Here is a 144,179-nt window from a genome sequence, read left to right as displayed (position 1 = left end):
TTCACATAATTCTGAGAAATGCCTTGAAAAAATATAGACTCTAAAAAAATTCTATATATAGACTCTTTGGTCTTCCACATTGGAAAATTTCTTAACATTTTCAACTGTGGCTCTAATATGGTTCTCTTAAAAAAACAAACTGCTTTGAGGTATAAATGACTTTCTATCTTATTTTCTCCCTCAATTCTGTCAAGTTTTGATTTACAGACTTAGTTTTTTATTAGTTAATTTAGAATTGCTATGTCTTCTAATAAAGTGTCCCTTTTATCATTATGAATTGGCACACTGTACCACATTTTTATTTGAATTCATTAACATATAGTGTATTAGTTTCAGAAGTAGAGGTCAGTGACTCATCAGTCTTATATAATATCCAGTGCTCTTGGCATCGTGTGCCTTCCTATGCCCATCACACAGTTACCCCACCTTCCCCTCCAGCAATCCTCAGTTTGTTTCTGATGATTAAGAATCTCTTATGGTTTGTTTCCCTCTCTGGCTTTGTCTTACTTTTCCCTCCCTTCCTTTATGCTCCAATGTTTCATTTCTTAAATTCCACATATGAGTGAAATCAAATAATTGTCTTTATCTGATTAACTTATTTTGCTTAATATAATACCCCTAGTTCCATCCAAGTCTTTACAAATGGTAAGATTTCATTTTTTTGATGGCTGACTAATACTCAGTTATATACATATATACTACATCTTCTTTATCCATTCATCTGTTGATGGGCATCTGGGCTCTTTCCATAGTTGGGCTATTGTGGACACTGCTTCTCCAGACTTCAAGCTCTATTACAAAGCTGTAATCATCAAAACAGTATGGCACAAACATAGACACATAGATTGGGGGAGAGACTAGAGAACCCAGAAATAGACCCTCAACTCTATGATCAAGTAATCACTGACATTTGGAAGAGAACTTAATATAGCACATATTGAAAAAATCATTAGAAAAGAACCAAATTGAACTATATATGCTGCTTTTAGAAAGTTATCATTGCCCCGAGTATTTTGAGAAGTTGACAGAAATGTCTGGATTCTATTATTGTCAATTTTAATTTCTACTTCTCTTTACAAAAAAAGGCAGTATATCTATCCTCTGGTCACCTACAGAACCTTCTTCTCCCTTTTACAACTGATTTTTCAATACCTTATGCCCATGTCATGTCATTTCTGTACCTTTGACACTAAACATAGTGTTTTGGTTACAAGTTTATGATAAATTATTGAACATAAATGCATATTTTCCTTATCTTTCCTAAAGTCTTGAAAAAATACTATTGCTTTAAATGATGTGCTTTGAATCCTAGACCTTGAATAAAGTAGGAAGTTTTTTACTGATTATATCTTATTTAATTTTAAATTTTTTTAGAAACAAAGTGGTCTGGAATATTATCATTTAGGTAATGGATCTTCTTGTAGGAGTCTATGTGGAGAAAATGTATTACAGTCAACAGAAAAAATCCCACACTACTTAAAGTAATAAATCTTGGTAAGCTACCTCACAACAAACCAAATTCAGCATTTGCCTACTGGTAATTACCATTACAGATTGAAGAAATATTTATCTCATACAAAAGACTTAATGGAATCTCAGCAGGGAAATGTTTTGCTTATAGTAATGCTCCACAAAGGTTTTCTAGCTATAAACTTTCTTCACATCATATTTACTTTAAAAACCATCATACAAAAACATATAAATAATTTGTGCATATATTACTTAATGAGTATTAAGTTTCGTTTATGTGAGGTAAGTTCCAGGGAACAGTTTGCAAATGTCTGAACTCATCAAATTGTACAAATCAAGTATGTGTAATCTTTGTATATCAATTTCAAAAGAGATGTTACAATGATCTGCATAACACCTCAAAATGTAAATACTTTAAAAAGATATTTCAAAAACTATTTAATAACATTTTGAACTATAAATAATGGCACATTCCACTCAACAAAACTCTAAAATAAGCTAAATAGTTTTAGAAAGGTATTTGACAGTAATATGATTTTTTCTCTAACATTTTTCACATTTGTGATGGGTTTGAAAGCATGTGTACATATACACATATTGACCTTAAACACTTTTTTTTTTTACCATGATAAATTCCCTTAATACCTCCACTCATGAAATTATCAGAGTGTTGTATAATGAATAAAGTCCCTGGAACAACGAACAAAGATCTGAAATGATTAGGCTCATTAACAGGGACCAGTGTTCTCTTGATTTTCTTCCCAGACAGTTGTAGTTGTATTTCTACACTCTGCGTCATACTTCCTCTAGAAGGTAGGAAAGAATAAGAGAACTATTTTTGACAGATTCCTAAGAAAACAGAAGGTAGAAAAATGAGCCTGACATTAAAAAGAAAGAGTCAAGGGGCACCTGAATGGCTCAGTGGGTTAAGCCCTCTCTGCCTTTGGCTCAGGTCATGATCTCAGGGTCCTGGGATCGAGTACCACACAGGAAGGGGGGGGGGGTGTCTCGGCTCAGCAGGGGGCCTGCTTCCCTCTCTCTCTCTGCCTGCCTCTCTGCCTACTCTCTCTCTCTCTCTGTCGAATAAATAAATAAATAAATCTTTTTTTTAAAAAAAAGGAAGAGTCAAAATAATGAACAACTTACAATGTAAAAATACAGGATCTGGCAATATTGTATCTACGCTTGCCTAGGATTTAAAAGCTCAGAGAAGCTGTAGGTATTTACAGGGGACAGGGACTGTAATTTGGAATTTGGGCGTTTTCAGCCAAACATGCTGAATCAAATATCTGGTGACATGAAGTCATGAAGAGGGATAAGGCCCAGAGAATAAAAGCAGGAGGTCCCTGTGAAGGAAGTTTTGGGGCAAAGAGGTCAGAATTTTTACTGCAGTTTGGGTCCTACAGAGTAAATACTCAACATATAGTTGCTGAGTGAACAAGGCAAGGAATGTATCGGTTTCAATCATTTATTGAATCATAGCCAAACTTTACAGATGCAAACAATGGTAATGTATTTATGACTCTGTGGGTTGACTAATTCTGCTCCTTATCCATTTTCTGGGGTCACTAATATGACTGTGTTGAGAGTGTGACTGACGCCAACCCAGTTCTATGCATATTTTCCCTGTGTTTCTCCCTCTTACATGGATTTTCTCTCCCCTGCCCCAGGCCCCTTTATTATGGCTTCTGTCTCCAGCACTGTAGCTTGGACTTCCTTAGAGTATGGCAGCTGCATCATCTCACTGCAGTACAGCACAAATTAGGTGAAAATTCAGGGATGTTCTCAAATGGATGTTCAAATAAAAGTTGGTTTGTATGAGAATTAACAAACTAGTATCAAAAAATGCACTGCATTTTTTAAAGATGGGCACAATGCGAGAGGGTGTCATTATGATGGGGTAAGACATATTAACTTACCTTATTTATTCTGATACATTAAAAATTTATTGGAGTATTTATAGTTTTTAAATATTTTTATTGTGGCAAAATATATATAACATAAAATTTGCCATTTTAACTATTTTTCATCTTATAATTCAATGGCAGTCATTATAGTCACAATTCTGTGTAGTCATCACCACACTCTATTTCTGAAACTTTTCATCATCACAAAGAGACATTCTGTATCCAATCAAGAAACAACCCGACATTGCTTCCTTCTACTTTGGTACTTTGGTTGCTTCCAATCTACTTGCTCCATAATTTTGCCTATTCATATAAGTGGAATTGTACAATAAGTGTCCTTTCATGTCCGGTTTCTGTTAGTATTATATTTTCAGGTTGATCGATGTTATGGTATTTATCAGCACTTAATTCCTTCCTGGGGATGAATAAAATTTGACTATGTCTACCACATTATATTTAGCCGTACCTTTTAGCTATGCGAATAAGGTTATAATGAGCACTGACATACATGTAATGTTCAAATCCCTCTTTTTCAGTTCTTTTGGGTAGACACCTAGGAGTAGATTTTCTGGGTCATACAGTAATTCTGTGTTTAATTTTTTTGTGGCAGAGTACCTATTTTATATCAAGTACATCCAACAGTCTTTCCACTAAAACACATTCATACAGGTTTCACGTGTTTTGTTTTTTTCATTTGGTTTTCAGCTGACTGGGTGGCTCAGTGGGTTAAGCATCTGCCTTCAGCCCAGGTCATGATCCCAGGGTCTTGGGATCAAGTCCCCCCCACAACCCCGCTGCCCCGCCCCTTGTCTGGCTCTCTGCTCAGCTGGGAGTCTGCCTCTGCCTCCCCCTCTCCTTCCCCACCCCCCCCCGCTCATGCTTTCTCAAAATAAATAAAATCTTTAAAAAGAATAAATAAAATTTGTGGTTTTCATCCCTACATATATACTCTGTCATATATGTTTTCCACTGTGCTTTGTTCTTTTACCTAGAATTTATTTAGTATGTATTTTATCACCCAGCTGAGAACACAGAAGTATACATTTCCTTTCATTTGACTGTCTTCACCCATTCCCCATACTGGCTGGCGTGCTTAAGATCTCTTTTGTCTTTACCTCATCCCTCAACCTAAGCTGCCCATTACTGCCGGCAACTTGTTGCATCTTGTCATATAGGCTCTTCTCATAGAGTTTTGAGACTCAAATTATGGCACCTGAACTGAGGTCTCTTATGAATACAATCAAATGATACAGTATTTTATCATTCCTTTAAGGTAACCTTTTCCTGTATTACTTTTAAATAGTCTAAAACTATTGCCACTCCCTTCTGAGTAAATACAATCAAATGGAAAATGAATAAACATCTAAGGAACAAAAGAGAAAACTCAGAAGTGTTTATATATATAAATAATATATACACATAATTTATATATAATTTATTTCCATTATATATATAAATGATATATATATAATTTACATATATAATTTATATTTAATATATCTACTTCTATTGACATGGTGTGCTGAGTACTTATTTTATGATTTTTATAGAAATATATAATGTATTTTGCCAAAAACAAATTAAATTCATGTGTATATGCTAAAACTCAATCAACCCATGCTTCACCCAAAGTTCCTTACTTCCAGAACTTCACACTTGAACATACCTCACAGCCCTGAACTTGGAACTTGAGGATCATTATGACTCTTGACTGTTTGGCAATTCATAAGATCAGGGAAAATGCCATCAGAGAGTAATTGGAGAGCAAGGAGGAGACAAATCAGCAGAGCAAATCCATATGCCAAATGCAGTCACTTGCAGCCACCCAAGACTGAGACATTCAGGCAGTGTTATAGGACAACTTTTTTTTTATTTTTTTGGCTCTGTTACATCTTAAAAGACATCTTAATGAAAGTGAAATGATTAATGAGCAGCCATGCAAGACCTCGGCTAGGATTAATAAATGGGAAACCCCTTTCACCAACCCCATCTAAGGAGGGACTGATCATAACTTGTCATCTTAATAACATTTTAATGCCAGCTCCAGATTCATTGCATTTTTATGGAAATTTAAATCATGCCCAAGTGTGGAACACCTCCAATAATGAGCATGAAAATGCAAAGAGATTGTGATTAATACCAGCTACTGAAGAACCAGAAATATTTTGTGGGGAGCTGAGGGGCTTCAGAAACTGTTTTGAGGGTGTTTTAATGACATGAGTTCAGCAAATATCCTATATTTATAGTATTTATGCACACTAGGGTTTGCATCTGTGAATATTTTTTTTAAATAAGACTTAAGACAGGAATGTTTTTTCTAATTATGAACAGTTCTTGTCATGAAGCTTTCTAAGAAGCTTTGTTCAGCAGCGCATTTGCACAGACAGGAAATTTCTATTCACAAGTTTACTCCTACAGCTGCACAGAGTAGAATACAACAGAAAACTTCACAATTTCAGATTATGGAAGGCAAGAAGGAGATACATTATGGTAGTGTTACTTCAAAAATTACATCAGAAGGTACAACTCAAGTATCTTCAGAATCTGGCCTCCAGGTTACATGACCATCATTTAGAACACACATCAACATAGTATTCTCAAACAAGTCACATCACACTGACACTTTGAGGCATGGGAAACATGAAACTTCTCAGTATCTTACAAAGCAATGTAAAACAGAAATTTCAGAAAACAGATCAAACTTTCTGACATCTCTGAAGCAGAAAGTACCTGCAAAGAGTAACATCTACTTCACAGATGACAGAATCTAAGTGATAAGTGACATTTTTATGGCAATAAAACCTTTTCCCTCTTTCTTGGCATAAATCTATAGAAAGCTTGCCAATACTTTGAAAAATTACATTAACCTTGGATTTATGTTTAGGTAAGTTCCAAATGAAACAATTATGGAATTAACTTTAAAAACTAAAAATAGGGGGTGCCTGGGTGGTTCAGTGGGTTAAAGCCCCTGCCTCCGGCTCAGGTCATGATCCCAGGGTCCTGGGATCGAGTCCCGCATCAGGCTCTCTGCTCAGCTGGAAGCCTGCTTCCCTTCCTCTCTCTCTGCCTGCCTCTCTGCCTATTTGTGATCTCTGTCTGTCAAGTAAATAAATATAATCTTTTAAAAAAGTTAAAAAAAAACTAAAAATAGGGGTGCCTGGGTGGCTCAGTGGGTTAAAGCCTTTGCCTTCAGCTCAGGTCATGGTCTCTGGGTCCTGGGATCGAGTCCCGCATCAGGCCCTCTGCTCAGCAGGGAGCCTGCTTCCCCCTGCCCCCGTGCCTGCCTCTCTGCCTGTGATGTCTCTCTGTCAAATAAATAAAAATAAATAAAAACTAAAAATAATATTTCTAACTTCTTAGCTATTATTGAGCATATGACCATTATACACTATTAAATAATTTTACAGTGTCAATGACATAGTCAGACAGGTCTCTGATGGAATCAGTATCAGCTGCAACGGAGCAAACTTCACCTCTCCCACTCCTCCCAGCAAAACTGCCATCACTACTCTACTCCACACTCCAGCCATACCAAACCTCTTTCTTCTCCTTTACCACCTCTCATTATTTCATGCACACTTGAATGAATCCACTTACTGGTTTGTTTTTAAAATATTAAGATGCAAGGAAGAGGGCTAAAAGCCAGGTCTTCAAAAATGATCAAGCCAAAATGACGACTACCATCATTGGAAGTATTGAAATATTTCAGTATTTTCAAATGTGCATTTTCCTCTTTTTGAAATAACCCCCTTCTTTCTCTCCCGCCTAAATTATTTCAACTCTCTATTGTCATCCAGCTCAGGTAGAGACTTTCTTTGGAGCCTTTCTTACTCCTCCGAAAAAGACTCAACATTTTTCCTTCAGTACTCTCGTTACTTCTCGAACTTTACTCTGCTCATATTAGTAGGGAGTATTTCATTACCTAGTTCTTCATCCCCCACCAGAATGTAAACTTCTTATGAGCAGGAATCATGACTAATTCATCACAGGGCTTAGTGCACAGTCAGTATTCAATAAAATCAGTTGGTTTGATGAAAGAATAAGAATGAAGAAGCTTCTCTCATTTAATGTTTTTCTCTCAAATGTTTGGTATTTGCTCTGTAGCTACAAATATCTTTTCAACTCCTAGGTATGGACTTAACATTTTGCTATGGGAGAAGAATTTCTAAATTATGGAAAAATGTCACAAAACAAAAAATAATATTTCACTATAGAAATACTAAGAAAATAGTGTAAGAAAATATCACCAAAAATTTTAAAGAGAAATGCTGAGTGAAAGAGTTGACTCCATTGAACATGATAAGTAGCCAACTTCACTATTAATCCCTAGTCAATGGAATGTCAACTACAACAATGAGATAGAATACATCTTTGAAATAGAGATTTTTTAAAATGCCATTGAGAATATGTCTACACAGGCACTTGCATACACTAGTGGTAGAAATACACCTTGTATAAAACAGAAGTGAAAAAAAGGTGAGTCGTTTTACATCTTTCCCTTACTGAATGCAAAGTTATCTAGAATAACACAGGAAAAGTCTATAGGTCATTAATATTTTATGATCTTTTAAAATGTTTAAAGTATTTGCAATGACATTATAACCAATGGTTATCAAAAGGGAATTCTCGGTTTCTGAACTATGGAACGTTAAACTATAAATTTTCCCTGACAACATGAAGGCCACCATTCGAAACAACACGAACAAATGAAAAGAATTCCATTCTCATGGATCAGAAGTACAAATATTGTTAATATCTTTGTACTACCCGAAGCAGTCTACACATTTTATGCAATCCCTACCAAAATATCAACGCTTTTCACAGAACTAGAACAAACAACCCTAAAATCTGTATGCAATCAAAAAACAACTTTTTAAAAAGATTCTATTTAAATTGACAGTTGACAGAGAGAGAAAGAACACAAGCAGGGGGAGCAGCAGGCAGAGGGAGAGACAGAAACAGGCTCCTCACTGAGCAAACAGCCCAACAAGGGGCTCGATCCCAGTACCCTGGGATTATGAGTTGAGCCAAAGACAGATGCTTACCCGATTGAGCCACCCAGGTGCCTCAATAAAGCAACTTTGAAAAAGAAAAGCAAAGCTGTAGGCATCACCATTTCAGACTTCAAGCTCTATTACAAAGCTGTAGTGATCAAAACAGTACAGTATGGTACTGGCACAGAAACAGACACATAGGTCAATGGAACAGAATAGAAAACCCAGAAATGGGCCCACAATTATACATGATCAATTGATCTTTGACAAAGAAGGTAATAATATGCAATGGGAAAAAGTCTCTTTAATAAATGAAGTTGGGAAAACTGAGCTGCTCTATGCAAAAGAATGAATCTGGACCACTTTCTCACACTGAACACAGGATAAACTCAAAATGGATTAAAGACCTCAGCGTGAGACCTGAAACCATAAAAACCCTAGAAGTGAGAACAGGTAATAACTTCTGTGACATTGGTCATATCGACATATTTCTAGATATGTCTCCCGAGGCAAGGGAAACAAAAGCAAAAATGAATTATTGTAATGACGTCAAAATCAAAAGCTTCTGCACAGTGAAGAAAATGATCAACACAACTAAAAGGCAACCTATGGAATGGGAGAAGGTATTTTCAAATACTGGTTCGTTTTGGTAATAGCCATTAGCAGTACCGCAGTTACATGTCTTTGTAACTGTCATAACTTTGTAACTGTGACTTTGTTACATGTCATGTCTCGTGATCCCAATTTTCGCTGAGATCCCAGGCTCATGGTAATAAATTTAATGATCAAAGTTAATGTACTCTCGTATCTACCTCCACTCCTCTAGATTCTTCGTTAGCTATTCCTAGTATCCTCTGAGATAGAGATGGATGGATGGATAGGCACATAGACAAATATGTAGATAACAAAAAGTTAAAAAAAAAATGAATGCAGAGAAGCTGACAAAAAGAAGGTAAGTCTGAGGCACCTGCATAGCTGACAGGTGAGTGTCATGATCTCATGGTCTTGCACTGAGCCCCACGTGAGGCAGAGAGAGAGAATTCCAAGCAGGTGCCATGCCTAGCACAGAGACCCACACGGGGGTCCCTTTCACAACTCATGAGGTCATGACCTGAGCCCAAACCGAGAGCTGGACACTTAACTGACTGTGCCACCCAGTGTCCCTCACAATTTAAACACTATGTTGGTAATTATGGTGAAATATTATTTATTACACAACAAAACAACAACAGAGAAGAGACAAATGGAAACAGACATTCCTTTTGGTGTCATTTTTAAGACACTGTAGGAAAAGCAACAGATTCTGTGCAGCAATATCCATTTCCCTTCCAAAGATAATCTCCTGGGGCTGCCTGGGTGGCTCAGTTGGTTAAGCATCTGCCTTTGGCTCAGGTCATGATCCCGGGGTTGGATCGAGCCCCACATGGGGCTCCCTGCTCTGCTTCTCCTTCTTCCTCTGTCTGCTATTCCCCTTGCTTATACACGTTCTCTCGGTGTCTCAAATAAATAAGATCTTTAAAAAAAAAAAAAAAAAAAAGACAGTCTCTTGGAGAGCTTTGTCTTTTACCTTACTGTTAGAAACTTCACTAAGGCAGCACAATAAAAATGGTATTGGTAGCTTGGATTCCTTGCCTATCCACCACTAGAATGGTTCAAGGCTGTGTCATCTCGTTCATGGCATCCACAGTGTCAACTCAAATTAGTCTTTTAGTGAATTATTTCTACACACTAAGATAGTCATATGAATTACTACACTTAATCGTCATAACCTGGAAGATATTATTCCCATTTTACAGATAAGGAAACAGAGACTTAGTTTAATTCTTTCTGACTCCCAAGTCCCATTTCCTTTCACAATCTTAGCTTCAGAAACTTCTGGAAACTAGGATGGGACAAAAAGGAATTGAAACCAGGAGTGAAACCTTAGAGCAGGCAAAGTCAAAGGCCCTCTATCTAGAAAGTATCCAATAACAGTGTTTTAGGAGGACATTTTCATTAATGGTCATCCATTTTTAGAAAGTTCATAATTGTTTTCATTACAGAAGTCTTTGCTACTATCTGTACTCCCTGTGGATGTTGTGATTATTCTGGTCACAAATTACCACTTGAGAATGTCACCATGGCCTATGTATAAACACACACAGGGCAGCAGTTGCCTTTAGGACAACTTCTAGAAATTTCAAATGACCAACGATTTATGTGATTATTGTCTATTTTGGTTGTTTCACTGGGACAGAAGTTCAAAACTTTCTTCTCAAAACTGCAGCCCCCATACTTTTTTGGTTCAATGTTTTAATAACTTTGTATAGTAATATTTTGAATTTTTTTCAGATCATATTTTACTGAAGTACAATTTTAATGCAACACAATGCGTAGATCTTAAATATTCAGGATAATGAATTTGGACAGCAGTATTATACCCATGTAACTGCTACACAAAATATAAATTATCATCATCACCCTGAAAATTTGCCTCATGCACCCCACTTGAGGCACTGCCTAGCCCCCGCTCCCACGCTCCACCTCTCCAAATAAAACAGTTTCTTACATCTATCACCACAGCCTAGTTAGTACAGGATTGGTTTCTTTCACTCAGCATGATGTTTGTGAGATTTGTCCAACTTGTCACATTTGCAGTTACATTTTAATCTCTGACTTTTGGGTTTTATTGAGGAGAAAACTGGATTTCATGTTGTTACTCAGGGAAAACTATTTCTTTGGCAAGCTCATAAATTACTCTTTCTGGATGAACCAGAAACATCTATATTTGACTAATGGATACTTCCAAGCACAGTAATAGCTTTGGGAGAAACAGCATCATTTCAGGAATAATAGGCCAGTTATTGGGATCAATGATGCTTAATTCAGGCTAATGCTTGGAAAATATTCAGACGTCACTAAATCCTTTAGTGCAGGACACTCAGCTAGGCTACTTAATTTTCTGCTCTACATTATAATAAACCGGTGGCACCCAAATACAATATTCAGTATCAGTTTACCTCTACCATTGCAAAACACAGGGATCTTCAGAAGACTTTCATTTTACCCATACAGTCACCATTTAAGTAGGGATTTCTGTGACCTGCAGGAAGATGTATTTCTTTTCTCACTGAGTGCAGTCATCTACCCACAATTCCCACTATAACATATATATTTTTAAATACAAAGTGTTAAGAAGCACAGAAAACTCTATTTCACTTACGTCAACCAAGGACATTTTAAGACCTTGACTACCTCCGTAGCATTGGCATAAGTAGCTGAAAACGCATTCGTCCAGGATGTAAAATATGTCGAGAGTTACAGAGATGATCATCCCCTTGATATATGTTGTCCTTTAGGCATAAAACTATCAAGAGCAAGTTGATAGAAAGTGCAGGGGCTACAGCAAGGGGTGCATACACTATTTCTCATTTTTTTAAGGAGGTAGGAGAATGTATTTTAAAGCAAGCTCACTACTAAGGACTCAGAGTTCAGCTCAAGTTTGAATCCTTTATCCAGAGCCATGGTAGAATCATACAATGCCTGACTGCCAAGGACCTTCGTATTCTAAATGCCTCATTGTACTGATAAATAAATCACATCCTTTAAGTCATGCTACCAGTCAATGGCGGAGGCTACGGTTGATGTAAGATGATTCCTGGTCCTCTGCTTTTGCCATGACAATATATTGCATTCCTTTGAAAATTCTTCTACTACTACCCATATCTAAAAAGCTTATTTTGATCTTTATTCTTATTTCTTCTAAAAATGTAGTGACTGTTTCCTGGGCTCTTAGGGTTAGAGAACTGTAGGTTAAAACCCATCCAAAGTAAAACAAGATAGCATTTTTAAAAATTAATTTATCTCCAACTGCTTACCATCCTTCCCAGCCCCTAGCAGTGTTATTGCTGCTACCTTTAAGAAGTAGAGAATAAAAAAATGTAGGTGGGGAGGAGAATGGTTACTGCAAAGAGCCATCACTAGAGATGTAACCTGTTCAGGTATCTTCTGCTATTCCATTAGCTTTGACCTCAGAGATGGATGATACCCAGGGCACTGAGCCAACACCCATGCTACATGCGTACCAACCATGGTACATTTATCAGACCAAGTTTCCTGTCTTCAATGCCCTACCATTGCCAAAGCTGATATCATACTGCTGACTTAACAGTGTAAACACAGCTCCTTATGGCTGTATGCCAGGGCCTCTGGGATTCCAGATGAATGTAGACTTATGTGTACTTGACCCCTGTCCCAGGCTAGGGACTCAGTATCTTACTGGATTCTTTTCTTTCTCTCCATCTTTGTAACTTTCAAAAGTTACTTTAAAAAGGTTCATGCTTGTTCATGTCCTCATATCAGGGAGATCATATGATAGTTGTCTTTCTCCGATTGACTTATTTCACTAAGCATGATGGGGGGGTAGGGGGATAGGAGAAGAGTAAATGAAACAAGATGGGATTGGGAGGGAGACAAACCATAAATGACTCTTAATCTCACAAAACAAACTGGGGGTTGCTGGGGGGAGGTGGGATTGGGAGAGGGGGAGCGGGCTATGGACATTGGGGAGGGGAGGCGAACCATAAGAGACTATGGACTCTGAAAAACAACCGGAGGGTTTTGAAGGGTCAGGGGTGGGAGGTTGGGGCAACCTGAGGGTTTTGAAGGGTCAGGGGTGGGAGGTTGGGGGAACAGGTGGTGGGTAATGGGGAGGGCATGTTTTGCATGGAGCACTGGGTGTTGTGCAAAAAGAATGAATACTGTTACACTGAAAAAATAAATAAAATGAAAAGAAAAAAAAAAAAAAGGTTCATGCTTGTTAATAGGCTCTTCTGCCTCTGTGCATTGTCCAGACCCTTACTTTTAACTAGAACTCCTAGTTTTTAAGGAATTCTGAGTTTAAAATTCCTGTGTATTATACACACCTCAGACTAATAGTAGATTATATCAACTAGGAATTCAAAGAACAAATCAATTACTATACTAAATTCAAGCAACACAAGTCACCTAGTTTGCGACTGAAAATTTAACTTTAGTGGGTTACTATATGTTAAACTGTGAGGATCCAATGATTCCCCAAATCTGAGGCATATATACAAGTATCAATAGCTTTTCAGACCACTCTAGATAAAACACTCATTCGATCTCCTCTAACTAAAGCAGATATTTATTGTCTTCTCCAGCGCTAGAGCTAAAGTCAGAAATTACCATAGGAGGTCACAAGCAAGAGAGGCAAACCAAACCTTTTCAAACAATGTAAGGATGCAGATCTGTCCCATTAGACATAACTGATTTCAGTAAACGATTTTCAAAGAACAAAGGAATCACACCTTATTAAAAGTGGTGAGGATAAAATCTTACAATATTGTAAGAGTCAGACAACAATATTAACAAGAGCACAAACCAATATAGAAAATCAATGTTTTTCAGGCATTCAATACAATCCAAATTAAATTTTTAAGTCAATATGAGAAATTAAGTTTTGTTAGATAGTCTTTTCTAGAATAGATTGAACCAGCCATTGTAAATTCCATTTTAAGAAATAAGAGACATGTTTCTTTAAAGCTTGTTTTATATTAAACTTTTATTGTTGTGCTGCTCTTTTGCACTCAAATATTTTTTGCTATTTGTCTAAACAAAAATATTGCCTTTCCATGGATCCATCTGACTTGATAGCATAATCTTTCTCACTACAACAATCAAGCTGGAGCTTGATTTTACCACTTAAATGGAAATTGGTTTCCTAATGGAAAAATGCATCAAAATTGTGTCAGTATAATTTCTTTGCAAAGTCACTTAACAATGCAGGATTCAACACCAACATTTCATTTTGTAGAATTCCTCTGCAAATTGTTTCTCGGGACACCAACCATTCTGTTTCTGCTTTTTATTTATCTGTTTGGTTATGTTTTGTTCTTATTTCACTAGCTAGTATCTTGTTAGTCCATTTTAGAAACATGGATATAGTACTGGCAAAGATGAGCCCTGATAATAGAAAATAAATGTCCCACTTTTCAGTATTTCCCATTTTAAGTTCTTTTTGAAAAATTCATTAGTTAACATGTAATATTAATTTCAGGTGTACAATATAGTGATTCAACACCTCCATAAAACACCTGCTGCTCATCACAAGGGCACTTCTTTATCCCCATCACCTACTTAATCCATCTTCCCACCCACTTCCACTCTGATAACCATCAGTTAGAGAATCATATAGAAATACTCTATAGTTAAGGGCTTCTTGGTTTGCCTCCTCTTTTTCTCTTCACTCTTTTGTTTCTTAAATTCCATATATGAGTGAAATCATATGGTATGTGTCTTTCTCTGACGGACTTATTTCATTTAGCATTATACTCTCTAGCTCCATCTGGGTCATTGCAAATGGCAAGATTTTTATAGCTAAATAATATTCCACTGTGTGTGTGTGTGTGTGTGTGTGTGTGTGTGTGTGTACACACTACATTGTCTTTATCCACTCAGTAATTGAGGGACACTTGGGCTTTTCCATAATTTGGCTATTATACATAATGTTGCTATAAACATTGGGGTGCATATATCCCTTTGAATTAGTATTTTTGTATTCTTTGGGTAAATACCTAGTAGTGCAATTGCGGACCATAGGGTAGTTCTTTTTTCTTTTTTTTTTTTTTAGGGTAGTTCTACTTTTAACTTTTTGAGGAACCTCCATACTATTTTCCACTCTGACTACACCACTTTGGATTCCCACCAACAGTGCAAGAGAGTTCCCTTTTTTCTGCATCTTCACCAAAACTTGGTGTTTCTTGTGCTATTCAGTTCAACCATTCTGACAGGTATAAGTGATCTCTCATTGCAGTTTTGATTTTTTTATCTCTCTGATGATGAGTAATGCTGAGCCTCTTTTAATGTGTCTGTTGGCAATCTGAACACCTTCCTTGGAAAAATGTCTATTCATGTCCTCTGCCCATTTTTTAAAATGGGATTATTCATCTTTTGGGTGTTGAACTTGATAAGTTCTTTATAGATTTTGGATAGTAACCCTTTATCAGATACGTCATTTGCAAATATCTTCTCCCATTCCACAGGCTGCCTTTTAGTTCTGTTGATTGTTTCCATTTTAACATAGTACTTGAAGTCCTAGCCACAGCTATCAGACAACAAAAAGAAATAAAAGGCATCAAAATCAACAAAGAAGTAAAACTTTTACTTTTTGCAGATGACATTATACTCTACATAGAAAACCCAAAGGACTTCACCATAAAAACTGCTAGAACTGATACATGAATTAGTTAAGTCACAGAATACAAAATCAATGTACGGAAGTTCCTATATACCAAAAATGCATTTCTATATACCAATAATGCAACAGCAAAAAGAGAAAGGAATCAATCCCATTTGCAAATGCATCAAAAACAGTGAGATACCTAGTAATAAGCCAAACCAAAGAGGTTAAAGACCTATACTCTGAAAACTACAAAACACTTATGAAAGAAATTGAAGATGACACAAAGAAATGGAAAAACATTCCATGCTATGGATTGGAAGAACAAATACTGTTAAAATGTCTATACTACCCAGGGGCACCTGGATGGTGTAATCAGTTGGGGGTCCAACTCTTGGTTTCAGCTCAGGTTATCAACTCAGAGTTGTGAGATCAAGCTCTGTGTCAGGCTCTGCACTCAACTGCAAAGTCTGCTTACAACACTCTCTCCTCTCCCTTGCCCCCAACTCCCTCATAAATAAATCTTTTTAAAAAAATTCTTTACTACCCAAAGCAATCTACATACCAACGGAATCCCTATCAAAATAACAATAACATGTTTCACAGAACTAGAACAAACAATCCTAATATTTATATGGACACACAAAAGACCCTGAAGAGTCAAAGCAACTTTGAAAAAGAAAAGCAGAGCTGGAGATAGCGCAATTCCAGACCTCACGTTCTATTACAAAGCAGTAGTGACCAAAACAGTGTGGTACTGGCACAAAAATAGACACATAGATCAACAGAACAGAACTCAAAACACAAAAATGGACCCACAACTATATAATCAATTAATCTTTGAGAAAGCAAGAAAGAATATCCAATGGGGAAAAGACAGTCTCTTCAACAAAGGATGGCGGGAAAACTAGGTAACACATGCAGGAGAATGAAACTGACCACTTTCTTACACCAAACACAAAAATAAACTCAAAATGGAGTAAGGACCTAAGTGTGAGACCCGAAACCATAAAAATCCTAGAGGATAACATAGGTAGTAATCTCTGACACCAACGCCATAGCAGCTTCTTTTTGGACATGTCTTCTGAGGCAAGAGAAACAAACAAACAAAAAAACTACTGAAACTTCAGCTAAAAGTATTTCTGTTGCAAAAATAACAGCTTATACTTCTGACATAAAGGAGTATGTTATCTTTAGCAAAACCAAAGTTGTGTCAAACAAGCACCAAGATCTTTGGAAGAGTAATTCCAAAGAATTCCAAGGGGAAACACCTTAGCATCTTTTTTTTTTCCTTTGAAATTTCTACTTTTTCTACAATTTCATACTTTTGTGTACTTAACAGTTTGCACAAAAAATCGAAAGCACCCAAGCTCTAATTTTGCATTTTCCTAATTATATATCAATTTAGGCAAGCATATGCCCTCTGTCTAAAATGCCTTAAAAAAAAATACAAATGGATCCCATCTCAAGAATTTGAGTATTGCTCAGTGTGTATCAAAAGAAATTTTTGAAAAAAAAAATACTCTAGATATTATACAACCCCAAAGGCCCAAATTAACCGATATATAGTGACCTAGAATAATTTTTCCAAAATCTTAAATCCTTAATAAAATTCTACAAACCCCATTAGATTCTTCATTAAATTTTTTTTTAAAGATTTTAGTTATTTACTTGACAGAGATCACAAGTAGGCAGAGAGGCAGGCATGGGGGTGGGGGGGAAGCAGGCTCCCTGCTGAGCAGAGAGACTGATGCGGGACTCCATCCCAGGACCCTGAGATCATGACCTGAGCCGAAGGCAGATGCTTAACCCACTGAGTCACCCAGACGCCCTGATTCTTCATTAAATTAAGGAAAATTCAATTCCACCTTATAAGGAACTTCCATGAACCATGAAGATAGCTCATTTTAACATCCCATCAAGGGTTTTCAAAGTTTTCATGCTAGGTCTTCTTATCTCAATATTGTTTTCTAAATCCAAAGAGATAAAAATTATGACAAAAATTGTTCTCTTTTGTTTTAATGTTAATACAGGGAAAATGCTTCCCTTCTTAAAGAATGATGACTTTATATACAGTCACATTGCAGACACATTTTAGAAAATGTTTATCACCAGTTCTTCAAGGGGAAGGAGGGAGCTTTGATCTGTATAACTTGCTGATTTCTATGAATTCCCACCATGGTCAAAAGGTCACTAGAATGTTTACTCTGAGAATTAGAAAAAGATAAATAATATCAAACTATTACATGATATTGCCACCATATAAATAGAACAGATACAAATAACTTCAAGAGCACAGGTAATAACATGAAGTAAAATGATTAAGTGATAAGGTTTGAATATTTAACTTTCTTAATTTATGTTTTTTATATTAATTTTTCATAATGGCTCTAAGTGGTCCAAAAAAAATTCCTGAAAATTTATCACTTGTTGCCAATGAGGCAGTAAGTGCCAGCTCCAGCACACCATAGTTTGTGAAGAAAGAGGAAAGATGTTAGATTACCAGGAGAGAAACTCAAGGGAAGAAATTCGTCCAAGAGCACTTGGGTAATCCAGACAAATATATTAATAGTTAAATACCAGAAAACTGGAAATTTGAGGTGAGAATAATGACTGAATCTACATTTCCCAAAAAATGTAGAGCAGAACAATAGTCTAATGAGATACTCCATCAAGTAAGGGTTCCATAACTAGATGCCAGCCTCAGTTTCTCTTGCTGGCAGGTTACACCATCAGGGGCAGAAATACCGAGATCAGCCTTGGTAAGTCAGATCCCATAGTGTTGGATCCACCAGATGGTCTCCGTCCCTGCAACAATAGCCACTGTGATCATATGCCTAGGACACTAGGAGTGCAATGACCCATGACAAGGGCTGATGACATAAACCTGCTGAGTTATTTAACTTATGTAACCCTAATGCTTCTGCTCTGGTGAGTGCACTTTGGTTGGCATTATCATGAGATACATAAGATACATTATCATATCTTATAAGGTATAAGATACATATTATACATATCATAAGCATATCTTTACACTTCATGTTTGCTCAGTTATGTCCATGAATACACCTTTAACCCAGACATCCTTATGCTTGATCCTTAAACTCCTCCTTAACTAAGTGAGGCAGCCATTTGCCACTGGCCACTAGTCCATGTTTTCTTACTTTGAGATACTCTCTATACAAAATGGACGGCCAAGCACAGGACCAGAGCTCTGCTTATTCTGAGCATTTTGCAATTCTTTCTATACTCTACAAAGAGTACCACTAGGTGGTGTTTTAAAGCAACTATCTTCCCTTTTCAGTTTATACTCACATACTCAGCCAAACCATCCATAACCAAAGCTTAAGCTTGATTCTTCTTCCATTAGCCAGTCCTAAGAGATTTCCCAAATGTCTGTTTAGGGTGATGTCAGGGAGCATCAGTGTCCAAGATGCTGGGGAAGTGAAGTGACCAAAAGCCTAACGCTTTAGACTTAGCAACCATACAAGAAGTGAAAGTTACAGTGTTACTTACAGAGATTAGGTTCATGATTTGAGGAAAGTCAGGACTGGGATTAAACAGGTAAATTTCAAAAGGGGATAACCTGGCTTACTAACTGGGACTTCCACACAGATGAACTGACTTCACACATGAAAAGATCCAGGCATTCAAACAACGTGATTATGAATCTGTTTTTTCTGCCATCTCTCAGATCTTTTTCTTCTCTATATTACCTTTATTTTGAGGTGTGTTCTTCCCCTTTGGTGACATGTCCAACTTATTTTACTTATTACAAGAAATTAGTTAAATCACAGTTTCTAAAAATGACTCGATGTTCCTGGTTTGGTCGTGATCCCATTGCTTAGTCAGTCCATGTGAATAAAGAATGTGAGGTATGCTTACAGACACACCTAAGAGTGTCAGAGGCCGGTCATCATCAACGCAGGAAAAAAGGAGCTGCCCAGGAAATACAGGCATTCCATTATTTAGACAAGAAAAATTATGAGTAAGAACCCAACGCCAAAGATGAGTATATGTACTTTGGAGAAATTTCTCACCACTCTGCCAGTTTGTATTACAGTCTTAGGCTCTGCTGCGTGACTTGAGGACCACAGAATGTCTCCCATTTTCTCCTAAGTCTCTCATATTTCTTGGTAGCAGGTAACCCCTGTTAGGCACAGTTTTCCTACAAGAATGAGCATGCCAACAAAAACTCCAGATAAACTGTAGTTTGACTTTGTTTTTTTTTTTTTTCCCTTTTTATTTATTTTTTCAGCATAACAGTATTCATTCTTTTTGCACAACACCCAGTGCTCCATGCAAAACGTGCCCTCCCCATCACCCACCACCTGTTCCCCCAACCTCCCACCCCTGACCCTTCAAAACCCTCAGGTTGTTTTTCAGAGTCCATAGTCTCTTATGGTTCGCCTCCCCTCCCCAATGTCCATAGCCCGCTCCCCCTCTCCCAATCCCACCTCCCCCCAGCAACCCCCAGTTTGTTTTGTGAGATTAAGAGTCATTTATGGTTTGTCTCCCTCCCAATCCCATCTTGTTTCATTTATTCTTCTCCTATCCCCCTACCCCCCCATGTTGCTTCTCCATGTCCTCATATCAGGGAGATCATATGATAGTTGTCTTTCTCCGATTGACTTATTTCACTAAGCATGATACGCTCTAGTTCCATCCACGTCGTCGCAAATGGCAAGATTTCATTTCTTTTGATGGCTGCATAGTATTCCATTGTGTATATATACCACATCTTCTTGATGACTTTGTTTTCTATCTTACCCATTATCAGCTTTTTTTCATTCTGTACAAGTACCCTATAGCAGATACAGAAATAAACTTGGAAAAATTACTAAAGGTAATTGTCATCCTTATATGAGTTACTTGATTGGCAATTTGTTTTCTCTGTTCTTTCCTCCACAATTTCAAATATCCAGACAATGCTGTCAGAAGCACTTAATGCTCTTTCCCTTTCTTGGCTAGTTGCTAAGCTGCTGCTTCTGGTTCTATATTAATGTGGCATTATCAATGGAAAGTTTTCATTTTGGTCATGACTGGTAGCATCACTGCCTTCTTGCATGGCAGCTCACGAAAGTGGCCTGGACTGCAAGGCCTTATTACTCAGTTATAATTGAAGAGGTAAAGTGATTTTCGCATTTCATATAACCTAATTTACCAAGATACTTAGATAGTTTGGCAAATCCGTAATGATACAACCATTGACAAGATTTAAGGAAGACATTCATTATACAACTTTAAACTTGTGTCTCAATATTTGATGGCAATGACTGCAGTGACTGTAATTAATATTTTTATAATTATATTGCAAGCTTCAACTCTACTAGATTGTATTATATGCAAGGTAATTGTAAGATGTGTATATTAAAGAATGCTTGTACATTAAAGGTATTTTGATCAATATAAATAAACTATCAATTTTTAAATAGTGATTAGTTCTTCATTTTTATTTTATCTCTAATAATTTAAGATTGTCAACAAATACTCAGAGTAGCCAGAGTTCACATGTGCCACTCATGCAGTTTGGGGACTTTCTTCCGCAGGCTAAGATTCAGACTTGGAGAGCCTGACACAGACCCACACAATGGAGAGGACAGGACCATGAAGCGAAAGAGACCAGATGGTGCCTTATAGTCCTCAGAAGCCAAGTAGTTTTACAAGGAGCAGCAAGGTCAGAAGGAATAGAGGGACTGCCTAAGGATGATTAATGGAATCTGATGTGTCCAATATATGGGAAACCAAGAACGATATAAATCTATATGAATCATCAAAATGAAAATGGGTAGTCTGGAGGCTGAAGGTAGTCACCCAATAAAAAATCTTCAGTTTTCACGCCAGACTCTGTTTTCAGATGTGGGCCTATTGCATGAAGGAGAGGCCATGTCCTTGGGCAAGAAGCAGCTAGCAAAGCCATGGTCGATGTTAAGTACAGTAATTTCTCCAGCCCTTCCCCAAAGAGATCTATGGTCACTTACTGAAGAAACTGAACACTCAAGGAAGACATACACCCAGATATTTTGAGAATTGTTGGATGCAGGATTCAAACTGATATTTACATATAGATTCACACATGGATCAGATTTGAACTCGGCAGCCTCATTCCAGAAGTCTCTGCTCTTAACTATTACTCTGTACAGCTTTTTGCCAAATGAGCAAAGAAACCACCATCTTCTACCTTTGTTTGTCTCTCTTGTTTTCTTGCCTTCTTTTTTTATCATCTTACTGTCATTTTACTTGACCATGGATTAAATGGCCATGTGTAGAACGGGGGAACTAATAGTCTTAAATAGTAATCTCGGTTCAAGCAATGTCTTGGGGGCTTTTGTATACATTATTTAATTTCTTATCAACTTGTTGATGTGTAGATTGTTTATTTCACTGCATAAAAAAGCTATATATCATTGTGGTTAAAACTTGAGACTAAGGGCGCCTGGGTGGCTCAGTCTTTAAGTGTCTGCCTTCAGCTCAGACCCCAGAGTCCTGGGATTGAGCCCCACATTGGGCTCCCTGCTCAGTGGGGAATCTGATCCTCTCTCCCCCTCTCTGCCTCCCCCTTCCCCTGCTTGTGTTCCCTCTCTGGCTATCTCTGTCAAATAAATAAATAAAATCTCAAAAAAAAGTTGAGACTTCATAGGCAAGCAGCCTGGGTTCCAATCTTAGCATGTACCTTTCTGTCTTCATAGAAATAATGGCCCCCAAGATTGGGCTTTTTGGAATTCATTATTTACATTTTGTAATGCCTTATTTTTAAAATACATAATTCATTCTAAATGTTTCATTTATAATAAAGGGAGACTGAAAAGTTGGTTCTTCACTGCCTCGCACAGACCTGTGGCAAGCAGTAACAAGAAGGGACCCTTGTAGTACGTTGTCCTTCTTACTTCAAAGCATGTCGCAGGTGCCACAGATGTCTGTATACTAATTCTTGAAATTTATGAGTATTTTGCCTTACATATTCTCATTTGCCTATGTGATTAGGGGTACAAAATTAGAGGGATTATTCTAGGTTATCCAGGCAGGCCCTATAGGAGTTCTGAAATTCAAAGAACCTTTCCTGGATGAAACAGAGAGAGCAGACAGTGCTGACTTTGAAGATGGCAGAAAAGGGACCACAAACAAAGGAAGGCAGGTGGTCTCTAGAAGGTGGAAAACACAAGAAAATGAATTCTCCACTAGAGTCTCCAGAAGTCTACCAATGCTTTGATTTTAGCCAGTGAGACCGATGTTGGATTTCCAACCTATCGGACTGTAAGAAAATAAATGTGTGCCAGGCTAAGATACTAAATTCTTGCAAATTTGTTATAGCAGCAATAGAGAAATAATGCAAAAGTTAAAAGGAAGGGTACAACTTTCAAGTTCACAGCACCGCCAGCGTAATCATAGGTAGAAAATTTCTCATGTTTTTTGTTTACCTTTAAAATAAACCAAGGCAAAGAAGAAAATCTTACCAGCTAAGAAAGGGTATTATGTGCATGTATTTATATCCTTGTAATTATTGCTTTTTAACTTAGGTGTGGAGAAGAATCAACCAATTTCGTATAAAGTTTTTTTTTTTTTTTTTTTGTTTAACTTGCTTGGAAGAAAAGGGCTCAGCTACTATCTTATAAATCTGTCAAGTTTTGGATGTATTAAAAATAAACTGGAAGCATTATTCTTTAATTTTTTAAAATAAACATTGGGATTCATTTTTAAACCAACTTCAATAGCTGCTTACTAATTATATAAAGTTACTTAAAATACAGTAATGATACCCAGAAGAATTTCGAGATGCATGAAGACATTTATTAGCCATTTACCATTATCCTAGTTTGTGCTATACTCTGATCTCTTCACGTTGAACAGCCTTCTGCTGTCCTGATAGGAATGGATCAAATTGTATAGACACCGAGTATGCATCAGGTCATTAAAGGGAGAAGCACTTACTTTAGCAAATTTTAGTGTGCTCTGCACTCCATTTCAAGCAAAAACTAAATATGCATAAACACAATTTTGTTCTTTATGGAGCCTTTTTTATGATCATTATTAAGGTCTCTAGTTAAAACCTCCTTAGGCTCTGTTGTCTCTCTTTTTAAAAATTCTCTGCAGTAATTTGCGTGTTATTGTTGTAGCATCTTGAAAATAAATAATGACAATGTATAATCTCCCTCTGTTAATTAAAAAACAAACCAGTTCCATAAAAACAGCTCTTCTCTGGAAAAACAACCACAAGAACCTCATCCAGTATTTACACTAATTATTCTCTCTTTATCACATACAATAAAAGACAAAAAATACATTTTTTCATTTTCCCCTCATATATTTATGCTTTTTCTTTCCTTTCAAAATGTCAGAATACATTTTTATTTACAGCAGGTAAAATAGAAGAAATCTTGGTGGGAGATGTTTAAAATTTAGATCTTGAAGGGTGAGTTGCCTATTAGCAAACAGAGAGGAAAATGTTGCAAAAAACAGCTTTTAAGAAATAGATTATTATGATGAGTTTCAGTTTACTGATTGCCTACTTTGTTCCTGTATTAGTATTTCTTTTGTCCATCAATTTCACTATACTTTTTTTTCTTTAGAACACAAAAATGTAAAATTATATCCCTTTTACAAATTAGGAAACTGAGGTATGATACGGTAAATCAAAACCCAGGATCACCAGTCAAGTATTTCAATCATACATTGAACATGTGAAGATGTAACCCCATCTACAGGACAGCAAACACAATGTGCTTTGTGCTGTGAAACGTAAGATCACATCTTCCCAATTTATGTTATGGTCATTTTCGTTTTTTTTGTTTTGTTTTGTTTGTTTTTATTTGTTTGTTTGGCAAGAGACAGACATTGTCCCAGAGTGATATAAATCCCCCCTTTTAAATAAGTATCTTTTTAAAAGATTCTATTTATTTGACAGAGAGAGAAACAGCGAGAGAGGGAACACACGCAGGGAGAGTGGGAGAGGGAGAAACAGGCTTCCCGCTGAGCAGGGAGCCCTAAGTGGGGCTCAATCCCAGGACTCCGGAATCATGACCTGAGCAGAAGGCATACACTGAATGACTGACCCACCCAGGTGCCCCTAAGATAAATATTTTAAAATATAAAATATTTCCTTAAAAAAAAAGTATAGAGCAAACATGAGTATAGGAGATTTGCAGATACGGTTTTTATACTCAAAAAGTCTAGGTCACCCCTAGTATGTTGTGCCATTCAAAGCATCCCAGATCCCCTGACATTCAGTGTTCTACACCAATCATAGTTATATGAAGTCTAAGACAGGGCCTGGCCTCTATAATGAGACACTCTAGCATCAGTCGACTTCACTCCAAAATTAACTTCTGACTTGTCTTGGCAAAAGAAGTCTTTGGAAATACTGGACGTGTCCTAAGTTTATAAATCATTGGTCAGGATGCTACTGCAGATATTCCAAGAATTCAAACTCTGTTCTACCATTAGATATTTCTCTGGACTCAAACTTTCAGCATTTTTTGGAGATCCAGTATTCAGGAAAGAAACCCTCTACTACTCTGTATTTCAGTAGCGTTCCAAATCATATTATCAACAGAGATCATGGACTTTAGGTTATGAGATCTTCCTCTCTCACCATAAGAAAAATAGATGCTTTTCTTCTTGAGAAGGAGGCTGTAAATTATTTTGATAAATAGGATACTGAAATATCAATTGACCTCCATATACACTTAGGATACGGTATTAGAGTATCTATCAGATCTATTCAAAAAACCAAATATGTCTTCAAGCCCTTGTAGGGTTACTTAGTTTTGTTTTTCACAAAATGCAGAAACTGCTGGCTATTTTCACTGCTCACTGGGGAATATACTCCGTAGTTCTCAATGTCACCAATGAGAGGCGCATTCGGAAGTAAAATTATTCACAATGAGTGCAGTGACTCAGCTACCACGTGTGGAATATGCTTATTGACTACCTAGGAAGACACAAGGACAAATGCTGTCTCTCAACCTGAATATTTTCACTGGAACATCACCTGAAAGTGTCCCTTTGTCACAAATTTATCTGGAATACTGAGAATTCACTCTAAAATTGCAGGCTTATGTTATGAATCCAGGAATCTTAGTTTGTTTGAAAAGAACCCGACCGACACCAAATGCACATCACAAAGGGAAATAATGATCCCTCTACTTCCTATTTCTCTTTCCTTCTCCTTGTCTCTCTTTCTCCTGCACACACGCATGCATACTAATTCCCGGAAGAAAGAACATCTAACAACCATAAAAAATAAATAGGATACGTGGGCAACCAGGTCCCAAAGCGTTCATTTCCTAGAGGTTGAACACTTGACACCATTTAATAAACGATACATCCACATTTTAAATTGTATCTCCAGATTCAAAAAGTCAATAAATTGCCAAAGTATAGCATTTCTTCCACAGAGTCTGTGAGTAGTACAATAAACCTTTATCTTAATGGTTAAGCTATACCAGTATGACATCCGGGAGGCTGACTCAACTATGTAACACCTCGGTTTCTAAAACCTTTGACAAGAGCACAGGGAAGTAAGAGATGTTGTCTAGGGAAACCAAATACTTTCAGTCTCTAAGAGACTATTTTGTAATAACTCGGGAAGAGTACTATTAGGATCATGAATGAGACCAACTTTCTGGCTTGTTTGCCTTCACAACAAATCCTCAGTGATTAAATGTGAGTAACAGTTGGAAATGGATAGGCCATTGGTATTTAGTGAGGCCTAAAAATACAGATGTTTCTTCCTCTAAAACTAAATTTATCATTTATATAAATCTTACTATGGAAAAGATACATTCAAGATCTATACACTCCATAGTTCCACGGCTGTCATAAAATATTTTCATTTTTCTAGAATATAATCTAAATGTAGTGTGTCACAATTACTGGGAACTTACTACTTTGATTATTAGTATATACAATCTATTTTTCCTCATTAAATGATCCCCGGAAAATCTTTAACCAAAATTACTAATTTAACTGGCCTCACAGGATGCACCCATATTTTTATTACAGCAAGAATAACAAGACAAAGAATGTAAATTGCAATTAAGACTACCAAAAGTATTTCTCTATTTTAAAACTATCTCAAACAGAAATTTTTAACACCCCAAAAATATTCGTACTATTTCAGTCGACATGATGCTACTCTTCCCCGAGTATTTAAGTGTGTTCCTCATCCACGAAGATCGGTTTTTACATAATCCAAAATGAAAAGTGAAAAAAAAGAAATTAATTATGTATAACTGATGTTGTGTCCTTTACTTTGCAACCTATCCAGAGTCTCAGGATTTAAATTTGTCCCATCATTCATAATGTTCACTTTGATCATTTGTTTAAATAGTGTTTCCTAACCTTCTCCACTGGTTTGCTTATATCAGTATGAACACGAGGATACCCATTTTATTCAATGGGTCATGATCCTTATTATCACTATTTGAATCTCAAGTTTTTCCAGTTTGGACCTTTGGAAACCCATCAGAGCTAGCTCCAATGTACTTTTAATATATTCCTGTTATTCTCACTTACTTCCTTATTTTATGGTTTAAAAAAAGTTCCCGTCTCCTCTAGCACATTTCCTACCCAGTCCTGGCACTTTTTTTTTTTTTTAATTTATTTTCAGCGTAACAGTATTCATTGTTTTTTGCACCACACCCAGTGCTCCATGCAGTACGTGCCCTCCCTATTACCCACCACCTGGTTCCCCAACCTTCCACCCCCCGCTCCTTCAAAACCCTCTGGTTGTTTTTCAGAGTCCATAGTCTCTCATGGTTCATCTCCCCTTCCAGTTTCCCTCAACTCCCTTCTCCTCTCCATCTCCCTATGTCCTCCATGTTCATTGTTATGCTCCACAAATAAGTGAAATCATATGTTACTTGACTCTCTCTGCTTGACTTATTTCGCTCAGCATAATCTCTTCCAGTCCCGTCCATGTTGCTACAAAAGTTGCATATTCATCCTTTCTGATGGAGGCATAGTACTCCATCGTGTATATGGACCACATCTTCCTTATCTATTCGTCCGTTGAAGGGCATCTTGGTTCTTTCCACAGTTTGGCGACTGTGGCCATTGCTACTATAAACATTGGGGTACAGATGGCTCTTCTTTTCACTACATCTGTATCTTTGGGGTAAATGCCCAGCAGTGTAATTGCAGGGTCATAGGGAAGCTCTATTTTTTCTTTTTTTTTTTTTTAAGGATCTTATTTTATTTATTTGACAGACAGAGATCACAAGTAGGCAGAGAGGCAGGCAGAGAGAGAGGGGGAAGCAGGTTCTCCACCAAGCAGAGAGCCCGATGCGGGGCTGGATCCCAGGACCCTGAGATCATGACCTGAGCTGAGGGCAGAGGCTTAACCCACTGAGCCACCCAGGTGCCCCCATTTTTAAATTCTTGAGGAATCTCCACAATGTTTTCCAAAGTGGCTGCACCAACTTGCATTCCCACCAACAGTGTAAGATGTTTCCCCTTTCTCCACATCCTCTCCAACACACGTTGTTTCCTGTCTTGTTAATTTTGGCCATTCTAACTGGTGTCAGGTGATATCTCAATGTGGTTTTAATTTGACTCTCCCTGATGGCTAGTGATGATGAACATTTTTTCATGTGTCTGATAGCCATTTGTATGTCTTCATTGGAGAAGTGTCTGTTCATATCTTCTGCCCATTTTTTGATATGATTATCTCTTTTGTGTGTGTTGAGTTTGAGGAGTTCTTTATAGATCCTGGATATCAACCTTTTGTCTGTACTGTCATTTGCAAATATGTTCTCCCATTCCATGGGTTGCCTCTTTGTTTTGTTGACTGTTTCCTTTGCTGTGCAGAAGCTTTTGATCTTGATGAAGTCCCAAAAGTTCATTTTCGCTTTTGTTTCCTTGGTCTTTGGAGACATATCTTGAAAGAAGTTGCTGTGGCTGATATCGAAGATGTTACTGCCTATGTTCTCCTCTAGGATTCTGATGGATTCCTGTCTCATGTTGAGGTCTTTTATCCATTTCAAGTTTATCTTTGTGTACGGTGTAGAGAATGGTCGAGTTTCATTCTTCTACATATAGCTGTCCAGTTTTCCCAGCACCATTTATTGAAGAGACTGTCTTTTTTTCTATTGTATATTTTTTCCTGTTTTGTCGAAGATTATTTGACCATAGAGTTGAGGGTCCATATCTGGGCTCTCCACTCTGTTCCACGGGTCTATGTGTCTGTTTTTATGCCAGTACCATGATGTCTTGGTGATCACAGCTTTGTAGTAAAGCTTGAAATCGGGTAACGATGCCGCCAGTTTTGTTTTTGTTTTTCAACATTTCCTTAGCAATTCGGGGTCTCTTCTGATTCCATACAAATTTTAGGATTATTTGCTCCAGCTCTTTGAAAAATACCGGTGGAATTTTGATTGGAATGGCATTAAAAGTATAGATTGCTCTAGGCAGTATAAACATTTTAACAATGTTTATTCTTCCAATCCAAGAGCATGGAATAGTCTTCCATCTTTTTGTGTCTTCTTCAATTTCTTTCATGAGTGTTCTGTAGTTCCTCGAGTACAGGTCCTTTACCTCTTTGGTTAGGTTTATTCCCAGGTATCTTATGGTTCTTGGTGCTATAGTAAATGGAATCGATTCTCTAATTTCCCTTTCTGTATTTTCATTGTTAGTGTATAAGAAAGCCACTGATTTCTGTACATTGACTTTGTATCCTGCCACGTTACTGAATTGCTGTATGAGTTCTGGTAGTTTGGGGGTAGAGTCTTTGGGGTTTTCCATATAAAGAATCATGTCATCTGGGAAGACAGAGTTTGACTTCTTCATTGCCAATTTGGATACCTTTTATTTCTCTTTGTTGTCTGATTGCTGTTGCTAGGACTTCTATGTTGAACAAGAGTGGTGAGAGTGGGCATCCTTTTCTTGTTCCTGATCTCAACGAGAAGGCTGCAAGCTTTTTCCCATTGAGTATGATATTTGCTCTGCGTCTTTCATAGATGGATTTTATGACGTTCAGGAATGTTCCCTCTATCCCTATACTTTGAAGCGTTTTAATCAGGAACAGATGCTGGATTTTGTCAAATGCTTTTTCTGCATCAATTGAGAGGACCATGTGGTTCTTCTCTCTTCTCTTATTGATTTGTTCTATTACATTGATTGATTTGTGAATGTTGAACCAACCTTGTAACCCAGGGATGAATCCCACCTGGTCATAGTGGATAATCTTTTTAATGTGCTGCTGGATCCTGTTGAGAATCTTAGCATCCACAGTCATCAGTGATATTGGTCTGAAATTCTCCTTCTTCATGGTACTTTGGTTCCTTAAAAGTGGAGCAATGTTTAGAAATCGAGGGCAATAGGTTACTCTCACTGGGGTGAAGCTGTTGCCATTCGTCAACAGGGACAAGAGCTGGGGAACACGTATAGGTGAAGACATACACATGCATATGCATATATGTACATGCAAACATACACATACTTGGGTCCATATCCCATATTGTGTTTTTGTTGTCATTACTTTCACATTCCTATAAAACCAAAGTGTATTGTTACTCTTTTTTTTTTTTTTTTGCTTTACTCATTTACCTTTTATACCGATTAAGAACAAAGACAATCACTTGTTCTTGTATCTCTGCCTCATGGCCAGCAGCCAGTATTGTCAGATTTTTTTAAATTTATGCCCTACAAGTAAGTGTGTAATAACATCTCACTGCTGTTTTAAATTCAATGTTTCTAATGATACTGTTGAACATCTTTTCATACACATACTTGCCATGCATGTATCTCTGAATTGCATTCAAATCTTTTGCCCATTTTCTAAAAATTATGTTCTTGAGTTTTGAGAGTGTTTTACATGTTGTGGTTATGAATCCTTTAACAGGTGATTGGCAAGTACTGACCACACTCTTTTGTTACTTCATGCTTTTAAGAATTATGTCTCTCATAGCAATTTTTTTTTAATTTTGATAATGTCCAATTACTCTTTTCTCTCTCAGGGATAACATATTTTAATTGGGTATTGAAAATGGATCTTCACTTGGGTCTGGAGGCCCCGTGATAGTCTCTGAGGGAAGAGCAGCCAAGGACTTTTACTTCATGAGGGAGTGGGAGCCCCTAAAGCCTTTCACACAGGGCTGGCTGCTTTTCTTCAGGACTCCAAGGAGGAGGGCTTTCCTTAGTCTCTCATCCTACCTCCAACCATTCTTGGGAGTACCTCATGGAGGTCCCTGGGCAAAGACCCTGAGAGTGGGTGTGAATACCCCTTCTGTCCTCAGCATGAGAATGGAGTTATCTCCTCACTCTTGTCCACATTCTGCCTCTAGCAATTGGTTTCAAAGTTTAAGTGAATTCTTATAAACCTATAAGGTGTCCAGCATCTCACCCTCCCATACTATGCACAGTTAAGACTATTCTTGGGTCCTATATCTCTAGAGGGACACATTTTTCATTAGACATCAGGTAATTTGTCCTGTGACAAAAAAAAAGTTATGATTTTTTTAGTTTATTTAACTTGCTCATATACTTCTTTGAGAGTGGCCCACTATTTCCAACTTTCTATACCCCAGGCAGAAGCAAAACTCTGGATAATCTTTTAAGTTGTCTTTTCATTAGCCTCCCAGCAATAAAGTCCTCAAATGATTAACCAAGTGTGCTATGTATGTGTTTTCATATGTAGACATATGCACACATGAAAATGAGATTTCATTTTATTCTTAAAGTAAGTTGTAAAAAGTTTAATGAAGATTTTCAAAAACTCTGAAGTGTAACACAATTTATTACACAATTTAGGCTAATTTCATAGTTGATTTATACATTGGCATTTTATATTGGATGCCAGTGAGCATAATGAGATATAAAATTACAGGACTACATAAAGCTTGTGAAGAGGACAAGAATATATTTCAAATGTAAGTTACTGTTCAAGGAATTGCTGATTACCTGTCCATTACCCTGGGTTATTAAAGATTAACGTTTTCAAGTATAACCTGAAAAAAATACAGTTTGGGGATCCCCTCTCTGCTCTCTCTACACACTACATGAACAAATAGCAATACTTTATGAATTTTGCTCTTCAAATGGTTCAGTGCCTTCAGTCTTTTGCTTCATAGCATAAATTTTATTGGTTTACCTAAGCCAATTACTGAAATAAATAAGGTCTCCCTCCAGAAACCAAATTTCTTTTTAAAAAAAAAAACAAGCCAAAAACCGCTAAAGAAATCTAAAGGAACCATCGAAATTATGGTACCATCTCCTTGAAAATGCAGCCAGTGATACCATCAACCCAGCACTGGTTATAGATCCCAGACCAGCAAAAGGACTGCCCACTACTGGTATGCCAATCAGAGAATGCACAAGAAAGACTTCACGGCCATCAGAGAGGGAAGGGTGAAATCAACAGTAGCACAAGCACGCGAACTTCCTATGTGAAGAATACAACATAGAAAGGCACGCTCTGGTGTCTTGAATCATTCATCACAAAGATTAGTGAGAGTCAAGCCATACTTCAGTGACCACTTGGTGTAACACATTCCATTGGCTAAAATAAGTTTTTCATCCGCTCTTTTTGGGAGCTTACAACTCTTCATTGTGGATTCCCTCACATTTTGTAAAAAATGCTGAGTTTGAATCCTGAGAGAAAAATTAGCATCCTACCTGGTCACAAAGAACCTTAAATTTAACATAAGTACAGATATTTTTTATAAGTATTTTTTAAAGATGTTTATTTATTTATCCTCTCTCTCCCAAGAGAGGGAGAGAGAACACTAGCAGGGGGAGGGGCAGAGGAAGAAGCAGACCACCTGCTAAACAGGAAACCCCACTTCAAAGCAGGCAGGGCTCCATCCAGGAACCCTGGGATCAGGACCAGAGCTGAAGGCAGACATTTAACCGACTGAGCCACCCAGGCGCCCGAGTATGGAAAGTATTTTGATTAGGACTGTGCAACAATTAATCCAAGATGACAAAGATCCACTCACAAAACTCACCAGACTCACCGAACGGGATAGAATTGTATTTTTCTACCCTCTTAAGTTACATATACAGAATTCATGAAATTCACCCTTTGTTTTTCCAGGTTAGTTCTTATCAATCCTGTTGCTTTCAGAAAGAGTAAAGAAATCTCTCCTTTTGTCCAAGTCTTTAAAACTTCCCAAACTTTCAAACTCTTTAGAGTCTATCAGGATCCTTTGCTTTCATGGAGCTAATACTTCCTTGTCAGATACGCATATTCTCCCCTTCGCACTGCTGTCTCCTTCAGCTCTCCCTTTTTCAGAATCAAACTTCTTTTTTTTTTTTTTTTTTATAATTTTTTTCCCCTTTTTATTAATTTTTTCAGCGTTTCAAAAAGAATGAACAGTATTCATTCTTTTTGCACAACACCCAGTGCTCCATGCAAAACGTGCCCTCCCCATCACCCACCACCTGTTCCCCCAACCTCCCACCCCTGACCCTTCAAAACCCTCAGGTTGTTTTTCAGTTTTTCCTCCCCAACGCCCTAGATTCTCAGTTGTCTGCCTCGTCTGCCTATCTATCCAAAGATGTTGATGTTTAACAATGGAAGATGGTCTTGAGAAAGGGGATGTGGTCCTAGGCTGCTTCTAAGGCAAAAGTATGCACTTAATCACCATGTATAGATTAAACAAAAGTAGCTATTAACTAACTTTTAGGCATTTTAAGGAGGTAAAACATACATTTTGCACATCAAGAAATATTTGATGCAAATATGAAGATAAAATTTTTTAAATTAGAACACTGAAAAACTACACCTTTGATGAGTGTTTTTGTTTTGTTTTTTGTTTTGAGAGCAAGGCTTTCCAGATAGACTCATTCCTTTAAATATTCAGCTTTGGTTTCTTTGTTTCTCCAACTGCAAAGCTGCTGAAAGCAAAACTCCAGGATTCCACATGAGCTCAAGCTATGTCTACTTTAACACAAATGTTAAAACAGAACTCAGAGAATGCAGTAGTAAGGATCTAGCTTCCGTCTCAACCAATATCCATTGCATCGTAACAACAAACATCTGAATGGGACAGTCGTACTTGCCTCCCTCAGCAGGAACCTTCAGTAACTATAAAGACTATGAAATGGAGAGCCATAATCACAAAAGAACAACAAAAAGGTCTAGGATTTTTTTTGTGGGGTGTTTTTTTTGGGGGGGGTGGGATTTTGTACAAAAGTCACCTGTCAGAGGAGTAGTCAGTGTAGTAATCCTTCTCCCTGCCCACACTGTTCCTTATGGGTCAAACCAAGGTGAAACCAACATTCAATACTGTCCAGAAATGATCAAAACACACACACATAGAAATGCCTGGGAGTTTCCTGGCATTCTCTCTACCTCTTTGGTCCAGGATGAGCACCCGAAGAGAAAACATCATAAACACCCCCTTGAAGCCTTTGCCTTTTGTTTGGTTGAGCCAACGGAGAGCCCAGCAAGATCCCGGAGGGAAGGATAAGGAGAGTGGTAGAAAGGTACTCAAGGTGCTTTTTCTCCAGCTCCCTCTCTGAGAAATCGCCACGGATTGCCAGTCTTCTCCCACCCCCGCTGAAGGTCACAGCTTCACTCAAGGTGGCTCCTCTCCACAAGGAGGTCTTCTTCCAGGTTGTAGAAAACACTCCCTCTCCTTGTTTCTCCAAGTCAAGAGTGATAGCAGCTGCTATTCACTCCAGGATACAACCTTCTACCACTTTTTAAAATATTCTTTTGATTGAGCCGCTCTGGAATCATCCAGTTTGGAATGCGTTATGGTTTCCTGTTGGAACCCTGGCTGACAGACAGGAGGGTAGCCAATACACCTGCTTCATTCCCTATCATACACAAAGTTGTCAGGATAAGACATGACAAGGGCACACAGAAATTGTTGAATTCAAGGAAGGAAGGAAGCAAAGAAGCAAGGTAGCAAGCAAGCAAGCTAGGAAAGGAGAAAAGAAGGAATAAACCTGACTACAGGGTGTACATTTAAAATTAACAATGGAGAGGCTTACCAAAAGTTCCCTCTTTTGGTTATTACCTGGGAGGAGTATCCAGACTAACTGTAGTGAGCCTCTGTTTTAAATCTTCCCTCCAATCTCAGCCAGACTTTAAAACAGCTTTGACTGCTTTCTCTATTTTGATTTTAGATCTCCTATAATTCATTCTCTGTACAGCAGCTAAGATCCCTCTAAAAATGCATACTTCACCCCTGCAGCTTCCAAGCTAGTCACAGGTTTGTAGGTCAAGTCCAAACTTATCAATGTCCCACATAAAATTTGCTATCTCTAGTTCCCACCATCCTCTTTAGACTTTCAAATTAATGTCAATCCTCAAAACTGTGTTCCAGGATACAAAGCTACTATGTGAAACAGCAAATGTCTACTAACATTACATTTAGTCACTTTTTTAAATTTAGTAAATAAAAACAAACAGTACACAAATTAGTAAGTAAGAAAGGTTAGGGACTTTAAAATGTTGGCCATAGAAATAAGCTAAGGTTGATGAAGGACTAAAAGTATTTCACAACGTCTTTTGGATCACAAAATCCCATGAATACAGATATAAATTACTATACCAAAACTAAAAGTAAAAAAAATCCCCCTTGAATGTTTAAATGTATCATTTAATAATTTGTTTGTAATATAAAATACAGTTCAACTTTTTAGAGGATTATTCTTCTATTTAAATATTTTAAACTTACTTTCCTTCTCCCCTCTCCCCCATAAAGACCTGTTTCAGTGGAGGAACAGCTAACCCAGGGGAAAGCCCCATGGAATAAATCTGAAACACGAAAAAAAAAAAAGTCACATTATAGGAACTGTTCAGAAGAACAATTAATCAACAGAAGAGGACATACTTATTGTGTTGTTTTTATCGTGATGTGCAAGCTAAACACCATGCTTTTTGTTGTTGCCATTTCGCATATCTTGGAGAACATAATAACGGAATTATAGACGGTCTACTAAGGATGGATATCTCATCTCAAATAGATCACACACAGCTTGTCCCATTTGTTTTGGTCCCTTTTAATATTAATTACAATGACTGCCAGTTTGACACAATTTTAGAACAAAGATTATAAGATTATACCTGGTTATCTATCACCTACAGAAGGAAAATGCCATGTTTCTCATCTCTATTATATAGCCTTTTCCTGTCCATCGTCAACATTTATAGCTATCTAAGGAAGGGGGGGGTCAAAGTGATAAAGTCCTATCAGTAGAAACTATAGTAAAACAGCTGCATATTTTCACGTATAAGCTCCTCATCTATTGGGTACACTTAGGACACTCTTGGTTATAAACCAGTTCACACAATCTTAAGTCAAAAGACAAGTGCTGGGGCGCCTGGGTGGCTCAGTGGGTTAAGCCACTGCTTTTGGCTCAGGTCATGATCTCAGGGTCCTGGGATCGAGCCCCACATCGGGCTCTCCGCTCAGCAGGGAGCCTGCTTCCCCCTCTCTCTCTCTGCCTACCTCTCTGCCTACTTGTGATCTCTCTGTCAAATAAATAAATAAATAAAACTTAAAAAAAAAAAAAAGACAAATGTTCACTGCAAGAATGTTGAGTGTGACTTTACCTTTTGTCATCAAATTGATGACTAGGACCCCAAATAAAAACCAGAAGCTTTAAAGCTTTAAATATTCCTCATTTTATTACAATTGACCCAAATGTTTGTCAATGCTGTAGGTTAAGTTCTCCAGAAAGCAGACTCTGAGACAGAATTCAGTACACAAGAACTCAAGTAGTAAGTCCTTCCTTGAAGAGATTCTAAGAAGCACATATGCCTGTGTATACAGAGCTCTGCCCCACTGAGCTGTCTCTGTGTGTCTGTTCAGGAAACAGACTGATTCCTCAGGAATCCAGTAAGCATCACCTTTGTAGAGAAATGTAAAACAGGAAGGTTAATAGATAGGAACAGCTGGCCAGGCCACCACCAATACTGATACCCTCTACCCCTACCCGTGCTAGATCTCCCTCGAAGCTACCCCCTCTGCTGGTCCCGGGGGCTTATCTGGCAACAGGACTCAAACTCTCACTCCAGAGGGGAATAGGACCCATGTTGGTATATTTTTTACAAACCACAATTACTCTAACCATACAGTGACAGAAAAAAAAAATCGGCCATAGGAATATATTAGTCTAGTCAGCCCTCCCTAACAGAGTGTCACAGACAAGGTTTGAACAATAGAATTTATATTCTCAGTTCTGGAGGCTGGAAGCCTATGATCAAGGTCCAGTAGGGTTGATTTATGGTAAGGTCTTCCTTCCTGGCTTGCAGATGACTACCTCCTCACCAGGCTTTCACATGTCCTTTTCTCCTTACATGTGCAGGGAGAGCACATGCCCTGCATCATAGCTCTTCCTCTTCTAAGGATACCAGTCTTGTTGGATTATGGCTCCTCTTAGGACCTCACTTAACCTTAATTATCTCTTTGAGTACTCTATCTCCAAGTAATATGATGTATCCATTGTGAAAATGTATACATTACATTGTAATATGATGATATTAGGCCTTAGGGCTTCAGCATACAAATCTGGGGGGAAGGAATACAATTCAGTCCATAAGGAGAAGGACCCAAGGTGTACCTAAGGACCTTACCTTGCCCTGCCCCAACTGTGTATCCAAAGTCCTACAATTTCCTTATGATCAAGATCAATTACTCCTGCCAAGATGGTATCTCCACTTCTCACCTATTAGCTTCTGGACATAAGAAGTTCTAAGTGCCCAGTTGGCTGATGAGGATTGCAATCCAAACCGATCCAGGCAAGTGCTGCTCACTATGGGGATATGGACATCTAGCCCTGGAGTCTAGAGTTGCAGGGATAGGAACCCAGTTGCTGGATAGGAATCCAGTCCCACTCAGTAATTACGAGTAACAGAAACTGAGATCACTCCTGCTTCTCTTTGGTACTGAAAGATAAACATAGCTGAGCATTGGTTAAAGTAGAGAAAACAGATTTTGCTCAGTAACTACTGACAGGAAGAGAAAGAGTTGAGAGTCTTTCTGATTTGTGCAAAGGTAATTTGAGCATCTTAAGGGAGAATGAGGGAGGGAGGAGACGTCATGCATATAAAACACATTTTAAAGTTTTAATCAACATGAATTAGTTATTAGTACTATTGTCTGCATTTCCAAAACAGATCATTGTATAAGAAATTTTATCTGTAGCTTTGTGACAAGACCAAGCTAACCAGTTCCTGTGGTTAATTACCAATGTAGTAACAACCATGACTACTACAACAAATAATAATAGTGTCACAATAAGAATTTTTGCATGATGTCTATGTACCAAGGACTATACTAAGTGTTCTACACAGATTACTCCCTTAATCTTCAGGAACTTTCTATTAGGTAGTTACTATGTATGTGCATACAGATCCACACACACACACACACACACACATACACACATTCCGGGTCCTAAGAAATAAAACATTCCCTGGACTTATTTAACAAACATATACCTGCATATTTCAAACTGCATAGTCCTAAATACATTCAATGCTTTTTTTCTCTGTAATGAATCCTACATTCTACAATACAGATTCAAGCACCTAAAAAATAAATTTTTCATAAAGTAAAGCTCACCATGTATTCTCTCACGGAGAAAAACAATGAGCTTCTGATGAATTGTTAAATGACTTAGCTATAGAAGAACAAGATTTATTGCCTTACAAAAGCGAACTCCTTGATGGAATTTACTCGGCCTTCATTTCACAGAAAAATAAAACCAGAGTGTCTGCTATTGCCCTTCAGTGCCAGTCAATGTCATCTGAAACCTCCTCGTTACGGTGTAAAGGCCAAATGCATGGGTCCAGTATCCACCATTTTACTCAGGCACGTCAGAGGAGGAAAGAAGGCAAAATGTGTAGTTGTAATACTAGCCCAGCCCTCGTCATTCTGGCTGGAGGTCACCCATCTCCCGAACCACGGCACAAACATTAATCTGTTGTGGGTTACAGTTTCCAGTTCAACTTCAGTATTTGCTTGAAGTGGATTCTGTGGTCTTTAAATCCCTCTGAACTCCGTAAAATAAAGTTCAATAACTTTTGAATTTGAATTGTCATACTGCCATCTTGTGGCTGCAAAAGAGGAAATTGATGGTCACTGGGAGCCTTTCCCTCTGCTTGGAACTTGGGTTAGAAGGACAAGGTATCTCAGCTGCCTAATTGACATAAGGGAGGATGAAAAGACTCTGTTGCTCTGACTGACAGCCCTAGGACCTGATAGAGGGCAGAACTTTTATATAAAATGGGGATGTGATTGCTGAGCAGAAAAAAAAACTTCTAAATTAAGTGTAAAATAAGTAGAAAGTAAAGTAAGTATGAACTAAGTGAAAAGTGAAAATCTGAAAAGGTCTCGGTATGAAGCATCACACAGTGCTCTATAGAAAGGCAATGAAGTCCCATGCTCAGGAGCCTCAACTATCTTCTTGAACTTGAACAATTACAGAATGAATGTTTCAATAGCCTAACAGATTGCACATCCAATTCATCCTGCTAAAGATCAAATTTAAAGCAGAAACCACTCTAAGCAAAGTGTCCCTGCTTGGTTGATTTGAGAGTTCCACTAAGGCCTGGACTGAGACAAATATCAAGGTCAGCTATGTTGCCTTAAATTCCCAACCTGTTTCATTTTTTCTAGAAAAAAAAATATTTGAAAATAAATTGCATGCCCTAGAATGGCTGCCTATTAATGTCTAATTCCATTTGCCAGTGCATTCATTAATTCACCAAAATTTGCCAACTTGTGTGTTGAGAACTAAAAAAGGAAGTATGAATTTTGTGAAGTTGTTTTTTTTTTTTTAACACATGACAGAACAGGGAAATTTTCAAAAGAAAGACGATGCATATATGTAACCAAATAAGCAGCTCTTGCTAAGCCAGCCGGTGAGGGGCATGTATAGTGCTCTAGGAAGCCTCAGAGGAAGAAAAGGGGAACAAAAGACAACGCAGGGCATTTAAAGAAAATACAGAATCTGGAAGACTCGGTTTTATACTGCCTTCATTTGAGAATGTTTTGCAGTCCATGACCTGTGACCATTTCTGTGACACTCCAAGGAAACTTGAGAATTAGTGGCCGTTTCCAAGAAATTGGCACCATGACGGAATAAGCAACCACAGCCTGAAGGGACTCAAAGACCTCGAACTTACCTAGTAGAGCTGCTGCTCTCCAAACACACCTGTTAGCTGCTCCACACATACTCTATTTCCAAAATCCTATTCATCATGGAAGAATTCTACTCATGAGCTAGTTCTTGCTATCCTTCAACATGTCCCAGTCAAACTGTGGAAAACACCTGTTTGTTAGCTTTGAAGGGCCGTTTTCCATTGCCTTTAAATCCCTAAATATCTACAAATCTTTCAAGCGTTACATGTTTTCTTACTACGGTCTCCCACTGACTTGATATAGGTGGATTTTTAATCAACAGAAATGTGTATCTCTCTCTCCACTTCAACAAAGAATTTCTACCCCCTGTATGTACTACCTGTGAAGAGGTAGACATCTAGTCAAGATTATTATTTGGGGAAAATTCACTGCCTTTATACACATGGATGCTCACTTTAGAAGTTAGCAGAACCATCACTCCTTCTCAGAGAATGGTTTACATTTGCATCACGTGCATTTGCTTGAGAGCGGTAAGCAGATCTCGAGAGACCTTTGGAAATCAATTTACAAAACAGAGTTGCTCTTGAACTATAAGGAAACAGTACAGAGAAATCATTTTCATAGGAATCAAAATTCTACTCTGCTCAGGTAACAGTCATCTGAAGAATACTTACTTTAGGTAATCCTTGTAAAGACAAATACCATTTCAGGAATTTTTGACTTAAGGAAACTGAAAATAACTTATAAAAAAGATTTTCAGGCAAGTCAAAACACTGGCTTCAGTTTTAATTGACACCTTTATTCAGGTGCAGTAATTGCTGAAAGGAACAGACTCTGGGAAATAAGAGTACTGGGTCATTTTAATACTTACATTACAAAAATCTACCAAATACCAGCTTAGGTCAAACTTTAAGAAGCCTATTTCTGGTATTGTGTTGCAGAGGACCCAGCTGGAGTCCTTTGCTGGGAATCAGTTATTAGCCATGATAGAGGTTTCCTGGAGGAGTGTACAAGCCGGTTAAGTTTTGTGGCCCAAACTTGTGAGGGAAATAGATGCATGAATTCTTAGCTTATTTTCAGACTGGAATCTGGGCCAGTTGGTAGGTGGGGCTGCAGGCAAACATAATCGAGCTAAATTCAGGGCATGCTAGATTGGTTCTAGTCCTAAGAGAATTTAAGCTGGTATCAGAAAAATGAACCTTCTCTCCAGTTCTGCTAAATATTCATCACACTGTGATGAGACTGTATTACCCATCACCCTGGATCTTAATTTTGCAAGGATCAGAATCTAGGTTCTGGCATGGACACTTGCACTCTCAAGGGGGGCATCAGCTACAGTGACAGAAACACTCCCACGCTTTTCAAAACCAACAGCTCCAACGGAGGGGGCCAGAGCTGCCAAGGAAGAACACAGCAGATATCCACAAGACAACTGGAGAGGAACAAGCCTTTAGCATCGTCTGCCCTCTGCTCCTCTTCTGCTGGGTTGGCATGAGCAGCATTCATGAAGAACAAGACTTCTAACATAGAGCAGTAGCTTTTGGTTATCCGAAGGTCAAAATCCAGGCCAGAGACATTACCTTATTCCAAATCCATTGCCCCTCCCCTCCTAATCGCCTCATAAATGTGTAGAGCTATGTGGGTGCAGGTTACTCACCTCAAGACTTTACCAAGAGAAGATTCAGTATCACAAAGCAAGACCAGCCTTTTGTGTTCTGATCTTTATGCATCAGCATAATTGCAAACTTACTCAGACGCCAGGCTTTTTATTGTGGGTGACGTGTATTAATTTGAAAGCATGCAGCTTAATTTTGTGATAATCAGTTGAGCTCAAAGTACAGGCTCTGAAAAAATTATGCATTTAATCTGACAGCACAATTGATATGAAAATTATAATTGGTTAATGAATATAGAACACTTGGATAACATTCATTTTTCTGATGACTTTCAGGGGCTTCCTTCAATTCATTTTACTATCATGTATTTCTTTTCATTTTTAACTTCCATTTACCAAAATAGGAAAAATACGGACACTAACTTGAATAAACTGCAGAATAACCGCATATCCATTGACAGTCGCCCTGGACAACAATGAGCTTGTGGCCGCTCGTGTCCCACTGGGGCCTTGTTCCTGAGGACCGATACTTGTGAAGCCCTGAGAGAGCCACATCTGAAATAAGGTCACTCTGACAACTCTGAGGTCTCCGAAAATTCCAAACTACATCAGTGTCTATCTCTAACCCTAATGTCTTGTCCTCTCATGTTGCCTTTCCCTCAGCAGCAGCCTGAATGGGACCGGCAAGAAAAACAGTAAATACAGGAAGAAGAATAAAGACAAGATTAGGCAGGAAGACCACCTAACCAAGTCAGAGAAATTGGACCTTTACTTCAGCTAACCACAAAAATACCATGCAAAGGTTGTGTGATTAATGATTAAGAGTGATTTACGTTAGGAAATCCTAGGAAAGCTACATTAACCTATGAGGCCCTGATTCTGGACTCCGGAACAAAAGAACAGTCTCCTTCCCTCCACCCTCTCCCCAAAGCTCAGTAGGTCACCTTATTCTTTTCAAATTTCAAACTTCAAATTTCAAAGAATTTTCAAATTCTTTTCAAATTTACACATGTATTAGTCCAACAACTTTTTTTTTCAAATTTTGCTCAACTTATACTGTATTTCAATAAGAACCATCCAAGTAATTCAAGGAAGTAGCGGGAAAAATTTAAGCCTGGAAACTATCTCATAGACCATCTAAACCCACAGACAAAAAGAAGTATAAACTGTATTCCAGTGCTCGCTTCGGCAGCACATATACTAAAAACTGTATTCCATGATTATGATAGAAAAGCAGAAACACTTTCTCTCTACATCAATCTAAAGAATGTAACTTTTCCTTTTCCCAATTACATTTTCCTGATCGCGCTGAAAATACATTTTTCCTTGTTATGAAGAATGTAAGAGTCAGAGTCATTTGTAGTTTTGAAGAGATATGTAGCCCCAGAACAAAATTAAAACTATCATGTAACAATGATTATTGTTATTGCATTTTGTTACCCATGCTTTCCTTTCATTTTATTTCAGGTGAATTCAGTTAACTACCTCTGTCATTGTTACCCACTGTTTTTTTTTTGTTTGTTTGTTTTGCTTTTCAAAATCTCTAGATGGGAAATGCCATGTTGTTGAATCACACTGATTCTATATCATCAAATCTGAGATTTTTCACCATTAAACAAAATACTTAGACTGCTCTTTTTACTATGGTTATATTAGGATTGATTTCAGCTTTCCTATTTCATATTTTCTACTTGATGTTTTCTTGACACTTTAAAATTGTCTTCAATGTATGCACTAAAACATATTTGTTTTTATCATTATTTACAAAGTAAATATCCTTTACAAATATCCTAATAAAGATCACCTTATTAGGATTACTTTAAACCACATATTAAGTTGTGCATTTTTATAACTAAGAAAAATTACTTATAATTTACTTTTATTAATGACTACTATAAAGAATTAAATTGCTCTAACTCATGTTGAAGTCAGGCTAGCTCAATTTAAGACTGATTTGCCTTCCTGTTGATCTTTATCCTTGGAAAATAATTTCATACCAATAGAAAAAAAAACAGCCTTGGCATGATAGAGAACTTTACCTTCTGTCTTTCCTTTTGTTTACCATGGTTCTTGAAATCTAAGTTCATTTATTAGTCATGATATTGGACAGAGATCTATTGCTTATCTTCATCCCTCTCTTATATTCTATTTCTCTTTCACAATAAATGATTGCCATGTTCCTTTTACTGCTCCATTTCTATCTTGATTAGGCAGCTGTGGCTAAATTATCTTAATTCTCACATTCATCCCACACAAAGGAAATCAAAAGTCTTTTGAACTTTATTTAAAACAGTTGATACCATTTATAATCTTATGGTGAAGATGTCTACCTTCTCCAGAAGTGCAAATAATCTTTCCACTAGACTTAAAAAAAAAAAAAAAAAGATGGTGATCAGTCTTACAAAGTCCCTGAGCAGACAAAACCAATTTACTCATACAAGCAAAGCTTTGTTTAGCTTAATTTTAGGACTTTGACCTGTATCATTTCTTGCCAATGCCTCTGGAAATTATAAGCAAAACTCAAACTCTTTCCTGAACAGACTGAAACAAGGCAACCACAAAGCAATTTCCTATCATTTAAGAAAATTCTAACATTATAACAAATCACTATGAAGAACTGTCACTGTTTTCTTGCCATAGAAGCTGCTTTATAACAATATACACCTGAGCCTCATTCCGTGTTTTGGTCTGAGTGCTCGTGGTTGTGAACGTTTTTTTGGTGTCCACACAATGAACTTTCCCCAACTACTACTTCACCTATTCTTTGGCTTTATTTTTTTTTTGGATTTCTGAACTTGTGACACCAATTCCTTCAAAATTCATGTTTTAAAAATATCATTGTAGGACATCTACCTCTAATGGTAGAGCATTAAATGGTACCAAACCAACCTTCTTAATAAAAACAAATCCAAAATATGAGCGAAATGATTTTAATCTATTTGACCACATAAATGACCTACAAAGGGTTTAAGTTTTAAGGTATTTGTGGTAGATGAATTTCAAATAAGCCCCCAGTTCTCTGCTCCTCCCATTGGCACCCACCCTCTTTGCAATTTGACGTAGTCGATAGAGGTGGTATCTCTTCCCCACCCCAGTATGCAGGTGATCGGGGACTTGCTTTTAGCCAAGAGAATGTAACTGAGGATATGTTGTGTCAAGTTCCAGGCCTCATCTCCAGGAAATTTTTGAAGTTTTTGTCTTTCTCGCATAGCTCCCAGCCACTGCCATGTGAACGGGGGTAGTGGAGGAGACACCCAGACTGAGAACCAGCTAACCTTTAGAAGGACAACTGTTTGGTTACTCGCACCCCATTTAAGATAAAGAAAGAAACCCGGCTCTAAACAAAAGAAGGCCTCAGCACGGCCCAGACTAAAGTGCAAATCTACAAACTCAAAGTTAAATACAGGTTTGTTATTTTAAGCTGCCCCTACGCAGCATGGCTAGTCCCACAGCTGCCGCTGACCAGTGTAACACCGCAAGAAAGACCAGGACCACAACTGAGTTCCAGGGGATCTGTCCTGCGACAATAAAGAAGTAGAGACATTCTCAGACAAAGGAAAATTAAAAGAATGTCATTAGACCTACCACTGAAGAATGGCTAGGTCCGCCTCTCCTCTCCTCCTTGGTCCAGCTGCCGCCGCACACGCACCCTGGTCCCCGCAGAGAGCCTGGGCTCCCGGGGCTACCCCGCTACCCACGCGCTGCCTTCCCCTACCTCAAGGTGATCAGAGACGCCTCTTGCCTGTCCTGTCTGGGCTGTCAGTGTGGGTGGCTTCCGCTCGCGGTCGCTGTCCCACGGCGGCAACGGGCCTCCTCGGCCTTCTGCGTGTAATTCAGGCCCCGCTGGACCCAGGACTCACGCCGCGCACGGGGTATTGTATCATCCCCACCAACAAGGAGCAGCCGCAGGAGCCCTACAGCACTCGGCCACGTGTTTTTCAAGAAGTTGCCCCAGCTGGAGACACAGGACATGAAAGTAGGCCTCCAGGAAAGGGGAAAGGTTTGAAGAAATACTGGAGGAGATAGTAACCTCTACCAGGAAAACCAAGGAACCAAATATAAAAGAAAAATACATTTCAAGCCAAGAAATATATAATTCTGTTGCAAAAGAATAAATAAATAAATAAATAAGTTAATGCCGAAGAGGGAATAATATTCATTCGGCTTTAGTAAACAGATTATTCCTGAACCGAAACACCTGTCACCATTGCAAAATGCCTTCACGGCTTCAGTGTCCTATTTAATAATGAATACTTACTTTCTCTAATAAGAAAACCATGCCTTAGATTTGGCACTAACTGCAGTCCTAGAGCAATCTCAGAGAAGTTGTCTAGGAATACTGCTTTTTCACCTAAAGCTCAGGTTTCACAGCAATAGACGATTCAAGTACAGGGGAAGGACAGACTACGGTACTAAATCATGATCATGGTCACTCTGTGAATTGACATTAAAACCGGTATTCACTCACTTTCCTACCCATGACCTAGCTATTGAATCCCCCTCTAGACACTATAAACAGAAGATCTCTGCCAGAGAGAAACCAAATGTCCACAGGTGATGCTAGAACTGCTTCACAAATGATTGGTGTTTATTTATTTTTTTTAAGATTTTATTTATTTATTGACAGAGAGAGATCACAAGTAGGCAGAGAGACAGGCAGAGAGAGAGAAGCAGCAGGCTCCCTGCTGAGCAGACAGCCCGATGCGGGACTCAGTCCCAGGACCCCAAGATCATGACTTGAGCCAAAGGCAGAGGCTTAACCACTGAGCCACCCAGGCGCCCCGACTGGTATTTATTTAATGCACACTTTCCCTCCCAGCCTTCTCAATTCCATGTAGCCTTTTCTTCCTTTCAGGAAAACAAACCCTTAGTGTTGTTTTCTTCCCTTTTAAACACATTTAATTTCTTCTCAAAAGAGTTTGCCCCCCCCTTAACTCTTTTTGCTCAATGAATATAATTAGATACATCTTGACCATGTCTATGATCTCAGTAATAACTTCACCCTGCCCATTTCATATCCTTCCAGTTCTGTAGGCTTAAAACTAATGGCATCAATAAGTTTTAAGGGTTTTGCCCAACAAATAAAACAATAAGAGTTTCTAGATTTTAGGTTTTCAGCTTATTCAAATTCATTTAATCAGGGAAAAACCTGATTAGGAAAAAACTTTATTAAGAATGTAACATTTGAGGGGCACCTGGGTGGCTCAGTGGGTTAAGCCTCTGCCTTCGGCTCAGGTCATGATCTCAGGGTCCTGAGATCTAGCCCCGCATCTGGCTCTCTGCTCAGCAGGGAGCCTGCTTCCCCCTCTCTCTCTGCCTGCCTCTCTGCCTACTTGTGATCTCTCTCTGTCAAATAAATAAATAAATTCTTAAAAAAAAAAAAAGAAGGGTGCCTGGGTGGCTTAGTGGTTTAAGCCGCTGCCTTCGGCTCAGGTCATGATCTCAGGGTCCTGGGATCAAGTCCCACATCAGGCTCTCTGCTCAGCAGGGAGCCTGCTTCCCTCTCACTCTCTCTGCCTGCCTCTCTGCCTACTTATGATCTCTCTCTGTCAAATAAATAAAATCTTAAAAAAAAAAAAAAAGAATGTAACATTTGAAAAAAAAAAAAAGAATGTAACATTTGACCTTAACTTTATAAGCACAAGAATAGTTATCCCAAACTATGATTAAGCTAACTTTAGATTGAATAGCATAAGCTAGAAGTATTTGCATGAATGGAAAAGGGTGTAACTTACAGTCGTATAAAAATATCAAATATCTCTGAATGAAACAATGAAAGATCTATAAGTCCTCTACAAATAAGTTACAAATCATCACTGAGTAGAATTAGAACACAAATAAATGGAGAGATAGAACACTTGTGACTCAGAAAACATGATATTGTGAATATATTATGTCTCTGTTAATTGATTTGTAGATTTGGTGTCACAGCAATCAAAATCCAAGCAGTTCTTTTTATGTACATTGACAGGCTGATTCTCAAATTTCTATAAAAAGGCAGAGAGGCATGGACATGTAAGACAACATTGAAGAACATATACTTGTAGGACTGTAGTAATTAAGACCATGTGGTACGGTGCAATTAGGGCAATAGAAAAGAGTATGGCATCCAGAAAGAGAACCACATAGAGATAGAACGTGATTTATGACAAAGTTTGCTTAAAAAGACACATTTCTAGTAAGTTTTCCTGACTTTATTAGATATTAGATATGAAGAAAAAATGGGTTGCTCACTATCTCACAATTTACACATGCCTTCCCACACAAATCATGCCGTTCTCTAATTTCATCTTGGTGGTTATTTCATGGGGTTTACTTTGGAAAAAAAGAATCACCAGACTTTACACTCGTGATTTATCCACTTTTCTCCATGTGTGTGATACTTCATGTTATACTAAAAAGTATATTCCAAAAAAATCCTTACAAAATTCTTTTGTAAGTTAGTGGCATTAATAGCCTCCCTGTGTCCATACCTTTTGCTCTGAAGTTTTGTAGATCTTATATTATTCTGCTACGGGTGGTTTAAATAACCGAAGTTTATCTCTCACAATTCTGGAAGCTGGAAGTCCATGATCAAGGGGTTGGCAAATTTGGTTTCTCCTGAAGCCTCTTTCCAGAGTTGTACACTAGACCTCAGACTGAAACTTTTTAACTCGCTGTGTCCTGACAAGGCTTTTTCTCTGTGCATGGTCATCTCTGGTGTTTCCTTCTCTTCTTGTAAGAGCACTGTCATATTGGATTAGGGCCCCACCCTTATGACCTCATTTAACCGTAATTAACTCCATAAAGGCTCTGTCTTCAGATACAGTCCCATTGGGGATAAAGGCTTCAACATCTGAATTTTGAAGGGACACAATTCAGTCTGTAATATTATCCATTTTTATTTTGGGGCCCAGATGTGTGACTTGCTTTGCCAAACCGGATGTGAAAAATACAATGCAGAGCCATGAGCCCAGATTCAGGATAAGCAACAGTGGGGAAGTAGCCAGCCATAAACACACCTTTCCGAGAATATAATAAAAATCTTAATGATTCAATAAAAACAAAACAGGAAAGAAGGAAGGAAGGGAGGGAGGGAGAGAAACAAAGAAAGAAAGAGAGAAAGAGAGAGAAAGAAAAAAAGAGAGGAGGGAGGGAGGAAGGAAGAGTCACAAAATATGACCTTACAAATAACAACAAAAATGAGATGGAAGGAGAAAGGACCGATAGTGACCTATACTTATAGAATGTGACTTATGCCCTCAAGACTTTGGCCCAGGGGACAGTATACTGGATAGTTTGAAAGGAATGTTAAGGACAGATGGGCTTAAAAAAAAAAAAAAAAAAGAAAGAAAGAAATCAGTGTGTAGGCTGACCATGTGATCTTCTGGCAGCTATATTAAGGCAAGGTGAACTATGTCAAGTCAGTATACATGAATTAAGCGCCACCATTTGCTTAGATCTGTGCTAAATATTTTTTAAAGTATATGGAAGATTTAAAAAGAAATATGTAGAAGATAAAATATTCTCCGTGCTTTCAAGGAGTACACATTTTGGAGAAAGAAGACAACACCATCAGTCCTACAAATAATGTGCACAAGTTGTCAGAAGCAGGAATTGTATAATCAACTATAGGGAAACAGCTTTTGCTAGAGTGCTGCGATGCATATACCTAGTTGTAAAATTAAGATTGGTGTTTAAAAGAACACCCTGCCCCAAATCTTACTGCAATATGTTTCAAAGCACATTTTTACATAAATATTTCATTGTCAGGGGTGCCTGGGTGGCTCAGTGGGTTGGGCCCCTGCCTTCGGCTCAGGTCATGATCTCAGAGTCCTGGAATTGAGTCCCATATCGGGCTCTCTGCTCAGCACGGGCCCTGCTTCCCCCTCTCTCTCTGCCTGCCTCTCTGCCTACTTATGATCTCTCTCTCTGTCAAATAAATAAATAAACAAATGAACAAATAATCTTTAAAAAAAATTTCATTGTCAGTATGTCAATAAAGCCAAATGCCACACGGATTCCCAGTCTCCCTTCTATAAGGCAGCACATTGTTAGTTATGGGAACTGAGTTCGTATTAACCTCTAAATAAGTGTTGACTAGCTTCTTGAGAAACGCATTGACAGGTGAAATAAAGTCGATTAAGAGATGCCTGATCTCAACCCCTTTGGATGACTTTGTTGATTTTATACTCGTTTTAAATTTGAGATAAATAACTGGTTTATATGTTGTTGTGTTTCTACGTGGCCTTAGGCAAAGAATTAGAATCTGCAGACCATTTCTATCTCTTTTGTGTGTAGTTTTAAGGCCAACAGTACAAAATATACTTGGTATTTGCTTTTCACAATGCAAAGAAGTATAGCCTGTGTGAAGGGGTCAAGTTCAGAGTACATTTTCACTATACATTATAAAACACTTATAGGATAATAACCATTTTCAATTATATCCAGTCAGTCAGCAATACTCAAAGATTATTTAGTAAAATCTCATTCCCATTCTTTCAAATAAGCAAGTCTTTCCATCTAAAGCCATGCTTTTCAAAGTGGAGTCAAAACTTGCCACGAACATAAAAGCTTTTGTCAAGGCACAGAACTCTGAGGCAGTTCTGTATCCTCAATTTACCAATGATTTGTATTTTTTCTGTCCTCCTCACATCTTTCATTGCTCCCACAGAGATCCTTATTGCTTTGCTGTTTTTCAGTTTCTCCTCTCTTCTTTTATTGGTGGCGCCTTACTATCTTTTCTCCCTGACTTCCTTCTTGTCCTTCTCTCTGCTTCCCTCTCTCCTTCACACATACCCACAAGCATTATTTTCTTCCCCTCTCTTTAAACCGTAGCACATAAAGAAACCAGAGCCAAATTTCAGTGTGATACGGTGTGACCTTCAAGGCAAAAGGAAGCTACTCATGAACAGAGATAATGATACTTCGGCAGCAACAACAGTTCTTATTACCCAGATAATTTGTGGCGAACAGATATGGGCCTATATGCACACAGTGGGGCCAATAAGAGCACCTCACTCTGCAGTCCAAACAGAGCCAATGTTGGGCAAGGTATGCAGACCAGGCTATATGGAATCCTTCCCTGGTGAATTTTCTGTTACTATTGATGGAAAAGGCCTTCTACCTCTCAGGATGTTCACTAAATGGACAAAACTTCCAGGATGCTCAGGACCATGCAGTCTTGAGGCTCTTAGTGTCTTCAACTGATTGGATGAGGCTCACCTACATGATGGAGGGTGTTCTACTTTACTTAACGCCTACCGACTATAAATACTAATCATATCTGAAAAATACTTTCCTAACAACATCTGGACTATGGTTTGACCATAAAACTGGGCACCACAGCATAGTCGGGTTGACGAATACTATTAACCATTGGTGAAAGTATGTGAACAACCAATTGTATACAGATGATTTAGGTAAGACATTGATAAACTTTTTGAAATAGCTACATGTAATATTTGTTTTCATGTGATTTGAAAAAGCATAACTAAAATACTGAAGCTATGATATTAAGCAGATTATTGCAAAGAATAATTCCCCAACTATTTAAGATCAAGTAAATGTATTAATGAATAGTTCAAGGTGTATGTGTCAAAAATTTGAATGTAGGACTAAAATGACTAAAGTTTGGAAAATCCTAGCCTGTACCATTACAGATGAAAATTTCCTTCAATGTTAATAAAACTAGTAGTTATTTTCCAAGGAGTAGATTTTGATGGATGGAAGCCATATGCTAAGGATAGCATAGGATATACATTCTTTGTAGTTAGAAATGACCGATGAGGTAAAGGCAGAGATTGGGGAGGGCTTTGGGAAAAATACTTTGCCCTCTGCCCTTCCTCTTTCCTACAGCTTAGAAAGAGGCTCTAACTTCATCGGCCACACTGAACCACAAGGCAAGCTTAGGTTGAAAGCCACGTGCTACGGGTGGCAGAATAGAAAGACAGAAGTAGCTAGGGGCCCTGTTGTTCATGACACCAACACACTATTCCTTGGCTGCCCACCTCTAATTTCTTATACATGGAGAAAGAAAGAAACCATTGCCTTATTAAAGCCGCTTGAAGTAGATTGCTGCTTCTGGCAGCTGAATGCCATCCTGGATACCATGGGAAGAACTTCTTAGGAAATTTAAGAAGGACAAACATTTTACCGGCTGGAAAGTTAGGAGGAGATGTTAGAGACAGGACATGAAAACAAACTGCTAAAATCAATTCTAAAACAGTCAATAACCCCAGTAAGAAACTGACAATTTTTGAAATATTTAAGACTAGTTAATAATGTTATCATAGTATTTTTTTTTCATTTTAACATTTAATCCTTCTTGAGTCTTTTTTCAGTTGAAATGGGATATAGAAATGTGAGTATACTCAATAAGCTTTGACCATACACAGTTCAGGGTAGGGACAAGCCAAGACTGGAAAGTTGTAAAAGATTTTTATTTATTTATTTATTTGACAGAGAGAGAGATCACGAGTAAGCAGAGAGGCAGGCAGAGAGAGAGGAGGAAGCAGGCTCCCCGCTGAGCAGAGAGCCTGATGTGGGGCTCGATCCCAGGACCCTGAGATCATGACCTGAGCTGAAGGCAGAGGCTTAATCCACTGAGCCACCCAGGTGCCCCTGGAATAGGATTTTTGCCTTAAATCCTACCAAGCAGAATTACTTGACGTTTTTGTGGTGTATTAACTGAGTTTGGCTGAAGCTACTACAGTGCCCGGGTGAGAGGCTATGTGGCTTGGGCCAGGGTGGCAGCAGTGGAAGGAGAACTGAGAATTAATCCAGTTCAGGGTATCATTTTGAGGACTGAGATGATTTCATTGCTCATGGTTGGGCCATGGTTTGGTTGTGAAATGGAAAGTATCACTGATGGAGATTGAGGGACTCTCGGGTTAGTCGGGTGGAGGGGGAAGGTTTGGATAATGAAGTTTAATAAAGAAATCTATTACACATTCAAGTACAAAAGTCAAGCAAGCATTTATAGTTCCTGAAATCTGAGTTCAGGAATACAATGAGGGCTTGAGATATGAAGTGGGGAATTACAGGCATTGAAGATGGTATTTGAAGCTTTGAGATTAGATCAGATCCTGGATGTGAGTCTAAACAGAAAAAAAAAAAAGCACAGACACACAGATAAGCGCCAGGTTTCTCAAGATTTAGTGATTCAAAGAGAAGAAAGTGTAGGTAGTATGCCACATGACGGGTAAGTCTTTCCGAACACCACAAGGGTCTCTGGCCCCATGAGTGGAGCTTGACAGTAATTCCTGCTATGAGTAAAGGAAAAAATAAATAAATAAATATGATGAGAAGAAACCAGAGAAGGAGTCTGAAAAGGAGTTGCCAGTGAAGGAAGAGGAAAAGTGTCCACGGTTCTGAAAAGGGTTGTAGCCCAGAGGTCAAGTAAAGAAAGCATTTCAGGAAGGTAAGATATATCAGTGATGTTAAGGGGCACCTGGGTGGCTCAGTGGGTTAAAGCCTTTGCCTTCGGCTCGGGTCATGACTTCAGGATCCTGGGATGGAGCCCCAAGTCGGGCTCTCTGCTCAGCGGGGAGCCTGCTTCCTCGCCTCTCTCTGCCTGCCTCTCTGCCTACTTGTCATCTCTGTCAAATAAATAAATAAAATCTTTAAAAAAAAAAAAAAAGTGCATATTGTGGCTACTAGGAAAACCTCATTCAGATCTTTCCTAAATGTTCTGAGTCACAAACAGGCATGAATAAAGATTTTTCTATCCTCTCAGCACTGAAGTCTGTTATAGTATTCTATATAAATCACCCGAGATGTAATTGAATGTCTCTTCCCAAATTGTGTGGTACTATACAATTTAGAGTTGAGAGAGAGAAATAGAGATAGAATAGATATCTTTCCAAAAGTGTGAAGAATGTTAAGAAAGGAGCTGAAGGAACTCCATGCGTGGCAGAAGCAAGGTTTGAGCATTCCTCATGGTTGCTCATATCACGGTATTATTCATAAAGTGTCTCTTATTTTTCAGTTACCTAGATCATTCGGACTCAGAATGTTTCACTTAATTTATCTGAGCAAAAGAAAAAGAATAACCATGTGAATATTTTAACATTACTAGGAAACACAAAGTGACAATCTGCTCTTTCAAGTGCCTTGTAGGAAAATAAAAGTAGGGAAATAAAATCAGGCCATGTGTAATAAGTACTACATTTGCTGCATATCTCCTGATTTATAGTCTTCTCTTCATAAGCTTCTTTCTCCTCCCAACTAGCTCCCATCACCTCAAGAAAGGAAATAGGGTAAATATCATTACAGGAAGGAAACACTGATTTAAGGGAAATCCTGGCAGAAGGCATTTTGGCAAACAGCTGGGGATGATAATAAAAAATAAATAAGGGGCGTCTGGGTGACTCAGTGAGTTAAAGCCTCTGCCTTCGGCTCAGGTCATGTACTCAGGGTCCTGCGATCAAGCCCCGCATCGGGCTCTCTGCTCTGCAGGGAGCCTGCTTCCTCCTCTCTCTCTGCCTGCCTCTGTGCCTATTTGTGATTTCTCTCTGTCAAATAAATAAAATATTAAAAAAATGATAATTATAAAAAAATAAATAAATAAGATGTTGAATCGTTCCAAAAAAGAATACACTACCAGGTTATAAAAATAAAAATTGTTTGAATTGTTGAATTTGAATGAGTTTACTGTATTATAAATTAATATAGTGAGGCGGGTGTGGGAGGACATGAGAACTATTATAGTCTACAAGGTCAAGGCGTCATAAGAAAAATCAAATTATAGGAAGTAAAGAAATACTTTCATTTGAATTCATAAATATCAAAAAATATTCAACCCTCATACATGATTTCATGTAGAGGATTTCTTATTCCTAGAACATTTATTTTATGAAGAAAGGATGCCAGTCCAATGCCTTCCCTCACAATTCTTCACCCTTTCTACATATTACGATGGGGGTGGGGGAATGCAACTTTTCAGCTTTAAAACAAAGGTTGACACGAGGCTTTGACTCCAACAGGAAGAGAAAAGGTGAACAAATAATGCAGTCCTGCAGAATAAGACGAAAGTAGCCAAATAGCCGGAATTTGTAACTTTCGCAAGTTACTAGCTTCTCTACTTGCAAATTTCAAACAATAAGATGCAAATTTGGGAGTACTAGGAATGAGCAAAAGGCTCTTTTTTAAGCACGTGACTTCAATTAAAGCTAGGTGATATGTTATGCTGAGAGAGAAAATTTGATTTGGTGGGAACAGCTTCTCCACCCTCAGTAGGCTTGTCCCTGCTTTTAGGACACTTACATATTGCCTGTTGCACTAAGAAGGTACTTTGCCCTAGTTTTTAGATGAGTCGCAACTTGTCCATGCTCCTGATGGCTCTCCCATGTCACCGTGGCACTGTGGCGAGATTATAGCAGAAAACACAGGGCTGAGCCATATCATTTTGATATGTCTTTTTCTAACTATTCACTTGTGGGCCAGTCTCGAAGATATATATCATCACTAAGAATGGAAATTAAGCTCCATTTTTCCAGATGACTCTCATAAAATATCAATGACAGAGACAAACAGCAAGAATCTGCATGTAGGGCAGTACTCTACAACCAGAAATCTGTTTTTCAGTTAATTCTAAAGCTTTCCTATTATGAAGTTCCCTTAGAGGCTGAATCAATGATGTCAAGAACTTTCCAGAAACCCCGTGTTCTGTTATTTTGTATCAGAAAACTTTTGCAAAGAACCCTGCTATTTACTTATTGTTTTGCTACACAAAGAAAATCTCATTCCTGAAAGCAGAGATGCTGACTTGATTTCTCTAAGCTTAAAGATTTAGAATATTGTGAAAAATGGGAAGAAAGGATCCCTGGACACCCAGAGTTACAAGTAATTAATAGTGTATGAAAGGACAGGGACAAATAGTCCAAACAAAGAATGAATACCATATTATTATGGTAGTTATCATTACAAAGAAAGAGTAGCATATTATTATAATTATTAATACCATGTTTAATTACATAAATCCATTTTTTCTCATGATTTCATTCTAATTGAAGGAAAGACAAGTGGTAAACAAGCATCCAGGTTCTGATCTATAGATGCTCTTTTTAAAAGATTTTATTTGAGAGAGAGAGAGAGAGACAAGTATAGCAAGAGAGAGCACAAGCAAGGAGTAGAGGAAGAAGCAGGCTCTCCGCTGAGTAGGAAGCCTGATGTGGAATCCCCTCCCAGGACCCTGGGATAGTGACCTAAGCCAAAGGCAGACTCTTAACCGACTGAGCCACACAGGCATCCCAAGATCTATGGATACTCTTAACAAATTCTTTAAATCTCACCATTAAATAAAGATAATAACTGCATTTAAGAGTTCCTTGTATTTATGGATATAGTTAATTAAAAATAAAAGAGTACCCTTAATTGAGAACTCCATTTCCTAATATCTATTCCTTTGAACTACCTAATTCCACTGAGAAAATATGTCTAATCATGAAGGAAAAAAGACAAATCAGCCAACCTTTCTTTCTCAGGTTGAATTTTCACACTTTTAAATAACTTTGTTCACAAGCATAAGGAAACACAAGTGAGAATATTTGTGTTGTCTATAGTTTAACCGTATCCAATTTCAAGACTTTAACTAGGCCTTTAGTATTTTCTTGATAAAAGAGTTTTGCAGGGTAGGACAACAAAAATCTTGAAGCCAGTCTTTGCTGTGTCCTTTGAAAAATGTTAGTCTAGGGGCGCCTGGGTGGCTCAGTGGGTTAAAACCTCTGCCTTTGGCTCAGGTCATGATCCCAGGGCAGCCCCATATCAGGCTCTCTGCTCAGTGAGGAGCCTACTTCCTCCTCTCTCTACCTGTCTCTCTGCCTAGTTGTGATCTCTGTCTGTCAAATGAATAAATAAAATCTAAAAAAAAAAAAAAAAGAAAGAAAAATGTTAGTCTAATGAAAAGATTATTTTAAGTATGATGGGGGGTTGAGGGGAGAGGAAGAGCCAAATCTTCCAGAAGGTTAAGACCCTTCATATCAGGAAATAAACCAAAGAAAAAGAAAGAGTCAAATTAATGCAATTTTCTTCCCTCTGAGAGGACAGAAATCCTGAAGAGTATTTTAAGCATTTTTCAGCATTTCCCACCTCGTCATATTCACCAGCAGTGATAAAAGCCGAGAGAATGGATTGAGAGATGGTAAAAAGGTCAATTGGAGATTAGAGGAAGATGAAGAGGCATCTGGGGGGAAAGTAGCATTTCTATTTCCATTCTAAATTCCCTGACAGGGGCAACACTGGCTTAGTAATCTTTGATGTGCTATAACTTCATTTCTGATTTATTTTGTGAAGAGAAATAAAAGTTATAAAAGGTAAATAGTGATTACACTTGATTTATTTATACTTCTGTTTCTTTCATTTTATTTATCAGGGAAAAAAGTCAAATGTCAAATAGTCTAGATGATTACCTAGGGTCCTATACTTACCCAGGGTGTCTGTTAGTATTCAGGAAATCTTAAGATGTTTGCTATTATTTCTAAGTATTGAAACTCATTTCCTGGACCATGTTTACTTATAGGCTGTTCAGAACAATTATTTACTTAACCCAAGGCTGCCTCATAAACATACTTTAAATGTGTGCTGTGTGCAGGGAATAGAGTGAGGTGTCATGTTACTGGGTCTAAAGTGCCTCCTTTCATCATTTTATAGTAGTTAATTTGAATAACTGTCATTTAACCTTCTCAACTATCCATTTCCTCATCTATTAAACCTACCTGAAAAGGTTGTGTGGTCTCAAGAGTTTAACATATGTGATGATATTTGGACTGGTTTGAGGAACACAGAAGTTTCTGACTATATCTGAAGTGTATTGATTTCATTAAGTGCCAAGTAGGAGATCAATGATTTGCATGCATGTAATGCCATATACGGCCTGTCCTGTACTCTGAATTTCTGAGCCACATTCACGCTTAGGTCAGTAGCAGACCAATAAGGCACAACCAATAAACTTTTTGCATATTAACATTCTGTCGCTGACTATGATTTAGGAGCGGTCCCTTATGTCCTTCCTGCCTGGGCCATCGGGAGCCTTTCTACCAGGAGTGCAGAGTTATTCCAGCACTGACTGCTCAGCAACAGCAGCACTGGGGACAATACAGGAAGAACTCAAGGTTCACTGGGTTAGAAGTCTGTGTAGACAACAGTGGATCGGTTTCCCCCTGCTCTCTTTTCCCCAGTTATGGAACCTCGTCCTCATTTACTTGTGACCTTGCTTTATTGCTTAGGGAGAAATTAGCAACATGTCATAGATAGACCACTTAGAAAATAGCAAGCTCATAACAAATACACCATGGAAAAAAAATGACTGGCAGGTAATGCCCTGCTGTGGGAACTAGGTGGATAGGGGACACATTCACTAGATTTGTGTGACAAGGAATGTAATTTTTATGATTTGTTTAAGGCAGAGATTTCCACATCTTCCTTAAAAGAATAGGCAAAATGATAAAAGAAATGTATGTTTTATGCTAGCACTATGAGGACACTCTGACATTTCTTTCCATTTTCTGACAGCTGTTTTTGCAAGGTTCTCTGTAACATTTCCATAATTCAGTAGTTGAGTATATAAAATTATGCAGTCTCTGTAAAATCACAGAAAACCTTTAGGTGACTAACTTCAATATTTTCAAAGTCTTTGTTTTATGTATTATAAATGTTAATTTAGAATATCGGGTTACATTATAAGCAGTCAACTTCCTGGTACTTTCGGCCTCCTCCATACATGGGTCAAACCTGCTCCCATGACCCATCCCTGAGGATGCCAGGAAGTAGGGCAGAGATCTGCAAATCAGCTCCTTAGAATGTGCTGAGGGAATGTGGCTGGGCATTGAAGTAGCTTGGTATGGTAAGAAATGCTCGAGTCCTAAAGATTTAAGATGATTTGAATCCGTGTGATTTAGAGTCAAAGAATAGAGTGAGTTTAGTCGACAAGAAGAGCAATGTGTAGACTCTAAATCGAGTTTTCCAACACTGAGTATGTGATTTTAACAGGAAAATCAGAAATGCATGCCTGGGACTTGAGAACTGATTCAGGCAACTCGTATACAACATAAGCAAGAGGACAAGTTGGGAACAGGAGAAAAAGTGACATCCAAGAGGCAAGAGGAAAAGCCAAAAAAAAAAAAAAAAAAAGAAGAAGAAAAAGAAAAAGAATAAGCTTAAAGTTTGAAGAAGAACCAGATGTTCAATGAAATGTTGTATTTATTGGCATTAAACAACAGCACTGGGCTGCCTGGGTGGCTCAGTCGGTTAAGCGTCTGCCTTCAGCTCAGGTCATGATCCTGAGGTCCTGGGACCAAGTCCTGCATCTGGCTCCCTGCTCAGAGAAGAGTCTACTTCTCCCTGTAACTCTGCCTCTGACTCCTGATTGTGCTCTCTTTCTCAAATAAATAAAAATCTTACAAATATTTAAAAAGTACAGCATGGTGTTAGTTTTACAATATTAGAACTTTTTATCCAAGGCAATTTGCCTCTCACATTAATTTGGATATGTACCAAAAGCTCATGGAATATTTGGTTTTCCAGTATAAAATTTCATCCATGACTGATTTAGGGATGGCTATATGAGGAAACATACATGTTAATCTTTGCAAAAATAGATATACTTTCCCAAGACCTTAGATTTCAAATATTGCTAAATAAATTCTTTGACTTTCAGGAACAACACCCTCAGGAAAACCTGAGAACAAATGTCAAAAAACTCACATTAATACTAGGTTTTATTTTAGTTCATTCCTAGTGATTGAAAGCAAGAGATTTCATTGAAAAGTAGTTTGTAACCTTAGTTATTTGTATTGACCATCCTATACCCCACTGTAGTCATTGGGTCCAAATGACTTTCCTTGCCTTTGTTCAATAGAAATGCTGTTTCAATGTTCACTAATTCAGATATATCCTGAAATCATACCGCCGCAACAAAGTTAGCTGTTGATGGGATTGCAAGTGTTGCTCTTCTAAATAGTGTCATACTTAAGGTCTAGGAGTCTCATATTTTGTGACTAGAGAAAATATGACACAGTAGAAGCATGTCAGAAATGTCCTAGCAGGAGGAAAGAGAAAAAAGACTGGAAGGTCCTTTTGGGGAGATTCTTCGGGCTTGTTATCTCTCAGAGTGAACTGGTTTTCTTTTATTAGCTTAATGTTAAAGCTTCTGATATCTAGATGTTAAATGAATTCAGTAGATGGTTTCTCATTTTCTCAATCATCTTAAAGCTTAAGACTCGATAATGTGAAGGAGAGCTTCAGCTTTTAATGTTTGTGGGCCCTGTGTATGGGGTCTAGGGGAAACCATACTTCTACATTTACCAGAGTCAGCAAAACCTCAAAGCATGGGCTCAGTTTCTGCCCAGAGTACACATTGTACATTTGCTTCATTAACAAATAACCTACAAAGAAATATTCCAAACACAAAGATGAGAGCCAAACCTCCTTAGTTCCTCTAAGATTGGAATCGAGCAGTCCTACACGTACTACAAGTTTAAGATAAGGTCCGTAACTTTCTGCAAGGTCTTTGTCATGATGATTTGCAACTCTTCATGTAAAAACCTTGTGTAACCCTGTGCTAAATGGTCGTTCCCTGTAGCACTCTTCTTTGTGAAGACTGTGTGTCCTGGATAGCTCTCCTGATGTGGGTGTGAATAAAACTCCTCTCCTTCTTCTTTAAATTTTTTTTAAAGATGTGTGCTCATTTGCATTGAGAGACTGCTTATCAGTAATGGAGAAAGAAATATTACTTTGATTTTCAGAGCTTTACTCTACTTATACACATTTTTTAATTCAAAAACTGTGTGGAGCACGTAACTTTTAAGGCACACATTGACGTAAAATTTATTCCACGGGAACAAATCACAGAGTCTGCCTTTCTGACCAACTCCTGATCATTTTCATGCCATAAGCTGGCAGAATACTTCTATTACTTGGTCAAAAAACTTCTTAAAACTCAAAATTTGATTTCTTTTATGAGAAAAAAGAAGAATATGCATGTGTGTGCACCCACACAAAAACTAGGAGTTATATCTAACCATTCCATAGCAAATGTATCTAAAAGACTTCCTTATAAATGCTAGAAAACACTGAGTTTGTATCTATACCAGACTGAGAAACTTGGCAATGAATCAAAAGAATTTGCATTGCCTTGACTGACTGCATTCTTCACTTTTTAACTAATTATTCAGGCATCATGAGCAGACATAGAGTCAGTATATACTCCATATTTATGGGCAAATCCCAAATCTCAGAAATCAGGACTTCGAACAATGTCTTCAAACAATGTGCTTCCCCCTGAGATATATAAATTCCTGAGCATCTTTTTCATAAGTACATGGGTGGAGTAGAGTGAAACAGAGTATGCTGTCAACAAAATTTTAACTTAATTAAAAGTAAAGGAAAATGTTAAGCATTCCACTAAAACACCCACAAAACCCTTTGTAAGTCAATGTTTTTTCCCCTGAAAAAAATTTTCCCTGCATAAGTAAAGAGGCTTTTTAACTTTAATCTAATCCATACATAAGTAATATATACATGAAGTTTGAAATGTGAAATAGTTCTGAGAGCTTAATAAAAACATGAGTTTCTGATAACACAGACATCTTTCCTCTACTCCTCGGACCCATGTACCAATCTACTTACCAGAGGTAACTATCCTCAAGTCTGTTTTCTGTACCTTCTTATTTATTTACTTGTTACTAAATAATATTATTTGTTGTTAATTTTGTCAATTTTTGATGGTATCCATTAATTTCTTATTTAGACAGGTAAAAATATTATTTTTAATTGAAGTAACATTGAAACACAATGTTACATTCGTTTCAGGTATACAACATAGTGATTCAACAAGTCTGTTTGTTATGCCATGGTCCCCACAAGTGTGGCTACCATCTGTCACCATACGACACTATTCCAACACCATTGGCTATATTCTCTATGCTCTGCCTTTCATCCTGTGACTTAATTCATTCCATAACTGGAAGCCTGTCCCTCCCACTCCCCTTCACCCATTTCACCCATCCCCCACCCCCAAATATTCTATTTCTTAAAATGTATCTTGCCTTCCACTTATTACCCACTATAATAATTTTTTCAGCCTCTATTCAGTCATTTATTATTTGTATTAGCACATGCTTCTAAATCAAATATTATAATTATGTTTCTATTCTGTCAATATTGGTGGTGGTGATGCTTTCCTGGTAGTTCTTTCCTCTTCTTTCCTTTTCTTTCCCTTCCTTTTTATTTGTATATTGCTTATTTTTTAATCTTAGGCTGTTTTATCCATCACCGTGCCCATCAGGGTCTAAAACACATTATTACATTATATTTTCTGGGCTCATGTTTTCAGTCTCAGTCTCACAAGCAACTATGCTGAATTTTGTTATGACTGTTTCCTTATTTTCAGCTCAGTTCCTCATCTCTGTGTTCCTTTTTGACCAGTTAGGACCTTTTCTGGTTAAATTTCTCTGGAGAATATACTCCCTTATTCTGATCATTTTTGAAATATCTAGTTGAGACTATTAGAACCTGTTATAAGAGAATTTTGAAACAAGTCAAGAAATGTAAACAATTCAATTAATCAATTTAAAAGAATCAATTTCTCAAAAACCTGCTTGATATTCTGTGGGAGAGAATAGGAGGAAATTGTTGGACACGCTCAGCTATATAAAATCATAACAACAAAGATAGTATCTTTCTATTTTGTTCTAAAATGTACTACCAGACTTCAAGCTATATTATGAAGCTGTTATCATGAAGACAGTATGGTCCTGGCCTAAAAATAGACACATAGATCAATGGAACAGAATAGCCAGAAATGGACCCTCAACTCTGTGGTCAACTAATCTTTGACAAAGCAGGAAAGAATGTGCAATGGAAATAAGACAGTCTCTTCAACAAATGGTGTTGGGAAAATTGGACAGTCACATGCAGACCATTTCCTTACACCAGACACAAAAATAGACTCAAAAGGGATGAAAGACCTCAATGTGAAACAGGAATCCATCCAAATCCTAGAGAAGAACACAGGCAGCAACCTCTGTGACCTTGGCTGCAGTAACTTCTCACTGGACACATCTCTTAAGGCAAGGAAAACAAAGGCAAAAATGAATGATTGGGACTTCATCAAGGTAAAAAGCTTTTGCACAGCAAAGGAAACAGACAACAAAACCAAAAGACAACTGACAGAATGGGAGAAGATATTTGCAAATGGCATATCAAGTAAAGGGCTAGTATCCAAAATCTATAATGAACTTACCAAACTCAATATGCAAAGAACAAATAATCCAATCAAGAAATAGACATAAGATATGAACAGATATTTCTTCAAAGAAGACATACAAATGGCCAACAGACACATGAAAAAGTGTTCAACATCACTCGGCATCAGGGAAATACAAATCAAAGCTACAATGAGATAGAACCTCACACCAGTCAGAATGGCTAGAATTAATAAGTCAGGAAACGACTGATGTTGGCGAGGATGTGGAGAAAGGGGAACCCTCTTATGTGGTTGGTGGGAACAGATATTTTACCTCTTTTGTTAGATTTATTACTAAGTATTTTATGGTTTCTAGTGCAATTGTAAATGGAACCAATTCCTTGATTTCTCTTTCTTCTGCTTCATTATTGGTGTATGGACATGCAACAGATTTCTGTACGTTGATGTTGCAACCTGCAACTTTGCTGAGTTCCTATGTCAGTTCTAGCAATTTTTTGGTTCAGTGTTTGGATTTTCTACATAGAGTATCATGTCGTTTGCAAACAGAGAAAGTTTTACTTCTTCCTGTCAATCGGGATGCCTTTTATTTTATTTCTTTTTCTTGTCTGATTGCTGATGTTAGTACTTCCAGCACTGAGTGGACATCCCTGGCTTGTTCCTGACCTTAGAGGAACAGCTCTCAGTTTGTCCCCACTGAAGATGATATTAGTTGTGAGTCTTTCATATATGGTCTTTATGATTTTGGTATGTTCCCTCTATCTCTAGTTTTTGAGGGTTTTTATCAAGAATGGATGCTGTACTTTGCCAAATACTTTTTCTGTACCTATTGAGAGGATCATATGATCCTTATCCTTTCTTTCATTAATGTGGTGTATTTTGTTGACACAGACAGGATGAAGGCAGGGATCTGACAGACACCCAGGACAAAGGAAGGGAGATAGTTCACTGTTCTGTGAGGGAATTCCAGACAGTAGCAGGTGCGAACTCCCCTCTCCAGGGATGAGGGAAAGGGTTGGCACCATTTTTCTCTGACCCCTCCCTTCCATCAGCACAGACTGACTTGAGTGAGCAGAACAGCACCAGCAGGGGAGGCCTCCGCTTCTTACCTCAAGCCCCACCCCACTGCGCTCTGCAGGTGTTTATTAAATATTGTGTGCCTGAGAATCAGTGGGGTCTTTGTTGGTTTTGGTCAAGATAATGTTAGCCTCATAGAAGGAGTTTGGAAGCTATCCTTCCATTTCTATTGTTTGGAACAGTTTGAGAAGACTAGGTATTAACTCTTTAAATGTTTGGTAGAATTGCCCTGGGAAGCTTTCTCGCCCTGGACTTTCATTTGTTGGGAGATTTTTAATTACTAATTCTATGTCTTTACTGCTTACGGGTCATTCGAATTTTCTATTTCTTCCTGTTTCTGTTTTGGTAGTTTATATGTTTCTAGGAATTTATCCATTCCTTCCAGATTGCTCAATTTGTTGGCCTACAATTTTTCATAATATTCTCTTATCACTGTTTGTATTTCTGTGGTGCTGGTTGTGATCTCTCCTCTCTGATTCATGACTTTACTCACTTGGGTACTTTCTCTTTTATTTTTAATAACTCTGGTTAGGGGTTTTCAGTATTATTAATTCTTGCAAAGAATTTACTCCTAGTCTTACTGATCTGGTCTGGTTTCTTTTCTGACAATATAAACACAATCTTGTCCTCTTCATGTTCTGCTCAAAATGTGTTACTCCTTTTTCTAAGATACCAATCTCAGATCTATGAAGTTGAATGACATGGTTTCAAAAATATTGACAAAGAAAACTGTTTATCTATTCTTTCAATTTCCTTCTAAAATCACCTTATGTCCTCAATTATCAAATCTATCGGAAAGACTGTATTATACACAACCAGGTAAGATTGATTAGTCATCAGGTAACTGATAGACTCATCAAATTCATCTCCTATCTGATCAGAACTGCATTCAAATCTAATTAAAGGTATTGGCCTGCCATATTATTCTTTTAAAATATGAAAATGAAGAGTAAACTAATCATCATATTCATACTTTGGAAATCTATGAGGTTGCCTAAACACCAGGTTAGATATACCTAGGGAGACATTGGCTATGCCTATGACATAATAAATGAAAGGGGAGAAAGGTAGTATTAAGTTCTGTGTAACACAATTATGTTTTCTAGTTTTATGAAATTAAATAAACAAAAATTGAGAAAGGACTAAACGGATGGTGGGATTATTTGATTTGTATCAATAGTAATATAACAATGTTATAATTTTAACTAATATGGAAAAATATCAATAAAGTAAAATCTTCTGAAAGGAAGTTCCAGAACCTTACTTGAACATAATTTCTTATGTCCTACAACTTTTAACACTTCAATTATGAGGGTTTTTTTTCTCATAATTAAAAAAAAAAAATCTTCATGTATAGGCTATGGAAAGTAGAAGGAGATATGAAATTTAGGTGCTTAATTTGACTCTCTGGCAAGCCACATACTCTAAATTTGTTAAAGTAATAAAAAAAAAGTATCATACTTACCCTAGGTACTCACCTTGTCATTTTTCTGGCACGCCACATAATCCCTGTTAGATTTCTCTTCTTCTCTAAAATCAATTCTTAAAAATGAGTGTGATACTTGCCTTCTGACTTTTAGAAAGTTGTGGTAATGTTATGGAATACAAATCATTTCTACAATATATATAAAAAATGAAAATGTCTAGATGTGTAAATCTATAATGATAATTTGTAATGTTTGAATACGTCAAAACTTGGAGGAAACTTGTGTCTAGCATCATTCTGAAACAAAGGCCAAAGCCTCAGGAAATAAATTAAAAACAGAATCTCCTGAAGGGACAAAAAGAAAGTACACTTACAAGTTCTCTAAAGTAACTTCTCTAAGAAAACGGAGAGAGAAGAAATCTTTTCCCTTATTTTCCACAGGGAGAATTATCTTCAATTTGTATTTACCTTCATACATCCCACTAGGTCATAACAAATTCACAAAGGTCCTATGGAATATTTAACAAGCTTTTTTTAAGTTTATTTTTTAGTAGTCTCTACAAAGTGGGGCATGAACTTGCCACCCCAAGGTCAAGAGCCAAACACAGCAATACTCAATATCCATTGTAATCTATACGAACTGCTAACGTGAGGTTATCAAAATCTTAACATTTGACTGCCCTATATTCCTTAAGATGATGTCATATATTTGCAAAAGTATGCTTTCAGCAACCACTATGATAAAAAGCAAGTACCTATGAAAATCAATGTAGGATTGGAAAAAGGGATGACCGTGTCCAATCTCATTCAAAGATTTGAGAAGTTTTGCAGTGTTCAAAAGTTGTACACATTAATAATTGTGATTAACAATGCAACAAAAATATGTTTTCTTTCAATTTATGTGTTGTTTCTTTCAAGTAACTATTAAACTTTTAAGAAATAAATATTTTTTTAATTCTTGGACCTATGTAGTTAACCCCCATTGCTAGCCACTTCTTGGGATCTAGATGTGCCAGGAAAAAAATTTACTGAGACACTTAAGTTTGTTGTAAACTAAGAAAGTATGGGAACCCCTGGAGCAATACTTAATTTCTGAAAAACTACTGTGCAATATAGGAATGTGGTAAACTCACCTCAGGCTGTATCCCATATTTTCATAACTTTAATGATAGAAAGATATTTCCTCCCTCCCACCCACTGAAGGTTAAGGGCATACTCATTAAAATGAGAATGATTCTAAGGAGACTTTTTAATCTAGGACAGTTCTGAGATGGCACCAGATTTAGGTTTTGTTTCCTCTCCCCATCCCCAGAATCCAGTGATGCCTTGTCATAGGAATAATAGGAATTATTATTATAATGGGAATAAATGTATTATTCACAGTTATGTGAGCATGAGAATGAATTAATGAAAAAATTGCTTTCCACCAAAATGGAAACATCCATTCAACAGAGGGCCAGACTTTCTGGGCCTAGCAATTCCCTGAAAACTAGGAAAGTGGTGATCCTTCATCAGTTAAAAATTATTAATATGTAAGTCCAGCAGGTGTGTGACTGGAGAAGATATGACATTGTCTCCAATTAGATAAGCATAGCCTATTGCATCTCTAGTCTATAAGGTTTCACACGTGTAGATTGTGTATTTGCAGTGTAGCTCATTATCTAGGCATTAAAGAGAAAAGAAGAAAAAGGCAAAAACAAGTTAACCTGTATGCCACTGCATGCGTCTGTGTTCTCTTATAAATACTGGATTCGTGAACCATTGCCAATGAAGGTCATTCACTTTAACGAGAATGAAACACAATAGCAATGTAATTTTCTTAATCTCCTGTATGACTTTCCTTCCATGCATTACATTTCCATCCCTCATTTCTTTTGTCTCATTTCATGTCTTCTATTATAGTGGCTTTAATATGCTTACTCCCCAATCTCTTATTGGCCCACATTCAAACCATTTACTGTAGGTAATTAGCTTTAGTGTGTCTGAGCCTCTGTTATCTCTGCCCGCTCTGTTCACAGCAGCCTTTTATGAGTATTCTTCTTATATCAGAATTTAAGAGTCAAAGCAGGATCAATGTCTATTGAGGACACTGTGGCTTACTTTTTCACAGTTTCTAACAAATAATTGCTCTGTTATATTCTTTTGAGTAAGAACAGAAATCATTGACAGACGTGCTAATTAAAAAATAATAATAATAGGTTAAGTCAGACCAAATTTAAGAAAGGCTACTTTATTACAGAGTCTCTAAATCCAAAATCAAATACCAAGCAACCACAGGGTTATGTTACATAAAAATGTGCTCAGAGAAATGCCAGGGCAAATTGAAATGAAATCAAAGAATTTGCATCCCCTCGACCACGACAGCGTTAACATTTTTCTCAGCTTAACTAAACCTTAGAAAATCTTCTTCCTGACTCTAGGCCCCTGGTCTTACTTTCCTGAGAACATTAGAATACTGTTCACTAAATTTTCTCTTGGCCCTTTTGAAATGTAAATATTTTTAAAAGGTTGCCTGTTTTACAACCTAGGAATGTCTTTCTCAAGATTTGGGAGCCATGCCTTTGAAATGTAAGTATCAAGAAAGATAGAACCCCTATCCCCATCTCCCCTCACCCCTATTTTTGCAGAAGGACTGAAGTCTAACTTCAGTGCGTTCCTTAATCTGAGTTGTAAAACTTCCTCCTGGCGTGAAGATATGATTTCATTTACATGTGAAATCTATAAAAGAAAACAAATGAAAAAAAAAATTTGGAAGGGGAGGCAAACCATAAGAGACTATGGACTCTGAAAAACAACCTGAAGGTTTTGAAGAGTCAGGGGTGGGAGGTTGGGGGAACAGGTGGTGGGTAATAGGGAGGGCACGTTTTGCATGGAGCACTGGGTGTTGTGCAAAAACAATGAATACTGTTACGCTGAAAAAATAAATAAAATGGAAAAAAAAAAAAGAAAACAAATGAGCAAACAACAAAAACCCAGAAACAGAAGCATAAATATAGAGAATAAACTAGGGGTTGCCAGAGGTCGGGGGGAGAGGCATGGAAAATCAGTGAAGGGGATTAAGAAGTACAAACTTCCAGTCATAAAATAAATTATAGAGATGAAAAGTACAGTGTGGAGAATATAGTCAATACTGTCATAACAGACATGGTGACAGATGATGACTACACTTATCCCAGTGAGCATAGCTTCATAGAATTGTCCAATCAATATGTTAAAATAAGAAACTAGTTAACAGTGTAAGTCAACTATAATTCAATTTTTAAAAAAAAGTTTACTTTTCCTTTGGTGAAAACCAGTTGGCAAACCACAGATGGCCTTGCTCTTTCTCTCACCCCATGTTTTGAAAACCATACCGCCTTTTGTTTCTGCAGAGCTCATTCAGATTGAGTTCTGGTCTCTCAACCTGAATAAAGTCTTCCTTTCCTGCTTAAATTTGCCCAGTGCCATTTTTGCTTTGCCACATTAATGCTTGATAAATTATTTTTTAAAATATTCAAAACCATCAAATTTATCTCAGCTTTTCCCCAGGGCTTGCTCTGGTCAGTGAGCTCATGTTATAAAACTGGAAAAGAAGAATTCAAGAAAATGAGCATTTCCATTTCCAGTTTATATCAGCAAGTTAATCATATCAGATTATTAAGTTATCATAGATTCAAGAAAGAAATAATGTTTGAAAATAAAAATTAAGCCAGGAAATAAAATTTAATGTTTTGTCATTCTTGATTTTTCCTCAGTTCAGTTGTTGCTTGACAATATACACAAAGGTAATGGAGAAATTAAAATGTCATCTATATCTAGACATGGCATTGTGTTTATTCTGCTCTCATCTAATACAACCCAATACATTTTTATTGAAGAAATTTAAAACTGTTTATATGCTATCTTTTCCTTGAAATTATAACCATTGTCTGTAATACTTGTTGCTTGTTTATAGTCAATTGTCAACATGGGGATTGCTTATGGGTTTGGGTTAGGACGTCCGACAGGGTTAGAACACAAAGGCAGGGGAGGCTGGGAGTCAGGGGGGTACAGCCATTCATCAAAATGGAGAAAACTAGAGGGGAAGAAAGGGGGTGGAGGAGAGGTGGGGTAGCAGGGTACACAGTGAGTTCAGTTACCAACAGAGTTTTGACATCCGGTGATTTAGCCCCAGAAAGATGTCCACTATAAACCTGAATATGGAAAGGCAGATCAGCGCTGGTGTTGGGCATTTGGAAGGTATGAGGGGAGAGAAAGAATTTTCTACAGAAGGGAGAACCTTGAACTCTTTAGACGTGCAAGGGATGAAAGAGAGCAGAGACTAATATATTCTACAGAACAGAGGGAAATTGATTGCACGAGGTCCTCAGAAAGAAGATCAGGGGAATTCGGAATGGATAAAGAAACCAGGTTTGTAGTTTACCTTGAGAAATGGAAATGTCTTTTCCACTAAGTTGAGATGAAAGACAGATACATGTTAATTTGTAAGCAGGATGTAAAGAGAGGTGAATAGAACCTGAGAATAGTCTCTCTCTTCTCTGTAAAGAAAAAAGCAGTATTGCCTGTGGAAAATGAGGTTAGATGCATAATCAGGGCTTCTAAATGTCTGCTCCATTATAGAGATAGCTCTAACTAAACCAGCCTGAGCATAGAGCTGTGCAAGTCATTTGTGATCAGGCATTGCTTTGTAACATCACATCAATTCATCACTTTCTAAGCCACTAACACAGCTGTCACCTTCCTGCATTAAAACCCCAGATAGAGTTGTTGAGTCACTTCCATTGTGTGTTCCCGAAACAATTTGAATCCTCCACATTATATTTCTTTGTAGATTTACTGACTGTAAGCACTAACTTGAGAAGGGGACAGAAAGGGAGGGACTACATTTCTGTACTAATTATCAGTACTATGCTTGACACTAATTCCTCTACAAAGAAAAAAAGAAAAACGAAAAAAAAAAAAAAGACCTGGGGATAAAACTGAACTGTATTTTTATATAACTGATTAAATACTGTTCTATTTACAAAAGCTCATGACCCTCTGAAGATATAGACAGAGTGCCTCTCTCTCTGTCTCTATCTCTTTCTCCCCTCTTTGTTCCCCAATTTTTAGAGTTTAAAACAGCCTGGCATTAAGTAAAAGATCAGTAAATGTTTCTGGAGGTCAAATATTTTAACTTTTTGTTTAAATCTTGAATTGTTTTATTTGTTAACATTTCATATACTTATGCTTTACTTTGCCAATTAGATGCTATTTTTTTTTTCATTTTATTTTATTTCTTTACGGTGTTCCAAAATTCCTTGTTTATGCACCACATCCATTGCTCCGTAAGTTTTTGAGGAGAATAACTCCAGTCACAACATTGCATATTAAAACCCCTACTAGCTTAAAAAGAAAATACCAAGAGAGGCAGTTTTGTAGGAAAACAAAATATTTCCTGGCTAACCAAAAGGTTTTGAGAATTATAAGTATAGTCAATGTCCCTTTTAATAGTAAATAATAAGTATAAGAACATATTACCTATGTTTTCAGATTCATTTTTTAAAATTCTATTTTGAGGAGGTCTTATAGAGACCGATGGGAGGAAAACCCAGTATAATAGTGAACATTGTTAATATGTAAAAAATTCATGCTTAATAATAGAAAGACAAGCCTGGTCAAAATTTTAGATTTTTTTTGGGGGGGAGGTATTTCTTTTCTAAGGTTTTAAAAGATCAGTTCTTTTTATGGAAGTTAATTTAAATGGCTGTTTGCTATTTAAAAATAAAATATAGATTAATATCAAAATTCATTCTTGATCAGTATCTAGAGAGAAAACTCATTTAATCAGAAGTACGTATCATCCTATTTCTAAATGAGAAAAGAAGTTGAAGTAGCAAAAGATGAATCTGCCAAATGATTCTCATTAGTTATCGGTTTTCCTTCTAACAAGAAAGCTTTCCAGTGATCTGCAATGAGAAAATAATTCTGGAAAAATTACAAAAAGGATATGAACAACGATAATGAAAAAAATGCAAATGAAATTTTTACTGAAGAGCCAGAAATCCTCCTCCAACAAAAAATTAGGCTCCTCAAGCAACACTTTTACTAAAAACAATACCGCCACCTGCTGGTAAAAATGTAAATTGTAACCCTGGAAAGACTAGGAAAGGATTTAATTGAAACACTTTATTCTTTTTAACAGAGAGCACATTTTTGTCTAGTGCCTCAAATTTGCTAACTTATTATTCATAACTTCAGAAAATATAATTTTTAGAATTGAAAGAAATATGGGATAATCCTCATAAATAAAAGTTGTGCTTTGGGTTTAAAAATGTATCTATGTAGTTAACTTCAGTAAATTCTGGTGAAAAAAGGTAAGCATGAATTTTGGAGTCATAGACACCCAGACTCAAGTTCTCCTTTGATACTTACTAGACTTTTGGCTTTGAAAATTTATCTCCCTAGGCTTTAGTTGTCTCACCTAAGAAACAATTGATAAGACTGTAATGAGTATAAACATGTAATATACCTAGCACATTTCCCCATACCCAACAGATTAGCAATAAGCAATATTTTCCACTAGAATTACCTGGTCTTTTCTATTTTTTTTTTAATTTTGAAGTGTTTTTCAAGCAATATTACCCAACCGGTTTTGCTGCTTATAATTTTCACTTTCAAATTACCTGTCAAAGACATATGATAATATCATTACACCATTTACTCATATAAAAAGGAAAGCCAGAAATAGATTGATTAAATGTAACCAATGCAAAAGCAGCATGTATATAAGACAAAGAAAAGAGAGAGAAGGGGAAAAAAGAGTACGCATTTGATACAGTGATTTACTTTTTTCTTTCCTTGGGTGAGCTTCTGTCTTGCTGACAATTAGCAGAGAGACAAGTTAAGGTATTCTGTCACTGGGAAGCCAGGTGCTCAGCTGTTTCCACATTCTTTGGAAGATCTCAAGAACATAGCAGAGAAGCACGTAGATCCTGTCTTTGTTTGATGTCTTTAGCCTTAGAATCTCCATGAAACTATGTCAATGCCGCTCTATTTCTCTTATCAGAATTTCTCACTTTACAGTATGGCATGCATTCAACCCAACTGCTCTTCCATCTCTCCATGTAATAATAGTGGGTATTATGTCCACATCATTACCAAAGTAACTCACTAATGCATGAAAAGAAAGAATCTAACGGTATTCTCTGATGCTTTATTTCTGAAATCCAGAGCCTTGAGAAAAATTTAAAAACAAGTAAATTTCTCCCCATCGCTTTCTGCACCTTTTCTCTCCCAACTCACTCTGTCCCATCCCAGAGACATGCTTCTAGAAGAAGCCCCAGTAGTATCTCAACCCTCAAAAGGACCCCATTACTCCTTGTCTCACCTTACTTTCAAGTCAAAATTTCCCTCCCTTAGAGATCAAAATTAGAAATCAGGAAACATAATTAAATCACTGACAGCAAAATGTGATCCATGCTCTTTACCCCACTTCTTCAATGTGTCATTTTTTCACAAAGCAAATTTACTGGTCCTGGATGGGGCTTTAACACTGTTCATTTTGAAAGCTCCACGGGCAACTTCTATTTTAATCATCGGTGACCATTCAACCCAAACTCTAGTTAATGGATTTCAAAATATTAAGGAATATTTTCAAGGGTTAGAGAGGAAGAAATGCAATAAAATCATGTTTACTTTCTCTGAATAAGTAAAATTATACAAAAATAGTAAAGTAACTCAAAAGAGGTGGGACTTGTAAAAAAAAAAATTACTTGTTAAGTGTCTTATTCTTATCCCGTTGCTACCTTCAAATATATTCTGTAGGAACTACTAACTCTATCCCTTTGACAACATTCTTGGATAAATTCCATAGCTCTATGGCCATTTTTAGGTATTACAACGGTCTAATTTCTCTCATGCCCCCATCTAAGAACTGACTTGTGGAAAAGGGTCCTACTAAGGAGAGAGAGGAAAAATCCCTAAGCCCTTTCCATCTTCTGTATTCTTAGTTGCTGACACTGTCTAATAGAACCTCAGAGCAGGCAGCTGTTATGGACAAAATCCCTTCAACATTGCTCTAGAATGTCACTTTTAATGGAATGAGAAATTCTTATCTTCAGATGTTATGAATGAAGTTATTCCTCCGAGGCTTCCTTTCTGGGAATTTGGTCCCTAGGCTTAAGCCAGGAATCTAATTCTGTGTTCCTCTCCTCCCTTACCATATATGGGTACATGCTCCAATCTGATGGGAATGTACTTAGAAAACATCCAATTAGGAAGGAGACACCAGCATACTTTCTTAGAAATATCCTCTTTATGTTTCTTAAAAAAAAAAAAAAAAAAATTTTAGAAGGGTTTTATGTTTCTTAAAAAAAAAAAAAAAGAAAAAAGAAATATCCTCAACACCACAAGGTCCTCTTAGGGCATTCTCATTAGACTTGGAAAGAATCAGCAATAGTTGTTCTTAAACACTGTTTCTTCTAATAATGGATTGGAAGAATAAATATTGTTATTATGTCTATGCTCCTAGAGCAATCTACACATTCAATGCAATCTCTATTAAGATACCATCAACTTTTTTTCATAGAGCTGGAACAAATAATCCTAAATTTTTATGGTACCAGAATAGACCCTGAATACCAAAGGAATGTTGAAAAAGAAAACCAAAGCTGGTGGCATCACAATGCCAGGCTTCAAAGTGTATTATGAAGCTGTTATCATGAAGACAGTATAGTACTGGCACAAAAACAGACACACAGATCAATGGAACAGAATAGAGAACCCGGAATGGACCCTCAACTCTTTGGTCAACTGATCTTTGACAAAGCAGGAAAGAATGTCCAATGAAAAACGGTCTCTTCAACAAATGGCATTGGGAAAACTGGACAGCCACATGCAGAAGAATGAAACAGGACCATTTCCTTATAAAAATAGACTCAACAGGGAAGAAAGACCTCAATGTGAGACAAGAATCCATCAAAATCCTAGAGCAGAACATAGGCAGCAACTTCTGTGACCTCAGCGGCAGCAACTTCTCACCAGACATGCCTCCAAAGGCAAGGGAAACAAAAGCAAAAATGAACTATTGGGAGTTCATCAAGATAAAAAGCTTTTGCACAGCAAAGTAAATAGACAAAACCAAAAGATGACAGACAGAATGAGAGAAGATATTTGCAAATGACATATAAGATAAACGGCTAGTATCCAAAATGTATAAAGAACTTATCAAACTCAAAAAAAAAAAAAAACTTATCAAACTCAATACATAAAGAGCAAGTAATCCAATCAAGAAACGGGCAGAAGACATGAACAGACATTTCTCCAAAGAAGACATACAAATGGCCAACAGACACCTGAAAATTGTTCAAAATCACTCAGCATCAGGAAAATACAAATCAAATCCACAATGGATACCGCCTCACATCAGTCAGAATGGCTAAAATTAACAAATCAGGAAATGCCTTGTTAATGTCACTTGTTAACTCACTTGTTGGTGAGGATGTGGAGAAAGGGGAACCCTCTTACACTGTTGGTGGGAATGTAAGCTCATGCAGCCACTCTGGAAAACAGTATGGAGGCTTCTCAAAAAGTTGAATACAGAGCGACCCTATGACCTAGCAATTACACTACAGATATTTACCCAAAGGATATAAATGTAGTGATTCAAAGGGGCACATGCACCGCAATGTTTATAGCAGCAATGTCCACATCAGCCAAACTATGGAAAGAGCTGAGATGTCCATTAACAGATGAGTGAATAAAGAAGATGTGGTGTATATATATAATAGAATATTATGCAGCCATCAAAAATTGAAGTCTTTCCATTTGCAACAACATGGATGGAACTAGAGGCTATTATGCTAAGCAAAACAGGTCAGAGAGCAATAATTATCATATGATCCCACTGATAAGCAGAATTTAAGAAACAAGGTAGAGGATCACAGGGGAAGGGAGGAAAGATGAAACAAGATGAAACCAGAGAGGGAGACAAACAATAAGAGACTCTTAATCTTGGGAAACAAACAGGGTTGCTGAGGAGGGGGGTTGGTGGGGCGGGGATAGGGTGACTGGGTGACGGACATTGGGAAGGGTATGTGTTGTGGTGAACACAGTGTGTTGTGTAAGACTGATGAATCACAGACTTGCACCCCTGAAATAAATAGTACATTATATGTTAATAATAAACAAATAAAAACACTGTTTCTAATACCAGTTCTTTCTGCAAATCAACTATATTGGGGCCTAAATTATATATAGTAAAATGCACCATTCTAATATGTACAATTCAACAATTACAAAAAGATACACTGACATCACAGAAAGTAGTTCCGCCATACCCTCTTGCAAATGTGGTATTAATTATTTCTTTAACACTAATTTGGTGGTTTAGATAATTTTTCTATGGATATTTTATATGTCAACATTTGGGAAGCTGGGTAAAGCTTACAGGAGAATTGTGTGTACTATTTTTACAATTTTTTAAAAGTTTAAAATTGTTATATAGTGAGTTAAAAGGAAAGTCAAACTAAATCTAAAAAGAAAAAATTAAAATGCCAATTGAGGATGATTTTTATAAGCTGTTAATTTTAGTAAAAACCAGTAAAATGTTTTGATTCAATTTATCTTAGTTTTTAAAAATAGACTTTTATTTATTTTTGATCACTCATATATAATGTGTAAGTTAATATTTACTGCTTTAGGTACAAAAAATGCTGAAGAAGCCTGGAATGTGTTGTAGTGGGGAAAAGGACATTACCTCTAAAATTAAAGTCCAACCTGATTTCCTCAAAAATATTGTAGAGTGTTTTGCTAACCCAAGACAATTTAAATATAACCTTTCCAAAACACATTACTTTTGCAATATCAGACCACCTGCAACTGTATCCTACTCATGTAATTCCTACATACCCCTCTGTCATACATGAAAACTACTGTATGGAACAATTTTAGTATATGTTTCATAATGAATGTGGTTTATATTGAATTAAATACATCTGCTGAGATACCAGAAATCACTGGATTAAAATACTTTCACCAAGTTCAAAAGTACACTGATTTTCCCTTTTCCAACCATCAAATGTGTGTGTATTCATAAACAGATGCAAACCCCATTTCAAAATCTGTGCCATTTAATAAGGTTAAACACTTAACAATCTGGTACAAATATTCTCATTTTTAAAAAGATACATATATGCATTTTACATAATTGTTTAAATTAAAGACAATACTAAAAGAAAACAGCTAAAATTTTACTTATATTTTCTCCAATTTACATAGCTAAATCAATCATATATAGTTCTTTCATATATAAGAGTTTTAGATTTTTATGTCCTATAATTCAGGAAATCTAAATATTAGAAATAAGTTTTAAGATATTTATCTAATTATGTACAAAAATCACCATAGGTCGATTCATAGATTCAAGCTTAATATAAAATTAATCATATAAATCATGAAAAAATATACTATGAAAAATTTTGTTCTTAAGGTAGCGTACCAACACATATAACCTAGTTGATCCAAAAGTATAAATAATATGTAGTGTCTACACTGCCCTGTCATGAAAAGAGGTATTCTTTGTAAATATGTATAAGGGTCTGACTTCTTTCAAGGATCAAAATTATTTTCACTTTACCCGTTTTCATTAAAAATTTGTAAAAATGTTTCATCTTACAAAACTGAGTACACTGAATAAAGCAAAACCCTTGAGAACTAAAAACCATTACGAATGTCCATTATAAGCAACTTGTTCAAACTATTTGTACAGATAGGGTGACTTTTTTTTCTTCTTTCTAATTTAAGTAGGAACTTCAACGCTTTTCTTGATCAGTAAAATTCTTGACCAGGTAGAATTATTTGTTGTTCACTGATCTATTTCCTCTACATTCTGAGTAGACAAAGTTGGCTTAAATCTGAGCTGAAGACATGGAATGTTACAATGTTATCAGATATGTGAAATAGTTTATCTTTCAAATAAATGGATCAGTTAAAGAGTCAAGCAACCCTAACACATGGCTACTATGAGCAAAGCACTATTTAAGGTGCTATAAATAATATACTAGGTAACAAGTTTTTTAAAATGAGAAAAATTAAATTACTGAGTTATATAAACACTGATCAACAGTTCATTAAGAAATCTTTTCATATATAATTGGCACTTTTCTTTATTGAATCTGGTACTTTCTCCTGGAGAAATATAATTGAATAATAATTGACTAATACTGTCTTGGAATCATTAAAGGAAAATGCTAAAAATAGGCAAGATTAGCAAATTACCTCCTGGAATTCTTGAGTTAAAGTGACAATATGTATATATAATGCTATTTCTGAACTCATTATATACTGGGACACAAAGAAGACAATCAACCTATATTTTAGTAGTTCAGTAACCTTCTGGGTGAAGGACAGATCAGTGTATAAAACTTAAAAAGAAAATAACTGGTTTTAAATTCCTGAGTTTTCAGTAATAGTTCTTAAAAATCATCACATATATTTGATTCATTTACATTTTTATACCACAAATTTTCTAAATAAGCCCAAACTACTGACAATGATAATTAAAATAAACAAATTGCAAGAAGAAAAGAAATGTCATTTTGTTTCTAAAATGTAAACTTTTAGTTAATAATTGGCTTTTTTTTCTAATTTAGTTTATTAGCTTGTTATTTCACACCTGGACAATGGGTGTGCGTGTATTCTGAGGCATTTGGGGGGCTCTGAAGGCACAGGTCTGTTTCTTACATTAAAACAGAAATAAACAAATTCATAAATGTATAGAAAACACATTTAATTATAAATACCAACTGTTAAAATGTGATTGTCCATATTGGATAGATAATGCTGCAATGGTAATGTGCACTCTTACAAATGATGGCCAATTTTCCAGCTGTAAACTAGTCTCCATTTTCTACTTCACCCCTCATGTCCTATATTGCTGAGGTCACATTCTACTGAAACTGTACTCACAACTGGATTCTGATTTTCAAATGATGCATCTGTGTCTAATGGTGGCGGCTTATACAAGAAGACTGCAAACCCGTTGAAGAAAATGGTGATAGTTTTACAAGTAACACCTAAATATAAAAACAAAAATTCATCATGAATTTGGGCCTTTAAGTATTAACAAATGAACTGTTTTCTTTTCTTTTTTTTTTGGCTTTCTTTGACCCATTTATTTGTCCTTCTCTATCTGACCTATGACATTTGGCATAATACCATCTAGGTCCATAGTAAGATTTCATTCTTTTTATTGTTGGGTAATATTCCACTGTATATATAAACCATATTTTCTTTATCCATTCACCTACCAATTGACACTTAGGTTACTTTCATAACTTATTATAAATAATGCTGCAATAAACATAGGGGTACATACATCTTTTTGGATTACAGTTTTTGTTTTCTTCAGATAAATACCCAAAATACCCAGAGGTAGAATTACTAGATCATATGGTAGTTCTATTTTTAATTTTTTGAGGAAACCCCATACTGTTTTCCATAGTGACTGCACCAATTTGTATTCTGACCAACAGTGCATGAGAGTTCCCTTTTCTCCACATCCTCACCAATACTTGTTATTTCTTCTTTTTGATAATAGCCATTCTGACAGGTGTGAGGTGGTATCTCATTGCGGTTGTGATTTGCATCTCCCTGATGATGGGTGCTGGTAAGCACCTTTTCATGTGTCTGTTGGCCATCTGGATGTCTTCTTTGGAGAAATGTCTATGTGATCCTCTGCCTAGCTTTTTTTTTTTTTTTTTTTTTTAATTTGACAGCGAGAGAGAGAGAGAGAGAGAAGGAAGCAGGCTCCCTGCCGAGCAGAGAGCCCGATGTGGGACTCGATCCCAGGACCCTGAGATCATGACCCAAGCCGAAGGCAGCAGCCCAACCCACTGAGCCACCCAGGCGCCCCTTCTGCCTAGCTTTTAATTCAGGCTTTTCACTTTTGTTGTCGTTACTGAGTTGTATAAGTTCTTTTTATGGTTTGGGTATTGACCCCTTGTTGGCTATCTAATGTCCAAGTATCTTCTTCCATTCAGTAGTTTGCCTTTTCATTTGTTAATGGTTTCCTTTACTGTACAAAAAAGCTTTTCAGTTTGTTATAGTCCCTTTGTCTATTTTTGCTCTTGTTTCCCTTGCCTGAAGAGATAGATCCAAAATAATATTATTAAGGCTGCTGTCAAAGAGTTTACTATTTTTTTCTTCTAGGAGTTTAATGGTTTCTGGTCTTGCATTTAGGTCTTTAACACATTTTGAGTTCATTGCTGTGCATGGTCTAAGAAAGTGGTCTAATTTCATTCTTTTGGATGTAGCTGTCCAGTTTTCCCAGCGTGATTTTTTGAAGAGACTTTCTTTTCTCCATTGAATGTTCTTGCTCCCTTAATTGTAGATTAATTGAGCATGTAAATGTGTGTTTACTTCTGGGCTCTCTGGTGCAACTGTAAAAGTATTGTCTTAATTTTCCTCTCTCATAGTTTGCTGTTAGTACAGAGAAATGCAAGATTTCTGTATAATAATTTTGTATCCTAGGGCGCCTGGGTGGCTCAGTGGGTTAAAGCCTCTGCCTTTGGCTCAGGTCATGATTCCAGGGTCCTGGGATCCAGCCCTGCGTTGGGCTCTCTGCTCGGCAGGGAGCTTGCCTCCCCCTCTGTCTGTGCCTGCCTCTCTGCCTTCTTGTGATTTCTGTCTGTCATATAAATAAATAAAATCTTAAAAAAAAATTTTGTATCCTGAAACTTTTGAATTTGTTTATTAGTTCCAATAGTTTTTTTGGGGAGGGGGAGGGGGACTTCCAATACTGTGTAAAATAAAAGTGGTGAGTGAATATCGGTGTCACGTTCCTGATCTTAAAAGAATAGCTTTAGATTTTTACTGTTGAATATTATTTAGCTGTGAGTTTGTCATATTTGGCCTTTATTATGTTGAGGTACATTCCCTTTATACCTACTTTGGTTAGTTTTTAATCATAAATGGATGTTGAATGTTTTTCCTATTTTTGAGACAATCATATTTTTTTTTAATCCTTCATTTTGTTAAAGTCATGTGTCACGGTGATTTTTTTTGGGTGTTGAACAAACACTGCATCCCTGGAATGAACCTCACGTAGTCAGCATGTGTGATCCTTTTAATATATTACTGAATTAAGTTTGATATTTTGTTGAGGACTTTTGCATCTATGTTCTTTAGGAATGCTGGCTTGTAATTTTCTTTTCTGTAATGTCTTTGTCTGGTTTTAACATTAGAGTAATGCTGGGTTCATAAAATGAGTTTGGAAGTGTTCCTTCCTCTTCTATTTTTTTGGAATAATTTGAGATGGATAAGTACTCTTTAGATATTTGGTAAAATTAATCTATGAAGCCATCTGGACCTGAACCTGGACCTTTGAGGGGAGATTTTTTTTATTTCTGGTTTAATCTCATTACTAGCAACTGGTCTATTTTCTATTCAGATTTTCTATTTCTTTAAGATTCGGTCTTAAAGATTACATGTTTCTAGGAATATATCCATCACTTCTAGATTGTCTAATTTGATGGTGTATAGTTGTTCATAATATTCTCTTATGATCCTTTATATTTCTGTGGTGTCCACTGCAATTTCTCTTCTGTCATTTCTGATCTTATTTGTTGGGCTCCCTCTTTTTTTCTTGATGAGTCTAGTTAAAAGCCTGTTGATTTGTTGATATTTTCAAGGAATCAGCTCTCAGTTTCACTGATCATTTCTATTGCTTTTTTAGTCTCTGTTCCACTTATTTTTTGTCTGGATCTTATTATCATCTTCCTTCTAAGAACTTTGGGCTTTTTCTTCTTTTTCTAATTCCCTTAAATATAAAGTTAGATTGTTTTGAGATTTTTTTATTGTTTCTTAAGATAGACCTGCATCTGTGTAACTATGAATTTCCCTTTCACAACTGTTTTTGCACCATTCAAAAAATTTTAGAACATTGTGTTTCCATTTTTATATCAGGGTATTTTTTAAATTTCTCTTTTGGATTTCTTCTTTGATCCCCTGGTTGTTCAGTAGGATGTTTTTACATCTTCACATACTTTTTGAATTTTCTACTTTTCTTCTTATACCTGATTTTTAGTTTCATATTTTTTTGTCAGAAAAGATACCAGATTTAATTTCAATCGTCTCATATTTATTAAGACTTGTTTTGTGACCTTGCATGTGATCTATTCTGGAGAATGCCCCCATGTGCACTTGAATGTGTGTTGTGCTGTTCTGGGATGGAATCTTCTTTATATATCTATTAGGTCCATCTAATCTATTTAAGGTCATAGTTACCTTATTGACTTTCTATCTGGATGATCTATCCATTGATCTAAGCGAGGTATTAAAGTCCCCTACTAATATTGTATTACTGTTTATTTCTCCCTTTACTACTATTAATATTTGCTTTATAAATTTAGGTGCTATGTTGGGTTTACAAATGCTGTTGTGTTGATTCCTTTACTGTTATGGAATGCCCTTTTCTGTCTTTCATTACAGTCTCTGTTTTAAAGTTTATTTTGTCTGAGATAAGTATCACTATTTCAACTTTCATATAATGTTTATTTCTATCCCTTCATTTTCAGTCTGTGAGCATCTTTAGACTGTAAGTGACCTCTTACATGTAGCAGATGTAAGGGTCTTATTTTTTTATCCAGACACTCTATACCTTTTGATTATAGAATTTAATTCATTTACATTTACAGAAATTATTGATAGGTATGTACTTGCCATTTTGTTAACTGTTTTCTGGCTGTTTTTGTAATTCCTCTCTGATCCTTTTTTATTCTCTTTCTCTCTACCCCTGTGGCTTATTTTCTTTAGTGTTATGCTTAGATTCCTTTTTCTTTTCCTTTCTGTATTTACCATAATTTTTTAATGTGTGTGATTACCATGAAGTTCACATATAACATGTATATAACAGTCTCTCTTAAGTTGATGGTAACTTAATTTTGAATGCATTTCAAAACTTGATACTTTTATTCACACCCTCTATGTTTTAGATTTTTGATGACACATTTCATATCTTTTTGTTTTATATTCCCCTAATTATTGTATTTTAAATTACAATTTTGTCTTTTACCTTAACACTTGCTTTTTAAGAGGCTTATCTACTACCTTTACTATTTATTTACATTTACTGCTGAGATTTTTGTTTTCATGTTGTATTAATTAGTGCCCTTTCTTTTTAGCTTAGAGAAGTCCCTGCAGCCTTTCTCATAAGGCCAGTTTAGTGGAAATGAGCTTCCTTAGATAATGCTTACTTTGAAAATTCTTCATCTTTCCTTCAACTCTGAATGATAACTTTGTTGGGAAAAATATTCTTGGTCGGGAGTTTTTTCCTTTCAGTGTTTTGAATATTATTCCACATCTTTCTGGTCTGTGCAATTTCTGCTGAAAAATCTGCTAATAGCCTTATTGGGTTTCCCTTATAGATATATATATTTTTTTCTCTTGCTGCTTTTAAGATTCTCCATTTATCTTTACCTTTATCATTTTAATTATAATTGGTTTTGGTGTATTTATTTTCAGGTTCATCTTATCTGGAACTCTCTGGGATTTCTAGACCTGCATGACTGTTTCCTTCTCTAGATTAGGAAAGTTTTTAGCCATTATTTCTTCAACTAATTTTTCTAGCCCTTTTCTCCCTCTTCTCCTTCTGAGGCTCCTAGAATTCAAATGTTATTTCACTTGATGCTATCACAGAGGTCTCTCAAGGTATCTTGTCTTCTAATTCTATTTTCATTTTGCTGTTTGAGTGTTTTCCATTACCATTTTCCAGCTTGCTGCTTGATGCCTCTAATTCATCCATTCTGCTGTTGAACCCCCTAGAGTATTTTTTAGTTCAGTTATAACTTAGCTTTGGTACTTTCTTATATGTCCTACCTTTTGTTGAAGTTCTTGCTGTGTTCACCCATTTTTTTCCACAAAACTGATGAGCAACTTTACGGCCATTGCCTTGAACTCTTTATCAGGTAGACTGCTTCTCTCCATTTCCTTAAGGTCTTTTTTCTGTGATTTACTATGTTTTTTGGTTTAGAATCTTTCTTCTCATTCTGCTTGTCTCTCTGTTTTTCTCTATGCATTAGGTATAATGGTTACCTCTTTCAGTCTTGAGGTTGTGGGCTTGTGTAAGAGTGTTTCATGTGGCCCCAAAACACAGTCCTCCCTGGCTACAGACCCAAACCCTCTACAGACATCCCTCATGGAGGCTGCATGTCTTTGCTGTCTCTAATAGGGACATATCTGCTGTATGGGATAGATGAGGCTCGATGATGAGCGAGGCCAGTTTTAGGTTGGTGGCTGTGTGGGTAAGGCAGGGGTTGGGATGTTCACATGATTCAGTTGTAGCTTGTCTGCTACATTGGGAGGGTGGAGCTCAGGGAACCTGCCCACCTGTTTGCATCTTGTGCTGAATGGAAAGGATAGGGCTTAGAAAACTAGACCATCCTAGTTGTGGTCAGATCTCTGCACAGGGTAGGTAGGGTGCAGAGTACTTGTCCAGCCTGGTTATAGTGCAAGGTGAACAGAGCATGCCCTTTGGTGCTAGCAGGCTAGAGAAAGAGCATGGAAAATGGCACTTACTGATCCTGTCACCAGCAAGTTAGGATGAGACTACAAAAATGGTGCCCACCAGAGCTTTTGTTTCTGGATAAAGTCCCTGAAGGTTCCTGCCTCTCCAGCAGCAATTTTAAACTTACTAAGTGGGTCTTCTGTGCTCATATTCTGGGTGCTCTTCATTCTGTGTGTGCTGGATCTCAGGATGAATGGGTTTGCACACAAGCCCTATAAGAGTGGGATCTCTGTTCCCTACAGTTCCATGTTTCTCTTGGTCTTAATCCCTATTGGTTTTCAAAACCAAATGCTTAGAGATCTTGTCTTCCCAGTGCCAGTCTTCTGGATCAGCATGCCTCTTCTGTGATTCAATCCCTTCACTCGTTAAGGATGTGCTCTTTATTTTTGGGATCCCTCCCAATTGTGGAATTAACATTTCTGGGGTAAGATCATGGGCAAGGCCATGTCTCTGCCTTTCCTACCCTACTCAATGTGTCTCTTGTCCTTTGTTATGTGATACTGTGTGCAGTGCTAAGATCCTTTTCTTTAAAAATTATTCTATATGTAGCTAAAAATTTATTGTATCCATGGGAGAAGATGAGTTCAGGGTCCTTCTGTGACCAACTTGAAACCTCTACCTCTATTTTTAATTTAAACATTTAATTTTTAGGTTGATTTTAAATTTTTAAATATTAACTCCTATAAAACAGGTACACTGGTCTGCTTTCTCAGTCTTCATTGTCATGTATTGCTTAACCAAGACTATCCAAGGTAGACTACCAAAAGCAAAAAGGGTTAAACATCATAGCTAACCTTTTAAACTATAAAAATACTTCTTACAACATGCTTTCGACCCAAAGGATATTTCCTTACCTCAGCTCTAAGTGCTTTCCAAAGCCCAGGTACCTAGATGACAATCATTCCAGAGAGTTTCTCAGAATTGTCTTTTAGCTTTTTGTTAGACGTTCAAAAAATCTTTTGAGAGAAGTTGTTTAAAAGAAGTGTATTTGATTTTATAAAATGTTATTCTCATCTATTTTAGACTGAGTCTTACAACTCATTAAACCCTTCATAACTGTGATAACTGATGTCTGCTTCAGAATTTCAGGATAGCCCAACAGCATGGACTGAGCATTACAAAACTTAAGTAACAGTAAGAACTTTTTCTCTTGACATCATCAATTTAATCTAAAGTTACCAAGAAATTACCACTTACTTATGGCTACTAGCATATGGGCCATCTTGATGTTATTATAAATCCAGCAAGCTCCTCTAGCTCCACATTCATTAATATCCCACAGAATACATGTGCTGTCAATTGTGAGACCAAATATAATTGGTCCAGGTATTGTGCCTAGAAGAATTACATGTGAAATACAAAAATCAGTAAATATTACAGTCTTTAGTTAATAGGTTTTTATTATAAATGGTTATAAATATATTTTATATAAACAATTATATAAACTAATCTGTCCACATACAAATCAATCAGGTCATGTACAAGTAAAAGGGATAGAAAGAAAAACAGATAAAACATTCTGAAATAATTATATAATTATTATATACTTCCAATCAGTTTAGAAAGTTATTTACATTTAAAAAATCTGGTATTCATTGGGTTAACACTTAGCTAGATATTTTAATCCATATCCTTCCTAATTTAATGAATGTGCCTTTGAAATTATTCTATTTTTTTTAAAGATTTACTTATTTATTTTAGAGAGATTGAGAGGGTGAGCACAGGGAAGCAGAGAGGAGGAGAAACTTTAGCAGACTCCTCGCTATGCTCTGAGCCCGACACAGGGCCTGATCTCATGACGCTGAAATCATGACCCAAGCCAAAATCAAGAGTAAGATGCTTAGGGGCTCCTGGGTGGCTCAGTGGGTTAAAGCCTCTGCCTTCGGCTCAGGTCATGATCTCAGGGTCCTGGGATGGAGCCCTGCGTCGGGCTCTCTGCTCAGCAGGGAGCCTGCTTCCTCCTCTCTGTCTGCCTCTCTGCATACTTGTGATCTCTGTCTGTCAAATAAATAAATAAATAAATAATAAATAAATAAATAAATAATAAAATAATAAAATCTTTAAGAAAAAAAAAGAGTCGGATGCTTAACCAACTGCACTACCCAGGGACCCTAGCTATTCCACTTTTTAAAAATCAAAATTATTTGTATGTGTTATGTGCATGTGCATGTATAACAGCACAACTGTGTATGTGTACACACACACACACACACACACACACACACACACACATCAACATGCCTGGGAATACCATCTCAAACACACCCCCTCCCTTGCATGAAGTCATGAGGTACTAAACTTTCACATATTTAAGGAGTTTCCAACTGATATTAATCAAATACATTTCTTAGACAAAGATTTCAGCTACATCCAGCTTGTTCTTTCATGACAGAGTCAAAGGAGCACTGGACTGAGAGTAAGGACACCATTCTTCTAGTCTCATTTTCACCACAAATTGCATAACTATGGGCAAATTCTTAAATGTCTCAGAGCCTTAATTTATTCTTCTGAAAAGAGGAAAGTTGGTCTATGTGATCTGTATTGTCCCTGCTTTAGTTTTTGTTTTTATAAATGATCTCAGTATTACGTGGATAATATTGTGGGTATAATCATATACACATATAATTATATGTATAACACAGTATTTCTGTCCTTCTACATCTTGCCACATATTTCTACATATTCTTTCTACAGCATTTTCCATAAAATCTTCCATCAATTCTCAATTACCCACAATACTATGTCATATTTTCATTTAAATGTTTTAACCACTATTTTTCATTGTTGATGCAACATAATTATGTCCCAAATGGAGATAAATGCTGGGAGAAAAGGAATTACCAGAGTTATAAGTATGATTTCATCATAACTTATGTTGGTAATAGGCTTTACATGGACAGAAAAAAATTTATGTATTTTACTATACTCTATTAAACATATGTTCATGATCCTATGCTGTATTTTAAATAAATATGACATACTCCTGAAAGTTATATTTGGGGTTTTTTGTGTGTGTTTTTTTAAAGATTTTATTTATTTATTTGACAGAGAGAAAGAGATCTCAAGTAGGTGGAGAGGCAGGCAGAGAGAGAGGGGGAAGCAGTCTCCCCGCTAGCAGAGAACCCAATGCGGTGCTCAATCCTAGGAACTCTGAGATCATGACCTGAGCCGAAGGCAGAGGCTTAACCCACTGAGCCACCCAGGCACCCCTAAAGTTATATTTGTAGTAGAATATAGAATAGAATTGGAAACAACAGTTAACCAATTAGGTAAGTGAAAAGAAAGCCACTATTTTCTTACGTGATATATAAACAATACTACATATTAAATATTAGAAAACAGCTTTTATCAATGACAATTAAATAGTTTTCCATGACATTTAAATTAATTCTTTTCTACGTACATACTGTGAGTACACCAATAGCACTAATGAAAAAATAACCAACAGTCACCAATGAATTAAGAAAAAGAGCATACCTAATAATCGAAGCAGCATAAACTGTATTCCCAATGCTAGGGACCGCTGCCTGTGATGAACACACCTGGAGATATCAAATACATGTTAAACCAAAAGTGGCTGTATAGTATATTTACTCTTTGAGCAAATTTATATTTATACCAGATTAGCATTTCTAGATTAAAGTAAATGTTATATGCATGAAATAAACTATTTGTAACAGCTCATATACAGTTCAACCTTTTGGAACTATAAAAGAAGAAAAATGACATGTGAACTAAAACACTACAAATACAAGTAACACCAAAAGGGTCAGATAAAGTTTAACAAATGTATTGAATATGTATGAATTGTAACAAATATAAAAAAGAAAGGATATTTATTAGTAAGACTTATTTTTAACTATTCCCTTAAGTCACAAGCAAATAATTCCTACTCTAACTTACTAACTTTGAGATAGAAGTCATACCTACAGGATAAGGTACAAATGTGAGTGAATGTAAAACAGTGGCTGAGGCTCAATCTTATTTTAAGCAATGGTTATCAAAGATGAATGAAATGTGATTCTGGCACATAAGAGTTAGATAGGAGAAAAGAGATCACCATGCAGTTGAAAGGTAATGCAGATAATTTTCCAAAAGTGAAGTTTAAAAAAAAAATTTTCTCAATTCTCTAAATGATTCCAAAGTCCACATAAGACAATCTTAACAGACAACTTAATAGTTTTCGACTGAATCTCTAAAATTTCCAGTTGACAAAACATTTTGTGAAAAGACAGTACCGGGGAACAAAAACTGAAGAGTAAAAAAGCTAGAGTTTGTTAGGAAAGACATAGAAAGGCTGATGAACTTAAGAAAGGGCAGACAGTTGGGACGCCTGGGTGGCTCAGTTGGTTAAGCGGCTGCCTTCGACTCAGGTCATGATCCCAGCATCCTGGGATGGAGTCCCACATTGGGGACTCCCTGCAGAGCAAGGAGCCTACTTCTCCCTCTGCCACTCTGTCTGCCTGTGCTGTCTCTCTCTCTCTCTTTAAAAAAAGAAAAAAAAAGAAAGGGCAGACAGAAAATATTTTTATCAAGTGATGTAGAATGAGAAGAGCAACTTGAATGAAGCTCAGAAACTACTAAGAGCCGGGGGGCGGTTAGCTTCTCATCCAGCAGAGCACTGTTTACAGGACAGCTGAATACCACGACACCTACTGTGTAAGGTCGGATTCTGTCATTCGGATTCTGCACAGGTGTAATGCACTGTATCTCCATCATACTCAAACACAGTCCAACAACTTCAACTGAAGCCTCACGAAAGAGGCAGAGAAACAGAAGTCAAGTACATTCCAGATAGGTTATATTAAGACATTGTCACATACATGATCATATTTAAACCTCATTCCTCTGGGGTTCAATGAAGTAGCTTTTCCAGGCCATGGAACTAATGATTTTATGAGAACCAAATTAAGATTGGAACCAGTGGTTAAGAGAAGCCCAGCTGAACCCTTGAGTCCATATTCTTTTCAACTACCACGTCTTAGGGATGGCAAATTTCACAATATAATACATACCTTAGGATGGACACAGTGATGGGAGTACCAGCCATAAATGTAAAGATAATCGTAGCAAACAAAACGCCAAGGAAAATGGGCAACTTTGCACATCGATTTTCACATTTTCCAGCTTTAGCTTCAAGATCAAAATTTGCCAGAGTAGGTGTCATTTCTGTATTCTTTGCAATACAGGAACAGTTGTAATAAACCTAGAAATATTAGACAAGAAAATATTCAAAGTACTTAAATTGAAAACATATTTTTAAAGATCTATTTATTTGAGAGAGAGAGAGAGAGTACAACAGGAGAAGGAACAAAAGAATAGGGAGAGAGAGAAAATCCTCAGTCTCCCCGCCGACCACAGATCCCAACATAGGGCTCCATCCTAGAACCCTGGAATCACAACGTGGGCCAAAATCCAGAGTCAGCCACTTAATCGACTAGGCCATCCAGGCGCCCCTCTCAAGAACATATTTTATCGTTTTAAGTTAGGTGCTCTCTAGAGATGGCAAACATTTTACATAGTCTTAACCTGTACACAACAAATAATGCTGAGAAAGAGTAATTAACTCTTGTCATATTTATGGTCTGTATTTGAGTTTTGTGTTCACTGATTCAAATCATAACCTACTATGGACTATGACTTATAAAATAAATTGACAAGAATAGAACAATTACCAGATCTCATATTCTAGACTACTTTTAATGGATCGTAATTGTTCAAAGAGTTTTCTAATACAGAAGGCAAAGCAGCATGTAGGGTGACAATGTCACTCTCCGCGTTAGTTGGGAAGGACAAACACTGTAATTTCAACAAGCCCCACAGTAAAATCAAGTAATATATTACAAGCCTCTAGGGGGAAAAAAATGCCACTTTCAACTAAAGACTACTACAACTTTTCTAAACTTTTTGTAATTGCTTTACTGAAAGGAAACTATATGCCTTCTAAGATGACATATGTATGACAATAAAAAACTAGAAGGTATTACTTCATTATCCTGAAGCCTATTTCATATGTAAATGTAAGATATTAACTGCTTAATATAAATATACATATAAATTAATAATATAAAGTATTAAAAGGTAACATGTTAAAAGATCACAAGTATCACTTTTATAGGAAAAGAACTGAGAGCTTAAAAAGTTTGTAAGGCATAATTATTTTTTAAAGGTTTTTTACACCTCAATTCTAATCTTACTATAAATCTTTTTACAAGTTTAGGGCCTCAATAAAGTGAGAGTAAAGCCAAAGAAATCAAAGAGAAATGGTTCCTTCACTATTCTGAAGGCCAGAAACCTTTTCTAAGTGCTAAAGGCAATCTAAAGCCACTGGCACTGATTCAGGATGTCCAAATACGCAGATGACTCTCCCAAAATGGAATTTTACGTATTCAGCAACTGGATATATAAAATAATAAATACATCCTTTTAAAATTTTTAGAGAAAAGTATTTTCTACCTCAAAGTAATTTTACACCTCTCTTACATAAAAATACATACAATTTTGTTTGCACTATAACTATACCTAGCTGTCAGTCAATATCTGTTTTGTTGTTTGGGTCACTAGTGTAAAATATAAGGCTAATATTTTTGTGAGCAAATGTACATAGGTATTTATTATATTATTAACAATGTATTTTGCCTATTTGAAACATGACATTAAGAAAAAAAAATCCTGTGAAAAAATGAGTTGTTACATGGACTAAATGGACATGAGAAAGCCAGAATGAATAGAAAACATGGAAGTCAAAATAATCAGTTTTTCCTAAATAACCCCTAGAAGATTAATTTGCTAGTTAAGATGGTAATTACAGTATTTGGAGAAAGACATAAATATCAAATTAGTCATATCAATATAATCCATACCAATTAAAATGTGCTCTGGCTATTAGATTTCTTTTCTTTTGGGAGGGGGTTATGTATGCGGGGTAGTATTTGTGTCTAATATTTTTAGTTATGTGAGTAAAACCCTACAAATATCTCCTTGTTGTAATCTTTTTCTAAGTAGAGTTAGTCAATAACACTTCTTAATCATATTTTAGACACAAGAAAATAATACCTCTATATCTGCCTCTCAAAGGAACATTTAGCTACCTTACGCTTATTTCTGACTCTGTAATATGCATCATGCTCACTGGCGGAATTCGATTCCTTGTAACTGACACAAACACGTAATTTTCTCAATCTGTTTTGAAACTAAAGCAATCCCAGGTGTCTACTGGTTTGAAAATGTCTACTGTTGAAGTCAACAGACTTGAGACCTCAAAAATCTTCCTGATCCCTTTTATTTTTCAGAGACACCTAATGGTAATGATCTACTTAGTTTAACCCAAGGATTAACACTGCACATATGGCATCCACGTCTATTAGGTCTACCATGCGTCACCACAGACATTTCTTCTGCCACATTTTTCAATGTTCTTAGATGATCATTTAAAAAATCTATAAGCTAGGTAATACGAAAAAAATGTACATTGTTTCTCATATTCTTACACTTCCTTCAGGAAGATCAAATCCTAGTATGTTCAGACAAACTTCTACTGTATTTATTATACATAAGACCATTAAAGCTATGTATGTATATGTACATGAATATACACAGATTTGTGTACGTATTTATGAACAATACAAATGTATATAACCCCCCCCCCCCACACACACACACATCCATGTTGGTCTTAGAAGAAATCTAAAGTAATATTATGGGTCATTTCAATTATCTATTTCTACTTATTTATATAGAAATCTTTTCTTACAATCTTAAACTTCTCTTTATATGGGAAAATGAATGCCATTTCATTATTCTCCATTTCAAATATTCAAGACTGTGCTGTTTTATCATATAATTCTTACATATCTTATTCATTGTGATGTCTTATATCTTAGTATATATTTCCCTCAGGTCTTCTTAAAGTTATCACATTATCTATTAATGCATAACATATGTACTATAAATAATCTGAACGTTATTTTTGCCCCAAACGCTTAAATTTAGCTAAGATGAAATCCAATAAAATTGGGGAAATTGGAGGGGGAGATGAACAATGAAAGACTGTGGACTCTGAGAAACAAACTGAGAATTTTGTAGGGGAGGGGGTGGGGAGTTGTGTGAGCCTGGTGGTGGGCATTAAGGAGGACACGTATTGCATGGAGCACTGGGTATAATGCATAAACAATGAATCTTGGAACACTGAAAAAAAAATAAAATAAAATTACAAAAAAAATAAAACAGCTCACCAACCATAATAAAAAAATTCTATTGGATTCTCTTAAACCATTTAACTGTTAAAAAAATCCTATCTAGGTAAACTAATATGAATTTTAATCTAGAAGTAAAAGTAAATTTCTTTTGAGAATTAATGATATGAGTATTTTAAAATGAACTCATGGTACATCAAATAAAAGCCACAAATATTTATTATGCTTCTATTATTATATACATGGTATTTAGTACGAATAGACATTCTCTGACTTCTAGGGGCAAAAAGTATGGCTGAGAAAAAAATAAAACTATAAAAATGTAAATATTTCACTACTATCAGAAGTAATGTTACAAAGATGAATGTGAATAACTGAAAAATTGATTTTTTCACATTTAGTGTGTCTGAGATATAAAGGAAGAAGAGTCTTTTTCAGCTGGAGTGCTCAGGGACTTAAAATATATACACAGAGGGGTGCTTGAGTGGCTCAGTGGGTTAAAGCCTCTGCCTTCGGATCGGGTCATGATCCCAGGGTCCTGGGATTGAGGCCCGCATCGGGATCTATGCTCAGCAGGGAGCCTGCCCCCCAACTCTCTCTCTGCTTGTCTCTCTGCCTACTTGTGATCTCTGTCTGTCAAATAAATAAATAAAATCTGTAAATAAATAAATATAATACATATATAGTTAAAGTAAGAATGCTTCGCGTGAACTCTACCCTCTTAACAAATTTAAAGCGTACATTATTATTGATAATAGGTGCAATGTTGTACAACAGATCTCTAGAGTTATTCATCTAACTAGACTGAAACTTTGTGTCTGGCTTCTGAACGAAGGAGTGGCACAAGCAACGAAGATCAAGCCCTACATAATTCTACTGGAGGGATAAAGATGGCTATCCATACATATACAAACACACAGCCTCATTAAAGCAAAGTAGAAGACACAAGTTACCTTTAGATGTCTTTTTGAAATATAATTTTTACAACCTGCAAAGCAGGGAGAAAAATACTGGATTCCATCTCCTCCACAGACAGGATAATAATAAGATCGCAGGCAGTTACAATTGCTATTACAAGGAGCAGTCAAGTTTCCCAGTTTTCCTGTCCTGTCGACAAGAAATGAAATAAGGTCAAATTACCTATGTTATAACTTCTAATGAACAGTTCAGAAGCATTGCTATATCTTGCCATTCAACCAATTATTTACTTGCTCAACACATATTTAATTACTTAATGAATAAAACAAACAAAATATCTGCCTTTTCACATAAAATTTAATTTCTTATGGGAGAGAGAGAGGCAGTATAAATACTTAAATAATGTATGTCAGTGAGAAGAAAAATAGGCAGGGTAAGCAAATAAAATAAAGTTTCTCCTTTGGCACTAGATTATTTTTTCAAGAGGTGGCAGGGAAGGGAGGGATGATTTTGTGGATTGTAGGATGTTTAGCAGCATCTCTGGTCCCTACACACTAGATGCCAGTAACATCCCTCAGTTACAACAACCAAAAGGTCTGCAGACACTACCAAATTCCTCTGGGGTGTTGGCAAAATTTTAAAACTTAGAAGGATGAATAAAATAATGGTATTCAACATAGTCATTTTATCAGTGGGAAAACTAGGGCCCCAAGAGATGATGTTACTTTTCTGTCTTTTCCAAAATCCTGGTTCCCAGGCTCAGTTGTGCTCCATACTGCTTCTTAATAGGATGCAATATCTTTGGTAAGGTAAAGGGTTACTTTAAACAAAGACATTTCTCCAGTTCTTACTTACTCATTCACTCAACCAATAAACATTGAGCAAATGCTGGGCCCTATGTTAGGTATCAGGAATACAAAGCTGAATAAGGTCCTCAAAGATTTCACAGTCTAGGAGCAGAGATGGACACAGATAATTAGACACTGACATGGTTGAGTAGTTACAGGTATTTACAGAGTGTACTTTAGAAGCACTGAAGAAGGTCAAGGCAAAGTCCAGGTGAGTGTCTTTAGGAGCTTCTCTCTGAGCGAGTCTTAAATGATGAGTAACAGTTGGATAAGTGGGAAATGTTGTAGGGTACTTCAGAGAAGCTGGTACAAAGGGGTAAGGGGGGGAAATAGCATCTTCTATGGACAAATATGAATGATGCCTGAGGCAGTGAATGATCGGAAATATAGTTGGAGGGGTCAGGGACCAGATTATTGGGGGCTCTAACCTATTTTTGAAAAGTAATCAAAGTAGTTTTACACTGGGAAGTGATACCGTCAAAAGCACATGGTAAAGAAAGAATGCCAGTAGTGATACGGGGTAATGAATTTATTTTTTTTTAAAGATTTTGTTGGCGTAGAGTTTTTATTTATTTATTTGACAGAGAGATCACAAGTAGGCAGAGAGGCAGGCAGAGAGAGAGGGAAGCAGGCTCCCCACTGAGCAGAGAGCCCAATGCAGGGCTCGATCCCAGGACACTGAGATCATGACCTGAGCGGAAGGCAGAGGCTTTAACCCACTGAGCCACCCAGGCACCCCTGGGGTAATTAATTTAAAGGAAGGAGACAAATTACAATATCCCAGGCAGTAAGTTATGACAATAGACAATATGTAGCAGAACGAAACTAGAACATTTGATTAAAAGAGACAGATTTGAAAAACATCCTGGATGTAGAATCATCCAAAAGATGGGATGCACGATTTGGTATTTTAAGATGGGAACAGGATGAAACAGCTGAGAGTGACTTCTATTGTCTAACTTGGTGTTTTGCAGTTTTATACACATTGAGGTTAAGAGTCTTAAAATTTGGTGAAGAAATCTGGCCTGCAGCTGGATATTTTAATATCATTTGCATAGAGATGTGGCTGGTGCCATGATAATTATAAGATCAGCCATATGAGGAGCATAGAGTGAGAGGAGTACAGAGTACTCTCAGGAGTCCGCTTATGTCATGAATACACAGTGAGCTCCAATTATGTGCTAGACTCTACTTTAAGTGATGGAAATAAATCTAAAAGAAATAAAGAGAGACAAAGATAGAGATAGAGAAAGGGAGGGAGGAAGAAAGGGAAAAGGCCAGCAGGGGTGGACAGAAGGAAAGGGATAATAAAACCCCTCTTCATAGAAACCGTGAAGCTAACTTCCTTGCAATGGAGGTCAAAATCAGTAAATGAGTGCTTTATCTAAAGATCAGAAGGTATTAACTGCTATATTAGAAAGCGAGAGTATGTAAGGGGTAGGTGGAGAATAAGGAGCTCATGAAAGAAACAGACTAAAGGATACAAAACAAATTGGAAGCAAATCAGGGGGAAGTTTGAAGGAAAAGTGATCAAAGAGTAAACTCTAAATAATTTGTCACTCTGCCTGGAGTCTCTTCTGCTAGATTCCTTTATCAAGCACTCTTTTACTCACAAGGAAAACCATTTTGGTATTCCTACAACTAGCTTACTGTCTAGGTTCACAAGTACAGCGACGAGAAAAATCCCTTCAATCCTAGAAACAGCCTTTATACATTTTCTTTTAAATTTTTTTAAAATTTATTTATTTATTTATTTATTTATTTGTCAGAGAGAGAGAGAGAGAGTGAGCGAGCACACAAGCAGGCAGTGGCAGGCAGAGGCGGAGAGAGAAGCAGGCTGCCGGCCGAGCAAGGAGCCCGATGTAGGGCTCGAGCCCAGCACCCTGGGATCATGACCTGAGCCAAAGGCAGAGGCTTAACCAACTGAGCCACCCAGGTGTCCCGAGCCTCTATACATTTTTAAACTTAAATTTTCCAATATATAATTCTCAAACTACCAATGACTACTGAGAACATGAAAACATAAAACTGTATGATGAGAACTTCAGTAGAAAGAGAGAAATGCAGCATGTATTCCTTACTTTCAAGGCTATATAAGCCACTGAAGCCTACATATTTTATAAAGATGTACTGTCTGAGATAACTATTATTAGGAAACTATTATTAGGAAAATAACCAATGCTTGCAAAGTTTATTAAAGGGTCTTAATATACACATAGTATTTTTAAAAATATAAAATATTTTAAATTATAAAATTTTTGAGTATTTAAAACATATGTGCATGTGTATAAATGCACACATTCATATATATAAGTAACACATTGGTCACAAATAGAATTTAAATGTTAATTTCTTATTCAAATCCAAACTATTCTATAATTAGGCCTCTACCATAAGCAAAGATTTCCCTAAACCTATTACAACATCCTAATAGGTATGCTTCTTTAAAGTGCTGTTTCATATAAGCAAAGAAATTCTAGCTAGAGACCAGATAGATAAAAAATACTATGTGTACTTACTACAGTATTTCATATTTTATGAGGTTCTAAGTTTAAAGTAAAACAAAAATCACCACCACCAACACTTATTGCCAAAACAGACCCAAACTGCCTGTAGATTGTTAAGGCAGTAAGAGAATTATGGAAGTTTTAATAATTAACAGATTCTAGAAATGACGGTCTCCTTCAACTGCTTGCTGTGCCCACATTAAACATTTAAGAATGAATTTATGTAGATTATAAATACTAATAATATCCCTTGAAATAATCAGTATTGTTGATTTTAAGTTTATTATATATATTTAAGCTTATTTTATACACACACACACACACACACACACACACACACACACATATAGCTATTTGACAGGGTTTGAAATGAACTTACTGATAAGCCTAACTCATTAATTCATAATCAAAACAGCAGTTTTTAGCCAGCTGTGATTACATGGCAAGGGCAAAAACTCACATTGCCTCACTCTACTAGAAACTCTACATTTTCATAACTTCTTTCTTCCACTAAGCTTCTTAGTCTGTTCTTCTTTCCAAATACACTTTTTCATATACATATGTTTCTTGGATGAGACTATACTAACTAGCTGCCCATGCCATGTACATTTTAATATGCAGCACACAGAGCTAAAACTGAGAATTTGGGACCACAGAGACAAAACAATCTGACAATGTCTCACCTCCTTTGTGACATTAAACTCTGTCTCTATCTATATTTATATCTAAACACACACACACCCCTCCAGCTGACACCTTCTCACTTGTCTTCCTTCCTGTCCATAGGCTAAGGACAACTTGACTGGTAGTAACTCATGTTTAAGGTTGAAAAATATCAAATAGATTCACATCTACATCATTTATTTTTCAAGGTGATTAACTAGTGTTAAGCTTTCTAGAACTTTCTGTTCTTCTGAAAGGAACATACAAAAAAAACAAGTAGTTTCTCGGGATACACTTGGGCAAAGTCTGTAGGTGTGAAAGGTCTGCGGAGCTCACCTCTATCCACCTTTTGATATTTCCAGGTACTTTTTTATTTATAGGCACATGACCTAAGTCCATTCAAACTGGTAACTGAACGTAGCCTTTACTTTCTAGCATTCATCGCTAACATATTCCCTTTGCCTCTCTCTCTTCTCAGAGCTCTTTTTATCCTTAAAGGATATTTAAGCCCATACCCTTCCTGAATCTTATTAAATGAAACTGAAAAGCTCTCTTTCTTTTGAATTTCATAGCCCTCTGTATGTCTCCCATTACCTAATGCATTGTTCATTTACCATTTTGTTTCCCAGTCTCTCCGGCTACATTGTAAACTTCTTTAGAATACAGATTCTGTCATAAAGGTCAGCCAGAGGATGTAGTCAACAAATGTTGAATAAACGTAATGGAACTGAACTGAACATTGCTCAGCATCTCAATGCAGACAGAAATGAACAGAAGCTACAAATTTTAATCGCTACTGGCAAACTCATCCAAACAAAGTACATTCTGTTTAGGTTATCGCAATGCCATATTCTGCAAAACTGTGGAGTTCTTGACCTGGATGGAGTAACAGTTCCCTCATCAGCCTCAAACACATGCAATGAAACAAAGCAGCAGGCTATAAATGCACCACTGTGCAATGCCCTCCTGCCTGATTCCCTAACTCACGGTTTAGGATTTCAAAACCAAACAAACAAGGCAAAGAAAGATAAAATGATCACACCACTTATAAGTGAAAACATATTTACAGGTCAGAACAAGAAGAAGTCATTTATTTCTCTACGATAAACATGAACTCCTATAGGAGAAACATACATACATAACATACATACATAAGAAACAGTAATCATTACTATAACCTCGGACTACCTCCATTTTAATTTCTCTCCTACTAGACTATTTTCAACCTACCTAATACATGAATTTCATCATAGGGAGTCACCTCTATTTTTAAAGACTTAAATCAATAGCAACATAAAATGTGAAATTCTCCCTAGGACGTGAATCCCTTCCGGGGATTCAAAATTCTGTTATATTCATCTCTGTATCCCTGAACATAGTACCCAGGATGGAATAGATGCTTCTTAAAATTGCTCTCCGAATAAATACCCAACATTTAGTAAGATGTCAATTATCTAAATGAAACAAAACAAACCTACATTTTTTTATAGAAGAAAGTTTTCCAATTTAAAAAAAAAGACAATCTTTCATTATTTGACTAAAGAAAGCAAATACTTAGAAATATGCACATTGTGTAGGTAGGAGTGATTCCATCATACTAAATGGGAAGAGGAAGTAAAAAGGACATGCTGATGAAAGAACTGGGCAAGAGCGCCAGGGTGGCTCAGTTGGTTGGGCGACTGCCCTCGGCTCAGGTCATGATCCCAGAGTCCTGGGATCAAGTCCTGCATCGGGGCTCCCAGCTCCATGGGGAGTCTGTTTTTCCCTCTGACCTTCTCTCCTCTCATGCTCTTTCTCTCTCTCAAATAAATACATAAAATCTTTAAAAAAAAAAAAAAGAACAGTTGTAATTATTTCAATAAAGAACAGATGTAATTATTATTTAAAAAAAGAAATATGCATATTGTTTATTACCCTGATATTAATACCAAAAACACTGAAATATATTTACCCATTATATAATTCAGACACACCAGCGAATGGCTCATTTTCACAGTTGGCATAAACAAATACAAAACTCAGCGCAAACGCAACTAAAGATGTGAGCAAAGCAAACTTCATTGAGTTTTTACATGTCATTTTGAGCTTTGAAACAAGGATACCACCTAAAATCTGACCGAGAGCAGCTCCAGGAATTAAAACAGCCCCTGATGAGAAAAAAAAACAAAACACAGAAAGTAAGAACACATACAAGTGTACTCAGTTACTCATATGACAACTGGAACAAGTATTGTTTTAACATACGACTTGCTATCACGTGATTTAGAAACCTATGAATAAAATAATAGTTATGTCAAGAGATTAATAAAATTAATATGCTGAATATTAAGATCAGCAAATTTCTCTTTAGCTACACAACTTCTGTATTTCTCATTCATACAACAGACTACTATCAGAAAATCAGAAACTCGTATCAAAATCAGTAGAGTTTAAATTTTTAAAAGTGCGGCTATCCAGAGTATACACTATTCTAAGAAGCACTTAATGTGGTAAAGTACAATTATTAGATTAAACTCGAATAAAGAGGAAAGTGATTTACCTGCAAGGGTGGCTGCAAAGCTGGAAGACAATCCAAACTGATTTTCTATAAATTTAGGTAAAAATGTAGCAAACCCAGTAGTAATTAAGGCTTCCGAAGACGTTGAAATAACTAAACACATAAAGACAGCATTCCCCATCAAATTCTAAGGAAAAAATAAAGTTCATCAAATGAGTAACTATGATTATACTGCAAAATGAAGCATTAGAATAGCAGCATGATAAAATGACAAAACTTTAATAAATACAGCATATTTATAAAACTTCAGCATTTTCTCCAGTATAAAAGCATAAATATGGAATATTAATAGCTTTACATATATTACATTGAGAACACTGATATATGCAGGACCTAGAGAACTGACAGGTGATTCATTAAGAGGGTGACTGCCTTATCATATACAAAGACTGAGTAAAGCAGGTAAAAGCAGGCGTGGAAAGGTTCCCTTCCCCCATCTACTATAAATCTCCATATATTAAATCTACCCCTTGTCTGATTTATTTTACTGTGTTTTGAATTTCCATGTCTAATAAATGAACTTGACTACAAGCACAGATGAGAATGGTCTCACCAAATTGTACTGTTCCATGACTAAAGGACTCATTACCTAAGAACCTTGAGTAGTTATAGAGTAATTTTAAATGTGGATTGCTAGACTTCTCAGAATCTTTTCCATCTATCAGGGGAGAGTATAGAGATTAATAAAGCCAATTTATCTAATCATAAGGTGAAACCAAATTACAGTTCTAGAATATTAAATGCAAAAAAATTTCAGTCAAACAAAATACACACATGTACACACCCACACACAGGAGTAACAAAGGGGCAAGATAAGAGAGTTAGAAGTCAGATCCAGATGATCTAACATAAGAATAACAATAATGACAAAAGGAGAAAAAGTACCTGAATGAAAACATTCACTATTTTTTAAAAATATTAATAGCAGAGAATATTCAAATCCTCAGATTAAAAAAGATAATGGATTCCTGGCAAGGATTAATAAAAAACACATATAATTGAGGCATAACCTAACAAACTGCCTGAAATTGTGGAGGGCACGTATTGCATGGAGCACTGGGTATGGCGCATAAACAACGAATTCTAGTACACTGAAAAGTAATTTAAAAAAATAAAAAAAAATTGGGGGCGCCTGGGTGGCTCAGTGGGTTAAAGCCTCTGCCTTCGGCTCGGGTCATGATCCCAGGGTCCTGGGATCGAGCCCTGCAGTGGGCTCTCTGCTCAGCAGGGAGCCTGCTTACTCCTCTCTCTCTGCCTGCCTCTCTGCCTAGTTGTGATCTCTATCTGTCAAATAAATAAAATCTTTAAAAAATAAATAAATAAAAATAAATTTAAAAAAACAAAAAAAATTTTTAAAAGATACATGAAAAAATGTATAAATCTGTAAATGGAGATACGAAAGAATCACACTAACATAGAACCTCTCATACACAACACATTTAAGTAGAAAAGTGCAAGATAACACCCACAAACTTCTAGGACTAAAAGAATGTGATCTGACAGTGTCCATCCTGTCAGAAATATCATTTAATATTCAAGGATATTTAGATGGTATTCTGCCTGAGGAAAATTAGAAATCAAATATAATACTCAGAGAGATCTGAATCAGAATTGAGACCTCGAAGCATGAAACCGTAGGGATAAAAAAAAAAAAGCAGCAGGGAGTAATAACCCTTGATGGCATTATACATAAGAATTTGTAAAATAAATAAAGTTAGTATAAAATACAACAGTAGTTGGAATTAAAAATCATGAACAGTATCAGCAAAACACAAGAATTTGCCTGCATGGGAGAGAACAGAGAGTTGAAAGGTGGGATAAATGAAGTAAGAACATTTTAGGCTTTCATTTGAGGGGGAAATGAAAATAATTGGAAAGTATATAATTTCAAATCTTGAAAAGGTAAAATTATAAACTCCTATATGTATAAAACTTTAATGATGATAAATGGAAAGAATGAAGCAGACCATAATACTTGTTTCTTTAACCTCAAATCAAACCCAGGAACCACTAACAGCCACTTCTTCCACAACGTGAAAATATTGGTTTGACATTCTCAAATACAGTGCTTGCTTCGGCAGCACATATACTAAAATAGGAAAGACATTCTCAAATATATATTTACAATTCAGTGATAACTGATTGATCCATTCATTACATGAGGAAAATGGGAAGGAATAATGATTGGCTATGGCGCTAATGAGGGACCACTGAATATTAATATCGCCAATAAGAGAACTCATATTCTTTCAACCATACTACCCTGGAGTAGGTCTCCTTTACTCAAAGCATAATAAAAAAAAAATCTGAAATTATTTATTTATAAGAGCTATAACTATAGTAAATAGGCAAACAAAACGGCATCATGAAAATATCTGTGTATATGTATATATATGCATATATTTATTCATGTGTATATGTAATATACACATATGTAGCTATTGATATGTGGAGGAAGGTATGTGTGTGTGTACAGTGTTATTTTACCTTTAGAGCAGCTGGAAAATCTTTCCAACTTGTTCCAAAATTCTCCTCTGTGTGTTTTAAGGAACTATGTTTTTCCTGATGAGTCTGGCAAGTTCTTTCACTATGAATTTTTGCTGTACCTAAAAAATAGTAAATGTACTTGCTCCATCACTTCATTCTTCATTTTTTTAAATGCCTACTTTTTAACTGACACACAGTTCTACAAATATATAAATTCTGTAACATAAGAAGCCAGTTCCTCTATTTGTCAATCAAAATTGTACAAATTATTATGCATGTAATTTGCCCGGAGAGCTTGTTATTATTCCTATTAGGAAGGAAGTTCCAATCAATCTAGAAATTAAACTGAGACAATTTTGTTCCAATGACATATTTATTCCCTTTATTTACAAGTATCTTTTAAATTCTCTTCTTCCTTTAAAATGGATCTCTTTTTTATCCATTATATATTAAATGAAGTATATTTTCCTTTAGTCTCTTTAATCCTAACATGCTTTGCCGATGAAGTATTTACCATGTATTACCATGTCCCTTTGATTTTTAATAATGGCGCTGTGAATAAATCTGAGAAAACAGTCAATATATGGAATTATAAGTTTGATAGTCCAGGGTAGAAGGAAATCAATGAGTCCATCTATTTCTACTCTGTCAACTCTTCTTCTGCTCACTCTGGAAAGTTAATCATCTATCCTGTTACACATGACAGTAGAAAAAACTATTTACCTAATTTCTGCCTAGTAGAAAAATACTTTGACAGATAATGTATTTGAACTACATGATTATATACAAGCAAACTTGTACAGAGAAAGGAATGGATATTTTTTTCTATTAATCTTTTCTTTTCAGGCAAACTAATATTGAAATATGGTAAAAATGAGTACTACAGTATTACTTTGGTGAAACTGAAAAAAGTATTTGTAACTCTCATCAACAAATAACATCAATGATTTAAGGCAGATTGATGGTTAGTTAGTGAGGAACTGAATGCAAACTTATAGTTTGAAAGATCCTATACCTTGCATATACATAAAGCAAGATTCCAGATAATACACAGGAAACAAATTTATTATTAAGTATGTATGCAATAATATGTTAACATGTTATATGTTATAGTATTATATAGTACATATAATGATTAACATAGTTATTAATAATATATTATTAAGTATATATATATATATATAGTAAAAAAGTGAATACATGCAGTTTTACTGCTTTTATTAATTGGAAATAAAGGAAAAACGTGAGTAGTAAGAAAGCTACCCAAAACTGTCTTTTCAAAAAGACAAATATTCAAGTTTGCATAGATGGACAACAGAAATTCTATAAAACAATGAATTTTCCACGGTTCTTAGAAATTATAAGCAACCTTTGGCCTAGAATTGGAATAAAGCTCCTTGATTTTAGATAAAAATATGTTTACCTGGTAAGTGTTTTGGAAAGCATAAGAAAGGTATTATCAAAGACCAAGCAAAGAGCCAACATAGCAGAAATCCAATCCACCATGCTCCCAGCCATCGTGGATCATCTTCAGTGATAGCTATGCTATAGGACAGAAAAACAAAATATAAAAGTCAACTCTACCTTGTTCATTAAAACGCAGTTACGGTAAGTATATACTTTGTAATTCAAGTGCATATCTAAGGAAGTGTATTATAATACCCAACATTTTAAGTTGAGTCATTGTGATCAATCAGACGACAGAGAGCAGGCCTAAATGAGAGCTGGAAGAATAATGGTTTACAAAGTATTTCAAATGGCAATATGACACAGATGTGCAAGATATTTAATAGTAAATATAGGTATGCTGAATATCTGAAAGCATACGTAGAATTTCTGAACATTGTTTATCTAACTGGCTAAGTTTTTCTTCTCTACCATACTGAATACCTCTTACAGTAAATCACTGATCTGTGTTAAATGCCCATATACTGTGCTTCAATTAAGGCATACTTTTAAATGTAAGATTCATTTATTTTATTTATTTACTCATCTACTGAGGTATAATTGACATACAGTATTATATTAGTTTCACATATACAATATAATGATGTAGTATTTCTATATATTACAAAATGATCGCCACATTAAATCTATTTATTTAACATTGGTTACCATATAGTACGGAATTTTTTTTCTTGTTTTGAGAACTTAGATTTACTCTCTTGGCAACTTTCAAATATACAATCCAATATTACTAACTGCAGTTGCCATGTTGTGTATTACATCCCATGACTAAATTTTTACAAGCAGAGGTTTGTGCCTTTGACTCCTTTTACATATTTTACCCATTCCCCGCCCATAGTAACCACAAATTTGTTCTCTGTATCTATAAGCTTGTTTTTTTGTTTGTATGTTTTTTTAGATTCTACATACACATGAAATCATATAGTATTTGTTTTTCTCTGACTATAAAGTTCTTCTTAAAGTAATTTATTAACTGTATTTTATAATGATTCTCATAGTTTTACATCAAGTTTTCTCCCCCAAAATACCATTCCTACAACTCATGTAATTCTCCACTGAAATTAAAAACCTTTCTTAAAAACTCAGCTCTCTGCTTCAAGAACTTTCTCTGTACATCTTTTACATAGTCTCTAAAATATAACCTGGGACTAACAGCTCAAAGAACAAATCAGGTATCTATCACCACATTTTCTTATTCGTTACTCAGAGTCGCACAGAGGACTGTGCAGTTTTGATTCCTCGTGGTAAAATGAGAAAATATGGCCAAATCAAAATTTACCAACTTCTCTATATTCAGGAAAAAGAGAAGGTAACTTAGCGGTTAAAAGAAGAATTTGGGGGTCAAAAAGATCAACTTGAACTCATGCCTCAGCCACTTACCTATCTCTGTGTATCAATTACTTAACTGGATTATTAAAAGGATTAAATTAAGTGGTGTGTAAAATAAAGTAACACCAAACCTACAACATATAGAAAATAGTATGGGGTAAATAAACATTATCTATTATTATCCTCTATGGCCACATTTAAAATCACACAATTGTGATTCTCATGAACATATCAGAACTACTACAGAACTTAGTCTGAGGATCATAAACTCTTGAGGCTTTTCAGGTTATCTATATCCAGCAAAACCTACTAATAGCACAACCAATTTTGATTAAATTCTTCTTTCTGAATAATGTATGGGGTCCTAGATGTCTATTTTGAAAATTTCACAGGCAACTTTTAAGCATCCTTATTTATGAATAAACGCATTATACTAAGAGCTGGTACAGCATTAATTCAGGAAGTAATGCAGCTAAAACATTATAGAAAAATTGTGTGTATTTGGGGTTTTTTCCTGAAAAATATCCCTCCCTGTATCTGAGGAAATACTTTGGAAAGGTTCTATGATGTTAACATTATTAAAATAAAATAAATTTAAATTAAAAAAATAGATATTGCCTTGCCTTTGTCCCATACCCACATCAATGTACAAGGATAGCAGCTGTCCTCCCAACACATAGCCAACAGCAGGGCCTAATATTGACATAGAATAGCCAATTCCTAGAAGAACAAAGACATGGAAAATAGTCAACTGTACATGCTATGAATGTCTTACAGTAGTACAGATATATTTTACTGTAGAAAAAGTGAAATGATTAGAATTACAACAAAATTACACATATTTTCAGTAAAAAAGAATACAATCTGAATGGTACCACTTGTTAAGTCAAGGAGCTTAAAAATATTTTTAAAATAAATATAACTATAAAATACACTTTAAATATAAATATATATGTAATTCAGTGTAAAAGTTGTTATACTATAATAATTGCCATAAACCCAACAACTATAAATTCAAGGAAAATTACATTATGTTAAATGGCAGCAAGAGGTAGTACATCTACTTTATGGATGATGATAATTACTGTTTACAATTCTTATGGAAGAAAATACTGTGAAATGAGAAGCCTTCTCTACTGTGTACACACTCTAAAAGCAATATATATTTTGCACTCCAACAGCTGATTTTAAAACCTGGACCTGGTGATTAGCCTGTTTCATAAAAGTAAGCCACTAATTTAAACTCCCACACTTAGGGAATCTTTCATTTCTACTTGTAGCAGAATTAAATTGACCTTATTTCTCTCAGATATTTAAAATTTTGCCATATATAACATTTAAATTTCTGCAAAAAATTATGCATACATTAGTATCTTTATATATTACCACCTTCTGAATTTTTTATTAACTGTTAAGATTCTCATTCACATACACAAAAGGCCAGAATCTATCACACCCAAAGCTAAGCATATGTCAATGATAAAAATGACTAATGTACTTGACCGAGTTTCCAAAGCAGAGGTCATGGAAGATGATCTTTTGAAGGACCACTGAGCCAAGATTCTGGAAAGGTCCAAAAAATTGGGACTGATTATTTCCTGGGCATATTTGCTGATTCCACAAAAGGCACTGGAAAGGTTAGCAATCCTTGCTAGTCTCTAGGAAGCAGGGACACCAAAGTTGCAGTTCAGTGCTGCTAACTTGGGAGTTATACCTTATAAAACTGTCCCCATCCTACATTTTATATTGGCACCTAGGAAGCTATACTCTAAAAGTAAGGGGGAGTTAGAAGTAGACTTGCCCACTAAGTACAGCTTTGCTTCAAATAAACTAATTCTGTGTTTACATAGAGGGGACCCCCAAATCATGTTATACTCTAAAAGTAAGGGGGAGTTAGAAGTAGACTTGCCCACTAAGTACAGCTTTGCTTCAAATAAACTAATTCTGTGTTTACATAGAGGGGACCCCCAAATCATGTTTCCAAATATATCAGAGATTGGTAATTTATTAAAAAAAAAAAACCACACAGAGTGGGGTTTGGAGAAAAATTGTAGTATAAAACACCTTTGTCAGAGTTAAAATGAAAGAGATAAACAGCAGATTACTCAAAACTGAACTGAGGATTATCAAACTGGACAAATCAACTAGGTCAGTAAAAACTTATCGAGAAACACAAAAAATAAAAAAGAAGATAAAAAAATACAGAAAAGAGTTAGATACGAAGGATACATTTTTTAAAAGTTTTAGCATACATGTAATTGCAGTCCTAAGAGAGGAGATAATAGGATAGAAATCATATTTAAATGAATAATCATGGGAAATATCCAAAAGCCAATAACAAATACCAAACAACATATTTATGAAATCATAAGAATCCACACAATGGGTTAAATAAAAGGAATTTTGCACCTATATACATCATATAAATAAAACCAATGAAAATCAAATGCAAAGAGAAAAATCTTCAAATAGCAAACCTATATGAAACAGTGGAAGTGAAAAGACAAAGGAACAATGTTTTTAAAGTACTGAAAAAAAAAAAAAAAAAATCAATGGCCAACTAGTCATCTATTCCTAGTGAAAATATTCATCAGGGAAAAGGGTTAAAAAGAGTATTTTTAGTTAAAGGATTCTAGGATATCTATGATGAGCAGGTATGTGGTAAAAGTATCAATTAACATTAGAATTTCATAAAATCAAGTTTACATAAAAGGTGATTAGTAGATGAATAATAAAATAACATATAGCCAGGAAGTTGAGAGGGAAGAAATGAAATAATATTAGATTATCCAAAAGAAAGAAAAAAAGGGCAAGAAATAAGAACATAGAGCAATTAGGAAGCACAGTTTAAAATGAAAAATTTAAACACAAAATAACATCAAATGAATTAAAAGTTCAATGAAAGAACAAAGGGAAACCCAGGGAAAGCATCAACGAAATAAAGGAATAAAGGGTAAAGGACCTGGAAAAGTTCGTGAAGATAGATATGTTGCAAATTCATTCTAAAACGGAGCCGATTTTGACCATTTTCATTTTGCCCGTTTTTGCCTTGTTATGCATAAAATGTGTTTCATAGAAGAATGTATGCTATCAGTAATAGATGCTGTTTTAAAAGAAAGAATGGTGGGAGATTTTGAAAGTGGGAAAATTAAAAGTTATAAAAAAAGAAGAATTTCATGCAAAAAAACCTAAGTATCCTGGGTGGCTCAGTGGGTTGGGCCGCTGCCTTCGGCTCGGGTCATGATCTCAGGTCCTGGGATCGAGTCCCGCATCGGGCTCTCTGCTCGGCGGGGAGCCTGCTTCCCTCTCTCTCTCTCTGCCTGCCTCTCTGTCTACCTGTGATCTCTCTCTGTCAAATAAATAAATAAAATCTAAAAAAAAAAAAAAAAAGAATTTCTGAAAGTGAAAAGAACAGTATATAAGATACTGTGATTAAGATAAGCGTTTGTATCTTCCATAACAGAAAAATAAGAGATAAAATTAAAATGAGTTTTGCAGTTTTGTTACTTTTGTTTTTTTCCTTTACTCAAAAAAACTGTCATTTGATGAGTTCCTATAGTATAGGAAAGACTTAACATAGAGGCCTGTGACTATTAACTTTAGAAAGCCATGCTGGTAAGGTTGGCCCTTGACTAGCATTTGGGATTTATTTAACTGTCCAGACGGCTGCCACCATTCCATAACTAATAAGGGTGGCTCACTGTGTGGACTTTGCATAAACAATGTGGTTTTGCTGACCACCTGTATTCCTTTTGAGAGTCTAGAACTTCAATAGGTGCAAGGCAGAGTATCGAGGTAGGATCAACCCCCAATAAAATCCCTGGGCACTGAATCTCTAGTGAACTTGTGGTTAAAAAATATATATATATCTCAAATTCACTGCCGGCAGGATTAATTGCAAGCTGTATGGCTCCGCTAGGGGGAGCTAAATCTTGGAAGGTTGCAGCCAGTTCTTTTTTTTTTTTTTTTTTTTTTAAGATTTTATTTATTTATTTGAACTTGTGGTTAAAAAATATATATATATCTCAAATTCACTGCCGGCAGGATTAATTGCAAGCTGTATGGCTCCGCTAGGGGGAGCTAAATCTTGGAAGGTTGCAGCCAGTTCTTTTTTTTTTTTTTTTTTTAAGATTTTATTTATTTATTTGACAGAGAGAGAGATCACAAGTAGGCAGAGAGGCAGGCAGAGAGAGAGGAGGAAGCAGGCTCCCTGCAGAGCAGAGAGCCTGATGCGGGGCTCGATCCCAGGACCCTGAGATCATGACCTGAGCCGAAGGCAGCGGCTTAATCCACTGAGCCACCCAGGCGCCCCAGGTTGCAGCCAGTTCTTATCTGTACTTTGCCTCCTGCACTTTTCCCCTTGCTGATTTTGATTGGTTTCCTTATGCTGTAATAAACCATAGCTACGAGTATGACTTTATGCTGAGTCAGTCTTCCTATAGATTTATGGAATCTGGGATGGTCCTGTGGGCCTCTACCCCACCGACCATGTTTAAACAATTTTTGAAAAACTTCCTACTTTGGGGCGCCTGGGTGGTTCAGTAGGTTAAAGCCTCTGCCTTCGGCTCAGGTCCTGATCCCAGGGTCCTGGGATTGAGCTGCACATCCATCAGGCTCTCTGCTCCGCAGGGAGTCTGCTTCCTCCTCTCTCTCTGCCTGCCTCTCCGCCTACTTGTGATATCTCTCCCTGTCAAATATATAAATAAAATCTTTAAAAAAAAAAAAGAAAGAAAAACTTCCTATTTTGTGTGTGACCAAAACAGAAAGATTAAAATTGTCTTGGGACGCCTAAGTGGCTCAGTGGATTAAGCCTCTGCCTTCAGCTCGGGTCATGATCTCAGGGTCTTGGGATCCAGTCCCACATTGGGCTCTCTGCTTGACAAGGAGCCTACTTCCTCCTCTCTGTCTCTCTGCCTGCCTCTCTGCCTGCTTGTGATCTCTGTCAAATAAAGAAAATCTTAAAAAAAAAAAATTGTCTTACCAGATGTATTGATCAGAAGAGCACTTCAGAAAGGAAATTTATTGAACTGGGAGACTGGAAAGCATCATCACTAGCTAATTGAAATAAATCATTGTTAACTTAGCAAATGCAAGAAAAGCTGTACAGATCTGCTGGGAGATCAGAGAGAGAGAGAGAGAGAGAATCAGAGCTTGCTGAAAGACCAAGGCAAACAAGTAGAGAAAATAAACAGAAGGCTCTTCATGCTATGGGAGAGCCTAAGTAGATTTAATGGTCTCTGTCAGGGCTACGTTGAATGTATTTAACTTCCAGGGATGATAGCAATAGGTTCTTGCTATAGATTGAATGTTTGTCTCCCCTGCCACAAAAGACTCCTATTGAAACCTAATCCCTAATGTGGTGTAAGAAGGTGGGACCTTTGGAACAGATTACATCATGAGACTGGAGACTTCATAAATGAGATTAGTGCCCTTGTAAGAAGATACCCCAGAAAGCCCTCTCTTCCCATGTGTCATGTGAGAACACAGGAAAAAGATGAAATGTCTATAAGGTAGGAATGGGCCTCACCAGACACTGAATCTGTGGATACCCTGATCTTAGACTTTTCAGCTTCCAGGGGTGTGAAAAATAAAATTTCTGTTGTTTATAAGTCAACTAATCTAGGATATTCTGTTTTGGCAGACTGAAAGAACTAAGACAGTCCCCTTTATTAGAATAATAAACTGATAAAATGAAATGTGAAACACAGTTGTTTAAGGCAAGGCCATGAATAACCTAGTAAGCTCTACCTTGCAAGAGTATCACAGAAGGAATTTAAGAAAAACTTACGCTACCAAAAATTAGATTCCCTGCCCCCCAAAAATTGAGCCACATATAAAAAGGATTGATTGGAAATGAAAAATTCCACAGAATTTCTGAGTACTATCTTGTTGTTTCTTTTGTGGACTCTCTTCAGGTCTATGTAGGATGTAGTAAATCAGGTAGAATGGGAGAGCTCCATCCCCCACCCCATGTAAATTAGCCTGAACTCAATAGCAATCTAGACAGCCTACTGCTGGGATGGCACTTCTAGGAAGGCTGGCCTGCCCAGAACAGGAAACAGAGCAGGAAGTCAACAAAACTCATAAATGCATTCAACTGAAGGACATATGTCAGTAAATAATGAAACAAAAACAGTAATTTTGCTATATCTGCCATCTATTGGGAGTCTAATGGAAATACTCATGAAATTACAACCAACTTTTTAATAAGCTTCTATTATGTTTTTTACTTATAAATTAAACAGCAATAAAATGAAGTGATACTGAAACAATATTACAGAGAAAACTTACCAATGTAGAGAGAAGATTTGTGTGTGGGCACAGACTCATCAATAAAGGCTGTTCCTAGGGTATAGAGAGGAGTTCCTCCTGTTCCCAGCAACAGTTGTCCCAAGATGAAGACATACAAGTAGTTAGAAAGTGAAGAATTTGAAGAGTTACAATTGGTTCTATTCCTTGTTGTTATGCAAGTACCTTTGAGGGGGAAAAAATTAAATTGTGAATTTACGGAAATTTAGCTAAAAATTGAAATATCTATTTTTATCAATTATACTTGCCTAACAGAACCATCTTTATTTCCTTCAATCACTTCATTTCGATTAAACTGTTCTTAAAATATATACATTACTTAAGAAAATTTAAGAAATATTATATTAAAATTTAGACAATGTAGAATAAAACTGAGAAACGTTACTTTAACAACCAAAATTAACAAATTTGGGGGTAAGTAGAAATAAACACAACTGAAGCAAGCTGTGCCTGGGAAGGAATTTTCAGATAACGGGAAAAACAAAACAAAACAAAACACAAAAAAACTAGCTTTTATTTTTCTTTCCAAGTCATAAATATAGTATGACCAGCATGCTGAATTATCAATCAATACCCTAAACACATGTGAAAAGTGTACGTAGGTTATATAACATTTTGGTCAAAATAGTAATTTCTTAATATTCACTACAAAGCCATAATACTTGAAGTTATGTCTAGTTCTTTCTTATAGCTCAAACTAGTTTACTCAATTTATTTTTCGAAGCAACCTTCGGTCCTATAGAATATTCTTCTGAATATCATCTAAGGAAAAATTGTTATTTTTAAGATTTCGTTAAAATCTTAAAAATTGCAAAGTCTGGATATTATAGTAAACCCCTATTTCCTAAACTCACCTGATAATATTAATGAATAAAAATGTTTGATAACATATATTCCCAGCACTTTCTTTCCCTTTAAAGCTGGTATTATCCAGGAAACTGCATTTTAACAGCCTTAGATGATTCTATTTTCATTTCCTTAATATCAGATGAAGATGTATTACTTCCTGAAGAGTGAGATGAGTTAAGACCCCCAAAGCACCAATCCTGAAGACTCTTTAACTGGTCCAAGGTCATCAGACTTTCAGATGTAAATTTTACATGTAAAAAACTTACTTTTTTAACTTAAAATGAAAATATACCCTACAATTTAAAATATACCCTATAATTTAAAATATACCCTATAATACACCCTCTTATAATCTGACTATTATAAGAGGTTGATGAAGATTTCAGCAGATAATTTGTATTCATGATGGAGCCAAGTCTGCATTATTTGTCTTACCTCCCTGGCCATGCCAGACATTTGACCTGTGACTTCTGGTTTCAATATTCACTTTTCTGGAGGTAGCAGATTGGACTAAGAATGAGCTCTTATTATTTGATACCCTACACAATTAAACATACTTGCATGTATTTCTTGGTTTTTTATTTTTTCCCATTTCTTTTTATACTAGAGAAATATTTCTTTGTAGTAATCTAGTTGATATTTTGACCATGTGAGTATGCTGTGGGGTTTTGGTGTTTGTTTTTTCCCCAGAGGAAGTAGTCCAGGAGGTTTCTACATGTTTAAGTAAATTTTAAATAGCACAGAAAAAGACCAAGAGAAATACAAAACTCTCCCTTCCCCCTGCCTGCCTCTACTTGATGCTCTCCCATGTAACTCAGACCACTGTCAACAGTCCCTTTTATTTTTTTTCAGGTATTTTCTCATACATTCACACATCTTATACCCATTTATTTTTTTTTTTACACAAGTATGGTCACACTAAACATAATACTCTCATGCTCAACAACTTCCAGATTTCACTTATCCTTTTGACATCCTTGATGTTGGAATTTAACTGTATTTAAATTTCTTTGTGGGCTGGCATTAACATTCCACAGCATAAATGTAGTATAACTTAATCCACAACTTACACTTAATAATTAGTAACATAACATTTATTATTATTATATTGTTCATATATTTAGGTCATTACAAACATGTTGTGACAAGCATTTTAAGAATTTCCTTGGCGGGGCGCCTGGGTGGCTCAGTGGTTTAAGCTGCTGCCTTCAGCTCAGGTCATGGTCTCAGGGTCCTGGGATTGAGTCCCATGTCGTCGGGCTCTCTGCTCAGCAGGGAGCCTGCTTCCCTCTCACTCTCTCTGTCTGCCTCTCTGCCTACTTATGATCTCTCTCTGTCAAATAAATAAATAAAATCTTTAAAAAAAAAAAAAGAATTTCCTTGGCATATTTATGCAAGCCTAACTGCAGTACAGTTTCTAAAAAGTGGAAATGCTAGGTCAATGTGTGTAAATATTTGTATTTTGATATTGCCAAATGCCTTATCAAAAAGTTAAACAAATACGCAATCACACCAGCAATAGAGCAACACTTTGCATAATAAAATTAAACTACTTCTAATCTCTCTGGTTAAACAAATACATGCACATGTGTGTGTGTGCATATTTTTTTAATTCAATTTTTTAGGATCATCAATACAATGAAGCATTTCTTATATGTCTATTGGCCACTTGCATATATTTTCTATGAATATTTCAAATTTACGTCAGAGGTTCCAAGTTTGATATCTGACTTAATGAAAGTCTTCCCTTCTCTAAGATTACATATAAATTAATAAGATTTTACCATAGAATTTTTCTTACTTTACAGTTGACCCCAGAAAAATGCAGGAGTTGGGGCACCAGTCCCTGCACAGTCAGAAATCCATGTATAACTTTTGACTCCCCCCAAAACTGAACTACTAATGGCCTGCTGCTGAAAAGAATCCTTACTGATAAACAGTTGATTAGCACATATTTTGTATGTTTCATGTATTAGGTACTATAGTCTTATAATAAAGCAAGCTAGAGAAAAGAAAATGTTAAGAAAGTCATAAGGAAAATACATTTACAGTAAGTACTGTACTATATTTATAAGCAAAAAAACAACAACCCTGTGTTATAAGTGGACCCAACACAATTCAAACTCGGGTTTTTGTGATTCCCAACTGTATTTTTAATTCATACGTAATACAGTTTAGTGGGAAAAAATTGTGACGTAGTATTCTGATTAACCAAATTTAACCAAATTAAATTTCTTGGGTGTGGGTTTATTTTTGGATACTGTTTTATGTGACTGATCTTTGCAGTCTTTCTCTGGACCAAATCCCTTGCAATTACTCCAGTTGTCTAGGCTTTGAGATACCAACATGTTATCCCAGCTATGATCTATTTCACAGTACTACATGAAAAGCTTGGTAACAATTAACATCATCTTGCATCGTTTTTCCCAAGTAAACAAGGCCTAAGCTCTACTTATGAAAACTACAACATCCAATATATTACTCTCTATATTATTTCTGAATAATTTCTATTGCTTTTTTTAGAATTGATAAAAAGAAATGACAAATCAAGCCACAGAAAGGCTTGGATGAATCTTAAATACATCTTGCTAAGTGAAAGAATCCAGCCTGGGGAGGTGGGATTAAGATCACATAGTAGTAGGAAGATCCTATGCTTGTCTCCTCCCTCCAACACAGCTAGAGAAAAATCAAATCATTCTGAACACCCAAGAAATCAGAGAACTGAGAGATCGAAATGCACAACTAAAGGGAGAAAAGGCCACAACATGGAAGGTGGTTAGCATGGAGATGTGACTTTGGGGAGGGGTGAAGGAGCCCTGATGATGGATAGCGGAGACAGAGAAAGAGGGAAAGATTGAGAGAAAAAGAAAGGGAGCAAGCGCACACAGCATGCAGGGGATCTCATGTGAAAAATACTTCCCCAAAGCAATACCAAGGAAAATGAGAGGTGCTGATTATTTTGAGTTTTCACAACGAGTGTAACTCAAAAACTGGAGTTTTAGAAAACCATGCCACTGTCAGTGTGGAGCCCAGCCAGCAGAGTAGTGCTTCTGGGTTGGTGGGGGGGGGGGGGCGGAGGATGAGGGAGGGCAGAGGCCTGGAAGCAGATATCGCAATATGAGGATCCCCTGGGACAAACTGGGGGAGACAGTTATTCCTTCTTGGAGTGCATGTGGGAGCGGTGGCATTACATCTCAGGGGACAAACGTGACTGAGGGCACCACTGTGCTGCCCAGTTCCTTAGCATAGGGGCACAGACACACCCACTGAAAGCAGCTACCCTGGACACCAGCTTTTTGCTCTGCTTTTCTCTGAACTCCAATCTCCTGTGAATTGGTCTGGGACAAACTTGCACCAGCCACAGCATAGGGAGACCCTCCTTCAGAAGACCAAACATAGTCTGTGTTGAGCTGGGTCCCTAAAGTTTAGAGTTTTGAAAGTCAGCTGGCATGCCTAAGATAAAACACAGTGCAGTGCACTCCTGGGAAGGCAGACAGTCTGGACACAGGGTGAAGGCAGGGACCTGAGCAATGACTGGGACACATAAGGAGAAACTGATCCCTCTTTTACGAGGGCTTCCCAAACATCATTAGGCACAAACTATGGAGACCAGGGAGGGGACTGGCACTATTTTTCTCTGCCCCACATCACCATGGACTGACTGAAGTAAGCAGCAAAAGCAGTCATAAGAGTGGGGGGGATGGGGCGCCTGGGTGGCTCAGTGGGTTAAAGCCTCTGCTTTCGGCTCAGGTCGTGATCCCAGGGTTCTGGGATCGAGCCCCACATCGGGCTCTCTGCTCCGCGGAGAGCCTGCTTCCTCCCCTCTCTGACTGTCTCCCTGCCTACTTGTGATTTCTGTCTGTCAAATAAATAAATAAAATCTTAAAAAAAAAAAAAGAGTGGGGGGGATATACCAATACAGGGCTACCTCAAGAAGCAAGAAAAATCTCGAATATACAACCTAACCTTACACCCAAAGGAGCTGCAAAACAAACAGTAAATGAACCCTAAAGCTAGCAGAAGAAAGGAGAGAATAAAGATTATAGCAGAAATAAATGATACAGGAAAAAAATGATAGAAAAGATCAATGAAACTAGGAGCTGGTTCTTTAAAGGAATTAATAAAATTTATATATCAATTTTGACATATCAAAAAGAAAAAAGAAATCACCAATGAGAGAGGAGAGACCACAACCAACACCAGAGAAATTCAAACAATAACAAGATTATCATTGAATCATCAAGAATACCAGGAAAAATTATATGCCAACAAATGGGGTAGTCTGGAAGAAAAGGGATGAAAAGTCTGAAGTCAAGGAGGGGTTCTCTGAGCTATTGCTGGCTTTAAAGATAGAGATGACCACATGCCAAGGAATGCAGAGAGCTTCTAGAAGTTGACAGCAACAACCAGTGATGACTGTCAAGGAAATGGAGATCTCAGTTAAACAATCCCCCAAAACCGTTACTTCCAACAGTTTAATGAGCCTGGAAAAGGAGCTGCTGAAGAGCTGCAAATGAGAATGTAGCCAGCTGATGCCCTGAGTTTCAGACTCTGAGCAGAGAACCCAGCTGAGCTTGCCAGACTCTTGACCCACAGAGACAGTAAGATAGAATTACTGTGCTGTTTCAAATTAAGTTTGCATAATATGTTATGCAGCAATAAAAAGCTAATACAAACATCTTACAAAAAGTTAACCAAGGAAGAATTTGCTTCCTTGAAGGGTGAATAATAACCAAAAAGGAAAGGCAAAACACATGGCAGGACAGTCTCCACAAAAACATCACTATGATGCAGATTTTTAAATTACCGTAGTTCCACGCTTTAAAAGTGATGACAACAATCAAAATCAAAACTGAAATCAAAATCTGAAAAATCAAAAACTGAAAAAGAGGATTAAATAAGCTCATATATGTGATGAATAAGAGAAGAAAAAAATAGGCTGGAAAAACTCAAGACAAGACATGAAATAAAATGAAAACTACCATAGAAATGAAAGTCACATCAAAATGGGCAAAAGAAAACAGGACTCTGAGAATTACAAGGAGAGAGAATACATATCCGTGACTTGAGAAATATGAACAAAATTAAATAAACCAAACTAAGACTTAAAAGATTTGAGAGAAAATTATAGAAATGAGATCCATACAAAGAAAATCAAACATGTGCATAATCAACCAGAATAGGAAAAAGTATATACTTTGAGGTAAAACTTAGGAAACTTTTCTGAAATAAATAAAGACCGATCTATAATTTAAAAGGGCATAAGGCATCCCAGGAAGATTTGATGCAGGGCTTTCAAGACTATCCCCTTATAAAGCTATCAGATTTTAAAGATGAAGAAACACTTGTGCCATCAAGAAAAAAGATAGTAACTTATGTAGAGGGAAATAAAAAACACTTAACTGGCATCAGATTTCTCTAGAGCAACATTAATCTCATAAAGCAAAGGAAATTATTTTTAAAAAGTAATCAGTGAAAGAAAAGGTGACTCATAAGTCTTAAACTATCATTCAAGTATAAAGGCAAAAGACAAATATTTGAACACATTATAAATCTCAAGGAATTACCCCTTCTTAAAAAAAAAACAAAAACAAAAACAAAAATAACAACTACTAGAGGGTTCAGTTCAGTCTACCAAGAAATACTTCATTCTGAGATGCCATGGAGACATGAAGATTATTCATCTTAAGTAATATTAAATAATTTATTACATTGCACCTGTTATAAAACAGATTTTTAAAATAGCTAGGTTTACCTATTATGTGAATTCTGCAGTATTATTAGTCGAAGAAAGTGCCTAACCCAGAATTTCAACATCTAATGAGAAATAAAACAATTCCTGGCAAAATACATTCAACACTAATTTAAAAACGTTGTTTTGACAGTACACCACAAGAGGGAGCGCCTACGCTATTCATGAACAGAGGGAATGTTGCCAATAAAACTTAAGGCTTAGAACTTTGCTTAACCCACAAACCAGTGTTCAGTCCTACCCACTAACGTATGCAGATACTAAAGGTAAAGAAGGAAATGAAAATCTACATACCTGGACATTTATAAGTTAAATATCAAACTTAGTCCAATCCTCATCCCCACTCAGAGGCTCACAGCCTGCTTCTCCCCAGGTATTTACCTTCAAAACCCGGACAGTAAGAAATCACGTTTTCCTCTGGGCCCATCCTGCTGCCAAGGTAGGGCAGGATGCTGCAGGCTGAGATGGGATTTCAACTTCCCCAGTCACAGGGGGAGTGGCAGGCAGAGGGAGAAGCAAGCTCCCCGCTGAGCAGGGAGCCCAATGCAGAACTCTATCCGAGGACCCTGAGATCATGACCCGAGCCGAAGGCAGATGCTTAACCGACTGAGCCACCCCGGCATCCCTAGAACCATATTTCTAATGCCAAATTTCTACCTCAAATGTCTTAAACAGAACTCATCATTCTCAAAAAACCATCATCTCTGCCTTATTTCCCTACATCTGTTTATGTTTTTTAGTTATCAAGCTTAAGACATGAGAATCATTCAACATTATATTCCTTGCCTAAAACGACCACACCATATGCTTTTCCCACTGTAATCATAGCCATTGTTCAAGTCCGGCTCAATTTCCGTTTCTCCCAAGTTACCCAAAGGAAACACTATCTTTATTTACTACTCTCTTTATCCATTCAGTGACAATGAACCCTGAAGTTTTAACTGCCTATATGACTCACCAGGTTCTTGCTTATCATGCCTTACATACATTCGATCCTCACTTATGTTAATAGCCATAAGAGTGATCATCTTATGCATGATCCTTCCCTATCATGTATTACCTAATTCCCAGAAACAACTTATGAAGGAGGTACCATTACTTTCCACATTTTACAGATAGGCAAAATCAAGATTAGATCATCTACTTCCAAAATCTCTACAACTAAAAAGTCTAAGTATTTAACAGATTCATCGCATGGTTAATGGTGACATAAAGTAAAATTAGTTGGTTATTTAAATAGCTTGGGATATAAATTCAAGACATTTCTATAAGGGTTTCTATCAACATAAAATAAGGAGAAAAACTTAATATAATTTCTAACAGTCAATCTACTTTTCTAAAGTAAGTGGCCATAACTCACTACAAGATAAGAAAAGTAGAATCCTGGGGTGTCTGGGTGGCTCAGTCAGTTAAATGGCTGCCTTTGGCTCAGGTCATGATCCCAGGGTCCTGGGATCAAGCCCCGCATCAGGCTCCCTGCTCAGCAGAGAGCCTGCTTCTCCTTCTCCCTCTATCTGCCACTCTTCCTACTTGTGCTCTCTCTCAATCTCTCCATCAAATAAATAAATAAAATCTTTAAAAAAAAAAAAAAAGAAGGAAAGAAAAGTAGAATCCGACACACCATGAATCTCATAGGAATGACCAAAGGCATAAAACCCCTTTTTAAAACATTAGAAAATTCTATGTATAATCTTATACCAAGAAATTTGAAAATGTCTTAAAATAAAAATACTGACTTTAAATTATATAAAATTTGTGTATATCTATGATTCTGGAATAAATTGAAATGGGAATCAGAAGTTTACCTCTAAATATTTTTTCTGGAGAATTTATATCAAAGCTCAACCAAAAACAATCAACCCTTGTATGTTATTTAAACTATTCCTATATAGAGAAGAAAATACAAAGTTTCCCAATTTGTTATAAAATATTAGCACTACTCCATTTCAAAACAGCAGTCATTTGGGAGGCGCCTGTGTGGCTTAGTCAGTAGGGCTTCTGACTCTTGGTTTGGGCTTGGGTGTTGTTCTCGGGGTCATAGGATTGAGCCCCACGATGGGCTTGTGCTTGGCTCAAGGGTCTACCTGGGATTCTCGCCCTCTGCCCCTCCCGCTACTCTACTCTCTTTCTGTCTCTCTCTCTCTCAAATAAATAATGAAATCTTTAAAAAAAAAAAAAAATCACGTGTAAAGAGGAATGTTAAATCAAAATATTTTTGAAAGACTATAAAGCTAGAAAATATGTATGCATTTTTTTATATATCACATAAGACTGCAGTAGAATATAGACAAAAAGGATAACTGAGGGAAATTTAACATTTTTGTTATGGGTATGCATTTTTTACAAAGACAGAGTTAAAGGGAACAAATAGTAAGTGCCAGTACCACTAGGCAGCTGCCAAAACACTACAAAAACTGTAGCTTCGTTATATAAAGGCACACAGTAACTTATGCACCAACTCTGGTGGGGAACATACCAGGAAAATAAGTACTACGACCTCTTTCTTTCCAATATGCAAACTCCCATTGGCTAAACCCAACAAGAATCCTGGCAGCAAGTACTAAGGCGACATAGTCCATGAGCCTTATTCTATTAAACTGGGTGATAAAATGAATGACAGATCTGAAAGGACAAACAGAGGATATCCATCCAGCACTATCCATTTTTTGCGGGGGGTTTTTTGGTATCTTAGCATCCATTTTTATCTTTGTCCAGATGAGAAACATTATCTCCAACACAAGAAATCCACAAGAATCTATCCCCAAAACATCATCATGGGGTAATGTCAATCCAGTTATTATCCTACCTGAAACCAAACTGAAATGTTGGTCCTCATCAGTGGTCTTCATGTAACAGGTAGAAGAAAATGACAGTAGGACAATTAACAAGCTCCATAGTTCTTCCTTCTAGAGTTGGTCAGAAAGACCAAGTTGACAAACATTGCTTCCTTTCCCATCATCCAGGTTTTGTTCCCTTTACTTCCTGCCTGTACCTCAGCTGGTCTAGGATTTTACAGAGCATTTATAAGTCTTCAGCTGTTTTATCTCTGTTTGGTTGCCATAGTTATCCTTTAACAAGTACTATTGAGTGTGGGAGTGTTAAGAGGCACCCAAGTAAATTCCCTCAGTCCAAAATATATTTTTTGAAGACACTGTACAGAAACAACACAATTTCCCCTGAGTAACTAGGACCTATCACTTCTGCCAGTTCAGTGATCATCTTCTCTTCCTGTTGATTATTTAATATAGATTAATATATATGTATATATATATAATAATATATATTACATACACACACACACACACACACACATATAATTAGGGTACAGTCTAGGCTTTGACTTAAAGGGAATAATGACTGGGTTATCTGATGAAAGCTTTTTATCTCCTGGGGACTAGGACTCAACAAGACCAAGGCAGAAAGCAAAAATTCCATAAATGGAATTTTAGATACAGTAGGAAGAGGCACTAATCCTTTGGCACTCCCTAGCTCCTTACCCTATGCATTCTGTCTATAAAGGATCCAGCAAAAGAGTGGTTTCTGCCTTATTTAACACATGTATCACGTTCTAAGAAAATTCTGTTCTACAAATTACAACACAATGAATACGATAAACCGCAAGTCAGGTGTTTCTGGGTTTAGGGTACAGAGTAAGACACACAGGTGAATTTCATGCGCAGGACTTTGTTACTATATCCTTTTGCTGCAAATAAGTTTCTTGGTCAGAAGTGGTGTTGTATAGAATATAATTTAATGAATAAGGCATTCTGTAAGTCAAACAATGTTGAGTGTTGGTAGAGGCATGGAGAGCAGTGAGAAGAAATTCCTATCTAGAATACACAGTTAAGTTAGGAAGATAATTTGCAACTAGTAGAAATATATTTAAACTGCCTTTGGGTATATTGGTTGCCCTGGGGAAAGGTGGCATATCAGAAGCTCAGAACACACCCCTGGAGTTAATAAATCAAGCAGTCCATCTGCCATGGGGGTAAACAGGCCAGTCTTGATGAGGGAAACGCATGCTTGTGGATCCATGCTTATGTCATTATGGCCACTGTTTACATGGTACTATTCCACAAGACACTGAATGACATTCCCTGCACAGAACATCTTTTATTCCTCATTGAGAACCTCTTCCACAAAGGATATGCCCAAATGAGCATTAACAAGTGGCAAAAATATCTTTACATCCATCTACAAGGCAATAAAAACAAGCAGCTTGCAAATGTGAGATGCTTTCCTATATAGTTACTTGTGCTTTCCAAACCTACTTGTATCTACCATTTTATTTAATAAGAAATACTGTTTCACATGTCCAATTTTACTATTTGTTATAGTAAATAACAATACTTCATCATGGGGAGTTCAGATCATGATCATGTTTACATCTAACATACCAACAACTAGTGGCAAACCAAGAGCCACTTTTCAAATAGAGAATACTGTAAGCAGAAGAAGGCGTGGTCTTACTACAAAAACCTGGGGTCCTCACAGTGATTTCCCTGTGAAGACTTGTCAGAGGCTTCTGACATCCTCCCTCTCTGCCAAAAATACTGTCTATACCTGCTGTAAGAACTTTACCTTGTTTCAGTTCCTACTCAATTCTGGCAATCTTGGGCATTACCTAATAAATACGTTAGATTAATGTATACAAATGAGGTAGGTGAGGCTTCCCAAATCCCAAAAGATACACCAAGGGCTATGCAAGTGCAGAATGTGGAATGTGCAAAGGGGGTACTATAACACGGCCTTGGCCATACTGTTACGGTAGGCTCTTGATATTTTTGTGGTTTTTCTCTAGCATGCATATACTTTACTGAAGCTTCTAAAATACAATAAATAAATAAACAAATAAATAGATAAATAAATATATAAATACTTCAACTAACCAAGTCCAGTTAGCTTAATACCATCAATATAAGGTCCAGCAAGGCATTCTGTGGGATAGTAAGATGACCATGGTACCTCTAGACTCGATTATCACAAATGTCAATTTGGGGCTAGATAATTCCTTGTTGTGGAAGGGCTTCTCCTGTAGGCCTTGTAGGATGTCTACCAGTGTCCCTGACTTCTACCCACTAGGTGCTAGTAGCACCCTCCAATACAGTCATAACAATCAAAAAGGTCTCCAGAAAGAAAAATTGGCCTCAGTTGAGAACCACTGCTCTAGACTGTATTATACCAAAGAGCAAGACAAGTGTGCAGTACTGATATAAGAGAATAGTGGTGTACTCTTGTTCTTCCATAGAAAAGCAAGTCATCTGGATTATTTTGTAGTTGAAAAATGAAACAAAACATGTGCCAGATCAATAACTATATATTAGATATCAGGGTCTATGTCGATTTGCTCTAGAAAAGCCACCAAACCTGGAAACATGGCTATAATTAGCATTATGTATACTCTATGATTATAAAGTAATAAAGTAATAAAATAAAGTATAAAGTATAAAGTAATAAAATAAAGTTATAATTGATTGTGTTTACAATGGTCCAAAGTCATTTTCCATGATTTTATCATGCATTTACACCAAATTCATAAAAAACGTGAGAATGTAGTAGGACTTACCACCCTGATATCTTTCAAATCTTTTTTTTTGTTTGTTTGTTTTTAAAGATTTTATTTATTTATTTGCCAGAGAGAGAGATCACAAGTAGGCAGAGAGGCAGGCAGAGAGAGAGGAGGAAGCAGGCTCCCTGCTGAGCAGAGAGCCCGATGAGGGACTGGACCCCAGGACCCTGAGATCATGACCTGAGCCGAAGGCAGCAGCTTAACCCACTGAGCCACCCAGGTGCCCCTGATATCTTTCAAATTTTGATGGCATCACTAAACTCCATAATCCTCTTAAGAATACCATATTATTTCCAGTTTACTATTTCATTCAGGGGTTTTTAATTATTTTTTCCTACAATAATATCTCTCAATCCACAGGTCAGGTAACCAGTGTGGAGATTCTTCAAGCTAGTATATCTATCCCCTTTCTATATCCTAAGACTAAGAAAAATTACAGGATGGGTTCTCACTGTGATATAGAGCAGGTTGGGGCCAAGTCTATTATTGGACTTCTCTAAGTCCGTTTCTTATCAGTGGACCATAGCACTATTCTAGAACTCCAGAGATCAGATGAGTTCAGAGCTATTATCTAATCATCTCCAATGAATATGAGTGTTACCCTTCCCCCTCAACACTGGGGTAAATGTTTTAGGGTAGATTTAGGGAAAGAGAAACATCATATACTCCTGGCTTTGTTGTAAAGTTCTTCAACGATATCTAGCCTCCTTATCAATAATGAACTCTATCTATGAACTAGCTTAGGCCTGGGAATTGGTAAAAAGGTTGTAAAACCCTATAGTATTGATTCAGATTGGGTTTCTGCCCATAAGACTTAGAGTTTTCCCACTTAAACATGTCAATTTGGTCTCCAAAACTCATTTGGTAATGGAGCCAACCTTGCCTCTGAAGGTTAGCATAGCCCCAGGATCCGGATGGACAAATGAAGAATATCCAGTACAACTTATATCCTACAGGTCTTTTTGAATTTTAAAAAAACAAGGTTACCACAAGAATATAAGATTTGGGGCGCCTGGATGACTCAGTCGGTTTAGCATCTGACTCTTGTTTTCAGCTGAGGTTACCATGTTGGAATTAAGGGATCAAGCCCCGCATCCAGCTCCGTGCTCAGCACAGACTCTGCTGGGGATTCTCTCCCTCTCCCCTTGCCCCTCTCCCACTTACCGGCTCTGTCTCTCTCAAATAAATAAATAAAATCTTTTTTAGAAGAATATAAGATCAATTAAATTTCATAGCAAAAGCCCTGGGTGTTAATTCAATGTATTAAAAATTGACAGAGTAGCTAAAATTTTAGCTACTGAAAATGATGAACAAATTATAACTCCTACATTCCCCCAAAATTCTATCTGATGTAGTAATAACAACAATGGAGACCATAAAAATTAAAACCTGACAAATACAAAATTTTAGCCTCTAAGTATTATAGTAATAAAGTAAACAAAAGGAAAATAAGAATACCAAAAAATGAATTGGAAATGTCAGAATATAACAGACTAATGTGAAAAAGAACAGACAGAAATCATAGATTAATAACAGTAATAAATGAAATTTAAATGTTACATTAGACTAGAGAATATATTTCGGTTTGAAGTAACCAGAATTCAGTCACAAAAATTGTATCCTAGAAAATGTCATATTTAGCAAAACCAAAAGGACCAATATTTTATACTTTGTACTTAGTTATTATGGTCACTTCTTAATACCATTGAGTCTCTCTTAAAAACTCAGATATAAAGTAAAATACTTTGTATTATAGCAATTATTTGCTCTTATAAAACTGAAATTGGAAACATAACCACGTTGATAACAAAATGGAGATAATAGGAAGTACGATCTATGAAAAGAAAATGGCATGGTTACAGATAATTTTTCAAGAAAGAAGTCTTTCTCACATTATCCCAGGGACTGCATGAACAACTGAGTATTACTCAAGATCCTCAGACTTATTTCAATAAAGAAATCCTGTAATTTATTTATTCACTAACCTTCTGAAACAGTTCCTTCCTCCCTTCTGCTCTTTATCAATGTGGCAGGTTTTTCTGTGCCTCATTCAACAAATACCTACTAACTACTACCCTTTGCCTGATAATGTGCTAAAAAACAGTGCAAGCTTGTGCTGAAACTCTTTTTTAAGTAACATATTTTAACATCCTACAGAGCTTTATGGGTCATTGCCTTTCTGACCTCTTCCAATAACCCAAATAACTGACAGTAATGACATTGTGGGTGATCAGTGGATCTGTGCCAAGCATTCTGGATGGAATGAAAAGGAATAGGATTAGACTTCAGAGTTGGAAGAGACAAGCGCTTCTCATCCAAATCCAATAAAAGATAAAATTCAGAAGTCCTTTGTGAGTAACAAAGGTCAATTAAAACAGACCATGTCAAGGATAAAAACAAGGCCACACTCACTGTTAATACCATTAAATGGATTAAGATGGTGCCAAGCAAGTACTTTTAATTGGAAAATACAGCTTAGAGAAAAGTACCTAAGGGTATTACTCTCCCATTAGTCTGATATGCTTAATTAAGTCCAGAGAGAAGCATGAGGTTAAGAAAGATAAGACATACAACAAAACTATGAGTATGGCTATTGGCACATGTACCCGAATCAATTAGATAACAAATTGGTTTTTGAAACTGTTGCATCACCAAATGAACCACCAGCCTCTTCTCAAATTATAACTGAATGAGTATGAAAATAACCCTTAATTCCCAAATTTCTTTTTTTTTTTTTTTTTTTTTTTTATTTATTTGACAGAGAGAGAGATCACAAGTAGACAGAGAGGCAGGCAGAGAGAGAGGAGGAAGCAGGCTCCCTGCGGAGCAGAGAGCCTGATGCGGGGCTCGATCCCAGGACCCTGAGATCATGACCTGAGCCGAAGGCAGCGGCTTAATCCACTGAGCCACCCAGGCGCCCCGCTTAATTCCCAAATTTCTACAGGTAAGAAACAGGCTGATACAGAGTCTATCCCAAGGAGTATACCCTCCATTTGCCCTCTTCAAATATAGCCAAAGACGATTAAAAAACCAGCAGAGAACAATGAACCCTCCCAAGAGGCAGCTTTACTCAAGAACAAGCATACCATCTTCCCAGTGGGATTTCAGAATTTCTCTGAACTAGTGACTGCTATGTATTTTCCCCTTTCCAACCAGATGATTATCGTGACAAATATGTTTCTTACCTGTTTGGTATATTAAAGGAAAAAATAGAGAATGCTAGTGCTAATGGGAATACAAAGAGAATCAAGATTCAAAATGTATCATAGACAAAAATGGAAAGCTAGAACTTTAAAAAAACAAACAAACAAACAGAAACTCTCTAGGATCTAGGACTAGGTAAAGAATTCTTAGACTTGACAACAAAAATATAACCCATAAAAGGAAAAACTGATAAACTGAACTTCATCAAAATTAAAAACTTTTGCTCTTATGAAAAACCCTGTTAAAAGTATGAAAAGATAAGCTATACACTGGATGAAAATATGTGCAAATCACCTATATGACAAAGATCTAGGACTTAGAATACATAAGCAGCTTTCAAAATTCAACAGTACAAATTAAACAATCCAGTTAGAAAATGGGCAAAAATCATGGACAGACATTACACCAAGGTTAAACAGATGGCAAATCGACACAAGCAAAGACACTCAACATCATTGGCCATTAAGAAAATCCAAGTTGCATCCACAGTGAGATTTCACTGAAACCTATCAGAATGATTAAAATAAAAAATAAAGACAGCACCAAATGATGGGGTCACTCATACTTTGCTGATGGGCTATAAAATGGTACAGTCCCTCTGGAAAATAGTTAAGCAGTTCTCAAAAAAAATAAACATAAAACTATCATATGACCCAGTTGTTTCACTCCTGGGCATCTATCCTACAGAAATGAGAATTATGTTTACACAAAAATCCGTACAAATGTACATAACTTTATTTGTAGCAACCAAAAAAAAGATCAACTCAGATGTCCTTCAGTAGGTGAATGGTTAAACAAACCACCCCTGATACACTCATTACATGAGCTACTTGGTAATTAGCATTAAAAAGGAATGAACAATGGATAACCACCACTCTTGAGTTTTTAGAGAACTATCGTGAGTGAAAAAAGATAATTCTGAAATGTTAAATACTGTATAATTACCAAAATCTTTAAACATAACAAAGTTGGCATGAGGTAATTTACAATAGAAAACTTAAAAAAAGAAAAAAGATTTCATTTATTTATTTGACAGATAGAAATCACAAGTAGACAGAGAGAAAGGAAGACGCAGGCTCCCTGCCAAGCAGAGAGCCAGATGCAGGGCTCAATCCCAGGACCCTGAGATGACAACCCGAGCCGAAGGCAGAAGCTTTAACCCACTGAGCCACCCAGGCGCCCTAGAAAACTTTTTAAATATAAATATTCAACTTCATGAGAATAGTTAAAATTTAAAATGGAATGTTATATAATAAGAATGCTCAAACTTTGCAAACTATACAAAATATTATATTAACTCTATAAGAAATAGGCATGTTAAAAACATTAACACAGTCCCAAAGTTCTTTTCCTTGAGAAAAAACAATGAATTGGTTTTTTTCTCTTCCTATTCCTTAGTATTGTCCAAATTGTCTGCAATGACCCACAGGACTTCTTTAACCACAAAAATGTACTAATAAAAAAAAACACAACAAAAGAGGGCTGATTAAATAGGTTATCTATAAAACGAATATAAAGACATAAATAATTTGCAACTGTTTTAACATATAACAATGACCAATATATATTCTTTTTTTTTTAAAGATTTTATTTATTTCATAGACAGAGATCACAAGTAGGCAGAGAGGCAGGCGGGGGGGGGGGGGGGGGGGGGGGGAGAGAGCGGTGAAGCAGGCTCCCCGCTGAGCAGAGAGCCCGATGCGGGGCTCGATCCCAGGACCGTGAGATCATGACCTGAGCCGAAGGCAGAGGCTTCATAACCAACTGAGCCACCCAGGCGCCCCACCAATATATATTCTTAAAGAAAAAGGGAATATCTAGAAATTCAAAATGTTGTTTCCTTTAAATGTACATTTGAATGCATATGTGTAAATGTGATGCAAGATGTATGAATATATATGAATGTTAGGAAGAGGGTGTGGATGTGAGTGAGCATGACTGTGTTAATGACTTTACTGTAAATGTTTGTATTATGTGTGACTATCTGTGAATACACATACAAGCATATATATACATTAAGAAAACTGAACAGTAGTAGCAGTGGATAATCTAAGTTATGGTATAAAAATTTATTTCCTTCCTTTTTGTTTCATTTATTCCATTTTTTTTCCTTTTATTCAATTTCTTTTGTTTTTTTTTTTTTAATCTTCTGAATGGCTTGCAAAGGATTTATTACATTTAAAATTAGATAAAAAATTAAAGATATTTAAACAGGCATTTTGACTATTTAAAAAGTAATATTTTAGTGTACTATTTTGAGTGGATCCATTTAAGCTGAACCACACCAAACAAATTTATCTTCTTATCTCCTAAGAATATAATCCTGGAAACATAGCAATTAAAATCCTCTCTAATATATTACTTTGGAAGTGTTTAGCCAGACTTTCGAGATAAACTAAGAAAGGTAGTTTGGGCTTTTTTTTTTTTTTGGGCCGGTTTTTGTGTGTGTGTGTTTGTTTCCTTCTTTTGAAAGAGAGAACAAGGAGGGAGAGCTGAGAAGGGAGAGGGAGAAGTAGGCTCCCAGCTGAGGAGAGAGCCCCACGCTCCATCCCAGGGCTCTGGGATCATCACCTGAACTGAAGGCAGAAGCTTAACCAACTGAGCCACCCAGGCATCCCAAGAAAGGTAGTTTTTTTACATTAGTATAGCTGTTACTTAATTATCATGAACATCATTATTATTCACTGCTACTATTTAATGAGCACTTACCATGCACCAGTCACTGCCTTATCACTATGGTATAGTACAATATACAGTATCATACTGTCTCCAATGAGGTAGGGGTTATTATCATCATCGTAATTTATAGTAAAGCTTGTCCAGGCCCACACAGTTCTATCACACAGCATTTGAGCAAAGATTTAAATTCAGTTTTGTCTGACCCTAATATCCCTGCTATATTGCTACATAATTTCTCTCAATGTAATGTGCTAATAGTAATTAACTGGGGAAAAATACATTAAAACACACAGTACCTCTTTGGGCATTTTTTTAAAGAACAATGACTTAGAAAATAGAATTTCCTCATTTCTTTCTTGCCACAAACCACATTTTTACCAACCTTTCTGAGGAAGCAACAAAAGAATTGCTTAATTATCACCTCCCATACACCATACCAGTAAGACACAACTATGACTCTGGTCAACTTGAATGCCTTATCAGAGCATTTCCTTTTATTTTATACATGAAAATAAATAAGGGTAATCACTACTAATAGTCTATCAAGAAAAAATCCTGCCATTTCAGCATCACCTTAGAAGCATGGTAGCTACACAGGGAAATTAACAGTTTAGCAAGTAATTAAGAAAAAAACCAAAAGTAGAATATCAAAACATCGTGTTACTATTCCTGAATATGCTTCTCGTTTTAGCTTCCTTTTTAGCACTGTAAATTTTTCAGATCCCAAATCTTACTCATAAAGATCATCTATGCTTTGCCTCTGATAACGCAGTTCCTCCCAAAACTCCCCTTGGTGGCCAAAAAAAAAAAAAAAAAAAAATGCCCCATTACTCTTTAGGCCAAGTTTACGGAAAATGTGAACAGAGCATCCCAAACTGCCTCTATCTGACATTAACTGCTCTTACTGCCCTTCTATGGAGGGGAAGTCATTAGGCTCTTTATATGCCTCCACTGAAAGGATCCATTCATTCATTAAAATATCTGACAACTCAACAAATGTTTCTTAAACACCTACTATCCACCACAGGCTGTTCTAATGCTGGCCATAATCAAGATTCTAAATTCAACAAGGGCTTTCAAAATGATGTACGACAGCACAGAACAGATGTCCCCAAAGCCTGTTCACCAAAACACGTATCTGGGGGAGAAAACATAAAGTGAGCAGCAGAAGCAGAGTAAAGGGGCCAAGCAGTGGAGTCCTTTGGTACATATCACATCCTCTTAACTGAAGATTCAAAACTGCATTAACTTACAGGGATGTAACAGAGACAGCCCTTAACTTTGATTTTCCCAACCTCATTGAACCATGAAACATTTTTAAGATACTCTTAATATCTTCAGAAGCTGTGCTTTGCAGATCTTACTTTGAGATATGCGGGGACATTATATTCTTTTGCTCAAGGGCATGTATTTTTAAATCTCTATTTACAAATTATAGCTGTGAGCAGAAATAAGTCTGTGCTAACAATTCACTGACACATGCCTCCTATTTAATTTTCTCTGTTAGTTTCCCTTTTTTCAGAAGCTTGGTCATTTGAATTTCAACAAAACTGGCTACATTAAAGTATCTAGTCTTTCACGACAGTTGTGACACTTCTATTTTAAAGAAATTTATAAAGCAATAATCCTGAAATGAAAAAGAAACCTCTGTGCCCACAGCTGAAACTGTACAAAATAATTAAGCACCAAGCTGGACATAGGTTTCCCCAAACGGAATGATAAGATAACCTACTTAGTTTTAAAAAATATAAATTCCTGAGTCCTACTATGGACTTGCTGAGTCAGGGTCTCTAAGGGGCAGTGACAGTAGCAAGCATCTAGGGCAACTCAAGTGCCCTTGGATATTAAAAACTGTGCTACTTTCATCTGGAGCACTGACTACCCCTAAAAGTTAGTTCTAGCTCTTTTACCATACATATGGAATTTAAAAATCTTTTGAATCATTTGTTTTATTACATCATTACATATTCTTTTTTTATTCATTTGTTGCAATTAAATTGAAATATAAGAAAAATAAAACTGATTCTTTATAAGGAAGAAATATCAAAGAAGAAGAACATTCAGGGGCCCAGAGAAATTATACTGTATTAAATTAGCAACTGCAAAACTGTAAGATCCTTGGCCCTATGTCTTCTCCAATCTAGACAAGTATTCCATGTTTAAAAAAAAATCCTTACGAATACAAGATAAAAGGCAAAACAGTAGCTAAAATTAAATAACACATTTGAGTCTCAGGCTAATCATTTACCCAGTTCAACATTTTAAATAGTCACTTAGCATAACCAACATCTTTCGGTACAGAATTCTTCCTGAAATACCAATCTAAAACATTAGAAATTTAATGCTGAAATAAATGTAAAGTGTTGAGAGCTATCTTTTCCTGAGAAAAGAATGGAAAAGAGAAACATGAAAATATTATGACTTAAGAAAAGTTATCCAACTATTGGTCAATAAAGAAAAAGAGCTTCACTGGATTTAGTAATTACTTACCTATAATTTCTAAGTATTTAATAAGGATCCCTCTCCTAAAAATCTCAAAGAGACAAAAAGATTATTTTCCTTAACAGCATTAAATTAACACTCATCTACAAGGAATTAAAAAGTGCTTGGAGGAAAACAAAATGTTATGTGGCAAAGATTTACTTATTATATTTTTATAATATTTGAAGGTTATATTAAAACATGTAATAACAAGTTAAAATACATCAAAAGTGAATGTCAAATATTATTTACTTGAAAGTATTTTATTACAGTATTCTATTTTCAGGCTAACATACATAAAAATTACTTCTGAGAAGCATTTCTCTCAATTTTAATTCTTCCCTTTTTTTGTATCCAATAACAACCAAAACTTCCTTTTGATAAATTATCTCCGAAGTTAGATAATCACCTCTAACCCTTAAGTCTTCATAAAAGTCTCCCTTTAAAAAATATTTTCCTGGGCGCCTGGGTGGCTCAGTGGATTAAGCTGCTGCCTTCGGCTCAGGTCATGATCTCAGGGTCCTGGGATTGAGCCCCGCATCGGGCTCTCTGCTCCACAGGGAGCCTGCTTCCTCCTCTCTCTCTGCCTACTTGTGATCTCTCTCTCTGTCAAATAAATAAATAAAACCTTAAAAAAAAAAAAATTTCCCAAATTTTATTTTTACAGAATAGAAAATTCAAGCTGTTTTCAAACACCCTTTTCTACCTATTTGCTAACTCTTTACCTCATTTATGTTTTTCTATCACCTGTGGAAATTATACAGGCTTTTCATATTTCACATTTTGTTTTCCTCTAATTACCAACTATATTATATTACATTAACCTCCTCTTATAGAATGATTTCATCCTGAGCCCTGATTTTTCTCAAGTTCAAAAAACAACAACAAAAAGTCACCCAAAGGAAAATGCTAATTCTCTCAATGTCGTTTTCAAATTAAATTACACTATAATTTCAATTAATAAAATGATTTCTTAGTGTGGGGCGCCTGGGTGGCTCAGTGGGTTAAAGCCTCTGCCTTCGGCTCAGGTCATGATCCCAGGACCCTGGGATCGGGCCCCACATGGGGCTCTCTGCTCCGCAGGGAGCCTGCTTCCTCCTCTCTCTCTGCCTAGTTGTGATTTCTCTCTGTCAAATAAATAAAATATTAAAAAAAAAAATGATTTCTTAGTGTGAGGCTCTTTAGGTTATTTATGTTGTATTACCTAACAAGATTGTACATGCCCTTGTTTCTAATCTATTTACGGAGAGTTTTCAACAATTGTTTCTTTTCCCACTGATATTGTTTTCTTGCATATTCTCCTTAGACTTGGACAAATTATGAAGATTTTTGGTTATAGAGTCCAAAATTTGCAAAAGTGGATTAACTTACTTGAACAGACCAGTTACTACGTTTTAAGAAAGAACAGATCATTATAACCGGCTATTCGAAATTGGGGAAAAATGGTTTAAATTCACAAAAATAATTATGTAATATGTAAACACTTAAAAAATAAATTTATAAAAACATTAGAACTATTCAATATAGTTAATAAACCTATGATAAATTTTAAAAATTAAAAACATTAAACAAAGCATAAAAACTAGTATTACTTTTAGCTGTTATTGACCACTCTATGAAATCACTATGAAGTCACTTCACCTCTTTCCTAGAGGTGTAAAAGAAGGAATTTATGATTTCTAACATTCCTTCTGTTCCTAAATGCCTGGATCCCTTTCCTTTAGATATGTAACAGAGTTTCAGTCCTGAGTTCTGTATCTGTTTTATTTGAATACCTACCCATACACACAAACATACCACAAAGACACATTCCTATTAAAGAAAACTTTCAGGGAAAAAAACGCAAAAATTCAAGATAGCAACTAGGAATTTTCATGTATTGGCTGTGAGAGAGTAACTGGTGCATCGCTTCCTAAAAGTCAGCGTGGCATTACCTACCAAAAATTAGAATAAGGAAGCCTTTCAAACCCAATATGAGCCCTTCTAGGAATGAAGACTAAAGAGTAATTTGCGCATTCATACAAACATGTATGTTCAAAGATATATATTACAACACTATTGAGATATATAATATTCAGCTCCCACTAAATCCAATCTGATTTCTTGATTTCCACTCCCAATGCTATTCTACATTCTAGTAAATGGCTCCAGTCGGCCAAGCCAGGTATCAAGGAGTCATTTTTCACTCCTCTTTTGTAATCAGTCTACCAAAGATTACTCTTTTTCCTTCAAAATACATTGAGAATCAGTCACTCCTTTTAAGTCTCTACTAATACCAATCCAGTCCAACCACCTTTATCTCTCACCTGGACTCTAATAAAAAACTCCTAGGTGATTCTCTCCCATTTACTCTCACCCTTCAGAACAGAAGCCAAAATGATCATATCAGAACAGAAGGTCTCGCACATCCCTTTGGAAAACTTTCTCGGGGCACCTGGGTGGCTCAGTCAGTTTAGCATCTGCCTTCTGTTTAGGTGATGATCTTGGGGTCCTGGGATCAAGCACTGCGTAGTCAGGCTACCTGTTCAGTGGGGAGTCTGCTTCTCCATCTCCCTCTGCCCATCCCCACCCCCACTTGCTCTCACTGTGCTTCCTGCTCTCTCTCAAACAAAATCTTTTTAAAAAGAGGGGGGAGGGGAACTTCCTCATGACTTCCCACAGCACTTAAAGGAAGATCTAAATGCCTCATGTTGGCAACTACTGGTCTCTCCAAGTTCATGTCATGCCATGTTCTCCCTTGCCTTGATCATGCTGCCTAAAGTGACAATTCCTAAAACCTGCCAAACTCTTTCCCCCTCCAAGGCCATTGATCATGTTTTTCTCCAGCCTGTAAAGCATCTTTCAAAGCTGGTTCCTCATTATCCAGTTATTGTCAAAACGGCCTTCCCTTGACCACATATTTTCTCTTTTATGCACTATTACTTCATACTATTTGTTCTTTCATAAAATCACTTTAATCTTCAATTATTTCATTTGTTTATGAACTCTGTATTTCTTCCCACTACCACAGAAAATCCTGATGGCATGAAACTGTTTCGCTGTTATCGCAGCACCATGTAGAGTCCAAAGCAATATTCGTTGTATAAATGACAGAACATAAGGGCAACCTGAGATTTTGTTTCCGTTTGCCAGTGATAAGCTATGATTTAAATTATGAGTCTAATTTAGACTAAAAACCTCACAATCAGCCAATTCCTCAAATCTACTTCAACTAAAATAATAAAGTAGTAAGACATATCAAAAAGAACTTGGTGAAAACTTACATAGTACAGTATAATGTGACCTGGTTTTAACAATCTTCTTGGCTTCATCTCTGCCCCCAATGACACACACCTTAATTTGTGGCCATTTCCCCTTGTGAATTATAAACTGTTCAGATCAGCTACAGTTCAAAGTGTGTCTGGCAAGAGATGAAGCTAAGAAGATTGTTGAAGAGAGATCAGGCTTTGGTACTGGAACACAGGTGTTGTGTTTTAGTTTTGAGAGTCAGAGATATTATCAGAGTTCATATACTTTAAAAACAAGTAGGGCATCTGATCAACTAGAAGACTGGGGAATTTGATTTAGAACAAAGATTACCATGTAAATGCTATGAACAGTATTTTTGCTATCACAGAATCAGTATCATGTTTCCTATGTGACAGACTCAAGGTTAGACTTCACTGTTACGATTTCAAAAGTGTCATACTAAAGCCTAGTGTGCCTTGTTCCTAAAACTACCTCCAGGGAAGTTATGTGACACTGGCCTTACAGAATCTTGTCCAGTCTAGAATCAATAAAAGTGATCTTTTCACTGATAACATACTTTCCTTATCTCATTTATTCCAAACTCTACCAAAACTCTTTAAAAACACCCTCTATTGGTCCTATATGCTTGCATATTCTATTTCTATTTCCAAAATGAAGACTGCTTACCTAAGTATACTCCTAAAACCATGCTGCATAATTGTTAAAAATATTATTGTTAAACTGTTAAAAATATTTTCCTATTTGTTGCCATTCTATAATTTGGAAGCTGGTCTTAGGAATGTTAACACTTTAATATTAATTTTCAATATTAAGACTCCACAAATTTAAGAACCTTAACTTTTTAAAAATAATGCCTATATTGCAACAGGCCCTAGTTCTCCTTTCTTCTTACTCTAAGCCTTTTCCTCACTTATCTAACTCCTCTCTTTCTCAATATTTGCTATTAAAAATCCCAGGAAAGACAATAAAAATGTTAAGGTCTTCATTAGAACATCCCTCTGGCTCTACCATAATTGTTTCCTTCATTGAAAAGGATTCTTTGGGAGGAAAAAAAAAAAGCATAGAAATACAGTCAAATTTCCTTTTGAGCCTTTGAATAATGTACTTTTTCAACTAACCAGAGCAACACATTAGATAACTCATAAAGTTCTGTGTCTCTAATACAGTCATAAGTACGGCAAGCTTCGGTTCTTAGGAAAGGCTTCAGTTCTAAAAATTTCATCTCTCTTTTCTCAGGAATTAGGAATCAACATGTCCAGAGTGCAGAGCTGTAAGCACAGCAAATAAAACCAGAAAAGGGCGGTGGGAGGATGTCTGGGTGGCTCAATTGTTTAAGTGTCTGCCTTCGGCTCAGGTCATGATCTCAGAGTCCAGGGAATCCCGGCATTGGGCTCCCTGCTTAGTGGGGAGTCTGCTTCTCCCTCCCACCCTCCCTTCTTTCATGCTCTCTCATTCTCTTTCTCTCAAGTAAATAGTGACTCAAAACACACACACACACACACACACACACGCGCGCGCGTGCACGGGAAAACTATAGCTCTTAAAACCCCAGTGACATTACAAGTGCAAAGGAAAACTGATCATTGCTTTTTGAGGAAGACTGGGTAATTTGGGGAATAAGATTCAGAGGATTAATAACGTGAACAACCACTGAAGCAAAGAATAATGCACTAATCTACTTCATACAATTCACATCAAAACAAAGCAGTAAATAGTGAAGGAGACTAAGCCCTTATCCTTCTTACCTGTACAAGTAAGTTGCAATATAGAATTAAAGGCCTTGTTTTAAAGTACTTCTTAAATTAAAACAAACAGAAACATAACAGAAACTTACCTTCAAAAAAGGACCCCAATTGGTATTTTCCACTAAAAAATTTTGGCATTGAAAACACAAGTGCTCCCAGTCCTATCATAAAGGATGCAAATGCAAGCCATCTTGGTTTGTGTCCTCTTTCACCAAAGAATGACACAAATAAAGACAACAAACAAAATGAGATATCATAGCTTGATGATATCAGGCCCGTCAGAGAACTCTTCATTTCATAGCGCTTCTCAATAGTGGAAATGCTAATATTTACAAGGCCATTTACGATAATACCTAAAAGAGAGAAAAGAAAACGTTATGTACGTGATTTTTATTAACTTCACCACATGCATTATGAGTTTTGGTTATGACTAAAGTTTAAGTGTTCATTTATGTTGATTTTTTTTAATGTGCCAAATTTAAAAGTCCCACAGTTGCAAAGCTAGCAACTCAAACGAACTTCCTTAAAAATCAGTTTGCTTTTAAATGGTACACTTGTGAATTTTCAGGTGTTAAATAAAATCAATGCTTACCATAAACTAAATTGTAGATAACTTCATTTTTCTCTATATAACAAATAAAAAATCAGACTGGTGAATTCTCATGAAGCCAGTCCGCAAGACTCCAAGAGTAACATACTCTCTTAGACCTCACTCAGAAGAATACAAAAAAGTACAGGTGACTCAGAGGTCATTAAAGTAATGCCCAAATGCTTCCCAGGTTGTTCAATTATTTTTTTTTTTTTTTAAGATTTTATTTATTTATTTGACAGAGAGAGAGATCACAAGTAGGCAGAGAGGCAGGCAGAGAGAGAGGAGGAAGCAGGCTTCCTGCAGAGCAGAGAGCCCGATGTGGGGCTCGATCCCAGGACCCTGAGATCATGACCTGAGCCGAAGGCAGCGGCTTAATCCACTGAGCCACCCAGGCGCCCCAGGTTGTTCAATTATTAAACGTATTTATATATGACTAGAGATCCTTGACTTAGTCTTATGAAAGGTGAAATTTAGCTTCAAACATCTTTTCCTCTAAAACTTTTATAGACATGAAAGTTATAACTTAAGAGGTCCTAGAACAAAAATAAACACACTAAGAGTCATTTCAACTACTGGCATTCTAAATCATATGCAAAGTAAACGAAAAACTATACACTTCATCTGTTAATTACAACTCTGATGGAAGACTATAAGGTAAACAACGAAAAGCTGCAAATCTAATTGTGACTGACTTAACAAAAAGGTTTTGTCCAGATACAGATTAAACTTACAGGAGTTTAAACATTAGTATAAATTGAAAATAAAAAGCATCTGATCAAATTATACAGTTTTTAACTAGTTACTCCCTTTACTTAAGAGGATACCATGACTCATTCTCACTCATTAATTAACAGAATATACACAAGTCATGATTTCTACAACTTCTTTAAATTTTGTTTTATCAAGACTGCAACTGTAAATATATTTGAAGAAAATCAATATAACAAGGTTTAAAAGTCCTAACATGATTTTATTTTTATACCAATTTAGTAAGTCAAAAGCCAATTTACAGTTCTTAAAATTTAAAGGTATAGTGTCTAATGTACCTAGGAATGACATGTTTATGAGATAAACTTATCTGAGAATATGAAAGTTTCCCCATCCAAAGAGCAACTCCCTCCCCCCTCAAAAAATCAATTTCCCAACACACTTGATATAATGATTAAAAGTTAGTCATGATAACTCAACTGTCTTCATGGTACAACTTCTTTGAAAAAGTAAATTTATAAACTCTTATGGAGATTTAGCACTTAAAGCCTATGAATACCACTCTGAATTCAATGCTACAGAAGTTCTAAGAACTCTGTTTTAATAGAGGAAACTTCAGGAAATAATGCATGAAAACAGGAGGCACATTAGAAGGTTAAGTGCTAAGAGAAACCCTGTTTATCTTTGAGAAATTCTGGGTTAAGTAAACTAACCTGACAAGATTAGGGTTTTTGTTTTTCCCAAACACTTCTTAATATACCATGTAAATGGACCTCCCAGGGATCATGTCTAAGAAACATGATTAAGTAATAATTCAAACTTAAATGGTAATAATTCAGATTTAAACTGAAACAAGAATATATTGGGTCACCTTCATCTAGGATTATGCTTGTTAAATTGGGGACCGCTAGGTAGATATAACTCTAGGCTAAACCTGACCCATCTTTCTACAGCTGTCAATAACATTTGTTCATAATTTTAAACAATATTTTACTGGAGACTTCCTTTGGGAATTCAAGAATGTGTTCCTGAATACAGAAATTTCTGAATATGTTTTAAGATAAAACAAGAAATTTTAATTGTGTCCAACTTCTTTGAACTTTGCATTCCTATGGCACTGAAATATTTGGTCACAGATTTTGGACAACTAAGACCAAGACGTTGAGAGAAGGTGAACTTGGGTGGGGACAAGAAAGGTGGAAATGGAAATAACTTTTTGGCACAAAACAACCTTTGGCAGAAAAGCTGCAGTTGACCTGCAATCAATGCTTACTTACTGAACACCTATTATGTGCAAAAGCAAAGGGCACTGAGTTCTGAGTTCCTTTCAGATAGGGGAGCAGGAATAAGAATAGAAAGAATGGAGAGGGAAGGGAGGGGAAAAATGAAACAAGATGGGAAGGGGAGGGAGACAGACCATAAGAGACTTAATCTCAGGAAACAAACTAAGGGGGGTGGGGGGGAGGGAGAGGTTGACTAGGTAATGGACTTGGTGGGTGCCCTACGGTGAGTACTAAGAATTGTGTAAGACTGATGATTCACAGACCTGTACCCCTGGGGCAAATAACACATTATATGTTAATTAAAGAAAAGAAAAAGAAAGAATATATTTAGATTTACTCTTCTGTTAATCTTAAAAAAGAGCAATTTCCAACTCCTCCCCCTCCTCAAAAATATTTCTTGGATTACACTTATTCCAATCAGCCCTGGATGGCCTTTTTACAAAATACTTTGAAAGTAAGGCTCAAGTCACCAAAAAATATCTACATACCATCAAATTCTAACTAACCTTCAGCATTTCCTTCAGGATGCTCCATCTTAATGACCACCTCTCCTCAATGTGTGTCACCTTAGTGTAACTTCCCTTCCCGTTTCTTTCACCCCCTGCATTAGGCAACACAGCAACAGCTTTTACCTTCTCCATGCTTTCTTTCCTGGGAGCCATTCTTCCTCTATTCTACCACTCACTCTTCCAAACCAGGTCTAGACTGCAAACTCCTAAGGGTATAAACGTGGACTTTATCAGTAACTCCCAAGAGACCCTAAAAGAGATCCTAGAACAAAACACACTGCACAACTCCTTTGCGTTTCAAAAGCCTCACCCTTCAACAACGCCTCGGGCCTTTGCTAACATTCACTGGGTTCCACCTGTGCCCACACACAACTCAGACGAAATGTACTCACAATACATGAATGCTGCTACCTAACCTATTCCACAAATGTCTCCTTTGAGAACTACCTTACCCTCCCCTGTAAATTAACCCTTCCCTTCCAGAAACAATGTAAAAAATAAAATAAAATAAAATCCCTTTAATAAGGAGTTTAGCAAGATACATGCTTTTGTAGCACAGAAAGGATACCCCCGGTGTAAACTCTTCCCAAAGGAAGGCTCCAGTAATTTCCACTTCCTTTAAGGAATCGGAAACGGCTAAACTGAGATAGAACACAAAAGGGGGGAGAAAAAGCTCATACGGCAAGTTTTAAAAGTTGGTACAAAGGAAAAGCTCGAATGCGGATGTCTGAGCCTGCCGGCGTCTGTGCGAGCGCTTGCAAGTCCCCAGGCCGGGGGCTGCCTCGCCCAGCGCTTCGACCATGCGGGTTCCGCGCACACCTGCCCTCTCCGCCCCACCAGCTCCGCGCGCCTCTCCTCGCCCTCGCTGGGCCCCCTGCCCTCTCGTGCGGGCGCTGGCCCTTACCTTGCGTGAGGGCCAAGAGGCAGTAATAAAGTAGAAAGCCCTGGGGCGTATTGCAGCGCTGGAGCCTCTGCGGTTTTAAGTTCCCACACCCGCAGGGTCCCTCCTCAAACTCGGACAGCGACTCTGGAACGGACAGCTCTTGGGAGACAGCGGGATCCGCCGGGGGCCGGGGTGGCTCCGGTGACTTGTGGGGCTCCGGAGGCTCCCGCGGCTGCGAATTCTGTCGCCGGGTATTGATGGACAAGTCAGAGACCTCGACGTGAGAGGGCGATGCAAACAAACGGTGTGGGGTGTCTGGGCTGGAGGCGACGAAAGCCGGGTTCTCGATGCCTTTGCTGCCCTTCATGGTCAGGATGGGTTCTCCCAACTCCAGTGCGTTCGAGCGGCAGAAAAACCCGGTTCCTCTCTGGCTCCTCCCCCGCGCAGGTGGCAGCGCCCCCCTGCGGGAGCACTTCCCTCCTCCGTGCCGTAACTCTTGCAGGGCCAAGCCGCCGCCGCCGCCGCCGCCGCGCAGCCGCCGGAATCCTCCTCCTCCAGCTCGCCGCCGCCTAGAGAGCAGAGCGCGGACGCCGGGCGGGCTGACTGTGTGATTGGCGCTCGGCCCGGCCTCACCTGTTGCCGCAGGGGCCAACTGGAATGCCGGGCGCGGCCGTGCGGCCCGGATGCCGCCGGGTGACCCCGCGAAAGCCCCTCAGGCCTCCGCGCTTCTTCCCAGAGCCCAGGGACTGGGAACTAACCAGACATTGTGAGTCTGATGGCCATAAAGCTCCCTCTGGGTCCTGACAGGAAAGCTGTAAACGCAGTTGCATCAGGAGATGATTCCAGAAAATATCCTGCCGGTTTTCTTCCTTTGCTGGCTACCAAACCGGACTAGGTCTGAAATGCCAAGAATCAGGCAGCGACAAAGACAATACTTCGGATTTTGAGCATCATGGTGAGACTTTTACCTGTCATCCTCCCTAGAAATGGAAATCCCCACCGGCCTACTCCCCATGACCACGGCCATTAACGTGACAACATAACCACCTGCTTGCTTGACTACCCCAAAACTGAAGATACAGAAATTAGAAATCTTTAAAAGCCTATATATGATATTCTTTCTGCTGTATATTGCATAGCTAAGATCAACAATACTAATATTCATGTAATAATTTCTACCTGAGGAATAAATTTAAAAACACACACTCTGAAGAACCGAACATTATGCCATAGTTAAAAATTCCTTCATTCTTTCGTTTATTCATCAAAAAATGGTGGACAGGAAAGGCCTCACTGAGTCTGAGCAAAGACCTGAAGGAGATAAGGGACTCGAGAGTCTCATGTGCAGAACAGAATGGCTGGGGTGAATGAAATGGTTGGAGAACAGTAGGAGTTGAAGGCAGGTGAAGGGGTGCAGATGGGGGGCGTGGTGGGGGGGGAGAAGAGATTGGGGCTAAACCTTAGAGGCCATTATAAGGACTTCGGCTTCCATTGTGAGTGAATTGGAAGGTATGGAACCAAGGAGTGACATCATCGGGACATGATTAGGATTTCAAAGGATCCAACCTCTTTGCCTTCTGAAGACAGACTCATGCATACTAAAATAATATATTTTAAATGAAGACATTTTTAAAGCTATATCAATATCTCAAGATGTTTATCTTGCCGTAAATTAAATGTGTATTGTGATAAGGAACAGAATATAAATCACATATATTTCCTTTTTGCTGTGTAATGGGCCTGTATACACAAAACTGTTATGTTTCATAAGACTTCAGAGTATTAAGGAACCTACTTCCTCAAATCTAATTATTGATTATAAAAAAAACTTCAAAACAATGTGTCTGGACTACCTTTAGTAAAGTTGATATCGGTCTCAGATGTCTAGACACTATATCCACTATATTATATTGTTATCAATACACTAGTACTATTATTTATTTATAAGGCTCCTTGCATTAAAGATTACTTCACTAAAAATTAATCATAATCTGGAGAGAGTTTCCACATTTTGCTGTCTTCATTAAACATCTGGCTGATTGCCTGCCCAAGAAGCTACTTCGAGATTCAGTGCTAAGACCTCCTAAACAGCAATGATTTGGTAGTATATAATGATCATATCCAAGCATAGCCTTAATCCTAGAGAAGATAGTGATGGAAAAGTTACCCCATCCAAAAACAAGATGTATTTATTTCTTCTAACTATAGTAGCTAAGCTCATTTAAAATGTCTAGAGGAATTTTTTCAAACACTTTTACTTCTTAATGAAATAAACTAGAATTCAGAAGAAAATACACAGTGCATGACACATGATAGCTATTATTTTGTGAAAATTTTGTTTCAGTTATATCTGCTTTATTTACTGAGCAGGGGATTGAGATAAAAAATACATATATTTTACTTTGAACAAACATACATCTTGTTCCTTCTTCAGTGACAGTCTAGACTGATCAAGAACATAGGGAAAGAGTAGAAGTAGGAACTATCTTTTTTTTTTAATCTCTCCTATATATTCCATTATTAACCCTTACTAGAACAGTAGCTATTATTATCTACCTTTTACATATTAAAGAATCTGTATTCTAGAAAGGATTAGTAACTCTCCTAAAGCCATATAGCTAATAAGTGGCTTGGCACTTATTTAGGACTTGGACTCCAAGTTCTCTGTCAGATAGCCTCCCTGGACCTTGCATTTTCTCTCTTTGAATTGCTACAGCCTATCATGTCGGTTAGAATTTTTGCTAGCAATTCTGAAAGATCAACAGTCATGTGATCTGATGTTGATAAGTTTGGAAGACTAATTCTGCTCTGAAGTGCAGATATTCAGATTTTGCAGATATCCAAATTAGGCTTGATATGGAATTCCCCCTAGGCCTTCTATTGTAAAAAGTTTCCACAGAAATGGACTTAGAATGATGTTTAAAGGTGTAAATGTACACTTTGTCTATGAAATATGAACTAATTTAAACAACCAGCAAATTTTGCTTTGATGAAATATGATAAATACAGCCATGGCTTAAGACTCTTTTGCACAAGCTTTGAATTAGGAAATTCAAATTATACTATCAAAATCAAAGTAGCATGTTCATCGTGCACTTAAGTCCCTACTGTGTAAGGAGAAATCTTCACTCCTTACTGTGTAAGGAGGATATTTATAGAGAGGAGAACTCTTTTTAAAGATTAGTGCAAGTGCTATTGCTTCATCTTAAATACACATCTTGCTCTTGCTGAAAGTGTTATCAACACCACTTTCCTGTTCCCTTACATCCTTTGTGCTGCAATGTTGGAAGGAAGGGGGTTCAGGTTTACAACAAAAAACAAAACAACAACAACAAAAAAAAAAAAAGCAAAGAAAAACCAAAAAAATTTGATAGATTTTTTTTCTAATTCTGTGGAAAGTCGTCATTTTTTAATTCTTTGGTCAATGTAGGGTAAATCTAGTGAGCATAGTCAAAATATACCATGTTAAATTTGCAAAGGTAATTAATAAATTGCTATTCTTTTAATAGATTTCATTTGATGTATTTTAAAGGGTAGAAAATGGGATAAAGAATAGTATTCAAATTTTGTAGTAAAGCTCCAACAGCATACACAGAAGCAGATGTCCCTGCCTATGGATCATTCTCTGGAATGTGCAGTAGGTCTTTCCCTTCAGGAACTGGATAAACCAAGATAAAGTGGCTTAATGACAGGAGCTATCAAGATGATCACACCAACTCCCCTTGCTTTGATTTCATGCTTTAAAGAAATCTCATCATTATATGTTGGCATTCCATGTAGGTATACCTACTGGATGGAAATATACTTATACGCCTACCTTGGTACTTTATCATTTTTCTTTCTGTGTGCTTTTAATAGTTTATTAGTTCCCTTTCAGTTGTACAGTGGATGTAAATTCTTTAGTAATATAACACTATTATGCTCACAGAATATTAAAATTACAGGATCTTGAGAGAGCCTGAATACAAAGATGGTCAAGTGC

General features: G+C 36.7%; 1 protein-coding gene across 1 annotated transcript; it reads right to left on the bottom strand.

The window, feature by feature from the left end:
- Positions 1 to 76,159: 76,159 nt before the first annotated feature.
- On the bottom strand, positions 76,160 to 140,607 carry SLCO4C1 (solute carrier organic anion transporter family member 4C1). The gene is made up of 13 exons (XM_045998905.1): positions 140,219 to 140,607; positions 136,312 to 136,575; positions 110,677 to 110,859; positions 105,009 to 105,105; positions 103,013 to 103,134; positions 101,590 to 101,708; positions 99,085 to 99,229; positions 98,497 to 98,692; positions 92,563 to 92,716; positions 88,430 to 88,620; positions 86,892 to 86,956; positions 84,612 to 84,749; positions 76,160 to 77,925 (listed from the first exon to the last, which is right to left on the bottom strand). Exons 1-13 carry the CDS (start codon positions 140,562 to 140,564, stop codon positions 77,765 to 77,767), a joined length of 2,181 nt encoding a protein of 726 aa, XP_045854861.1. The 5' UTR covers positions 140,565 to 140,607; the 3' UTR covers positions 76,160 to 77,764.
- Between the last annotated feature and the right edge of the window lie 3,572 nt (positions 140,608 to 144,179).

Source organism: Meles meles, chromosome 3 (assembly GCF_922984935.1).
Source record: "Meles meles chromosome 3, mMelMel3.1 paternal haplotype, whole genome shotgun sequence".
Taxonomy (NCBI): Eukaryota; Metazoa; Chordata; class Mammalia; order Carnivora; family Mustelidae; genus Meles; species Meles meles.
The sequence above is the reverse complement of the archived record's forward strand: the minus strand, read 5'-3'. Positions and strand labels throughout refer to the sequence as shown.

Bases quoted from the DNA above. Each gene is read 5' to 3' on its own strand.
- SLCO4C1 (XM_045998905.1), bottom strand. From the start codon at position 140,564: ATGAAGGGCAGCAAAGGCATCGAGAACCCGGCTTTCGTCGCCTCCAGC. The intron at 136,576-140,218 runs GTAAGGGCCAGC...TCTCTCTTTTAG, and splicing joins CCTCTTGGCCCTCACGCAAG to GTATTATCGTAAATGGCCTT. The intron at 84,750-86,891 runs GTATGCTCTTTT...TAATTCTTCTAG, and splicing joins TATGCTGCTTCGATTATTAG to GCACAATACCTGGACCAATT.